This window comes from Cupressus sempervirens, chromosome 5, assembly GCF_028749045.1.
Source record: "Cupressus sempervirens isolate cs-2001-9-10 chromosome 5, ASM2874904v1, whole genome shotgun sequence".
NCBI lineage: Eukaryota > Viridiplantae > Streptophyta > Pinopsida > Cupressales > Cupressaceae > Cupressus > Cupressus sempervirens.
The window spans coordinates 354,596,903-354,741,081 of record NC_143122.1 but is presented as its reverse complement, the minus strand read 5'-3'; positions in this window follow the sequence as shown (position 1 = coordinate 354,741,081).

The window sequence follows — 144,179 nt, the reverse complement described above, 5'->3', positions numbered from 1 at the left end:
ACTTAGATTATCAAAAGAGAAATATAGAAACTACAAAAAAAAAGGAATTATAAACTAGTTAACAGTTCAAACATCCACTATGATCATTTTCCACAAGTGTTGTAGGAACTTTCACAGTAACTATGTTGCAGGACTAATATAGTAAATCTATTTTAAATAGGAAATTGCAAGAAACAAATCTATTCTACCTAACTCTATTACACCTCCCAAGTGGGCCCCCTTGGTTGGCTTCAACTAACTAAGAACATAAAAGGTAATCCAAAATCACTCTTTTATTAGAATTCTTCTTTTGTTACATGAGTGAACAATTCGTAGAGAACATAGAAAACAACTTCAAAATCTCAAAATCCCTAACTAACTCTAACTCTCCATATATATAGAGGATTGGAAATTATTATAAAACATAACATAAAAGCTCATGAGCAAACATCATCAGTTGAAAAAGGGTAGGATGTCAACCATGTCTTTTAGAACATTGATTGAGCAACAAAATAATGGTCCGCAGATAATGTAACAAGTCAGGATGTCTAAAATAACTCCTCTCACAGATGTGGCTTATCAATTGAAATTGACGTGTACTTCTCATGCTATGACTGGTCTTCATTACTCCTTCTTCAATATGGTGCTCACCACTCTTCATGCCACTTCTACATTTCTTGAAAATTAGAAACATTCAAACACATACGAAAACATTTCTACTCTCATTAAAATATTAAAACATAGCTTAAAATATTTATATGAAATACTGCACTTTATATATAGTATTAAGAAAGGTATTCCATATCCACTATCCATAGGTCTAATAGGTTCTAGCTGCATTCAACATTAGTTCATAAGACATTTAAAATAGATATTTTGGACCTTTTTTTCACATGGTTCAAAGAGTAAGTTTAGACTATATAAAAACTATATCAAATTTGAGACATTAATATGCCTCATCAGTCCTTCTCGTTAGGGTTGGTCCTGTTGAAAAAGATATTTTATTCCAAATAGTTGATGCTAGACCCCTTGCATACAATATTTTACTTGGTAGACCATGGATTCATGATATGCGAGCAGTGCCATCTACCTATTATCAGTGTGTTAACTTCCCTTATAACAAAATATAGATTTGTATACCTAGGGATAATAGTTTGTGTACTAACTCAATTTCAACAAGTACTCATGTTCCCCTCAATAGAGAAACATATAATTTTGATGCAACTTTGGCTGAATGTAAAGACAAGTTCAAATCCATAGACCTTGGTATGGGGGGATATCAACTTAAGTCCCTCGCAACATTACCAATTTCCCCTAGGTATTATGGTAAACCTTCGTAAGAGATGAAAACTTCCTCTTTAGTTATGGAATTATTTGACACATTTTTATAGTTGTCAATGTCTATTCAAGATGAGAAGGAAGATGTGGTTGTAAGAGATTAGATTTATAGAGAAGAGAAGTATATGCACAATGAGAACTTCACTCCTTCTCCTAAAACTTATGGAAGAGGGTATACTTATGTCAAGAAGATGGGATATCCTAGACATGGCCCTATTAGCAATAGATTGGATGCTAGAGACAAACCCCTTGATTATGGTCTTTTTGGATGCAAGTCTAAGAAGCCAGTTAGCCTAGCGTATGCAAATCACAATAATGTTGCTCCTATCCTTGATAAGTTAGATAGTGAAGAAGAACAAGAGTACATACCTAATTTGGAAAATAAACAAGATATGTGTGAAAATTGGGTCACTTCTACTAATCTCCTTCAGGAAGATTCAGATAGTCCAGTATCTCATAAGATAGTTGCCAATTTAGAACAAGAGAGTGTGACCCTTGATGATAGTGAGGCTTCCATGTCCATATGTCCCAAGAATTCATGGTGTAAGCATCCTAGTCAAGATTTAGAAATAGATTCTAATGAGTATGAATGGGACTCCCTCTCAAAGCCTTCTATAGTTGATATGGACATTGACATTATTTGTACGTATAGTTCTCAACCTGAGTTAGTCGACAATTCATGTGTAGGATCAGATCATTTGAACTCACATGTTACCTTAGTGGATGATTCTTTTCTTGTTAGGATGAATCCCAATTTGGGCAGTTTAGGAAGATACTTGTTAGACTCTGACTCTTCGATCACCAAAGATATCATTCATATTCATAATATTGAATCAGTCATTCATTTACCCCTTGTTCATCCTAATTTGATTGATTGATCCCAACGCAATCACAAACCTGAGCTTTTAATGTTTCAAAATGATTATGAGATAGCCTACTATTTGAATGCCATTGATCCCGTAGTCTCTTCCACTAGTGAACCAACTACCAACATGATAGAACCAGACATCAAGTACCTTAGTCATAAAATGAAAAGAAAAGAAAAGAAAAAGAATAGGAGTTTTTATAGTAAATACCACTATGTGGCAGTGTCAAAACCAAAAAAGAAAGGACGTAACCGAGGGTGAAAACCTCTCTGAGGCACCTGAAGATGAGGTACTTGATCATCTCCCTAGATATTTTCAAGATAGATTTTTAGTGCTCATTGAACCAAAACAAGTAGTCAATCTACAAGATAATACACCTATTCAAGTTGATTTCCCAAACAAGCACAACTGAAAGAACATGGAAGATGTTCTTTGATGGGTCCTTTCTGCAAAATGGTTTCGGAGCTGGTGTGTTGTTTGTTTCTCCTCATGGGTACAATACTCCTAAATCTTACAAGTTATTATTTCCATGTACAAATAACATTGCTGAGTATGAAGCTTTAACAAATGGACTTAAGATGGCTATAGAATGGAGAATTATAGAGTTACACATCTATGGGGATTCATAGTTGATAATCAACCAAGTCAATGAAAATTATTTAACAAAAAATGAGAAATTAGTACCTTACAAATAAATGGTTGATTCCTTGAGATGCTACTTCACATTTGTCTCATTTCAGCAAATCCCTGGAGTAGAAAACAAAGCAGTTGATGCTATGGCTACACTTGCTTAACTTCTTCAATTAGAGAAATATGAATCAAGATTTGAATTCCTGGTGGAAGAGCTGCATCACCCTATCTATGATTCCCAAGAGAGTCATCTTATTTGTACCCTTGTTGGTCGTGTGTCACCCTGTTATGGTGGCATTTATTCATACCTTTATGATGGCATTATATTTGAAACCTTTAAATGATTTGAACATAGAAAACTTACTGCACCTCTCACCATTCCCTTATCTTTGGAGATTTGTATAGGAGGGCTCTAGATGGAACACTTCTTAGATGCTTAGAAAAGGAAGAATCTGATCAAGCATTAGTTGACATCCATGAGGGCATCTGTGGGGGACATTCCAATGGTCTTTCCATGGCTCAATGGTTTCTTAGGGCGGGGTACTATTGGCCCACAATGTAGATTGACGTAGTAGCTTTTGCAAAGTCATGTGAAAAGTGTCAAAAACATGATAACTTGATACATGCTTAAGGTAGGGTACTCATTCCTTCTATCTCTCATTGGCCATTTCAGCATTGGGCCTTTGATCTTGTTGGGTAGATTCATCCCAACTCATCATGTGGACACAAGTTTATTATCACTGCTATTGATTACTTCACTAAATGGGTAGAAGTTGTCCCACTTTCTATTCCCTTAGGCAAGACAGTACCTCTATTTATTTTGAATCATATTATCTGTAGATATGGAGTTACTTCTGAGATTATCACTGACAACAAAGGCCAATTTAAAAATAAGGACCTTAAACAAATTTGTAAGAAATTCAAGATAAAACAACATTGGTCCTCCATTTACTTCCCATAAGGAAATGGTCAAGAAAAGGCATCAAATAAAACCATTCTCAAAATCTTACATAGAATAATTCATAAGAATGGTAGGGATTGGCACTTACAAATAAATCCAGCTTTGTGGGCCTATAGAATGAGTATTTATACTCCTACTGGGGCTACTCCTTTTGCCCTTACATATGGTATTGAAGTAGTGTTACCTTTAGAGGTTGAGATTCCTTCACTCAGAGTTTTCCTCCAAGGTCTAATTATAGATGGAGACTACTGCATCATGAGACTTCAAGACTTAAAACTTCTAGATGAGAAACACGAAGCATCATTTTACCATATGAGGGTCTATCAAAAGCATTCAACAAAAAGGTTCACCCTAGAGAATTCCAAGTGGGAGATCTTTTCCTACGAGAAAATCCTAAGAATCAATGAAATAGAGATCACAAGGGTAAATTTGAACCTAATTGGCTTGGACCTTACATTATTACAAAAAATTTTGGATTTGGTGCCTATTTACTATCTACCATAGAGGGAGAGCAGCTACCTAATCTTATCAATGTCTCACACTTGAGAAGTTCTATCCATGATGCTCATTCTATCTGGGGGCATCTTTGTACATATTTATTGATCTTAAAAAAATATAACAAAAATGATATACTATCAAAATTGTACAAATTAGAAAATGTCCTGAAAAAATGATCATCTTAGTAATAAGTGCTTTGATGTATCTCCAAAAAAGATATATATTCCAAAAAAAATAAAAATTCCAAGTGGTGAAAACCTGGAAATAGGCACTACTTGAGGCTTTTGCACCCCTATTTCTTAGTGCGTGCCCTCGACACTTGGCCTATCTGAATCATGCCTTGTTCTTGTTGCCTTAGTTTGGAATTGTTCTTTATCTAGGGGGCATAACTATGTTCACTTTGGTCTCTTGGCTGCATTAGTCTTTAGGACACCTTGCAAATGATGTTTTTTAACACCAACCCAACTGTATTTTTCAATACCACCCTTGGCATCAAGTTTTTTTCAACACTTATCAGTTTGGTCTTGCCCAACTCCATCATGTGATCTTTCCTACTTGAAAGAATTCAATCCTTATCCTCAAAACTTAGTATCAATTAACCCACTTAAATTTTTAAACACAAACACTTAATGCTTGACCTATGTCATGATCTTTTCTTTGTGTGCTGACTATTATTGATTTCCGTTGAGTGTCCTTGTTTGATAAGTCTCTTCGAGATGCATAGCTAGAGGACTTGGGGGATGGGGCATGTTTTTTTTTTATTTTCTACTTGTGGGTGTGGTTTTGAAACTCTAGAGTGTCTCTTGTTGTCCCCTTGAAACACTTAGGAGATTTGAGGCATCATCCTTGACTATTTTTGTACAATCGTTCTTACAATCATCCTGGCATCTATGTCTTGATGCGAGCATGGTTTTGCTACATTAAATTGGGTAAGCTAACATCGAAGTCATCTTGACCTTTATGTCTTTGATGCTCATGTTAGAATCTTTCCATATTCCAATCTGATATAAATCACATTCATATCATCATAGTTGTGCTTGTGACTAGTGATGATTGTGTGATTTTTTGATGTTCATTAATAATGGCCCAATGATGAAAATAAGTTCTTTAACATTCTCTAATGAATGATGAACACAAAATCCTATGTTACAATTTCTCTTTTGCAAGTACACCTTTGCATTTTCATGCAACTTGCATTCTTACACTTCATGTTAGTTTGCATTTTAAAGCTACATTATGATTTTGAGAGGGCTTTCCCTTCATCTTTCTTTTGGATTTTTAAACAAATGTGGTCATGTTTTGATCTTAATTTCCTTATCTTCTTTCATGATCTCAATCAAAATTTCTATCTTAAATAGTTGATTGAATTTGGGGCATTTTATTTCTTATCAAAAATTTTCTTTTCTTCTTTATATTTCTTTCCATATCTTCCACTCTTCTATCTTCCATTTGTTTTTACCCCACTTCTTTTCTTCTAATTCACCTTTGGGGCATAATATTTCATGCTTGATGATCTACCTTGGTTTTGTGATTCTTATATCTTTCATCTTACATCAAGAACTTTATCTTTTGTTTCATTTGATCAAATTTATCAATTTGTTGTTTCTCCTCTATCTCATTTCAATTTTGATCACAAGGGGCCAGTACCTATCAACTTAAATCCTTGATTCAGTTTTATCAATTTTATCCTCAACTTTTTAAAGTCAAAATTTATTTGTATTCTTTGTCCTGGTGTGTTTCTGAATCGACCACACATCTGGGTTATTTTGTGATCCCAAATTGATCTCACACTACAATTTCTTTCTTTGACTACACGCATTTCCTAATTGATCACACATTAGTCAAAGAGGGGAAAATGTATGCACCCTAAAATGGTCCCCTAGAATATGTGCCCCCATTATTTTATTTATCAAGTTTCTTGAATCAATGGTTTGCAATATTTTATTAAATCAATTCAAATGAATTTCTTTGATCAAATTGTAATTAATTTAATAATTTTAATATTTCCAAAGGTTTCATCATTTTATCCTAAGTCTTATTTAATTAAAAGAAAACCTCTATTTTAATTAAATAATTACTCTATATTAATTAATTAAGAGAAAAACTCCTCTTTTAATTTAATTAAATATTTCCTATTTAATTAAAAGAACCTCCTCCCTTTTAATTAAATAAAATCCCCTTTGAATTAAAAGAAGATTCCTATTTTAATTTGATTAAATATTTCCTATTTAATTAAAAGAACTTGCTCTCTTTTAATTAAATAAAATCTCACATGAAAAAGAAAAAGAAATAAATTCTTTTTTCCTTCCCTCGTTTAATTTTCCTCCTCTTTTCTCATTGGTAGAATTTTGTCTCACATGGATCAAACTCTATTATCCCATATTGGTTGTGAGAAGCCTCCCACCACCACATTCTTCTTTATAAGGGAGAACCCTCTCTTCATTTTTGACATCCATGATTATGCTATTGTTATCCTCCAAGTTTTGACATCCACAATTATGCTATTGTTATACTGCAGGTTTGGAGAGTATTTTTGGAGGAGTTTGAGCATTAAAGCTTTTTGTGGAGAACTATCTTTTTGTCTTCTTTTCTAATGCATACATGGCTTCCATCATCATGATCCATCCTTGCATTTTCATATTAGCTTAGATCCATATTTATTTTCATAGATTAATATTGCATTGTTATTTCCTTTCATAGACTAGATTTCCTTTCTTGCATTGCTTTGCATTTTCATCATTTAGATTAGTTTACATCTTCATTTGCATGCATATTTTGATCCTTGAATCTCTCATTTTATGGTGTACTTGCATGGGCACAAACTACATCAAACTGAGCGCCTCCATCACAAACCATTGCACTCAATGAATAGAGAGCTATGAGCCACCATTCGAGACCTCATTCTTGAGCAATCTGGGATGTAATTACTCGTAGAAGTGTGCTCACATTTTAGGCATACTTAGAAGGGTGCATATAATATTTCAAAAATCCAAAAAAATGAACTCACTTGCTTCATACACTCCTTGCTTATCCATCATATCCACCAGCTTCTTGCTACATCATACTTTACACCTTCTTTGACAATGGAAAAAAATTATGTGACCTTTCTTGAGAGTGAGCAATCTCTAAGTCAATCTAAAAATCCAAAAGAAATCATATATGATGCTGAAAAAATAAATCCTAAAAGTATAAAATGTCCTAAAAAAATGATCATCTTAGTAATAAGTGCTTTGATGTATCTCCAAAAACATTATATATTCCAAAAAAAAATTCCAAGTGGTGAAAACCTGGAAATGGGTGCTGCTTGAGGCCTTTGCACTCCTATTTCTTAGCACGTGTCCTCGACACTTGGTCTTTCTCCATCATGCCTTGTCCTTGTTGCCTTGGTTTGGAATTGGTCTTTATCTAGGGGGCATAACTGTGTTCTCTTTGGTCTCTTGGTTGTGTTAATCTTTAAGACACCTCATAATTTGTGTTTTTCAACACCACCCCAACTATATTTTTCAATACAACCCCTAACATTGAGTGATTTTCAACACTTATTAGTTTGGTCTTACCCAATTTCGTCATGTGATTTTACCTGTTGGAGTTGATGAAAGCCAACTGTGAAGATGCCCAAGACCACTTGCATGCCAAAACCTGTCAAAGAGAAGCCAAGGAGAGGAAGAGCATGGAGCAAGGGAAAAACCCTAAACGGACATGAGAGACAATATGTGCAAACACAAGTAGAAAATGTATTTACAATATGCACAATGCCTTATGAAAATACAATGAGAGAGAGGTCTCTTATAAAGACCTCAAGGAAGCTTGTAGAACAAGCTGGAAGGTGGTAGAAGATAAGGATGACAACTCAGCACACATCCACAAAAGGTGGAACATGCTAGAAGGGAACAAACTCATGTGTTGTCAACAACTAACCACTGCATGCATTAAATACAAAATATTAAATAAATGCATTTACCTAAGTAAGCTTAAGTAATAAAATAAATAATTAATAAATAATTATTTACTCTAACACCCCCCCTTAAGTGCAACTTAGGGAAATGCCTTAAGCTCACAAAACTAAGATGGAATGCATGAATGGGTTCCGGCAATGAGGCCATTTTAGGTGCCCAAGTACAATGCAAGAAAATGAAACCTCTGAAAGTGGGGAAAGAGAGAAAACCACATGGGAAAAACCCTCCCCCAAAAAGAGGTAAGAACCTAGTGAAGAACTGAGGAAGCCTCCAACTAGGAAAAATGCCCCCTAAAATATGAACAAGAAGTGATCATGAAGAGCATCATTGAAGCATGAAGAAGTCGCAAATTTTCCAAACTACTAATCTGAAGAACCTCCATGGAAGAACAAGGCACGAACCAAGCATGTCTATATGGTAGATGATCCATCTCACTGAAATGCATAGGTAGCCAGCCATTGCAATCACCTTATATATAGGATCAACCACTGAATACATAGTTCACACTATCGAACCATCAAACCACGGATGCATTAGAACAACAACATAACTCCCCCTTAATGCAGATGGGGTGTGATGACAGGCAACTGACAAGATGGGCCAAAGTCTCCTACATACGAACCAAGAACGACGAGAGAGGAAAAGAGGTACAGACACCTATAAAGACACAGTCAAACTAACTCTACATGGGGCTAATGTCATGGAAGGGACACCCACTTGACAAAGGGAGAATGCCTAAAATAGCAAACAACTATCCACCCCATGGTGCTTTATAAAAATAGTGCATGTACAACTAACTCAAAACAACATTCATGACTCTCGAAATGCAAAAGTGGCACTTTATCTCAGCGCGATACAAAAAGTGCTTCAAAATGATAGCTACAATGATCAAAACTAAAAACAAGCTACAAAAAAGAAAGTACACCCTAAAACAAAAGAAACCATGCCAGGAAAATGATCCTCGCGCCTAAAACACTCAAAATATCTACCATATAGAAAAAATGCCAAAACTATGATAGAAAAAGCATGGACCAAAAACACAAAAAAAGGACCACATTTCTGAAAAGGTGACAGAACCAACTTTCCAAAAATATAAAGTTTTCAAAAAACAGGCATGGGGCGAAAAAGATATGCTTGTCGGAGTCAAAAACATAACTTCAAACTTTGACTAAAAAAAAAGGCAATAAAAATGCATCAAAACTTAAAAATACCTATACCAATGTCTCCCTCTTGAAACCATCTTTTCGATGCTTCCTTCGGATCGGAAAAATACCTCTGTATGCTCAAGTTATGGCCAAAAAATCACAAGTAGGTCCAAAAGTGACCCTAGAGATGTGCAAGAGGCTTGATGCAGTGACATCATGTTGACATCATCAGTTTGCTAGCTTAAATTTGATGGCCTATGGCCTGTTACAGCAAAAAAAGAGGCCACGTGGATGCCACATGGCAGAGTAGATGATGTGGCAGGGGCCACGTGGCAATGTGCCACGCGGTAGACCTTCCATGTGTCAAGCACTCAACTGTGCTGACTGTGCTACTGTACATGTTGTTGTTGACCATGGCTGCTAAGGTGGTGCTAACGTCAGATCAGGCAGAGGGTGGCAGACTAGAGGCTGAGACACCAGTTGAGCGGCCCTGGGAGGCACAATTGGTGGAGGAGCATCAGCTGGTGGCTCTTGGGCTACGTCGGACCGTAGCGACTTAGCGGCAGCGCTACCGGTGGCAGCGGCCGGCAAGCTGCGTGGTGGTGGCCGCCTAGCGGTGTGTGTTGAAAACTTTTTTTTTAAAAAAAATTCGCTCATAAATTCTTATGATTCGTATGGAAATGGCCTGCAACAAAAAAATTTTGCCTCCCGGAGCTCTATCTCCAAAAACGATAAGCTTTATATGAATCCTGATTGCAAATGGCCTTCTGGATCCAATTGTGATGTCTATTTGGGCCCAATGTGCTCCAAAAAAATTTTGATCCCTTGATTTGAAGAAAAAATGCACAAACAAACTAGGGTTTGTGACTTCAAATCATGGCTTCAAAATTCTTCAATGAAGCAGCAACAAGAAGGCTCTGATACCATGTTGGAGTTGATGAAAGCCAAATTCAAAGATGCCCAAGATCACCTGCATGTGAAAACCTGTCAAAGAGAAGCCAAGGAGAGGAAGAGCATGGAGCAAGGGAAAAACCCTAAACGGACATGAGAGACAATATGTGCAAACACAAGTAGAAAATATATTTACAATAAGCACAATGCCTTATGAAAATACAATGAGAGAGAGGTCACTTATAAAGACCTCAAGGAAGCTTGTAAAACAAGCTGGAAGGTGGTAGAAGATAAGGATGACAACTCATCACACATCCACAAAAGGTGGAACATGTTAGAAGAGAACAAACTCCCGTGTTGTCAACAACTAACCACTACATGCATTAAATACAAAATATTAAATAAATGCATTTACCTAAGCAAGCTTAAGTAATAGAATAAATAATTATTTACTCTAACATTACCTACTTGAAAGCATCTGATTCTTATCCTTAGAACTTAGTATCAATTAACACACTTAAATTTTTAAACAAAAATACTTAATGCCTGACCTATGTCATGATCTTTTCTTTGTGTGCTGACGGTTATTGATTTTTGTTGAGTGTCCTTGTCTAATAAAGTCTCTTTGGGATGCATAGCTAGAGGACTTCGAGCATGAGGCATGTTTTTATTTGTTTTCTACTTGTGGGTGTGGTCTTGAAACTCTAGAGTGTCTCTTGTTGTCCCTTTGAAACACTTAGGAGATTTGAGGCATCATCCTTGACTGTTTTTGCACAACTGTTCTTACACTCATCCTGGCATCTATGCCTTGATACGAGAATGATTTTGCTACATTAAATTGGGTAATTTAACATCAAAGTCATCTTGACCTTTATGTCTTTGATGCTTATGTTAGAATCTTTCCACATTCCAATCTGATATAAATCACATTCATATCTTCATAGTTGCACTTGTGACTAGTGATGACTGTGTGATTTTCTAATGTTCGTTAATAATGGCCTGATGATGAAAATAAGTTATTTAACATTCTCTAATGAATGATGAACACAAAATCTCATGTTACAATTTCTCTTTTGCAAGTACACCTTTGCATTTTCATGTAACTTGCATTATTAAACTTCAAGTTAGTTTGCATTTTTCGGTTGAATTATGATTTTGAGAGGGTTTTCCTTTCATCTTTATTGTGGACTTTTAATCAACTATGGTCATGTTTTGATCTTTATTTCCTTACCTTCTTTTGTGATCTCAATCAAAATTTCTATCTTAAATAGTTGATTGATTTTGGGGCATTATATTTTCTTCTTTCTATTTCTTTCTGTATCTTCCAAACTTCTATCTTCCATTTTCTTTTACCCCACTTCGTTTCTTCTAATTCACCTTTGGGGCATAATATTTCATGCTTGATGATCTACCTTAGTTTTGTGATTCTTATATCTTTCATCTTACATCACACACTTTATCTTTTGTTCACTTTGATCAAATTTATCAATTTGTTGTGTCTCCTCTATCTCATTTTGATTTTGATCAGGAGGAGGTAGTATCTATAAACTTCAATCCTTGATTCATTTTTATCAATTTTATCCTCCACTTTTTTAAGTCAAAATTTATTTGTATTCTTTTTCCTGATGTGTTCCCCAATCAACCACACATCTGGGTTGTTTTGTGATCTCAAATCGATCTCACACTTCAATTTCTTTCTTTGACTACATGTGTTCCCAAATCAATCACACATTAGTCAAAGAGGGCCAAATGTATGCACCCTAAAATGGTTTCCTAGACTATGGGCCCCCATTATTCAATTTATCAAATTTCCTAAATCAATGGTTTGCAATATTTTATTAAATCAATTCAAATCAATTTCTTTGATCAAATTGTAATTAATTTAATTAATTTAATATTTTCTAAGGTTTGATCATTTTATCCTATCATATTTAATTAAAATAAAACCTCTCTTTTAATTAAATAATTACTCCACATTTAATTAATTAAGAGAAAAACCCCTCTTTTAATTTAATTAAATATTTCCTATTTAATTAAAAGAACCTGCTCCCTTTTAATTAAATAGAATCCCCCTTGAATTAAAATATTCCTCTTTTAATTTAATTTAAAATTTTCTATTTAATTAAAAGAGCTTTCTCTCTTTTAATTAAATAAAATCCCACATGAAAAAGAAAATGAAATAAATGAGAATTAAAAAAATTCATTTTTCCTTCCCTCATTTAATCTTCCTCCTCTTTTCTCATTGGTGGAATTTTGTCTCACATGGATCAAACTCTATTATCCCATATTGATTGTGAGAAGCCTCACATCGCCACATTCTTCTTTATAAGGGAGAGCCCTCTCCTCATTTTTGACATCCATGAGTATGCTATTGTTATGCTGCAAATTTCGGTATCCATGATTATGCTATTGTTATGCTCCAATTTTGGAGAGCAATTTTTGGAAGAGTTTGAGCATTAAAACTTTTTGTGGAGAACTTCTATCTTCTTGTCTTCTTCTCTCATGCATCCCTGGCTTCCATTTTCATGATCCATTCTTGCATTTTCATATTAGCTTAGATCCATATTTGTTTTCATAGATTAATATTGCATTGTTATTTCCTTTCATAGATTAGATTTCCTTTCTTGCATTTCCTTGCATTGTCATCATTTAGATTAGTTTGCATCTTCATTTGCATTCATATTTTTATCTTTGAATCTCTCATTTTATGGTGTACTTGCATGGGCACAAACTAGGTCAAACTGATGGCCTCCATCACAAACCCTTGCACTCCATGAATAAAGAGCTATGAGCCACCATTCGAGACCTCATTCTTGAGCAATCTTAGATTAATTAACTCATAGAAGTGTGCTCATATTTTAGTCATATAGTATCCAATGAAGGTTAAAATGTTTTGACCATGAAACATGATCTACTATGTGAAAGGTCTATCCTATTAAAAGCTTACAAAGACTATTAGGTCTCACCTTGTTAGAGAATTAAAAAACCCTATTAGAAGTGTGCCTTGTTAGAGTACTTCAACTTACAACTAAGAAAGCAACATGTTAAATGATTTCATACAGCCTGTTAGGACTACTCTGCTTAAGAGATTTGACTAAAATCACTTGTTAAAATGTTTCAGCATGTTGGTAAATAGATTTGTCCTTTCTTGTTTCCTATGAAAATATGACTCTTAATGCTTGAATGATGAACAATATCTATTTACAACAGTTGAAAAGTCATTCTCTGATTACCAGCTTCTCTCTGAATTGGTAGGTACAACTCCCTATGTGAATGATGTTAAAGGAATTATGTTTTGTTCCTAAAACTAATGCAAGGTATGCTCTTAACCCGAGAGCAGAAGAGGCAAACCAAATTAAGTCTAACCAGAACTTAATTCAGGCAAGAAAAACTTACTAATCTACAAACCAAGCAATAGAACTCACAAATCTTATGAATCCATATACTCAACATCAACTTAACTACAAAAACTATCAATGGAAATATAGATGAAATGATCAAGAACTTCCAATGAATCCTCCCCTGAATATCCCAAAGCACATCCTACTTTGGTTAATTCATATCCTCATAACAAAAGAATGAAACATCTTTTCTTTCCTTCTGTAATTCAGATTTAAAAGAAAGAAACATAGAAGCAACAATTAACTAACTAAATGGAATAGAAAATCATTGATATAAAACACCCTTCTATTGACTCTACAACATCAAGTCTATTACATCAACAATTTTTTGACCCCCCTGCCCCTCTTCTTTTGAATTCAAAAAGATTTGCAATACATAATTTCTCAAGTGATTGGTTGATTCTCCCATGACCATTCGGTTCCTCTGCCTCTTCGATTATTAAAATTTAATCTTGATAAGCTCTTCATTTTCTAAGCATGCCACATGTCACTTTGAGATTTCAAAAGCTTTCAAAAATGAATCACCATATGATGTGTCAGCTCTTGTTAATTAGTTCTGATGTAAAATGCATGATATTGGCATCTGCCCAATTCAATCCCTCTTTAACTTCATCAAGACACGTGCCTCTTCAAATGTTATGACTTGTCAGTATATTATATGCAGATTTCTCACTATTAGAGACATCTTGACATGTTGGAGTGATCAATCCATGATGGAAACCCATTAATTTTATGAGCTTTGGTAACTATTTTACATCCCACGAGCCTGCACTTTTACGAGAACTTATATCTCACTGGTCATTATATGTCTCTTTTTGTAAAATGATGTTGCACACGAGGCATATTTTCAAAAAAATAATTGCATTCTCCTCATGTAGGCCTATATTATGTTTTTGTAGATCCCTTATGGCTCTGAACAACTCCAGACACTTATGCCTGAGAAGATGTTCCAACAACATGATGCAGAAGAATCACACAATGTGAATATGCAGATTACAAGCAATATAAACTCGTATGCCATGAGCTTCCTCGTGAATCTTCCCTAGGCTGGTATTGGCATTTGGTCAAACATTCCCACCATGTCTTCTCTATCACAACCCATGCACTTTGTCTTCACTCTCCAAACAGAGCTAGGTGGATGTTAAACTGTTGTTCACATGTGAAAGACTTTGAAACATTAAGATTTTCTTTCATGGTCTTCATAACTTCACTAACTGCGGACTGATGACTATAGCTTTAGATTTGGGTATTAAAATTTTGCACTGGCAATCTCATGCCCATCCTTCTCCATGACCTCAAGCAACATAGGCATCTTCCTTAGTATACTAATATCATGCAAAGTGCATGTTCCTTAGCCACCCGCAGACATTATTGCATGATTCCTCCACTGGTGGCTCCGTAGATTTGTCTAATGCATTTGTATAATGTGTATTGTGTATAAATATAGCATAATCCTCTTCACATGGCCATGGGTCTTCCATGGTCTTCAATTGCATTCCCAAAAACACTCAGGCTGATTCATCCTTTGTATAGCCATGGGTCTCTTGCAAGCTTGTATTAGCATTTGGTTAGACATATCGACCATATTTTTTTAATCATCTGACTCTTGTATTGTGCATCATCAGTGCTATGAACTTTGGGCTCGAGTATTGAAATTTTGCACCTACAATCTCATGCTATGGCATCCATCGAGTTTCACATGTATAGTTTTGAATTTGTGCATGTGGTTAGTATGAGGAAGAATGTTTTGTTATTCCACTATGGACTTGTTTTAAAGCTCCTATATACATTGAATCAACTGCCTGATGGAGACTATAGGCATTTAGTCAAAAACTTTGACCAAATACTTTATGCCACTCCTACATGAATCATCCTCACCTCCAAATAGGATTCAATGGGAGTTTTTCGATTCATCCATGTCTTCACTAGTTGCGAGTATATTCTCTCAGACATTAGTGTAACAAAATAGAAACTTGTGCAAGAAAGAAAATGAAGTCAAAACATTGGATCCCAATCTCCTTTGGCTTGCGATAATCCAAATAATAGTAATCATAAGGAAGTTGTGTCTTAGTTGAGGCTAGCTTGTCCACTTTTACCTACGGCCCATCACCCTCGAAGTGAAGATAGACATTATCCATATCAATTGTTGACACACCTAGCGTTTTATTCTCATAGCCTCTACACATTTCCAAAGGTTGTGTATTTCAACTAGCATATTATGGAGCACACCTGCATGGTCTTCTCTTTGGCCAAAAATGAACAAAGAGCTTCTCCTTGTAGAAAAGGAGTAAATAGCTTCTCCTTGCGAAAAATGAGCATGTGAGTGCATTTTTCACCAAGGTAACACCTCTATGCTTGAGTCATTTTATTTGCTATTTTAAATGCTAGATTTAAGTGTAGGTTCTGCATATGGTCAAACATTTTTACCCTTTCCCATTTACCACAACCTTTATATCTTTATGGCTCTCATGCCTTCGCTGGCAATGGGTGTGTCTCTTTGAGCATGATTACTAGAAGTAGTATCCGCAAAGTTATGAGGAGAATTAATTTTACCAATTTCAGCTATTGACCCAATCCTTATGTTTTCTCACTATAAACCTGAGGGTTGATGTGAGTACCTTCATTGTTAACATTATCTTTTATGTCTAGAGTCCAAGAATTTGGTTATGCCTCCATGTCAAACTGTGCTGGAAAGATGTACTCAGCATCTTCATAATGTATTCAATGCCCTTGATTATAGTGAACATGGACATTTTCACAAGTGAGTATAACATGGCTTATCTAAATTTTGACATTGAGAAAAGAGACCATATCATCTTGAGGACCGGCTCATTGAGAGATAACTTTTACTTCAAAAACATCATTCCCTCTTTAACTATATATCCAAACTTGTTTTGGAAACTATGCTCTTGAACTGGAAAAACTTGAATTGTGAATTGCAATGATCATATCTTGAGAAGGAATTGAACCTAAATCTGCATTATTTGAACTTTGGGAAAGCTTGCAATGTACATTTTTCATTAAAGGATCCCAGTGGGAATCTGGACTTTTACTTCTCTACTGGCAAAATTTTACCTTTGGAGTTCATTTTCCACTTTCTCTGTTATAAGTGAAATTTGAATACATATCCACAGTCATTATTCTTTGATCGTCAAATCTAGAAGCCTTTGATTGAAACCTAATATCAAACACCCTTGATCTTGGAACTTGCATTAATTCTAGTAATTTAAGCCGTGAGTCTAATCTTTGAATTCTGAACTCCTCAAACATGAAGAATTTGGAATTTACATTTTGGATCTTCAAACCAATTCGACTTCATGAGAACACATTAGTAAAATCAGAGAACACATTAAGGGAATTCCTTTTCATGGGAAGTGAATTTTAAAGTTTTAAAATGGTGTACTGAAAGTGCACCTACATAGCATAATCTTGTGGTTGGCACTTGCTTTCTTGATAACAGATCACCTCTAAATAATTTCTTCTTGATCTGTTTCGATCATATGTCTCAATGTTGTATCCTTTTTTTCTAACCTCTATTCTTCTCTAACTAATTCTTCAATTCACTCTTTCTTTATAACTTCTAAGTCACCTTGAATGCTCTACTTGCAAAATATCTTGTTCGCTTGTTCAATTCATTGAAGAATCCATACCATTCACTCCTCTCTTTGTTAAGATTTTAGGGCTTCTTCCTCCTTAAGAAGACTTTGGTGGCTTAGGGTTAGGTATGAATCTACAACTGAGATTCATCCATTTTGCTGCTTAATCCTTCCTTTTTTTTTATTGGCTACATGTAATTGCATAGAGAATCCAAATAGAGATTCATCCTTATCTCAAAAATATCAAAATATAATCTTAAGTCAGCTCAAAAATGGTTTACATAGTTGTTTTTGCCATTACAAGCAAATATGTCAAAACTCTCTTACTCGACACATGAAGTCTCTAATGCTTCACATGCACTATTTTGTATATTGTGTCTCAGAACCTACATTGCTCGGCATCCACTATTTACTTAGCTCCTAGTTCACTTGGCATGGTCTATTTTCTCAACACTTGAGTGACTTGGCATATGAGTGACTCAGCATATGAGTGACTAGGTACTCATTGCAACTCAACATAGTCTAATATTTCCATGTTGTGCTTGGCATGTATTATTAGTTTGGCATGAACTAAGTAAATAGCTTAAGTGTGTTGACACTTACTTGTCAAAACCAATCTGAGATCAACACTTCATTATCTTGTACACCTATGGCAATATGGAATCTTCAAGACAACAATTGGGCATCAATTAGAGTGTTAAAAATATATAAGTTGTAGTTTAAAGTATGTTGTGCAAATACATTTGTAGGAACTATTTTGGATCAATTTATGTTTGCTCAACATGCATTGTTCTATATATTGTGAATTGACACCTACATTTCTCGGCATCCACTATTTACTCAGCTTCTGAATTACTTGGCATGGTCTATTTGCTTGGAACTTGAGTGACTCGGCATATGAGTGACTCAACATATGAGTGACTTAGCACTCATTGCAACTCGACATAGTCTAATATTTCCATGTTGTGCTTGGCATGTATTATTAGTTTGGCATGAACTAAGTAAATAGCTTAAGTGTGTTGACACTTACTTGTCAAAACCAATTTGAGATCAACACTTCATTATCTTGTACACCTGTGGCAATATGGAAGCTTCAAGACATCAATTGGGCATCAATCAGAGTGTAAAAAAATATAAAAGTTGTAGTTTAAAGTATGTTGTGCAAATACATTTGTAGGAACTATTTTGGATCAATTTATGTTGTAATTTGAAGTTTTGGATCATAATTCATGAGCTATAATTAGGATAAAAATTCAATAATTATTTTTTAATCTTTAAATTATTTCTCTCATCCTAATGATGAATCACAAAGTATGATTGAAAACATCAATTTTAAAATAAAAATTGATAAACAAGCATCCCTAAGAACATGTTATCATTGTCATAAAGTTTAGAAACCTTCTATTGCTAATGAAAGTAGGTTGTTAAAATGTTGACCTTATGGTCAAATCACTTGTCAATTGGCGCGAAAACACTTGATCATTTGGTTGGTTGCATTGCTACCGAGCTTCACTATGTTAACTAAGCTATTGTAATGTAAACTGAGCCTCACAGTGTAAACCAAGTTGTTGTAGTATCAACTAAGTAGAAAGTGTGTGTTACCAAGTAGAACAAAAAGATAGTGTAAAATGAGCTATTCATATAGAGAAAATGTAGTGTTGACTGAGCTTTAGTTTCTATTGAGCTCTACAATATCAACTAAGTTCTACAGTGTTAACCAATTTCATGTCTGCTCTTGAGGTATCAATGTGGACCGAGCACTAGTGTCAACTGAGTGCCAAGGTTTGCTGAGTTTAGTGTGTTGCTGAGTGTGAGAATATCACCTAAGTGGTATTTAGGTGCTGAGTTATAACATTGAATTGACTTAGTGATGATTGTTGAATTTGGTATTGTAGCCAACTTGAGAAGGTAATTATTTGTATTAGTATATATATAAGATATCTTGTCATATCCAAATGTGTGAATATTAAACAATTATGAAATTGAATTGAAGAGTAAAGGCTATAAGTAGTATAAGGAAAAGAAAAGTCTCATCTATCATAACAAGGTGATCATTTTTACATCAAATGAATCTTAATCAGAAAATCAAGTTGTAGAGTGGAGATCAACTACTGGTTTATCCTACTAGGTGCATCGGTCAAATCCTCTAACAAGGTGGGCTACATAGTATTATGTAGAATCTCCTAACCGAGTGAATACTTCATTGTATTGTATAAATCCTTTAACAAGGTGGACCTAACAGTCCTTATTTCTCATAACAAGGAAGATCACTAGAAGTGATAATTTGTAAGACTTAATAGGCCAACTTTATAATGTATTACTAAAGCTTTTGGGTGTCATCCCCACCCTAATTTAACTTTCTATTTGGAACATTTCTGGGTTACCAATTATTGTGTCAATTGTTATGAATGTTTTATTACTTTTAGTATTTCATACATGCAACTAGATCATAATGGTTAATTAGAGAATTAAAGTTAAAGTTTTATTGGTTCCTGATTCACCCCCCTTCTCAGTCACCTAGCCCACCATACATTTCCAACAATTGGTATTAGAACATTTAGTTCTCACATCAAAATTTTAGTAGCTTGAGAAAAGATCAGAGACAAAGGAAGTGTATAGACTTGAGAAAGCTATTGAAAATGAAAAGTCATATCTATAATTGGCCATGGAAAAATTCAAGAAAATGAAGAAGCAACTCTCTCAATCCTTGAAGAGAACAAAAGACCTACTTGAAAATAATCTCACTCTACATGAAGAAGTCAAAAAACTAAAAGGAGAACAAGAAATTTAGTCAATCAAAATGTGTGAAGACATCGAACAAAAGGATATAGAAAAAGAAGAGAAAATATTACTAACTAAAAATATTTTTTTAAAAAGGACAATGAAATTCAACACCTATCTCCTCAGCAAGCGGATTTGATAAGTCAACTCAATTGTGCAAATCAAGAGCTTATCAATGTAAGGATAGATAATGAAAGATTGAAAAATGATCTTAGAAGAGGAAGGAAAGCCAATGAAAGGATGATGAAATCTCAAGAAAACATGAACCAATTGAATGAGAAAACTCAATTCTAACACAAAGGAAAAGCATGATTAGGCTATACAAATAAAGGTGAATCATCTCAACAAAGAGCTTAGAAGAACAAAAGATCTACATGTAATCATTGTGGAAAGATATGGCATACAACAAACAAATGTTGGAGCAATGGTAAATAAAGATTCAGTGAAAAATGTTATAATTGTAGCAAACAAGTTCATAGAGAAAGTGAATGCACAGAGAAAACCAAGTTTGAAGGAAAATGTTTCAATTGCAAGAAACAAGGGCACAAATCTTTAGAATGCAAGATTGAGAAATGGAATCCAATAGAATAGATTGTGAAAGCTATCTTTGGTTGGGATTATAACACATGGTGTAGATGTCACTTATGTAATGAGCATGGGCATATTGGAGAAAATTACATAAGAATTCACACAAGGAAGAGAGGCCCTACAAAGAGATGTTTTGTATGCACAAAACTTGGACATCTAGCTAGAAATTGTATGAACCAAGATAAAGTTGAAGATGAAAAGAAAGCAAAGGCTGACAATATTAGAAATCAAATGAGGTAGTAATGGATAAAGAAATCTCCTAAGAATGCAACTCAAAGTCCTAGAAATGTTGAAATTACAAGTCAATGAGTTTGGTGATTCAACTATTTTAAACTAATTAGTCATGGAGATCACTGGAACTATGCTTCTAAAGAAACATCTTGTACTAGTTCCAATTTGCAAGCAAGAAGATCCAAATCAGCATTTTAAATGCATTGGGATCACCAAGTTGCAAGATCTTATTGAGAAATGTTAGATTGCAAGACCTTACCGAGCAAAGTCAGGTTGTTGACATAACTAAGCTTAAAGATAGATGTTGTATACTAAGTTCAAGACATAACTGAGCTTATGCTTACTAAGTTGAAGATCAAAGGTATTTTTCAAGTTGAAAACTTATCTGAGCATTTCATGCTTGTTGAGTTTAATAGGCTATCACCAAGTTATCCTATGTACGATACATTAATGGAAACTTAAAACAATTTTTTGGTTAAAAATAATAATTGAAAGGTTTTTTTTTTTACCTTGAATTTCATAGCAAAAAGAGTAAAGCATTCCAGAGCCCCTGAGCGATTCAATTCAAACTTAGCAAAGTTTATTCCTCCACCACTAAGTGATATGGCATCTTCATCTAGAAGCAAAGTCAAGAAGGGTTCTGAGATGCTAATAAGAAATGTTGCACCTATAAACCCAAAGTTCAAACTTTTTCCAGTGATTATAGAAGAATTGGGCCTAGTTGGTGCACATTCAAAAATTTCACTGAAGGTACTCTTGATACATGATATTAGATCATTTTTTCATTGTTTGATTCAACAATTGGGAACTCTAGAAATGAATCAAGTGTATGAAGCATTATGCATGGATGAAAACCTAAAACTCAATCATAAATACTTGGAAACAAAGGCTTTAACCCACATTTTGCATATGTTGAGGGATTTCCAAATTAAGTGGATTAGGTTTATCCTTAGTCATGTTTACGACATGTAATTTTGGCTCGACCAACCCATCCAGATCACAAAGAAAATGATTCATAGGGTTACCGAGTTTCCCATGCTAGAAAGACTGGGTTTTCTATGCTAGCTAAACATGCAATTTTGGCTCAACCAACCCATCTAGATCACAAAGAAAATGATTCATAGGGTTACCAAGTTTCCTATGTTAGATAGACCTATGTTGGGTTGAGCTGACAAAAAAGGATTTTGCTAAGTGGGATGGCAAAGGAATGAAGCTTAATGGTGTCACAAACATGGAGATCAAGTTTGGAATTCCTGTGATTGCTTACAATATATATAGTTCTAGCCAACTGAACAGTGTCCCATGTGAAGCTATGGGCTTAGCATTCAAGATGGTCAAGAACAATCTATCCTTTGACCTCGTTGAGTTGTAGTTGAGCCAGTTAAGCAAGAACATGGAGAGAATATGAGAATCAAAGACTAATCCGTGTAAGTTTGGATCACTTCTAGTATGTTTATTCTTTTATGTTCAAAAGTTTTTCCCTTTAAGAGGTACTATAGTATGGAAGAAAGATAGACCTATTCTATATTAAATCAATGAGTTTATAGCTGAAATAGGAGATAATTTTGAGGGCATCATGGATGCATATTTTGAAAACTTTAAGGAAAGGATACAAAGTAGGTTTAGAATACCTAAGCAATTAGTTGATGATTAAGAAGAAGACATATGTTTCCTTGTGGACCATGACAAGGTACATATACAAGTAGTTAGGCATAGATTTGCATGGGTAATACCTCTTGGTTATGAGGTAACCATTGATGATACTAAGGATATCATAGACGCTCTTGTTAATTATCCTGTGGACCTAAAAGGACCATATTTTAGAACATATGAAGAGGCAAAAACTAGGACTTCACTTGAAATCAAGATTCCTCAAGCCCTAAAGAGAGGAAGGAAGAAGGTTGAAAATATCTAGAAGGAAAATGTGAAATTTGATTCTCCTCTCCTGCTCATAGAAGGAAAGGGAGATGATATTGAAGAAGAAGAAGAAGGAGTGAAGGAACATGAAGAAGAGGAAGAGGAAAAAAAATTAAAGGAACCTCCAAAGAGAAAGGGGAAACTAATCATAGCAGAAAGAGCTACAAGGTCCTCTCCTACATTCTTCACCAAAAGACCCAAAAAGTCAAGGAAGAAGCTCAAACTTCAAGATGAAGATGAAGATGAAAAAGAGAAACAAATAAATAGGAAAAGATTAGCCCCAACCTTTGAAGAAAGATTGAGAAGACTCACAGAAGGAGGAGGTATGACATATTTCAAATCTCTTAAGTATGAAACAAGAAGAAAGAGAGAGAAAAATAGATAGAAGAAGGCTTAGTGGAAAAGATAGCTAAATGGAAATACTCTCTGAGTGAATTAACTAATAAAGTTCCAAATATTATACCTAATGTAGTTGCACCTCATTGGGAAAATGTAGTAAATATTGCCAAGGATATCAAGGAACAAACCTTAAGGAAGTTAATGCCAGAACTATCAGATAAGGAGGTGAAAGAAGCATTGATAAAGCATGAACAAAAGCTTACTCCTAAGTTTAATGAATTCATGATTATGTCAAATGATATTGAATCTATTATACAATCCAATACAATTAAATGGAAGAAAAATTATGGATTGCATGAGATAAAGCCCACTAAGGAAGTTGTGCAAGTTTATGATGTTGATGATATGAAGAGGAACAAGATGATCAAATAGGTAGTAAGAATAAATTTAGGATATTCAATATTATGATCTTGAGAAAATTGTAGTAGAGGTAATGGCCTCCCTCCCTAATTTTCTGAGAAAAGAAAGAGTTACATCAAGCTTAGTGGAGACTACAATCGAGTAGTAGATAATTGAGCTAAACAGTGTTGAACCTAGCATTGAATTAGTTGTTGGAGCTATTTTACTAAGTATAGTGATGAGTATTGTCATGAATACTTCATCTACCAAGTAACGAGCTCCACTCTTCATAACAATAGGACAAACTAAGTCTGAACAAGGTATTGTAAATACTCATGCTATTGTTGATGTTCCTCAAATCAATAATGTTATTTATGCAACTAGAATTTCAATAGTAAGTGCAATGATAGTTGAGGTTAAGCCTCAACTGAGCACCAAGGAATTGAGTAAAGTAAAGGAAAAATATTCCTTCCTCTATTCCAAAGGAAAAGGGTAAAGAGGTAGATTCCTCCATTGATGAAATTAACCTAGGTGAGAATATAGTTATTCCAAATTGGGATACCTCTAATCTCACTCCTAAAGAGATGGAAATCCTTGGAGATCTTTGGAAGAAAAGGGAAAAACAACAAAAATTGAGAGCATAAAGGAAGAAGAGAAATCAAGTGCTAGAAGACATAAAAGGTATATTTGTTGATGCACTTAGTATTCAAATTGATGAAAAGAAACCTATATTGGACTAACTTGTTTACATAGTTCACACATTTAATGAAGATCTAAGTGGCCAAGAAAAAATACTGCAGAGGGCAGAAAAAAAATTTGATAATAAAGTTTTGGAGAATGTGGCACAAAAGATTACCATTGATCAAGTGGAATTGTCCACTATTCTTGTTACTATTGAAAGTTCTATAAATAATATGGTTTCCTTATTTATAAAGTTAAGTGATACTACAAATTTCACGAAGGAAATAAAGGATAAGTTGCCTAAGAGAGATACTAATTTGAAGGCAAGTGCACATCATTTGTCACTTGAACCAAGCACTAGCTCTAAACATTTCATCAAGATTAGGTATTTGACATACTTGCAGGCAAAATTATTGAGAAAAGAAGCTAGAATCTAGGCTACACTGGTAGATATTCAAAGTTTTATAATTCCCAACATGGATGTAGTGCAAAAACATATTGTTCATGCTAAAACATTAATCCATGACAACAACTTTGCTATTACTAATCATATGATGGAATTATTAGCTAAAGTACAAATAACTTTGCACACTTCCAAAGTTTTGCAAGATAATTGGGACAAAAAAATGTACATAATTTTGAAAGTACATAGTGATTTCCTTTCACATTTTGGTGTTACCTTTTAAATATGCATTTTTGGCATTTGTATCAAAAAGGGTGGGAAATAGTTATATCATACAAAAAGTAAGAAATATATATACAAGGGAGACTACAAAGGAGGAATATATCTATAAAGGGGGAGATATATGTATAGAAAAGCTACAAAAATAATTTTTAAAAAACAAAAAAAAAGTCAGTGTCAGCCAAGTATCAACACAATAGTCAAAACTGAGTTACAGACCCAAGCACATTGAAACAGGGAGTTTTGACTTATCATTTTTAACATTCATAATTTTTGGTATGATAATTGTTTTTGTCACTAGGGAGATTTTTGACCTTATGGTCAAATCTTTTTTCAATTAGTGCCAAAAGACTTGATCATTTCGTTGGTCACATTGCTACCAAGCTTCACATTGTTAACTGAGCTACTGTACTATCAACTGAGCCTCACAATGTAAACTAAGTTTTTGCAGTATCAACCAAGTAGAAAGTAAGTGTTAATTGAGAAAAATAGAAAGATAGTGTAAACCAAGCTAGTTGTGTAGAGAAAATGTAGAGTTGACTGAGCTTCAGTGTTAATCGAGCTCTGTAATGTCAACCAAGTTCTACAGTGTTTCCTGAGTCATTAGTATTAACTGAGTTCATGTCTACTCCTAAGTGATCAATATGGATCAAGCACCAGTGTCAATCGAGTGCCAAAATTTGTCAATTTTAGTGTGTTTTTGAGTGTCAGAATATCACTTGAGTGGTCTTCAAAACCTAAGTTACAACATTGAGCCAACTTGGTGAAGATTGTTGAATTTTGTATTGTAGCTGACTTCAAAAAGTAATTATTTATATTGGTATATATAAGATATCTTTCCATATCCAAATGTGTGAATATGTAACAAGTATGAATGTGAATTGAAAAGTAAAGGCTACAAATAGTATAAGGAAAGAAGAGTCTCATCTATCATAGCAAGGTGATAATTTTTATAGCAAAGGAATCTCAATCAACAAACTAAGTTGCAGATTTGAGATCAGCTATTGGTTTATCCTAATAGGTGCATCAGTCAAATCCTCTAACAAGGTGCACTTAACAGTTTTATGTAGAATCTCCTAACTGAGTGCATACTTCATTGTACTGTGTAAATCCTTTCACAAGGTGGACCTAACAATCCTTATTGCTCCTAATAGGGTAGATCACCAGAAGTAATCATTTCCAAGCCTTAATAGGCCAACTTTATACTCCAATACTAAAGCTGGTGGGTATCATCTCCACCCCAATTTTACTTTCTATTTGGAAGGTTTATGGGTTACCAATTATTGTGTCAATTGTTATGAATGTTTTATTGCTTTCAGTATTTCATGCATACAACTAGATCATAATAGTTAATTGGTGAATTAAAGTTAAAGTTTTATTGGTTCCTGAGTACCCCCCCTCCCCCACCATACATTTCCAACACATGTTTACAAAATGTGAAGGCATGTGAACAACTAGACATAATAAAATTCGATGCTTAATATGCATACAAAATCTAGAAGCATAAACGATGGTCATGAAAACTATTTGGCATACATGTCTTTGATATATTTTCCTAAGGAAATAAGGGTTTCATAGTAAATTGTACAACATTTGGGCATTAGTCATAGTACAATGACAAAAGAACATTGTTATATGTTGTAGTTACAAATCCCCAACCCAATGTCTATGAATGTTATGGATGTATAAAATTAGTGTGTGAATAGTTTAGTAGGTTTCCTCGATGTTGTGTTGTTTAATAAAATTCATATGTTACATAATGACGTCAAGAAGAAAAATAGAAAAAATATATATTTCTCTTATTTTAGAAAAAAAAATTACTTTCAAAAGGAAAATTCCTAGTTTTATTGAAGGAATAGATGTAAGAAATTTTTAGAATACCTAAGAGGGGGAGGGTGTGAATTGGTTACTCAAGGTCTATATGTACCATCTGAAATTTTAAACACAAACACTCACTATTCTATCTATCTTGTTGTTGCTCTATCTCTATAGGAAAATTATTGTCTTAAACATAACTTGCTTTGCATAATAAAAACATCATCAAATGTAAAACATATAAAGCATTCAACACAAATTTGACACTAGGATTTTTAGGTAGAAACCCAATTTGGGAAAAACTAGGTCAGCAACATGTCACTACTTCTCACTCTTTCAAAGTGAGCTCTATTAGGAGCCAAACCTGTTAAAGGTTACAAAACACATTGTTAAAAGTGACCTTGTTAAAGGATTTAATTACCTTTTTAGGACTGGTCTTGTCAAAGGACTTTGATCATTCCATTTAGAATGTCACATAGTTAAAGGATTTACACAGACTATTAAGTCTTCCAAATGACCATTAGGTCAACCTCTATTAAAAGGATTTAATACAAACTATTTACATTGATCAGAAAGAAAATAGTAGGATTGATGTGTGTGATTACACTCACTTTGCAAGTTTAGATCTCTATTTGGTTCATGTGCTAACTCAATGATAAGCTCTCCATTATCATCTATGTTCTCGATTCACATGGCAACCCTTAAAGAAATCAACCTTCTCAATTCACCAATGCTTAAGAGATCTTCTCAGATTCACTTATCAAAATCACCATCATCTCTGCAAGCTTTCTTCTCTAGCTTCACATTCACTCATACTTGTGCACTTTTGATCAACCTTCTTTTGTATGTCTTTGTCGCATACACTTCCACCCACACTCTTCTATATTTTGTTTGGCTTTGTACCTCTTTAAATAGGAAATTTGTGCTTTAGCATTTTCCATCATCATGTAGGTCTTAGGTTTTATGATCAATTTCAACACTATTCATTATATCTATCCATCTTCTTGATCTTCTTCTAGAAACTTCTCTGGAATCTGTCTATTACATCTTTACCTAATCCTCGCCTTGAATTTAATGATCCAATTCATCATTATTATCTTCAACATGGTTCACATCTCCTAAGAAATTAATCGAGTCAGCTAGATCTTATAATTTCCTCAAATTCATTCTCATACTATTACTCGACAGTCTCGAAATTTTGACACTTGTTCATCACTGAATTACTTAGTTGCTATAAAAACTTCTAGCTTGACATCAACCATCTTGATCAATTGGTATTGTTGCTCGATCAACACTAGATTTTCTCGATAGCAACTATAGCTCAGTTGACACTAGAATCACCTGACCTTCCTTAGTCTTTTACTCTATTGCTTGCCTTAGCTTAACTTACTTGACATAAACAATCACTTTGCTTTATCAAAGTCTATCTAATCAAATGTTCATTATTGCTTCCTTTTCATAACTCATCTTTCCTCTAGGTGCTATTGTTATGAGAAATTTCTCAAATCCTCTTCATAGATCAATTAGATATGAAATTTAGATTAGGTAGAAATATGTCTTATCAATATATTTAACATCAATGACAAAGAAACAATTATTCCAATTGTAAGTTTCCAACAATAGATCTAGTTTTATTTTATGTTGAAAAGTTGTTATCTTCAAGCTGGGTTATATATATTTCTTCTTTTGTAAGACATGTTACTTAATGTTTTAAAATAAACATCGCAACAACAATTGTGAAGTTTAAAGTTGTAATTAGTTTTCCTCAAAGCAATAAGATTACAAATACTTTCCCTTTAGATGTTTCCTTGACACATTTTCAAGGTTTTACCATGTATATCTATGTATTGTCAATTATTTGATTAATTTTATTCATTTTTATCACTACCCTTTTGCATCTATTTGTGTTGTAAATTTATTAATGCTTCATCTTGCATAACAAGTGTTATTAGAGAATTTTCTTTTTGCAGTAGCTTTGTTAGGATTTGGTGTTGATTTTGCAGCATCAAATGACAAAGTTTATGAATGCAACGTTCGGGGTGGAATTACTTAATGGCAAAAAAAATTTCAAGCTAAGAAATATTAAGACACGTGATTGGTTAATGCATCAGGGATTGTATAAGGCATTGACTAGAAAATAAAGAAATTGACAAACATTACACATGATGACTGAGAAGATTTCGATATGAGATTCTTAAGAACACATCTACTTGTGTTTGGAACATTAGGTTCTACTTAATATTGTTGGAGAAGATATATTTATGGGTTTATGGAGTAGAATGGAGAGTATTTATATGAAAAAATCCTTGAAAATTGAATCTACATGATGAGGCAATTGTATAGCCTATGAATGAAGGTATTAAAATTTTTCATTATTTAAATGTTTTCAATACTATAATTTTCCAATTGGCTAGTATAGCTATAAGAATCAAATATGAAGAAAAAGAAGTAACATTGTTATGTTCTTTTCCCAAATCTTGGAATCATTAGGTTACTTCTATTAAATTTCTTGCAATTGACTCCATTGAATTTGGTTTTGTTATGGGAGCTTTTTTTTTATAAAGAGATGTAAACAAAGTCTATTATGGAAACCTCCACACCAAAAGAAATGGTGGCTAGAGGTTGTCCCACACATAAAGGTGAAGATTATACAGATAAATCTAGATCCAAGTCAAGAGGAAAAAAGAGTAAGGGAAAGTGTTGGTACTACAATAAAGCAAGGTATCTCAAGAAATATTGTTGGAAAAGAAAGGAAGCGAATCTATTTGAGGAAAATTCAAGTGTGGTTGATGAAGTGTTATCTCTTTGTAATATCTTACAACATCAAGATGAATTGATTTTATATTTTGGTATTTTAATCACATGTGTCCACATTGGAATTGGTTTTCCTCGTACCGGCCTATTGATGGAGGTGTTGTTATAATGGGAGATAATGCTTCTTATAAGACTATTGGTAATGGGAGTTATAGAATCAATATGTTTGATGGTGTTGTAAAGATATTACATAGGTAAGACATGTACCAAAACTATAAAAAAATATTTCCCTTGGATATTTTGGATTCTAGTGACTATAAATTCTCTTTTCAAGGTGGAGTTCTTAAAGTATCCAAGGGTATTTTATTGGTAATGAAGGATATAAAAGTAAGAAACATTTATTGGCTGTAAGAAAGTACATAGATAAGTCAAGTGACAACCATGTATAAGGAAAATGATTAATCTACTTATTTATGGCATCAATGATTAGGTCATATGAGTGAGAAAGGGATAAAGGCACTAGTTAATTGTAAGTTTCTTCCAAACTTACTAATCTTTGAATTTGAATTTTTGCAAGCATTGTTTCTTTGAGAAGCAATGCAAATAGAGGTTTAAATTTGGTAGCCATACAAGCAAAGGTGCTCTATATTATATCCATTCAAATGTTTGAGGTCCATACCCTATAGTTTCTTTTAAAGGAGAATCATATTTTGTGACATTTATAAATGACTTCTCTAGAAATGTATGGGTCATTTTCATTGAAAGTAAAGATGATATTTTGGTGTATTCAAATAATTGAGATTTTTGGTTGAAAAGAGTACTAACAGATCAATCAAGTGTTTGAGAATAAATAGTGATGGCAAGTTCATATCTATAGAGTTTGAAAATTATTGCAAGGAAGTTGAGACCATAATGCATAAAACCATAGTTTATAGTTCTTAAAAAAAAGGTGATGTTGGTTGCATGAATATGACTCTTCTAGAGAGAGAGAGAGAGAAGCATGCTTATCAATTCTAAATTGCAACAAGATTTGTGGACAAATATAGTTAATACAACATGTTATTTGGTAATTCAGTCACCATCAATTGCAATAGATTGCAAGATTCTTGAAGAGGTATGGATGGGTCATTCATGTGATTTTTAAAATCTGGTTTTTTTTTACTATGATTCTTATGCTTGTGTTTCTAAGAATCAATGTTCTAAGTTAGACCATGAATACAATAAATATGCCTTTGTTGGACATGGTGATAAAGTTAACGGATATAGATTATGGGATCCTACTACCTACAAAGTCATCATTAGCAAAGATCTAGTTTGATAAATCCTTTGTAACACTATATTGTTTTGTAGAAAATAATTTAGAATGGGAACAAGTACTATAATATCAAAAAGTTCATATGGAAATGCATCCTTCTACAAAAGAAAATGAGCAAGAAAGTTCTTCTAAAGAAGGTGTGGTTTTAGAAAACATATAAGAAATTGTGAAAATACCACAACCATCTCTAAGGAGATCTACATGAGTTAAAAATCCTCCTAAAAGGTATGATGATTTAATTTCATCTATTGCTTTGATTTCTAATGATAGGGAACCAAGTTGTTATTAGGAAGAAATAAATAATGCTAAATGGAAAATAGTAGTGAAAGAAGAAATGACAGTGAAAGAAGAAATGGATTCCTTAGAGAAGAATAACACATGGAACTTGGTAGAACTCTGAAAGTGTAGGAAAGTTATTGTATGCATGTGGGTCTAAAAACTAAAGAAGGGTGCTGATGATAAAATTGAAAGATACAAGGAAAGGCTGCTAGAAAAAGGATATTCTCAAAATGAAGGTATAAATTTTCATGAGGTTTTTTTGCTAGTTGTTAAGATTTCTATTCAGATTGCATTAGCATTAGTTGAATTACTTTATTTTGAATAAAAAGAGCTAAATGTTAAAAATAATATTTTTACATGGAGAGTTGGATGGGGAGATATATATATGGAACAACCAAAAGGGTTTGTTCAAGATTGCAACAAGAAATTTGTTTGTAAACTCAAAAATTTATTGTATGACCAGAAGATGTCCCTTAGGCAAGGGTATAACAAGTTTGATTCCTTCATGGTGAGCCAAGTCTTTGTAAGAAGTGAGTATGTCAATTATGTTCACATTAAAATTTTGAAAAAATGGATTGTTCATTATCATGGTATTATATGTTGATGATATGCTTGTAGCAAGTAAAAGCATGGTTAAAATTAATAAGTTAAAGCTTAGTTGGCTAAGACATTTGATATGAAGGATCTAGGAGCAACAAAAAAAGAGAGTATAGAAATACATAGAGATAGGGAACATGGTAAGCTTTGGTTATCATGGGAAAAATCTACGAAGAAGATCCTCATCATATTCAATATGCAAAATGTGAAACTTATTGATGTCCCTTTAGCTTCCCATTTTAAGCTTTCTTCAAGTTTATATCCTAGTACTAAGGAAGAAAAAGATGATAGGTCTTGTGTACCATATTCAAATGTAGTATGAAGTTTCATAAATGCAAGGCATGTACAAGACCAAATACTTCACATGCAGTTGGTGTTGTTACTACTAGATACATGGAAAATCTAGGTAAAGAGCATTGGGTTCTAGTTGAATGGGTACTTCAATATCTTAGAGGCACAAGTAATTATTGTATCACCTATAATGGTTGTAGCAGTTCAATGTATGGTTATGTTGATTCTAATTTTATAAGTAATCCAGATAAATGGAGATCTACATTAGGTTATGTCTTTACTCTTGTAGATGGAGCACTTAGTTGGGTGTCAAAGCTCCAAGCGATAACTACTCAATCCAAAATTGAGGGAGAATATATGGATGTCTCACTTGTATATAAAGAGACAATTTGGATGAAGGGTTTTTGGGTGACTTTGGAAAAGTGCAAGACAAAGCAATTATACTATGTGATGGTCAAAGTGTTATCCATTTGGCTAAAAATATAGCTTATCACAAAAAAAAAGCATATTGAAACTAAGTACCATATTGTAAGATATGTTATTGAAGAAGGTGGAGTAACCCTTGAAAAAGTTCACACGCCTTAAAATTGTGTACATTTGTTTACTAAACCAATGGTGGTGGAGAAGTTGAAGTGGAGTGCGGGTTCTCTTAGCTTAGAAAAGTGTTGAAAGGTGGAAATTATTCGACAATGACAACAACAAGAAAAATGGAAAAAACAAAATTGTAAAAACAATCATTTTTCTCCTTTAGCTCTTCTCATCCTAATAATGGATCACAGAGTCTGATTTGAAATGTTGATGCAAAAATTTAGTACACAATCAAATCTAGAATATTGCGTCTTAAAACAATCTTTCTCTTATTTAGAAAAAAAAGTAGTTATACTTTTAAAAGGAAACCTAGAATAAATCAATTTATATTCTATGTTGAGAGGTTGATGTTATCTTCAAGAGGTTATATATCTTTCTTCTCTTAGAATATGTATCATAATGTTTTAAGAGAAATATTGTAGTAGCAACAATGGAGTTTACAAATGTAATTGTTTTTTCATTAGAGCAATAAGATTACCAATACATGTCCCATGGATGTTTCCTTGACATATTGTCAAGGTTTTACCATCTATATATTTGTATTGTTGATTGTTTTGTTACTTTTCTTTATTTTTCTCACTACTTTGCATTTAATTTGTGTTATAAATTTATTATTTCTGAGTTTTAATGCTTTCACTTTCATAATAGAGTACATGCAAGAAATTGATTTGTTGAAAGAGTTTTCAAATCACTCAAGTAAAATGGCAACTTATAGTCTATAATTCTTTGACAAGCATATAGGCAAGAATATTAGGCTCATAATGTGTTTAACAAAATCCTCAAGAGAATTATGGTCTCTTAGAATGTGTTACAATTGGATATATTTTCTTTGTTGAAAAGGCTTGAGAAATTTTTAAACAAAAATAAAATATAGGGCAACGATAGGTATATGAATTATTTGACAAACTATTCATTAGAAGAATTAAGGCATACAAAGTGTTTGACAAATTGGTTCTAGGGAATGCCATCTCAAATATTGTAATGACGTCAATAAATAAACCAGAGCCCAGATATTTTTTAAAAATAAATTTAAAAATTTTAAAATTAAAAAAAAAACAAATAAATAAAATAAGATTATGATAATTGTTATGGTCCACCTCCCTCATTAGACACTATTCTTGCACTATTCTTACAAAGCAAACACCTTTTACACTCTTTTATTTTAGCAAAATGATCATATATCTCCTAACATTTTTTTTAAATATAAAACTTTATATTTTTATTAATAATAAAAAACCATTCATAAAAAAAAAATCTCAAAATAGTAATTTTTAAAATCTTGGACTTTTAATTTTAAACCTCCTCAAATATAATTATAGCTTCCTCCAGAAAACCCTAATTCAACCCTAATTCAACCCTAATTCAAGGGATCAATTGGAAATTAGAGAATTAAATAGTCATAGTTAATTAGTTATTGAAAAAAGTCAGTCCCTCCATGTTAATAATTCACATTGAAGAATACTGAAGAACACTAACCTCAAGTAAATAATCGTGTCATATAGGGTCTGTTTGGTTTGTGGAATTTAAAAATCGGGATTTTTACAAACCTTGGTTTAGCCAAATCAAAGTTTTGCAAATATTCATTCTGATTTTTGGATTTTTACACATAAGCTTGGAGTTGAAGGAAATTTTCAAAAAGTAGTCCAATCTATTGCTTTTACACTACTTAAAAAACATAACCAAGTTTTGATTTTCAATTCCTACTTGCTAGTAGGAAGTTGGAAAACCTGGTTTTGGGGCAAAATTGGAAGTTCAGTATGCTAATTCCATTTTCTCAATTTTGAAACAAACGCAAAAAATTTCAAATCCAGATTTTGAAAAAGCCAATTCCTATCATCTTCCAGGAACCAAAAGGACCCATAAGAAATTCAAAAGCGACTTGATTGAACCATTAAAAATCTTCTGTACGTCAGCGGAAAGTTTCTATAACAAACTACAGTCTGTAAAAAAGAAGTAAATTTGAAAATAAAGACAGGACATAAACGAACTGACAGATTCTAAATTGTCAGTTGGGAAATCCAATGGTTAGAAGACAAATTCTCCCATTAATAACAGATTTTACAAAACCTGTTCTAAACCAAAATAATCAAAAGAAGTTAAAATTATGCATTCTCAATAATCCACACAAACAATATTTGAAGAGAAAGATCGACTGTAAATGGAGCATTCCTATTGCATATCTATTAATAAACAAAGAGTTTCACATCATATTTACCGTGTTAGGAAAAAAAATTGTAAGTATCACCACACTAAGCTATTGATACATGATGGCATATACAAAAAGGTCTTATTTGCACCAAATTAAACTATATGATCTAGATTATGATAATCTAAATCTGAAGGAGCCTCCTGGTCTATTTCTGTATCATTAGAATCAGGAGAAATAGAGTTATATCTTATGATCTCGTGAGATTTGCCAGTTCTACTAATCTCTCAGGTTCATTAGTTGTGGGGTTCCAGTTGCCAGATTGTTTCAACTGTTGAATGAATTTAGCAAGAGTGACTTTTAATTCTCCCCTAGCCTTCATAGTAGTGTATTCATACCGCTATGTCATTCTAATCAATAGCATATTTTCCTTCCTTCAACATCTGTAGAAATTTTCTCTCCTTCATCTTGATAAAGATAAAGATAAATGAGCCTCTGAAGAGACTCGGTAAGGTTCCTTCTCCTCCCTACAAGCACATTGTTATTCTAAGCCTTCCAAATAATCCACGATATAATAGAAGAATGGACTGACCAGAAAGTGATACATTATTTGTTGTTAATATGCCCTGAGATTATATTTAAAACTTTGAAATCAACATTGAATGTAAGTCCAAACATTTTATAGACTTCAGAAGAAAAAATGAATTCAAAAAATATAAGCATTATAGATTCAAGGAGTCTATATATTGTGCACAGATTAGGGTTACCTCCTAGCTTTTTGAAAGATAGTTTATATGTAGTAGGAGTTTCCATAGAAAATATGAGATTTTGGGTTCAATAGGTCTGCTCCAGATATTGGAAAAGTAGTTATTCCAAACAGATTTTTGTGCATTAATGTGTCATTTGGAATTAACATGGGAAGTAATATCAAGGCTCAAGGTAAGTGTAGTGTATATGTATTTAGAATTGACAAGGTGGAGAGGAGTGTTGTTTGGCCAAGAGAGGAGTGTTGTCTGGCCAAGAGAGTTGGTAGGATAAATGGTTAGGGGAGCAACAACCACTGATGGAGCCTAAATTATTATGAGGTTGAAAGGAGGGAATATTTTCTCCATTAAGACTTGGGGATATGTAAATTTTCTTCAATTTTTATAGAAGGAATCAATTTTTAATGTTGGAATATATCTTGGAGGGTATTAATACCTTTCTTTGACCACTATTTTGCTGGAAAAACTTGTAATAAAGCTAGCAGTGTACGTCCATGTTTCAGATTCCACCACACAAACTTCTTTCCATAGACTAATCCTCTCCCTTCAGTTGGACTAGTATTACAGAGAAATTGCCTCACAAATCTCCATCCCTTCCAAATAGTTTTGAAAATATTTGAACCTTGTACCACTGCATTGCTTTTAATGTAAGAAGATTTGTAAAGCAAAGGCTAGACCATACCTTGGATTTGTCGGGCCGATCCCATACTAGGTTACTCATGATCAATAATTTTATGGTTCCTCTCATGTCGTTGCCTTTGCAATCTATTTAATAGCTAAAGCAATAACTATAATCCTGATATCCTTAAGGCCTAAACCACCCCAAATCTTCTCTTTATTACACCATTCCCAAGAAACTACATGTATTTTCTTGTTTCTTTTAACATCTAACTAGAGAAAATTTATGATACTTGTTTCAAAATAAAATTTAATTGGTGTTGCTTAAAAAGACAAGCAGAAGAGAAATATATTGAGTAGGAAGATAGGATCTTCTGACATACTTGGAATCTACCTACAAAAAAAGGAAGTTGTTATTCTAGTTGTTCAATTCTTTCACTATCCTTTCCTTGACTTGATTCCACATTTCATTTATATTGGTATTGACAGTATATGGAACACTTAGATATCTAAAAATATGGTCTAGGCCTCCCCATTCAAAGCCAAATTTGTCCCACTAGCTTGGGGGATTGAAGTCCCAACACAACATAATATATTTGGATAAAGAAAATTTACTACTAAAGGCTAAGGAGAACATGTTTAGCTTAGTTATGAGGTAATCCATGTTGTTCTCTTCAAGCTACAAAAGGATTGAGGTTTCATCATAAAATTGGACATTAGAGACCTCTTCTTGATTGGGGGTGGTGACGCTATTCACTCTCGAAGATAAGGTATCATCCCTAAGGAGGTAGAAGAGGGAGTCTACAACAATGACAAAAAGGGAGGGAGCCAAGGGGCATCCTTGCATGATAGACCTTGAAAGTTCAAAAAATTATGACCATACTCTACTGACTTCAACTGCTATCATGCCTCCATGGAGCATAATAGCAACCATATTGAAGCAGTGAGGTGGAAATCCTAATGCATGTAGCCTCATTAGGATATACTTCACTCAATCTTATCATATCCCTTCTCATGATCAATAAAACATACTACTTTGTTGCCCAGATATTTAGCCCATTCCATGGATTCCCGACCAGTGATAACGTTATCTAGTATATATCTCCCCTTTACAAAAAAATTTTGGGTATTGCTAACCACCTTAGGAAGTATGCTTTCAATTCTTAGGGTTAGGATTTTTGCAAGAATATTATATCCAATGTTTAGGAGGGTAATGGGCCTCTAGGTTTTAATAAGAAGTTTTTCATCTTCTGTAGGAATTAGTTTGATGAGACCAGGATTGATGACTTCGCCTAGGGTCCCTAATATAATGGCCTTATTATAAGTTTTGAGCAAGTCATTGCCTATCCAATCTATATTGGCTTTAAAGAGTTCAACTGAAATTTCATTAGGCCCAGGGGTCTTATCATTGGAATTTTTTATTCCCTCCTTTGATAGCTCCATGTTTATCATTCTTTCATATTCCTTAGACACCTTCTTAGGATAACACCTCTAACATTAACCTAATAGGCTCCATAATGACCCCATTATCCTCCAATGAAAACAAATTGCTATACAACTTCAAAAAAAGCTTCATTATATCCTCTTGAGAGGTGATAGTATTATCTTGATCCCCAATACAAGATATTTTATCTCTAGATTTCTTTCTTCTCAGGGTGTGGAAGAAGAATTTAGACCCTCTATCCCCTAGGTTTATCCAATTGATTATAGATCTAATCATGGCTCCTCTAATATTAATAATTTGAAAGGAAAGACTTCAACACAATTGTCATCAAGAGTGGGGGGCCAACTCATGAACTATCTATTCAGGTAAAACTTGTCCAACCTAGAGTAGGTCCTCCTATACCCTTTCTAAGATTTGGACTAGGTAAACTAGATACCTTTGGATTTCCCCTTCTTCTTTGCTAAGGGATCAAAACATTCAACTTACTGAGCATTTTATTCCAGTATTCCCAATTTGTCTCGAGATCTCTCTTCCATGTTAAAATATCCTACAATAATCCAAAAAATGTTTTCAAGCTATGTGATCTATTTTCATAGGTTAATCCTTTCATTATGTTTATTGGGGGCATAAATTTAGCAGGCTCCAAATACCGAATTACCTACCACAAACTTAACCCAAACTTCTCTATTATAGGGACAAAATCCCCAATCCCTAACATGCTTTCTCTAATCTAGACCCATCAAAATTGAGGACCCTCCTTTACCCCTCTAATTCTTGGTGGAATAGGCTATTGCATCTTTCCATGTGCAGTTTAGGGAAATTTCTAGAGAAAGCCCAACTTATTTTACCTCCTAGAGCATCATAATGTCTAGATTCTTATGCAAATTTAGGTCTCTTAACCACATGTTTACTATCACAATATTAAAATCATCTAACATTCCAAGATGCGCAATTCAATATCATGAGGAAACTTTTACTTGTCAATCTCCATGGAATGGAAGTTTTTAAAGCACTGAGGTAGTTTATTGCTTGGGGCCTTAGAGGGCTTAGGGTTGCCACTGAAAAGAGAAGGCATGCCTATATTTCTTCTAATATTAACCTCATCCAAAAATTCTCTAGGGTCCTTCTTGAGAGGCTTACTAGTCTTTTTGTGTTTCTTGCCCATGTCAGAGGAAAGAGAAATAAGGCATCATCTTCTTTCTTGGGGTCACCTTGTTCTCTACAAATATCTCCTTCCTCTAATAACAACTGAGAATTCATTGATTTTTCACTTAGATCAATTCAAGGGGAAGAAAAACCCTTCCTTTCAACACCAACTTGGACAATAGTTTCCAAATTTTCTTAGGGGATAAACGTAGAGAAAAATCCTTAGGGTTTCCATTCCTATATGTAGATTGGACAAGGGTTGAAGGTTGATTAGAGGCAGTGCCTTGACTAGGAGGAATGATAGAATACACCTTCCACTTGGCTTGAGGATTAGTCTTATCTTTATCTTCTTTTTCTTTAATCCTCTCCAAAGCAAGTTCTCGAGCATTTTGGGTGCGATGCTTTGACTTAGGGTTCTTACTAAGAGTCCCAAAGTCAAGGTCTTGAGCTTTGAGTTTTTGAATAGATTAAAGTACCTTTTTTTATAAGGGAGGAGGAGTAGGGTTATCCAAGAAATGGCCATTTTATTTTATCAAGAGTGGTACTAATTCTTGCAAATCCTTGCATCCAAGAAGGGGGTGATGAGACTTGCCCTTGAGAGGCAGGCTGTGAAGAAGAGATAGGATTTTTACCAATAGTTTTATCCAAGGAAGTGTTTTTTAGGTTTCCACCTTGTATGGGGGGTTGAATCAGAGGGGGAATGTACACTTCTTTAGAATATGGAAATCTTATTTTTCGTTGCCCTCTGTCATGCATAGGTAACAACCACGAATACCACCTAACAAAGTAACATGGAAACTGGTGGGAGAATTACCAAGGTTAAAGTGGAGGTCTTTTAGGATATAAATTCTATGTTTGAGGGATATAAGGACTCTAATATATGTATTAGGGATTAAAACATTTTATTGATCAACTTTTAGAACTTTACTCTTAGGTTTGAGAGCATGGGGGAGAAGGCTCAAAAGAAACAATGGGAGGTTACCAATTATCAACCACCTAGGGCTTGATAATGCTAGTATTTTGTTATGGGAGGATTCAAGTGTCCATGGGATGGCACAAAATTCACAATGGTTGACTCTATAGAATTTTTTTCAACAATGGCTTTTTCAAACTTAGGATAACAAAAGAACATCAGAAATAACCCGTTTTGAATCATTCTACAAAAGGAAAACTGAAACCCCATTTTTTTCCCCATACTTCTTGAAACCAATCATTAAAGTAATTTCTTGAGGGAATCTTAATTACATCTAAAGCAACAAAACATTAGCACTATTCATAAGTCTTACCTTCTCTTTCTCTATCTCAATTATCATTTGAGGGTTTGGTTAAATGACTAGCTTGGGAGGGGAAGGAACCTTACTTTCATCTCTTGCATAGGCAACAACTCCTTAGGTGGCAATTGAGAAGAATTGGGCTCCTTGTAAAATAACCCTCTCATTTTGAACTTCTTATTTTAATAATTGTGGCCTAGATTATTGTCTGCACTATTTTCCATTCTTTTTGCTATCTTGCGCGCCCTCTAGTTTAGACATAATCATTCTCCCATCCAATGAAGTGGTATTAGGAACCACAATTTTACTATGGAGAGTCTTCTTATTTCTGTTGATAGTAGAGATGTTAACATTGGCATGTGTAATGACCTCTACTATTTTGGAAGACATAGATGTCATTAATGACATTATGTCTAGATATGAACATGAAGGGAAAATTCATACAAACTCCTTAATTCAGTTGCATACATCAAGATATGCATATGAATAAACATAATGATTCTATTTGTATTTTAGGTTATATTAACCTTGGTATGAAAGATACTCTTGATGATGAACATGTTTTTAGAGATGATGAGTATATTGATATGGATTGTGATGTGCCTAACATGCTTTATGTGCATCTTATAATCATTTCTAGTAATTATCACAATAAATTCTAGAGTCCTTACTTGGATCTAGTTGTGGTTCCTAATAAGTTAGATGTCATTCCTCTTGCATGTCGCCATCCTTGCCCTACAATTTTAGACCATGATGGAGGGGGCATGAAGAACACTTGAAGTAGACTTCCTTCAGTATGGTAGTCTTTGTGTATTCATGTTGTGTTTTCCTATGTATTGTGATCTTTGTTATATATTTTATTTAGATTAACTTAGAAGATCATTGTTTCTCTATTGGCACAAAAGGACAAAGTAATTGAACTTTTCATAGACAATCTTCAATTTGTATCTCTCTTCTTCTATATTATGTTGTATATGTGTTATCGTTGATATGTCTGCTCATGTATAGTCTTTTTGGTTTCTTATGACATGGTAGCACCAATTATTTTTGGTCTCCACATTGTTGGCCCAAAAAGACTCTTCTTTGTATCTCTTATGTGTCTTTTCCTCCATTGTGTTGTAGTTATACTTCCTTTGGAGATTGATGGTATTTCATACTTGATATAATATTAAATATTATTATATTATCATATTGACCCCTAAATTGGTAGATCCCTTTGTTTACTTTCTTTTCTCCTTGTGCTTATTTCCTTTGACATGTTCTCTATCTAGAGGGCATCTCATAGTGGAAATATTCTTAGTGGATCTATGTATGCTTTCTTTAAGGATATTGCTCCCATTAAGGTATTTTCAATTTCTTTAGCATGGGGGAATACACTTTTCTCATATTTTTTCTTGTAATCATGGAGTAGTAAATACGGATTTTTAGTATGGATTAGAGTGCTTTAGCCTTGTTTTATGGGTATGATTTGTAGATCATCCTCAACTCTATGCATTTTGTGTCATCTCTCTTTTTTCATGCATTATTATTTTCCTTTGAACTACTAAAAAATCCTAGGGGATTGGTCTCTTTTGATCTCCTTTAAACCACTAACAGTTTAGGAGTCCCAATCCATACTTTTGTTCCTTCTTTCAACTAGTCTAGGAAGCTTGATCCTATTTTTATCCCTTAAGGACACAAACACATCCTTATGCCTAGCTAATTTTTTTATTCTTCTTTTTGAGACATGGAGTTCCATTGAAGATGTATCCTTTGATGGATTTAATAGCCTGCCACACACATTTTCTAGACCATTCAATTCATCTTTGATGGGTTGATTATCATGCCACACACACTTGCTAGATCATTCAATGTTATCCCCAAGAAGCACACCCTTTTTTCTTTTTAGTTTTTTTTAGTTTTTCTTGTGTGGTTCATAATAAAGCTCAGAAACCTTATTGGGAAAGTAACTACACCCCTTTATGGTGTTACCTCTCTTATTATAATTTTGGATATTATGAAGATTCAAGTATCTTGGGAACTTTATAGTTTCTTTTTCTCCTAAGTCATGATAAGGTTAGCTGTTTTCTTTTGATTTACTTTACCATGAGTTTGAGGAAACTCAAACTCCCACTAAAGTGGGTACTAAATGTGTCATCCTAAAATGGAAGCACCCATATTTTACGACCTTCTAGCACCCATCCCATAATGACTTCTTGGATCATGGATGGATTTGTTCTCAATGTGCTCTTTCTCCTATTTTCCTTTGCCTTTTTTTGAATCTATCTAAACTTCCTCTAAGACTTCTATAGGTCCTCTCTTCCATTCTCTGGGAACAGGTGAACCTAGGTTGACCTATTCTAGAAGAGTTCAACTAGGTTGACAACTTCCCTTATGATTATGAGGCATGGTACCTGAAATGCCTTGAGGTTTCAAATGTTAATTTCCCACTCTTCAATCAACTTGTATTATTTTCCTACTCAAAAACTAGTAAATAAAGAGACTTGGAGGCTTTATTTTGAAATCCATACACATGAAAGAAACCAACACCTTCATAAGAAACCTACATTTTACAATCAAAGCATTCAAGAATTCAAGAAAAGGAGTTTTCATCAAGCATTGAAGAGTTCTTTGTGAGCATCTCCTCTTCAAGATCTAGCATATTGTTGGTCATCAAGGGAGGATATTATTGGACTTAAGTAGTCAATGACATTATTGACCAACAAAATGGTGATGAATAAGTTGTACCATCATGAGGACTCAAGTATTGAGTAAGCATTGAAGTGTTTTCATTGATTGTCAACTAGATAACAATAGATAGAAGTATTACAAGTAGACTAGGATACCAGTCACAATAAGGGACATGATACTAACTATTATACAACCAATAGACATGTGTAGAAGTTCAAATATCATTACTAAGTCACCACTAATGTGACAAGACTATGGGTACTCTGATAGTGATGTGACATACATGAAGATAGAAGTGATAGAAGCAACAAAAGAAAGAAAGGACACAAGTCTAAATGCAGGCTTACATATGGATAGACAAGCCTACAGTTATAGGAACCTATGTATAGGTAGTTATAGGTATTGTGTGACTATGCTTGCTTATTAATTTCAAATTTTGAATACTTGATTTGAGCGAGATAACTTTAGGGGTTTGACACCTAGACATAATGAGTGGATTTAAGGATGCTCAAACATCATTATTGGAGTTATCATCATTTCAAATATTTTTTTCAGAGCTCAAAGATCTATAGGATATAGAGGAGGACAAAAGGAGGAACAATGAGCTAGCAACAAAATGACACTCAAGCACAAGATAAGGGAAGTCCACAAAAGTGTTCATTGAGTAAAGCTAGGACAGATAAAGGAGATCATAGAATCTTCATGGATAATCATAGTGGGTCTACATGGTAAGGTATGTCATAGTTTCAAATCTAATCTTTAGTTTAATTTTTTACCATGCAATTATTGTAAGCCTCTATTAGGGTGACTTGTAATAAGTCTTTGAAATCCTCTAATAAGGTATATCTTAGAAAGATATCTAAATCTTCTCATGAGATATCCTTAGAAAGTTGTTGTAATCTTGATATTATGTCCATTCCTATTAGGATAAGTTCTCAAAAGGAATAGATGTAAGCCTCTAACAAGGAACCCTTTTACTTGCAAGGAAAGGCTAGTGGATATAGGTCTACCACAATGGTTTCAAAAATATGTGTGTTATTGATGTATTATTTTTTATGTAATTTTTCATAGTTTTATTGTACTGCATTCATTATTGTCTTACTTGTTAGAAGATTGGAAACATCCTTAGTGAATAAGTTTTTTGTTATAACCAATAGAAAAGTTTGTACTGATTCATCCCCCTCTAAGTACTGGTTGGGATCAACAATTAGTATTAAAGCCCATGCCATAGTTGTAGCAAGCCTTCCAACTTGAGGAAATATCAAATGGTAGCCACTAGACTTCACAGACAACTTGATGATGCTTTGGATGCTATTTAAGACTTGAAAGATAACTTGATAGAATCTCTAGCAAAGAGAAAGATACTAATAAAGAAGCTAGGAAAAATCCAAGAGCTAGAAGAGAAAAGTAGATCTAAAGAATCTGAGGAAGCAATATTTGAACTCACAACTAAGAATGAGAAGTTAACCAGAGGATCAGGACAATGAAAAAGGAACAAGAAATATCAATATTTAGAATGAGTAAAGCTTGGGATGAGAAAAGAAATGCAATCCTTGCAAGAGATCAAGCCTAGGAAGAACTAAGAATAGCCTAGGAAGAAAATCAATAAGATGAAGATTTTCTAAAAGAAAAGGAAAATGAAATGACTATGATGGAAGAAGAACATAGGTACATTAGACAAGAAAACAATGTCTTGTTGGAACACTCTCATGACAAAACATAGCAATTAGAAGTCTTAAGTGAAGAAGCCAAGCAGATGGAAGAGCATGTTCATCAATTGATGGATGAACTTAGGGACACCAAAGAGAAGAATGAAATATAAATGGGGTCCAATGATAGTACTAAGAAGATGGAAGAGAAACTCAAAGCTCAAAGGAAGAATGCAAGCTCAACTAGTCTAGGATTTGAAGGAATCAATACAATGAAAAAATGAGTGTCTTCAAGAGCAAAATACTCAAATGTCATAAAGAACAAGAAGATACCAAAGAGAGGTAATTCATCCAAAAAAATTACGTGTTTTTATTTTGGAAAAATAGGACATACGTCAAATGCTTTTTGGTACAGGTAAATAGTTCCCGGTACTCAACACACCTATTGAGGTTACTATAATATTTGCATTGATATGGACACAATGAACATGAGTAGAGGGATATTGAAAATGAGGCAAGAGTAAAAGGTTATTATTACCATTGTAATAGGTATGGTCATAGAACCAAGGACTGTAGATCAAAAGATCAATCAAATCAATCATCTCAAAAGACAGGGAGACATGTTGGAAACAAGTGTGTAAGATAGGTTATTCTACCTATGAAAATAATGGTTATCTTGCATATTTGGGACAAGTTTATCATTAGTACATCAATGTTACTTTTTTTGCTAGATCTATAAATAGTCACACTTTGTTAACTTGAGATCCTAAGAGGTTTCATATTTGCAAAACACTAGCGACCAAAAGTGTGACTTTTGTGCAAATCTAAGCAAGTAAAAGGAAAACCTAGAGATATATAAGAGAAACCAAGTGTGTAAGTGAAATAAAATTAGTGCATCAATTCAAAAATGGTAGAGGAACAATACTCAAAATTGTATGAAGTTGAGTTGGTAGATGGAAAGAAAAGTTATCCACCAGTCTATGAACCCATTTTGAAGAATGCAAATGAGAAAGATATCATGGGAGCCCTATCCTTAGTCCCAAATAGTGTTTTAGTTATTAAAGATGTAAGTGCATTTCTAAAGGCCAAGATATCTTAGTTAGGTGACAAGGAAATTAGAATAAAGTATCAAGAGTTTCATTACGACAATAAATGGAAACCAAGATTTCAAGATCTAGAAGTAGGAACCCTAACCCATGTGATTGATATCCCTAATTTCTTTAAGGATAAGTTATATTCGTGCTTAATAGGGTGCACAAAAAGTACATATGGCTCAAAAAACCCTACAAGATTACAAAATAGGTGATCAAAAGAGTTACAGGGTTTCCCATAACCAAAAAAGGTGTAACTATCAAGAAATACTCACCAACTAAAGTGGCATATATTACACAATGCAATCATGATGGAAAGATGTGTCTATTGAAGGACATCACTGATGAAAAGGTAAATTTTATAGAAATAGTGATTTTTCACTGGCTCTATCACTTGAGTAGAAGCAATAGTGTTCCAAGAAGAGTAGTGTATGGAGCACACCAAATTATAATTGAACATAGTGCACTTAACCTAAGTGGATGGTCACACACTTAGATGATGGAGAATCTTAGAAAGATGGAAAGAGATAGAAGTGCATATATTTTCAAATATGGACCAATACTGGTATGTGTATTCTTTTTCTTCAAGAATGAATTTTTGGGATTTGTGAAATTCCAGTGGAGGACAAAGAGTCGCATAACTATAAATATCACAAACATGTACAATAAATTAGGTAGTGAGGTCCTTGAGTTACTTGATAGTTACTTCAAAAAAAATTGTCAGAAATGCAATGTAGGAAGAGGATACCTCTAAAGATCCTTATAGACTATTGGATTGGAATTTTGTTTCCTAAAAAGCACAAACATGTGCATTGTACAAGTGGATTGATCTCAAACCCACCGGTTGACAAAAATACCATATAAAATTAAGGAAGTGTCAACAAGAAATCATGTTGAGTGGATACTAGAATTAATGCTTATTGACCAAGAACAACAAAGATTTAGAACAGTTGAGGAGAAGATGAAAGAGCTAAAGGAGCATTAGGAAGTAGTTGTTGAGGAGAAGAAGAAGAAGAGAAAAAAAATCCAAACCTCAAGATAGGTTGAGGAACAAGGAGAAGGAGAGAAGGAAGAAGAAAAAAAGGATGCATCTTCACCCAATCTTGAATTGGAAAGGCAAACTACATATAAGAGAACCCCAACTAGAGTGAAGCCCCCCATTATAGAAATATACAAGAGGAAGGCCACATAGAAAGAGAAGTAGAAGCCTCTAACTCTACTAGAAGAAGAATTAGAGTAATAGAAAGGGACTGAGAGTCTCAAGTCACCAAAAGGAGGTAAATATTTTACTTTCCAAAATATTCTAGATGATATCAAGAATAATGGGAACTATAATACACTAAAGAATATATTTTCAAAGTTTAACAAAGTCAATAAGGAAAAAGTTATAAATGTTGTATTGGAGAACCTAAGAGCATAAAATGGAATGCTTGTATCCATCAAGCCACTAGAACCTAGTGAACTTGACAAGATAATTAGAGAAATATGGACAAAAGGAATACTTGAATATAAGGCCATGTTAGATTATCCACTAGCTAAAATAAGGCCCAACATGGATGATGACAAGAGAAAAGAACTTGTGGCTACATGTAAAAAGGATTTTGACATGCAAATCAATGTTTCACTGGTAAGAACAAGCTTGAAAAAGGAAGAATTTTGTAATTCCAAGAAGTTTTGGTCAAAACTCTACAACCAAGAAGAGTCAAACTTGAAGAAGAAGCTTGATACAAAACAAGTACCACAGGAAAAGACAAGTGAGAAAGGACCATAAAGATCAACAAAGAAATATGGTTCACACAATAAAAGAGTTGAATAAGCCACTACACCAATATAGTGAAGGACTCAAATGAGTTAAGATTTGAAAAAGGAACCCAAGGAGAGAAGTGAAACCCAACAAGAGAAAGAAAGATCAACACAACTAGAGAAAGAAGAAAAGAAGAAAGATGACATAGAGACAGGTGATAGTCATCCTAGAATTATCAATGCTAAAATGATGGACTCAAGTCCAAAGGAGATAGAAAAGGAGAAATTATAGACACTAACTGGTGCCCCGGAAGACAAATGTGAACATGAAAAGAAAGGAGAGAAAACATTAGACAAGAACTAGGTCACTGATGACACACCTAAAGAACAACAAATATTTGTAATGGAGGTTCAATATGCCATAATGAAACAAGCCACTAAATGGGGATACTGGGTAAAGGAAATTGAGAAAGAGTAGAGGTAGACTAAATTGTCATCATCTGAGAAGGAAAAGACTTCGATCAAGACAAGACCATCTAGTACACTATCCAAAGGATAAAGGAGTGTAAAGAAGCTAGAGAAAGGAAAAGGCAAGAGAAAGAGAGATTTAGAGAAGGAATATAATAACATGAAGAGGAGCATAGATAAATTTGAATCCCCATAACCGGTCTCATCATCCACATCTGAGGATGAAGGATAATTATTTGATGCAAATGTTGAAGAGCAACAAAATGAGATATCTCTTCAATAAAGCAGATGTGATGGGAAAGTGCCTCAATGAGCTCAATGATAAATAATTATCGAAATATACTAAGCTCATGAGAGAAATATAAGATAATGAAATTGTTTGTCAAGGGACATGAGAGGGTGAAAACACTAGCATAATCCATAGACATATTTAAAGGACTGGCAAGCCCCATACAAAAAGGATGATGATCTCATCAGCCAGATCAAAGTTTCCATAGATCATCTCTTAAAAAGGGAAGAAATGGTAACCAACCTAGAGAAATAAATAAGTCTTATTCAAGATGAGAAAGGGGAACTAATATCACTCAAAGATGAAATGTTAGAAACACTAAATGAAATAACCCTTGTTTTCCAAAAGCTATGTACGGTACACACCTTAATCGATGATTTGGAATAGCAAAGAGGGAAAGCTCAATAGGAAATTAATGAAGCCATCCATGCTTATAATCCATTTTGACAAGATCACCTCAAAGCACACAATCAAGATTACAAATACCATGTACTTGGTAAATTAGTTGAGGGTGGAAGAAGAGAAGAGGGAAGTTCATCTAATGTAACTGCAATTTTTACTATCCCCACTAGTAGGGATCATAAGTGAACATATAAAAGAGGCAAAAGCCCATATTTTCAAGCCACCAACTTATACAAAATAAGGCATCGATAGGAAAGTGGAAGTACTCAGGAGTGGAATACTTGCTTTTACTCACCTAAAAGAGTCACAAGAGAACAAATAAATGCAACAAAAGAATGATACAAAGATATATTTGAGAAGTTGTAAGCCTCTTGAACCCCATACCCTTCAGCCTTGATGATAAATAGGGGGAAAGTAATGAATAAGGAGGGGAATAATGAATAAGGGGGAGAGTAAGTAATTAGTAAAGGGGGAGAGTAATGAGTAATGGAAATAACAAAAAGGGGAGAGCATAAAGGAAGGGGGAGACCAAATAAAGAAAGGGAGAGAGAAAACATGGAAATAAAGGAGAATTTTAAAGATAACAAATAAGGAGCTCAAATAAAGTCTTGAGGCCATAGAGAACTAGAGAGGAGACTCAAAGTGAAGAGACAAGTGTAACATGTGCAAAGATGCAAGTATTGTTAATGAAACATTTGTTTTTAACAAAGGGAGTTTTCCATCAGTTCCAAAAGGGGATATTATTGCACTTAAGTATTCAGTGGAATGATTGACTAATAAAATGGTGATGAGTAAGTTGTAGAATCATGAAACTCAAGTATTGAGTAAGAATTGAAGTGTTATCATTGATTGGAAACCTATTAAAAAGAGATATAAGTGTTACAAGGTAGTGCAACCACTGGTGGACTAGCATACCAGTCACAACAAGGAACATGATACAAACTAGCCTATGAATGATTGGCTGATGTAGAAGTTAGGAGATCACAATTGAGTCACCATTAAGATGATAAGACTATGGGATAGTCTAATAGTGATGTGATATGAATGTAGAGAGAAGCAATAGAAGCACCATAAGAAAGCAAGGACACAAGTCTAGATGCACACTTATAGATAGAAATACAAGAGTATGGCTATAGGCACCTATACATAGGTAGTTATGTGTATTTTGTGACTATGCTCACTTATGAATTTCAAATTTTCAATAATTAATTTAAGTGGGACAATTTTAGGGTTTTGATACCCAGATGGAATGAGTGTATTTAAGGACACTCAAACTTCATTTCTGGAGTTATCATCGTTGTTGTCATCATTTTTGGTAGAGCTCAAAGATTTATAAAAGACAAAGGACAAAAAAAGTAAGAACAATGAGCTAACAATAGACTGGTGCTCAAGCACGAGAAAGAGAAAGTGAAAAAAAGCATTCACTAAGTAAAGCCAGAACATAGGAAGGAGATCATAGAATAATCATGGGTAATCACAGTGAATCTATATGGCAAGGTATGCCATAGTTTTAGATCTAATATCTAGTTTTCTTTCTAACCATTGCAACTACTATAAGCCTCTAACATGGTAGACTTGTCATAAGTTTTTGAAATCCTTTAACAAGGTATCTCTTAGAAATAGATCTAAATACTCTTACAAGATAGCCTTAGTAGGTTTTTGTAATCCTAACAAATTATGCTAATTACTAATAGGATGATTATTGAAATGAAAAATATTGTTGAAGTATAGAAATAAAGAAGATTGATGGAACCTATCATGGAAAAATCATTATTTTGTCACTGATGTCAAACCTGCTACTTGCTGGTAAGATAATTGCTAACTTGGTCTGAATGCTATCATTTGATCGATTGATTAATGAAGAGGATTTGAAAAGAAAGGATAACAAGAGTACCTAGAGAAAGGTTAGGTTATATGGTATATAAAAGGATCACTAAGACCGAGTATGGCATTGATGATACAGTGTATTTTTTATCTACTTAAGGCTACAATTAAATGATACTTAAGCAAAGACAAGGAGACTAACCAAAGAAATATGTCTGCAAATCCTGACTGAGCAAATAATGGAATCTAAGAAACTTAGTTTAGGTTGAGTAAAAAGATAGTATGTGCCGAGAAAATCAAGTTCAGTATCTGTTGAGTGAAGAAATTTTAGTATGTGTTGAGCACGAGTAAGACTTAGTGTATGTTGAGAAACCTAGTGTTAACTGAGCATCAAAAGACAATTATTGTTGAGCAAACATGTTTTTCGAGTGATAGTACAAAGAGTTTGATTGAAGATTTGACGAATCTAAGATGACAACGTCGATCTCTTGAATTGTGTGAAGTGTGTTGAAGATAAGTATGATAAGATGGTGGCACACAATTCAAGATAAATAGTTTGAAGATGAATTTGAAGAGAATTGTAAGAGAAGTTTCTAAAAGGGAATAAAATGGAAAAGAGGATAGATTCAATGAATTTGACCTAATCCTAAGATGGATTATTGTGGTGAAGTGACAAAATATCAAAATTCTCTATATAAGGAGATAACAGGTCAAAAGCAAAGTGTCAGAGTGTGAACCAAAGATAGACAAGGAGTCTTGAGGTGTTGCTTCATTTGGTGGCTGAAGGAATAAGCCTGTAGTTTTCATACTAAGCATGAAAGCTTAAGAAGGTGAAGGTTTGAAGGGTGAAAAAGTAATTAGAGATGAAGAGGATGAATGCCAAATAGAATGGAGGACTAAATAAGAGATCTATAATCTATAAGTGAGTTTCTTTGTTAGCAGATCAAGTCCTACTGTTACTTTCTAACAATTGTATCAATCTGGATAAATCCTTTGGATTAAGGTTGACCAAATAGACATCAGTAAAACCTATAATAGGGTGATATTCTAATGCAATGTTCTAAAGTCCTCTAACAAGGCTCACTCCTAACAGAATGATTGAAATCATTTAATCAAGGTCACATTTAATAGTATGCATTGCAACCTTTAACATGGTTGCCTCCTCATAGAGCTCACTTTAGAAGAGTGAAAATTGGTAGCATGTTACTAGTGGTTTTTCCCAAATTAGGTTTCCACATAAAATCCTTTTATCAAATTTTGTGATTGAATTTGTGGTATCTCATGTTTACATTCCTACAAAATTTATTTGACTTAGGATAGTAATATACTAAGGTCTGAGATACTAGATGATCAATGCATGCACATGTATTTGTTAAGTAAAGAAAAAATTTATCTATACATTTGGACCATGGATAACTGATTCACCCCCCTTCCCCCCCCCCCCCCCCAAAAAAAAAAAAAAAAATTTCTAAAGTATTACAACAATTGGTATTAGAGTGTTTGTTTCTTGTGAAGGAAAAAGTTTGAAGGTACTTGAAGCTAAAGATCAAGATGTACAGAAAGGAGGTTTCCAAGTTAAAGAAGGAAAATTTTGCTACATGAAAAAGTTTGATGAAGCTATATCTAAGTGGACTTGGAGATTATACACAAACAACTATCACGACTGAACATGTTGAAGTAGTTGGAGCCCTAACTACTGAACAACTAAAACAAAAGAAAGAACATGATCAGGCAATGTTCGAGATTGCATCTACCCTAAGCTATTCAGAGTTTGAAGACAAAAAACATGTACCACTTCTAAAGGAATGTGGGATGCCCTACAAAAGACCTATGGAGGACACAAGAATGTGTTGAGAGCCGAATTAGAAAGTCTAAGAGGAAAATTTGATGAAATGAGAATGCATGAACGTGAGACTATGGTCCAGTATTGTGCAAGAATCAAAGATGTTGTAAATGCAATAAGAGGAGAAAATGGAATTATTGAAGATGAGACTCTGATTAGAAAAGTATTAAGAACCCTGTCCCCCATCTATGCTATTAGAGTCTCTACTATACAAGAATTAAGGTGTACTCCTGGTAGTGATCTGACCCTTGAAGGAATTGTTGGTAGACTCACTGCTTCTGAACTTTCAAATTTTGATAATTTCAAATCCGAGAATATTGATTCTACTTTCAAAGATAAGCTAACACTGAAAGATCCTAAAGGAAAGAAAAAGGTTAAGTATGTTGCTAGTGACAATGAAATAAATGATGAAGATTTAGAAGAATTGGAAGCACTATTGGCTAGGAGATTTCACAAAGGCAAAGGAAAATACAAAGGTAAGTTACCCATCATATGTTTTAATTGTAATGAAGTTAGTCATATTGCAGCAAGATGTCCTAAGAAGAAAAGGAATAGAAATGAAGACAAATCCAGAAATAGAAAAGATGAGAGTAATAAAGGCTATAAATACAAGGGAAAGAAAGCTTGTTATGTTGTTGAAGAAGATTCTAATGATGAATCAAATGATCATGATGATGAAGTTGTCTATGTTTCTAGGAAAGATGATTTAGATGAAGATGAGGCAACTACATTGCTATCTTATGTAGCCAAAAGTGAAAGATGGATCATTGGTAGTGGATGTTCTCACCACATGATTGGTGAAAAAAGTAAGTTCATTACACTTGGGAATTACAATGGACATAGTGTTAGATTTGGTAATGATACACTCTATCTAGTGAAAGGTAAGGGATCAATAAGATTAAGAAACATGATCATGTGTGGTAATGCTTACTATGTGGAAGGACTTAACTATAATCTATTGAGCATGTCATAATTTAATAGTTCAAGATACAAAGTTGAATTTGAACATAAGAAGGCTAAGATCTATAATGTTGATGCAGAAATCATTGGAAGTGGAGATCAGACTAAAGGTAATCTATTTTATCTTGACATGAATGAAACTACTTGTCTTGTTGTAAAATTTGATGATGTATGGCTATGGACCAAAATATTATGTCATGTAAATTTTGACAACTTGGTTAGTATCAGTAAGATGAGAAGATTCAGAGGTTTACCAAAACTCAAGAAACCTAGTAATGTGATTTGCAAACAATGTCAGTTAGGCAAGATGACAAAATCTAGTCTTAAGAGTAAGACTCATACTTCAAAAGAAATTTTAGAATTAGTTCATATTGATCTATGTGGATGAATTGATGTGCAAAGCTACAAAGGTGACAAGTATTTTATTCTATTTGTTAATGATTACTCTAAAATGATGACAGTGATATTTTTGAGAGAAAAATCTGATGCTTTTCAAATGTTTAAGTGGTATCTGGAAAAAGTTGAAAAGGAAATTGTTAAAATCTTGAAATGTCTAAGATCTGATAGAGGTGGAGAGTTTACATCGAATGAATTCAATAAATTCTGCAATGATAGAGAAATCAAGAGACAAACTTCTACACCTAGGACCTCTCCATAAAATGGCATAGTTGAAAGGAGGAACATATATGTGATGGATTGTACTTGAACACTTATGATGGAGAATAATATTTTTTTAAAATACTGGAGAGAAGTTGTCAGTATAATTGTCTATACCCTGAACTGGGTACAAGTCAAGAAAGGTGCAAATTTCAAACCTTATAAATTATGGTATGGACACTCACCCAATGTCAAGTATTTTAAGGTATTTGGAAGCAAGTGTTACATTCTTAAGGACAAAAAAAATGGTAAACTTGATGCAAAAAGTGAAGAAGGTATATTCCTATGATATTCCACAAGAAGTAAAGATTATAAGTGTTTAAATAATAACACTTAAAAAGTTGTGGAAAGTGCAAATGTAAAATTTGATGAATATACAGAGGTACATGAAGATAAACAAAAGAAAGAACCTGATAATTACAAAACCTTTATGTACTGCTATGAAGGCATGTTTGCTAATGTTGATCATATTGTGAACCAAGTTGGTAATCAACAAGGATTAGTGTCTATCCAGTCACATATAATGGATGTTGAGTTGCATTTAGGAGCTGAGTTATAATCAAAATTTGAGGTATATTCTGATGTTGAGATCAGTTTACAGGAAAGGAATGTCAAGCTACCTAATAGAGAAGCACATAGTGAACCTGAGATTGAACTTCATGAATGACCTATTGTTGAAGAAAGAAGAACAAAGCCAAGATTATCAAAATATGTCAAAAGGCATCATCCTACTAAACAAATCATTGGAGAAAAACATGATGGACCAATGACAAGAAATAGATTAAGGAATTAAATATGTTTGCTAAGAATACATGAACCTAAATCAGTGAAGGAAGCATTATAGAATGAATACTAGAGTCAAGCCATGAAATAAGAAATTGATCAAATTCAGAAGAACAAAACATGGACACTAGTACCTAGACCGAAGGACAAAAATGTTATTGGAACAAAGTGGGTGTACAGAAACAAATTAGATGAGAATGGTGAAGTAACAAGGAATAAGGAAAGATTAGTCTGCAAAGATTATGCTCAAGAAGAGGGAGTTAACAATGGCGAGACATTTGCCCCAATTGTAAGATTAGAAGGAGTAAGAAGATTGCTTGCTTATTCTACGTATAAAGGATTCAAAGCTTATCAAATGGATGCGAAGTTGGCATTTCTAAATGGTATAATAGAAGAGGAGGTTTACATTAAACAACGTGAAGGATGTGTTGATCCAAACAACAAAGACACAGTGTGTAGATTGCACAAAGCTTTATATGGTTTAAAGCAAGCTCCCAAAGCATGGTATAAGAGATTGCACAACTATCTTATGAAGATTGGTTTTGAGAAGACTGATGACAAAAAAAATTTGTACTTGAAGATTGAAGGAGGTAAAGGAATTTTACTAGCTGAAATATTTGTTGATGATATCATAATTGGAGGACAAAATGCATTGTGTAAGATATTTGCAAATGAAATGATGAAAGAATTTGAGATGTCTATGTTTGGAGAAATAAAGTTCTTTATTGGATTACAAGTTTATTAGATGAAATATGGTATTTACATTACTCAATCCAAGTATGTAAAATAAATCTTGAAGACTTTAGGAATGGAAGATTCAAGACCGGTTGGCACTCCTATGGTGACAGGACATAAACTATCCAAAACTGATGATTATGTTGAAGTAAATCAAACATTGTACATGTCTATGATTGGAAAATTGCAATATGTAGTTCATAGGAAATCTGATATTGCTCTAGTTGTTGGGATTTTTGCAAGATTTTCTAAAAATCCTAAGCATCACTTAATGGATGTTAAAAGGATTATGAGATACTTGAAAGGTAAAGAAGACTATGATCTATACTACAAGAAGAATAAAAAGTTTGAATTGAGAGCCTATACGGATGTTTATTGGGCTAGAAACATTGATGACAAGAAAAGTACAAGTGGTGGAGCATTTTTCTTAGGAAAATGATTGGTTACCTAGACTAGCAAGAAACAAAATTGAATTTCACAATCTACTTCTAAAGTTGAATATGTGGTTTCTATAATGAATTGCACAAATGTAGTCTGGATCAAACAGTTACTCAAATGATGAAAGAAGAAATCACTGAACCTATGGTAATCTACTATGATAATACAAGTACTATAAACATATCTAAGAACCATGTGATCTATACAAAGACAAAGAACATTGCAATCAAGTGTCATTACTTGAGAGGGTTAGTTCAAGAAAAAGAAGTGAGAATGGAATATGTGACTACAAAGGAATAGATAGCTAATATATTCACAAAGGTTTTATCTAAGGATGCACATGAATATCTTAGAGGTAAGTTAGGGGTGATACCCCTATCCAAAGCTACTTAAGAAGCTAGGGTAGTGCCCTGCATCAACTGAAATGAATGGCATACTTTACAACTTGATGTAGTGGATCTTACTTAAGATTTTTTGTTAGAGAGGGAGAGTTTACCACAAATATGATGAAGATTTTTATTAGAAAAGAGAGAGATTATAAAGAAGGAGAAATATTTGAAAGAGAAAGAGAAAGAGTTTACACTGAATGTATGAAGAACAAGAGAGCCTATAGCCTATATAGAAGAAGGAAAGATACTGATACAGAGAGATTTCAATACAAGCTATTAATTTTTTCTTTTTGGTATTATTTTTGGTATTGGTTTGCCATCAATGCCAAAGAGGGAGATTTTTGAAATGAATAATATTGTTGAAGTATAGAAATGAAAGAGATTGATGAAACCTATCATGGAGCAATAATTATTTTTTCACTAATATCAAACCTACTACTTCCTGGTAAGACAATTGCTAATTTGGTCTAAATGCTATCATTTGATTGATTGATTAAGAGGATTTGAAAAAAAAGGATAACAAGAGTACCTAGAGAAAGGTTGATTTATATGGTGTACAAAAGGAGCACTAAGACCAAGTAAGACATTGATGATATAGTGTATTGTCTATCTACTTAAGGATAAAATGAAAGGATACTTAACTGGAGATAAGAAGGAGACCAAGTAAAGAAATATGTCTACCAAGCCTGAGCGAGAAAACAGTGGAAGCTGAGCGACTTAGTTTAGGTCAAGCAAAAAGTTAGTATGTGTTAAGCAAAGCAAGTTCAATATGTGTTGAGTGAAGAAAGTTTAGTATGTGTCAAGCACTAGTAAGACTTAGTGTATGTTGAGAAACCTAGTGTTGACCAAGTATCAGAAGACAATTATTGCCAAGAAAATATGTTACTGTCAAGTGACAGTATAAAGAGTTTGATCAAAGATTGGACAAATCTGAGCTAACAAACTTGATTTCTTGAATTGTGCAAAGCATGTTAAAGATAAGTATGATGATTTGGTGGCACAAAATTCAAGATAAATTGTTTGAAGATGAATTTGAAGAGGATTGTAACAGAATTTTCTAGAAGGGAATAAAATGGAAAAGAGGGTAGATTCGATGAATCTAACCTAACCCTAAGATGGATGATTGTGGTGAAGCAACAAAAGATCAAAATTTTCTATATAAGGAGATAACAAGTTAGAAGCAAAGTGTCAGAGTGTAAACTAGAGATAGACAAGGAATATTGAGGTGTTGCTTCATTTGGTGGCCAAAGGAATGAACCTGCAGTTGGCATACTAAGCATGAAGGCTTAAGAAGGTGAAGGCTTGAAGGGTGAACAAGCAATCAAAGATGAAGAGGATGAATGCCAAGTAGAATGGAGGACTGAATAAGAGATTTTTAATTTGCAAGTAAGTTATTTTGTTATCAAATCAAGTCCTATTATTACTTTCTAACAACTATATTAGTCTAGATAAATCCTTTGGATTAAGGTTGAGCTAAAAATCATGAGTAAATCCTTTAACAAGGTGAATTCTAATGGAATGTTCTAAAGTCCTCTAACAAGGCTTACTCCTAATAGGGTGATTTAAATCCTTTAATCAAGGTCACATTTAACAATTTGCATTGTAACCTTTAACAGGGTTGGATCCTCACAGAGCTCACTTCAGAAGAGTGAAAATTGGTAGCATGTTACTAGTGGTTTTTGCCAAATTGGGTTTCTGCATAAAATCCTTATGTAAAATTGTGTGATTAAATTTGTGGTATCTAATTTTTACATTCCTACAAAGTTCATTTGACCTAGGACAGTAATCTACTAAGGTTTGAGATATTGGATGATGAGCGTGTGCACATGTATTTGTTAAGTAATAAAAAGTTGTATCTATACATTTGGACCTTGGATAACTGATTCACCCCCCCTCTCAATTATTCTAAAGTATTCCAACAATTTCTCAAAAGGAACATATTTAAGTCATTAACAAGGAACCTTTTTACTTGCAAGGAAAGGCTAGTGGGTATATTTCTCCCATCATGGTTTTCACCCTCACATTAGGGGTTTCCATGTAAAAATATCTTTGTCATTGATGTATGTTTTCTTTTGTGATTTCTTATAATTTTAGTGTATTGCATTCATCATTGTCTATCTTGTAGGAAGAATGGTAACCAACCTAGTGAATAAGTTTTCTCTTATAACTTGTAGAAAATTTTATATTGATTCACCCCCACTCTTAGTATTAGTTGGGACTAATAAACATCTACATCAAGGCATTCATCATATTCTTCATTAATGCACATTTACATCCATGGCTCTATATTGTGGTTATGGTAGATATATGGCAACTTGTGGAGATATTTTTTGTCACTTAGGTTTGCACCCTTGTCCAAAGCCTATGCATGAGGACAACCTAGTGAAACATGGAAACAACCTCCAAGCTGTGGGACTTGAACTATGAGGTTGAGTCTTCGAAGAAGGTCGACTTCCTCTTACTATCAGGGTGCACCTAACTATTCTTGGAGAGGCAAAGGGAGAAGGAGAGCATGAAAGCAAATCTACCTAATCTAATCTAAAGAGGCGATGCACCAAAATAGAGTGTTCGGACCAAACTCTGCCCATATATGCACTATTGAACCTGAATGAAACTAAGGATATACACATTCAGACTTGCTTTAATCTAATAATCACATGTAGATAAGAAGATCAAGATGAATGACACAAGGAAAGAGAGATTCACTTATATTATCATTCATAAGTTAAGGAGACAGTCATGTAGATCATAGATCTCTACAAAACACCAGTAAGAGGCAAAGAGTTCTTGCACTTTCATACCAATGGCTGAAAGAGATAAGGTAGAAAATCATGTAGTTCAAAGGCACAGGGGAATTTACACTGAGAATCTACAGAGCAATAATAGAGAAAACAGAGAAATGTCAACCCTACAAAATTCATAAAACTTTGTCTTTATAGTTCAGGCATAACTGAGATGTCCTCTCCCAACAATTACTCCACAACTACTGCATTAAGTCCTGCAAAGAACAATCATTGAGAAAATTTGATCCGGATACGAATCTAGATGCAATGATATCTGATCTTTTGTGTCAAATAATGCCTTGAGAGGACAAAAATGGTTCCATTAAGCCATTTTGACTAGGTAGATGGATTGGATCAGAGGTGGAGTGTTCTTCCTTGTCTCGCATTCATTCTGGGGTGGTTGGAATCGATCATAAGATCAGATTATGCAAAAAACCTTGGTATCTCCTATTCCCAGTTCTCGAACCAGCGTGGTCAGTAGGTCAACATAACCCTAGCACCAGAATGAGCCATGTGGACCAACGATCTCTTTTCACTTTGCCACCCCACAAGGTCTTCCCGAGGTTGACCAATCTTTCTTTACTAACTGCGCCAATTCCTCAAACTCCAACTGCAACGGTCACATTAACTGCTAGCGCATCTAACTATTATTGCCTCCATCAGACCCACTAGGACACATGTCACTGAGGTGCTATGTCGCTATGCATATCCTTTGAGAAATTTCCCATAGCAACATAGTGCTCACCGTAGATCCAAACTGATCTGACGATCGTGAAGACTCGTTGTATTACTATGCTCTTCCCTTAAAACTCTTGGGCCCATGAACCAACATCAGCACACTTGGCATCCAACTTGGCCCAATCTAGTACCATCCCTACAGTTTCATAACACTTGGCCCCACCCTACCACACGTCATCGAGGCACTATGTCGCTATGGGTAATATCCTCGCAGCTTTCCATAGTGAGATAGCGTCCACCATTGATTTTTTTAGATCTAGCAGGCAAGATGGATCTGACCTATCAGTATACCAACCAATAAGAAATTGGCCATGTGCCAACCTATTTGACAAGTCCTCGTAGTTTCATCTCACGAGAAAGCGTCGATCGTTGATCTCCACGAGATCAACGATCATGGATGATCCTCATAATACTATGCTTGCCTCCTTAAAATTTTAGGCCCACGAAACACTTGGAAACCACCTAGCACAACCTGGCATCTTCATCTTGGCGTGACCTGGCCCCACTAATCCACATGGCACAATGACGCTATGTCACTATATCCTTGCAGGTTTTCATAGCAAGATAGCACCTACCATCAATTTTCCTTAGATCTATGGTGATCAACAAAATTGTACAACTGCACACCGAATTGGCTAAGTGGACCAATGAAATATCACCACTATACTATGACCCACCTGACAACTGCCACTGAGGATGAGCCGTAATATTACTTTGGAGAAGGGTGGGCCCATGATGTCATCTGTGCCACGCATTGTTGAGGCACTATGTTGTTATGGATAATATCCTTGCAGCTTTCCATAGCAAGATAGCACCTACTGTCAATCCAAATTGATCAGAGGGTGAGGAAATCTTCATGTGTTCGAAAGGGGCGTGGGTCCAGGTAACTACTAACATCAACAAACTACCTTTTTGGCGACGAAGCAAAGCCTCGTTCCAAGCACAGTCATCCTTCCACGTTGCTTGGGGTCCTATCGTATTTTCCAAATTTCATTATCAATATCCGACGGGGCATACTTGCGACCCACCTTCCTTCTGATGGTGTCACAGTAACACTTTTTGTTTGGGAGATATGTTGCTAACGACGAGGAACATAGATTCTTCGATAGCGCCATAGCACCCTCCAGGGATCTATCAAAACTCAGCACCGAAGAAACAACAAGGAAAGGGAGGACCCACCTAACACACGACAAAAAGGTGTTATGTCACTATGGAAAAACAATGTGCAACTTTCCATACCGAGATAGCACCAACCATTGATCTATCTCGATCCGATGATGGGGACCTACGGGCTCGCAAAAGCATTAAAATGTGCAGGGAAAGAAATATATGAGGTTAGCATAAAGTATTCTATGCCCCTTTTGAATATTTGGATATTTAAAACTTGTGTATGTTACTACGTTGAATTCAAATGTGGTGATTCTGGTGGGAAGGCAAAAATGACCAATAATATCCTACATCCTACATACAAAATTCAATGTTTACAACATTCAACAAGGCAACATCCTTAGTGACAAGGGTTTTTACAAGAAAGGTGAATACTTACATGTATCTTCTTTCATTTACATACATTGACATTTTAGATTTAAGTTTGATTCCTTAATCTAGGGATTGACCAAAGAAAGCCCTCATCCACCAAACAAAAAATCCCAAATTTATTGTATTTAGAAGCAGGATAAAAAATGTGTGGTTGTCGATCTGTAAATAACTCACTGAAAGCTTTTTAATGAATATAGGTTGACGTAGTTATAGTGCCTCGAGAAGATGGGAACTCTATAGAAAACCTTCCAAAAGGATTTCCTCCAAGTTAAACTATTCTTTGAGTCTTCATCAGAAAATCAATTTTTGGTTTTTTTCATTCTATTCAGAGATCTACAATCAAGATTTTAGTCACAGGTTTGAATCTGCACTATTTAAAGCAAAAACACACTTTCTACTATACATTTCAAGGTGAGTCTTCTTTCATTTAAATTCATAACTTTAGCATAAATATGTTTCTTAATTGAGATGATTGAATACACTTGACATCTAGATTTACATTACTTAGTCATTTAGTTCAATTTTGCATACACATTATCACACATGAGACAAATATTAGTTCTTTATATTCATTGCTTTCCACAATTCAAAATTAGTATTGGCATCCCTTCCTTCATTTGCATCTTTCTAATCTGATTTAGATTCTAGGAGGAATCATACTTGTATATTCTCTCTCTACACACATATTTGAATGTTTTAGTCCAAAAAGTGGAGGTCTACATCCTATTAAAGCACATGAATTTTCACCACTAAACAATATTATTTTCCTATAAGGAAGTGTTTTCTTGATCATGATTATCTCTTACAAGAGGTGTATGTCCTTTATCATTGCCTCTTCTTTATTTGCAAAGATGTGTTTATTATAAACCTTGTCCCTTAATATGTATTTTAAAGTTTGTCATCCTTTATCAAGAATCCATATTTCACATGGACACATGGAACTAAATGGGTGCATTCTTGTTATCTCCCCCCCTTTTGTCTCAATAATATGTTATCCTTGTTCAAACACTCATCTTGAAGGTAGATTTCTTTTCAACAATATATCTTCCTTTCAAGGGTATCTTCTCATAAGTGACATATCCTTTCATAATTATCTATTTTCTTAGTTTCCAAGAGCCAATGCTCTTCACTAATTTTGTGGCATACATTCTTTCTTAAGGATATCTCCCTATTTCTAGAAGTATTTATCCTTCATTCTCTTCCTTATGATGTATATGGCTACATAGCCATCATAAGGAGGGGGATATACATACATTCTACATTGTACAAAATTTATGTTATTTTACATTTTATTGCAAGTAGCCCATGATAGGTATAAGTGGCCCTTCTACATAGTAGGTATTTATATTTACATGCACATCTCTATGGACATCAAACTCTAATCCATCCACAAAGACCACACATACATTTCTTAATGAATAATAGAATGTGCATTCAATTCATGAGGAGAACACATGCACATGCATGAAATTTTTTGTTGGATTGACTACCAAGCATACAACCTTGCTAGATTATTCAATTCTACTCCTTTTTCATAGGATTGACTATTAGACATACAACCCTTCTAGACCATTCAATCCTATCTTCTTCTTTTTTTCTCTTCAATCTAATCCCCTTGATGTTTCATAGTAAGTTACACAAATCTTATAGAGTGGGACAATCACTTTCGTCTTTAACTTTTTCTTTGATGCTAGTAGGGTAGAATGATGTAGAATATCACCCTATTTTATGTCCTTGTCTTTCCTATGCGATCATTTATGCTTTTGTAATATCCTTCCAAACATCATATTAGTGGGTTAGACATTTGTTCAGTTGGGGTCTCTTTCACTAGTTGATTTAGGTTTTAGTGCTAACTAATTTTGAGTCTTCTTCTTTTGTTGTTATTTTTTCTTTCTCTTCCTTTTTTCTTTTTTCTTTTTTTCATGCCCTTTTTCCATGGGAATGGAGTTAGGAGCTTATTTTTGGGAGCTTGTATCCTTAAACTTAATTGTGCTCTTTCTCTTTTTAATTTGTCAATTTCATCCTTCATCTCTTCTTCTTCTTCCTTTACCAAGAGTATGATTTTCATCATACTCCTACTAAAGTGGGGGCTAAATGTACTATCTTAAAATGGAAGAACCTATTTTTGATATATTTAACCCTCCTTGGTGTGGTTTCAGCCTATATCTATTTTTCCAATCTTGCTCAAATCTCTACATCATCACCAATTTCTATGCATGACCCTCATAAGTGCAATTTTAGTTCATTTTTGGCCATATCTTTTGGTAGCATCATTTATTTTTAGATTCTCTTTGCATAGCCCCTGAGACCTCAAAATCACAACCTAGAGATTCCCTCAACTATAGGTTGACTTAATTTGACATAGACCTAGTATAGGTTGACCCAAGTCAAACTACACCTAGGACAAAATTAACTTTGGATCCCATGTCCTCTCAATTTCCTCGACTACTTTCTCCAATGCTTTGGTCAGCTTACTTTTTTTTTAAATCCCAAAACTAGTATTTAAGGGAGCTTGAGCATTTTATTTTAATATCACCACCATTGATGAGCCTCTAAAATGCCATTATTTTGAGATCCTTTTTATCTTGTTTTTAGACAATTATATTGCATACACTTTTATGACTCTATGGTTTTAAGAAAATGAACTTATGTTTTTATGAATATGTTATATGTATGTTAGGACATGAAGTTGAAGAATAGATAGTTCATATATGCTATGTTTTCTTGAATCTATGTACTTCTATGGTATAATGAAGGGAAGTTACATGTTGATAAATGTTTCCTTGTCCATGCTATGTTTGGGTAGATTCCTTCCTGTAGCCATAGAATTTGCAAAGACTAATAGTTTGAACATTACACCTTTTTCTAGCATTGATGATGAAATCAATATATGTATCTGGAAGTTGTATACATTCAATTTTTTGTAGGTGTCTACCACATGTATTCAAATTCAGCACCTCAGTGCTAAGTCAATGTTGACCATTTTTTTGAACCACTGCGAATGAGCAAGATATTGAATGTTTTCTATTTTGGTAGCACACAAATATAGCTCCCTCAGCTTGCTATATTCGTGGAGGATTTAGTAATAGGTATTGATATTTTTGTTGCAAACTTTATGAATCTATAATTGATCCTCATTGATAGAGAGATTGTAGAGTTAGGAAGTTTTTGTAGTTTGCCTTTAAATAACACCCGTTGTAGCTTTGAAAGAAGTTTTTCAAGAGAAAGATAGAATAGATTGATTTTCATAACAACAACATGTGATCTTACTTATAATCAGATGTAATCTCTTACCATGAATGAATACAATACCAATTTCAAATTTACATCTTTTGTCTTGATTGTCTTTTCTGTTCACTCATCCAAGGAGGCCCACTTGATGAGTGAACTGCTTTGTTAGAATAGATTTTATTTCCTTGTTTTTTTCTTTGCAAGGTAGAATTTTGATATTCCTGCAACCATTGATAATAGAATCAGTGAACTGTTCTTGTAGCATAGGTGCATAGATAGATTTACTATTTGTAGCATTACTTTAAGCTCTAAGATAATATGTCATTTCAGTTCCTAGCTTAAGTCTCCTTCAGCATTTCCTTTGTTTTAGTTGTAATGACTTAAAGAGGAATTAGAGCATATACTTTGTAGCCATCCTCTCAAGCTTACACTCTCAAGTAGACAAAACAAAATAAAGTCAGTATGTTATTCTTAGGAAAACACATGATTCTGTCTAATCATGGAGTCACTGTGAAAGGATGTCCAATCCTTTGTTACTAAGCTATTAAGCTGACTAGCCATTTTTGGCACTATTTTTGGAGAAGGTGTCAATCTAATTCAACCCTAAAGTCATTATGTTATTTTAGATTTCACATTATGTTATTTTAGAAAATTTTAATATTGAACCTGAAGAACTTCACAATGAGAATAAAGAAGAACATTTTGAAAATGCATTCCATGCTTCTCAAGAACAAATACCCTCATCCTCTAAAAAATCCTTGCATTTGAATGAGCTTTTTGTTGAACCTAAATACTAAGATAATCCACTTTCCCTTGTTATTTAACAACCACCACTGCTAATACCTCTTCTAGGAATGGCTCAGCCTTAGCCTCAACCTACATTTCCTTTTCTTATCCCTCCTCAGTAGGGTAACCAAAATTGAAAGAACATACATGTTGTTGCACTTCCCAAATTTATTGGCCTAATCACTGAAGACCATGAAACCTTTTTCTTTGAGTTTTACATACTTTGTAGAAGTTATGACTATACAATTGATGCCCATGAACTGAAGTTGTTTCCTTCTACCCTAAAAGAAGCTTCTTTGAGATTTTTCATGAGGTTGGGTGCCAATGTTGTAGTAGATTGGCCTACAATGAACAACTTGTTTCTTTCAAAGCATAAAGAATAATGTAGGGGTCAAGATTTGAAAGAGGATGATATTTTAAAAATGTCCCAAAAGAATGATGAAACCTTGGAAGATTATGTTTCTTTGTTCATGTTCAACCTACAATGTAATACAAAACATCAATTGAATGAGGAATCAAAAAAACATCTTTTTTTGAGAGGCATGAATGATGGAGCATTGAAGCTCTAGATTTTATGGCAATAAGAGAGATCACTCAAAAACCTTGGACTGATATACAAAATATATGCCTAAATTATTCCAAATCCACTCTAAAGAAAGGTAGGGGACTTAGAGATCTACCACATAAGTCTAATGACAATTTAGGAGTAATAAAGATGGAATTATCCAATTTTCTATTAGATTTCAAGCAAGACAACATTAATGATGTAGCCACTTAGCTAGACACCATGCAAGCCAAAAGGAAGAAAGATGAATTTGATGCCATGTTGACTAAATACTATCCACATTGTAGGGAAAAGAAAAGGCACTCTAGATGTAAGTATGCCACAAGTCTGTAGACACAACCAATGCTTATTGAGTTCAAACCCATTGATGAAAATAGAGAGGCACTTTATTTTGCTCAACAAAGACCATGGGCTCAAAGATAAGGTATGCCACAAGATCCTCTTCTAAGTTATAATAATAACAATCAATGGAAAAAAATTCAAAATATTGGTTTTAGTGGAAATAATAATTGAAAAAAACCCCACCAAGGTTGGCAGCAACCTCAGCAGGGTTGGCAGCAACCTCAACAAGGTTGGTAGCAACCTCAGAATTGGAATACCCAACCTAGTCAAAAAACCCTATCATCACCACCTTAGCAGCAATCTTTAATGCCTCATCCTATAGCCACTAATACTCCTCCAAAGAAGATCCAACTACTAGTTTAGCATAATCCTAATCTGAACAATACTAAACCATAGGCTTAACAACAAAGCTATGCTATCTAATTGAATGATAGTCACTTAAGGTCAGGCACCACTCTTCCTTCACCCCAAAACCCTATAATAACTGAAGTTGAAGATCCTCTGACTGAGCAAATAGATCAGTCAAATCAATAGGAATCTCATGTAGTCAAAGAACCTCCATTCCTCCATAGGTTGATGGAACAAAGCCAACCCATAGAGAACCATGCAGTCATTGATTTGCTTAACCAACTGAAGCATATGACAATAAAAATACCATTACTAGATGCTATTAAGGAAGTCCCTGCCTGTACTAAAGCTATTAAAAATGCATGCATTAAATAGCCAATAAGGAAGAGGAAAGATCCAAAAACCATTCATGCCCTAGAACAGTTGTTTGACTTAATGTTGGATAAATTAACTATACCTAAATGCTCTAACCCTAGGAGTCTTGTAGTTACAATCACTATTAATGAGATCCAAGTTCAAAATTCTTTAGTTAACCTAGGAGCATCTATAAATGTCATGATAAAGGAGGTATTGTCTCAACTGCATAATATTGGCCTCAGAAAGACACCCACTATACTTCAGCTTGTTGATAGCTCTACCATTAAGCCAAATGGGATGAAAGAAGATGTCATAGTCACCTTAAACTCTTAGGAGTATCCAATTGATTTTTTTGTTCTCTCCCTAAAGGTTAATATGGGAGGATATCCTTTAATTTTAGGATGACCATGGTTGGCCATTGTAGATGCTTATATAGCTTGCCAATCTGGAAAGATGAAAATATCTAATGGTATTTATACCAAGAACTTGACTTTATACTCCCCTGCTCAACCACTATTGCTAGATAACCAAATAATATGGCCAAATTTGGGTGATGATGATAGGTATAGAATCATTTATAAATGCTTGAAAAGAAGATGAAATAATTTTATCCATTATTCTGAATGAATATGTAATAGAGTCTCAAGTGTTTCCTCAAGCTAAATGTATCTTAGAGACTATATTACCATCCTTGAATTCACCACATCATTCAAAAGCTTCACAATTTCTCTGCTCATTATTACCTCTAAGATGGATTCTTCTCTTGTTGCCCAATTATTCATGGCAAATAAGGTTATTAAGATAGAAGTGGTCTAGGTAGAGAACCAAATGTAAGAAATGGCTTATCACCCTCCCAATAGAAGATTATGTTCCAGTTACTGCAAGAGAATCAAAGAGCATTTTCTTGGGATTACATGAACATGAAAGGATTAGATCCTATGCTCTTCACTCACAAAATTTACATCAGCCCTGACTTCAAACCTGTTTGATAGCTTCAAAGGAGAGTTAGCTCTATTTTAAAAGATATAGTTAAGAATGAATTACAAAAACTACTTAGTGCTAGTTTTATATACCCCATCTCTAATAGCCAATGGGTCTCACCCATAGTTATAGTACCCTAGAAGGGAGGAAAATGGTGAGTTCATGTAGATTATAGGGAGCTCAATTCAACCACTAAGAAAGACCATTTTCTTTTTCCATTTATAAACTAAGTCCTTGACAACCTAGCTAGCAAAAAAGTATTTTTCTTCTCTAGATGCTTTCAGTAGTTATAATTAGATACAAATAGCTCTAGAGGATCAAGAAAAAAAAAACTTTTACCTACCCATGGGGAACGTTTGCCTACTCAATTTTTCCTTTTGGCTTGTGTAATGCCCCAACCACGTTTCAATGAGCTGTCATCAATATCTTTTAAGATATCTTTGTTGACTGTATGGAGATCTACATGGATGATTTTACTGTATATGGAGCTACTTTTGAGGAAGCAAAAGAAAATTTAGAAATAATACTCAAAAGATGTCAAGACTATAACCTTTCCCTAAATAATGAAAACAAATCTATGATGATGAAAGAAGGTGTAGTGCTAGGCCATTTTATTTCGTCTGAGGGCATCCAAGTAGATCTAGAAAAGATTGAAGTCATTAGTACCTTTCCTATGGCAAATAAGTAGAAGGATGTACGCAATTTTTTGGGACATGCTAGATATTATAGAAGATTCATTAAAAACTTCAATCAACTTGTAACACCCTTCTACAACCTACACAAAAAGGATTATGAATTTTCTTGGGACTTTGATTATGCAACATCTTTCCTCCAGCTTAAGGAAGTTCTTACCACAACACTTATTCTAAGAAGACCTAATTGGGGACTACCTTTTCACATTCATACATATGCCTCAAACTATGGTATCAGTGTTGTGCTTGGACAAAAACTAGACTTAGTTGAACATGCCATTTATTTCATCAATAAGAATTTGCAAGGTGCAGAGTTTAACTATACAGTCACTAAAAAAGAACTACTTGCAATCATCTATGCCCTCAATAAATTTAGGCACTATATTATTGGCTATGAAATATTTTTCCACACTAACCATTCTACTATTAAATATTTGGTGAACAAGCCTACAGTATCAAGAAGATTAGCTCACTAGTTGTTACTCATGCAAGAATTTGATATCACTATACTAGATAAATCTAGAAAGGCCAATGTGGTAGCAAAATTTTTCTCCCAGTTGCATGTCCTTGATGATCCTGCAGCCATTGATGATAGTTTTCTAGATGAACACCTTTTTCTGTTGTTAGCACAGAATCCATGGTACATAGATATTGCTAACAATCTCACCACAAGTAAAATTTCAGTTCACTTCTCTTCCAAAGCAAGAAAGTTACTTGCAAAGAAGAGCTTTAACTATTCATGGATTATTGGATTATGTTCTATGTTGGACCTCATTAGGTCATGCATTGGTGATTAAAAGAGTGTTGGTGTAATAAAATATTCAGTAATTACACTTACTTAAGCTTATTTAAGATAATGCATTGTGTAGTAGTTTGTGATTGAGACACTTAGGAGTTTGCACCTTAATTAAACACATGGTGTAGGAGAATTCCACTCTAGGTGATCATAGTGGTTATCTCATTCCACCTTTAGTGCACATATCACATTATCATCCTTATCCTCACACATACTTCATTGCATAATGGAGGATGATCCACCTTTGGTGGACATGTGATTCCACCTTGTGTGGGTGATAGCTTATCTTCTCCTTATCATTGTCTATTATCACCTCTCCTATATAAAGAAGCCTATTATGTACATTTAAAATCAGTCCATTGGATGTCAATTAAGTCCATTATCAATAATAGCATTCTTGCATCTTCATACAATTCTCTTGACAATCTCTTGTGGAAGTTATCTTGGTCTTTCATTGATCCTAGGGGTATTGTAGAGTCACCTAAAACTCTAACATGGTATCAGAGCTCTCATGGTGTGAAGACTTCTTCTTAAGAAGTGTAATCTTGGCTTGACTCATTGTTGGTACAACATTTGCAATTTGGACATCACAATTTGGAGAAGATATCGGGAGTCCTATTTTGTGATCTTCTATTGCAGGTGAAAACTAGAGCTTGATGGTGCAAATCAAAGGTTGGCATCATATAGAGGAGGTCCAAAAATCCCTAAATTGAATTTTTTTTCATCCAAATCAGACGTTTGAGGCCAAATATATAGCCATCTCATTTTTGAAGGTACAGTGACAGCAATTCAAAAAAATAAATTTAGAGGCAATTTTCAAACAGCGATATCTTCCTTATACAAACTCCTTTTTCTGAGCAATTTTTTTGTTTTGGCATAGAATTTCACAATCTACACAGTGGTGCAAGTGATTTTGGATCTCTGTCTCTGATTTTTTCTAAAAATTGCAAATCCCATTTTTTGCAACTTTCAAGGCTTTGTTTGGTCACATCTAGTTACATTTTTAGGTGCAATTTTTTTTGAATGTGCATGATTTTTCCTCTACTTTCCAAATATATAATCAGATTTCAATGATTTAGAGTGGACATATCACTTTTAGAAATAGGTCTTTTTTGGCTATATTTTGCACTTGGTGAATACTTGGATTTCAATTTTCTTAATTGAATCAATAATTTGGAGTTATCAATTGATTCCAATCATCATTTGATTTCATTATGGATTTTTCACAAGTTCCATTACTCACTCCATATAACTATCATGAATAGAAACAAGCAATTTCTAATCAGTTGATGAGTATTGGATTACTTAGAATGATTCTTGGATAGGATCTAGAACTAGCTACAGGTGTTGCAGAAAGAAGGAAATGATTTGATAGAAGGGATAAAGCACTTGGCTCTCTTAGATTTACCATCTCTAATGATTTTTTATATCATATTACATCCTACACACATTGTCATGATGCCTAGACTAAATTTGAAGGAATCTTTTGTAAACCTAATACAATAAGAAAATTCAAATTGGAGAATGAGCTTATAGATCTAAGTCCATGTGATTTTGACAATATTCAAGACTTTTTCTCTAAGTTCAATTCCATTAAATTGGAGCTTTCTAATTGTGATATTACTAAAGATGATGAGTAATTGATATTATCTATTCTTTCCAAGCTAGATCCTGAATATTCAATCTTTGTTTCCACATTCTATGCTAGTATGGATGTTCATGGTAGTGCATACAAAATGCCTTCTCTTGATGAATTTGTAGCTCAACTCACAAGGGAACAAGAAAAGTTAGCACACATGGGTCAATTGAAGCCTTTAAATCATCAAGCATTGGTTGCAAATGACTCCTCTCCAAAGGCTCCCAAAAGAAAGGGAAACAAACAACACAAGGATCCTAAGCAACATGAAAAAGGTGATGACTCTCCTTCACAACATAATATTGAATCCAAGTCCTCTTCAAGAGAGGAATCATCTAGAAGAAAGAGAGATAAATGTGCTTATTACAAAAAGCTAGGACATGATGAGCATAAATGTTTCCATAAGAAGATTGATGAGCTCACTCACATTCTTCAAAAGAACAATATCTAGTTGCCCTCATCAATGTCTTTTCCTTCTTCTCAATATCAAGCAGTTGCTACATCAACATCATCATTTAGAGTCAAAGGACAAGCACTCATTACTTCCACACATCCTGAGCAAGGTAAATGGCTTCTTGATTTAGGTGCATCACATCATATGACATCTTCTATGGATATGTTTTCTTCTATTGATCCTTGTACTTCCCCACATATATTGATGGGTAATAATACATACATGAAGGTTTGTGGGAAAGGTTCTATTCCTATGGGAGAGGGTACATTTAATGATGTTCTTTGTGTACCATCCTTGACCACTAATCTCCTTTCCATTTACCAAATTACTCATGGGGCACAAGGTAAAATTATTGAGTTCACTCCTAATTATGTCTATATTAGGGACAAGGAGACTAGAGATGTCATAGCTATGGGAGTTGTTGATCATACATCACACTTGTATTCTTTTGCACATTTTTTTGATAATGATGATGATATTCATGATGTACCTAACCCTTTATTAGAGTGACTAATTCATGTGAGCAGAATATTGAACGCTGTTAAAATTCCTACTCCTACACCTCCTATTTCTTTAGACGTGAGTTCTATTATTCAGTAGGATGATCATTATGCTTCAGATCTTGTATTGTGGGATGAATTCCTAGATGCTCTTTCAATTGAGTCTCATAATGCAGATTTGGTTAATACATCTGAGGAGGTTTCTCTTTGAGATACTTCTTCACCTTCTTTGGAGATTGGATTTCCCAACTCTTCATGTTCTCTTATTTTTTCACATCTCATAGGTTAGCTTGATGGTGTGACAAAATATCTGAGCTTGGAGACACCTATTCAATCTTCAAAGATGCATACATGGAGACCTTCTTCCTCCTTCCTCACTTTTTACATGGAGTGGCTTCTTCATCTTTTGACAAATTTATCTCTTCCTAAGGAGAGACATGTTTCTTGCAAGTGTTGGATTATCTCTTGTTTGCAAGTACTCACGTTCTACACTGGAGCTTCTTTATTATGGGGGGGATATCATGTCTCCTTATTTCCTTCCTATGGGGGGATCATTCTTTGTATATACATGATGTATGCAATTTTTGGGGGGTCTTGAGTACTCCATCCATCCATGCATCTTGTTTTCATGTCTCTTTTTGGAGGAAGGTTTTTTCCATGAGGTTTTCTCTCTTTCTCTACTTTATGATAGATTATATTTCATGTTTGCATTGCATATTTTACATGGGTACCTAAAATGGCCTAGTCGTTGGAACCCATTTTGTATTGTGAGTTTAAGTGCATTCCCCTAAGTTGCACTTAAGGGGGATTTTTGTGTAATTAAATATTCACTAATTACATTTACTTAAGCTTACTTAGGATAATGCATTGCATAGTAGTTTGTGATTGAGATACTTAAGAGTTTGCACCTCAATTAAACACATGGTGTAGGAGAATTCTGCTCTAGGTGGTCATAGTTTTTATCTCATTCCACTTTTAGCGCACATATCACATTATCATCCTTATCATCACACATACTTCATTGCATAATGGAGGATGATCCACCTTTGGTGAAAATGTGATTCCACCTTGTGTGGGTGACAGCTTATCTTATCCTTATCATTCTCTATTATTGCCTCTTCTATATAAGGAGGCATATTATGTACATTTAAAATCAATCCATTGGATGTCAATCAAGTCCATTATCAATAATATCATTCTTGCATCTTCATGCAATTGTCTTGCCAATCTCTCGTGGAAGTTATCTTGGTTTTTCGTTTGATCCTAGGGGTGTTGTACAGTCACCTAAAACTCTAACAAAGAGGATGAAATGTATGATGTCGTAAATGCATGTCATGATGAGCCCTATGGAGGTCACTTTGTAGCTAAAAGAATCACTTTCAAAATCTTGACAATTGGGTATTATTGGCCAAGTTTTCACAAGGATACAACTAGATATACAAATAAATGTGACACGTGTCAATGAATGGGAAGACCCATAAATTAGATGAAATGTCCCTACAGGATCAACTAGTTGTTGTACCCTTTTACAAATAGGGTATTGACTTTGTAGGACCTATTGAACCTTCTTCACAAGGAAAATCCTACATTCTAGTTTGCATTGACTATGTAACCAAATGGGCCAGGGCTAAACCCATGAAACACCCAAGGGGTACCAACATGGCCAAGTTCTTGTATGAATCCATTTTTACATGGTTTGGAGTCCTCAGGGATTTGACATTTGATCAAGGGGCCTATTTTACCTCACATTTGATAATTGTTCTTATGCAAGATTATACCATCCGGCATGGTAAATCATCACCTTATTATCCATAGGCTAATGGTCAAGTAGAAGTCACTAATAGGGAGCTGGAATCCATCCTCACCAAGATAGTAGCACTCCATGGGAAGGGCTGGGCCAAAGGCCTTCCTAAAGCTCTCTGGGCTTATAGAACCACCTGGAAATCTACCACTAGTTTTACTCCTTTTGAACTTTCCTATGGTAGGTCAGCTATAATGCCTGTGGAGTTTGAATAAAAAACATTAAGGATTGCCTTGGAGCTTGGTATGGAACTCACTATTGCACAACATGACTGAATCCTGAGTTTAGATGGTCTTGATGAATAGAGGAAATTTGCATTGAACAATACTAAACTCATTCTGCACTAGAGAAAAAAGTGGCATGATAGGTTTATCAAACATAAAATATTTACTATAGGAGATTGGCTACTCCCTTATGACTCAAAGTACTAGCATAATCTAGGGAAGTTTCAAACATGATGGTTAGGACCATATGACATTGTTGTTGTATTTCCAAACAATGCAGTTTAGTTATCTACCATTGATCCTGACCACTTCAAGTTACTTGTTAGTTGGCATTGCCTCAAGCTTTACAATAAACTAGTTAGCCATGAGGAGTCCCTACAAAAAATTATAGCACAATGAGGATATTCTCATTCCCATAGCCAAAGAGTCTAGGTCTCCTACCCTGACTCTTGATACTTCTTGACTCTGTTCAAGGCATTCATAATAAATACATTCTTCACCATCTACTCCACTTCACTTCTCTCTTTCCCATCTTACCATTCCATCCCATCACTTTGTCAATTTCGATGATCTTTTCTAGAACATCTTTCCTATAGTAGTTTCCAAGTACATACTGCATAACTTTTCATACATCTTATTTTATTTTATTCATGCTTTGTTAGGAATTGGTATTGTTTATAATTATTCACTCTTGCATATCCTAGCCTGGTGAGACCTATGCCTTTTCATAGTTGGGGGGGAGGAAATATTTAAATATATTTTTTCAAATCAATTTCAAATTGCATGTAACATTTAAAAGCTAATTGAGATGATCGGAAGTAATTGAATGCTTAATGTTACTTGTTGATGACTTGTCCTTCTGTGATTGTGTCATTATGAAATTAAGGATATTAAAAGTAGTTAATTAACTTTTAAAGATAATTTGCAACATGTTCAAGTGATAGACCTATACACCAGTAGAAATAATGAAAGTTTATGAAAGAAGAATATTATGAGATATTGTGCATTAAACTCTCCAAGTACCAGCCATTTTTTTATGAAATAACCAGTACCTTAATATTGCAAACTTTGATTCAACAAGCTCTAAAATATCACAATTTTGCCAAAATTCTATTGAAACCAACAATGGGTGGACTCTAGAGGTATGAGCTAGTTAATCAATGGGTTCTTCTAGGTGATGTAGTCAATTGCGATATGTTTAGAAGAAGAGGATGGTTGGATTATTGTCTTAGCCCAAAAGGATTTGATGAAGAGGTCACTCTTCAATTCATGAGCACCTTAAAGGATGGCATGTAGTAGTTAAGGGCCTAAGAATTGAGTTCATAGAAGAAGCAGTTGTCAAGGTCACTAGGTTACCCTAGGAAGGCAAAAATTGGGAAAAAGAGTTTGACCTAAGGATAGCTAGGACATAATTCAGTGTCCATCAGGACCCCCCACTAGAAATTGACAAGAAGTAGGGTACTTCTAGATTATCCTTGCCAATGGAGTTTATTCAACCAACTGTGTTTATCATCCAGTACTTCACATGTGAAGGACATTACACATACTTACATGCCCTACATTTCAATATTTTGGCTCACCTACAGCATGATTGCAGAAAGGTAAACCTTCCAAATTTCTGGTTTAACATTGTTAAGAAGCAAGCTTCTTTAGTGCAATCAGGAAAGGATCAGTATGTCTCTTACCATTGCTTAATAAAATTAATTGTAGAAAGGGAGTTGAATAAGCAATCAATTGGGACATGGGAAGAGTTTTTGCAGTTAAATGAGGTAGAACCTAGATTGGTCAACCTTAGAGGCCAAGGTGTTGGATGTAGGGAAAGAACATCTACTGGTTTCTATAAATTTGTTCCTAGAGCTGAAAATTTTCCTGAAGCCTCTCCCTCTAGTTCTAGACCAACTAAGAAGAGGATTTACAAAGCTGAAGCCTCTATTGCTAGCAATAAGAAATGCAAAAATGTAGAAGTTGTTAGTGCCCTTGAGACCCCATCATCTGCTAAGAATAGGTCTACCATTGACAAAGGTAAAGATAAAGCAGTGGAACCTAAGGTAGAAAGGTTAGAACAAAAACCAGATGATGAGAGTAACACTAATGAAACCTTGCACTCGCAAGAGGAAGAAGATTCTTTAAAAAAATACTAAAGAACCTGTGGTGGAAATAGATGTAAGCAAGAGGAAATGAAAGAATCTTCCATGCTTGTCTACACCACCCACAAGGTGAAGTGTGAGGCTCTCTGAGGGAAATAGGGTTCCTAAAACCTCTGTTCCAATAGTTACCCTTCAGTTTTTTGAATGAGAAAAGGAGTCCTCTCTAGAGGAAAAATTGTAGAAAAATGTAGCTAATGAAAATGAGTACAAATTCAAAAATCTACAACCTCAATTTGACTGTAGTGTGAACTATGTGCTTATTGATAGTGATGAGGAGTTATGTGAGCTTGAAGTATCCAAGAAGTTTGAGGAAAACTCATGTAAAAAGCAATAATGGAGTAAACCAAATGTTGGGATAAATTCTTATTCCTTCATTTCCATGAAACAAATTCCATGTTAAAGACATCTCATGAGGCAAAACAAAACTCTTTCCAACACTGGTTTACAATACTTTACCATTAACATGGTTTGACTACTATACCCAAGTACATTAATCATAACTTTCAATCCTGATATTTTATTTCTAAACCTTTTGGTTTATTTATTCTAAATTAGAAATACTAAAACATATCCAAATCTGAGCCAAAAATAATCAATCCATTGCACGTTATAGTCTCTGCATGTAGACCCATTTTATCTGTCATAAATCAGAAGTAAAACTAGTAACCCTTCCTTGGGCATCTAATAACTGTCTCAAAACAACTCCAAATGAAACAAAACCAATTTTAAATAAACTCCATGTAAGTCTAGTTTTTTCATACATAATCTATTAATTTTTCCAATTCATAAATCATTCTACAAGCACAAATCATTGTCTGCAACTTCAACAGAGATTCTTAAAAACCAGTCTTCATTAAAATGAGCACAACTAACACATATCTAAATTAAAATGACTCAAACCAATTGTAAATCAAATCTGGTTCATATTTATTTCCAATTAATACAACTAGAGCTTTTGTTTCATCCAAATATGCATGTACCAAATATATAAATCTGACTGTAGTTGGGCATCCTCAAATTTGCAAATGACCACTTTTACCAAAACTAGCATAACTTCTTCAAAACTTAACAAAATTGTTCCAAACCAAAAAGAGAAATAATATTATTCATCCTACTCTTCAAATGTATATAAAATACAAGGGTTATAGGTTTTTCATGGCTGTACAATACCTGGAACTAACACTAAAATAGTTAAAACCAATCAAAATGGCAAGTTCTTGAAAACCAATTGCTTCAAAATGATCTATTCTTCTTCTCATTCACCCCCTCTCTATTTGGAATGACTAGTACAATGATTTTAAAGTAGTTTTGGTGGTTTACAACTTCCCAACCACCTTTTAAACCAACCCAACACATTCTTTTAACCCTTGTACATTTTTCAATGCTTCTTTAAGCACTCCCATTACAATGCAAATGTATTTTTTTCTAGTGTTTAATATGTCACAATGCAAAGTTAAGAATTTTAACCATTTCTTCAACATGGTTATAGGAAAATCTAAATGACTTAAATATTACAATATCATGAAATTCATCATAATGTATGAAGGGTCAAGATGATCCTACATCAAAAACCATAATATGCAAGATATTGGTGAAAATTTTGCAGAGTTTCCTTCATAGAACTATCCAAAATTTAGACCCAAAATTGTTAAGGAAGTAATAGAAAAATAGGATCAAGATGGATTAGACACATTAGCTACAATAGCTACTGAATCTAGTAGGGAAGAGAATGCGGTGACAATAATTGTTATAAGAAAAGGAGAATGCTCCACATGATAGAGTGTTAACAAAACTCCCCATTTGGCATCTGAATGGATAGACCTCTTTAATCAAGAACCATTGTCACCACCCAATCTGTCTACACACTCATCTGCAGGTATTGATTTTTTTCAATAAAGAAAAATTAAAACATATTACTAATGAGGAGAGACACTAGTTAAAATAGAGTTCAGACCAAAATGAAGTCTTGAAAAGAAGAATTAAACAGATCATGGGATTGATTCCTAAATTAATGGAATGCATATCACCATCGCCAGTGTATGCCTTGTTTCTTAAAGAGCAACTTGAAAATTTTAAAATGACTAGAATTGTGGAAAGTCTTCACCCCTCTATTTCTACCCCACATGAGTTTTTTAATGCATTCCAATCTGTTCCAATGGATTTGAAAATTTTACTCTAGTAGTACCTAATGACACAAATTAGAACTCACTCCTGTATGTAGGGGATGTTTAGTTGAGAGTAGTGATGTCATGGGTGAAAAATGAGATAAGTACAGAACATCAAGTTGCACCTTATAGGAAAAGTGAAATGACAACACCCCTGCTCATTAGACCAGCGGTTCAACACTCTAGACAGACATTTCTGGATTGGATTTCTATTCTGCGTAACCTTGTAGGATCTAGTAAGGTGTGCTAAGTCATAGAGTGGAATTTTATAGACTAGGAACAAAATTTATCTCAAGATATTGAGATAGAAATTATTGCTTCAAGGCAATGGTGGACAAGGATGTCGCATGACATAAGGATAAGAGAACCTCACTATCCTTAGAATTTGACTCTTGCTACTATTACAGTTCCATGGTATATTGAGTTGGGGAGAAATCAGTGCAAACATTGGCTTCCACTAAGCTATCAACCTCCTATTCTCATATAGCCACTACTTGCAATAAATGATAATGTAGAGGATCATGATATGGTAGATAAAAGAGCAGTGCTGGAGAAGGCTCAAGGTGAATTATGGAACTTCATGGTTATTGGGAACTAGCAACCATCATACAAAAATAAGGGATATCTATAAGAACATCATCAAGCACATTCAAGATCTCAAGAATTTGTCTATTTCAAGCCTTCTTTCATTCTTTCTTGAATCAAACTTCTTTTGTCAAGGTGGTAGTGGATTTTTGGATTTGTTATGGTCTCACAACACACACCCCATTTTGAGTCACAAAATTGGGACCCCCTAATTTGAAAACCCTTTTAAGACACCTATTCAAGTGCCTCAATCAATTAGGACCTTCCTCTAAAATATAGGGCAATCATCATCACTTGGTCAGTAAACCATGAGCAGTATAAAAGGGTCAAAAACTTGATTTTTGGCTTCATAAGTGAAAAAAATGTGTGCAGATGCACACTGGGACACCATGCACACATGTGTTGAGTATGCACTCACCTCTTGTTGAGGATGCACACCCTTAGAGGTGTGCACTAAGAGCCCCCAGGAGATAAATAGAGCTGCCCCCCCCCCCCCCCCCCCCAACTTTTTCATTCCTCACTTTTCATCTTCTGAGCATCCCTTCGCCATAGATTTGCACCCTCTGAATCTCCACAGCTCCACAAACTTCCACCTTTTAAAGGTAAAACTTAACTATTGAGGATGCACAAGTGCCCATGTCTACACCCTCAATAGGTGTGCATGTGTGTATAAAGACTAAACCTAGTTACATCCCTAAAAGAGTTTTCCATGGATCATGTGCGCAGTTGCACACATGCATAGCTACACTAAGTCTGCAACAATGCACTTTTATAGTCTAAAGTTTTTAATGCTACAAGGAGTAGACATGCACACCTTGCACACATGTGTAGGTGCACTATGTGTCCATGGTGTGCATTTCAGGAAAATGGGGAGATTTTAATCAAGTTCTATTATTTTCAGTCAAATTTTCATCAATCTGAATCATATTTTAGGGTCATCATAGTTTTATGACATCAATTGGCACTGATATTTCTCTCTTTTGTGTAGATATAGAGGCATCATCTTCATCCTCAATGGTTATGAAGATAGCACTGAAGCTAGCCACTTTCAAGTGTCAAGGAGCACTAAAGAAACCTTGGTTTCAAGGAAAAACATTCTGAGATCTGAGACACTCAATTAGGGCATATTGACTGGAATACTTTCATCTTATTGTGTAACAAGCCTAAAGAAATGTCAACCATAGTTTTAGCACTAATCTAGAGTGAATTGGTGAACATTTCATCTCACCCAACATCAATTCAATCATCTAAATTGATCATGACTTTGGCTCATCACTATGTACCAGAGGAGAAAGTGGTCAAGAGTGTGACTAGAGAGATAGTCCTGGGAATAAGACCTTGAAACATTGAGAAGGTATTCCATATTTGATGAGTGGATTGGTACCTTTAGATCACCTATGATGGTGTAGAAAGATGGTACAGGGAGAATGAAATAAAATCCAAAGAGTTGGCGCAAATGAATTACCTAATTGATCAGACGCCTTTGGGGAGAAGTGGAAAGGTCTACATGACCAGTTTCTACATGATAGACAAAATTGGCTACTTAATAGTTCTCCTAAGTAGATCCATGGATCTTCCCCTAGCAAGTAATCTAGAGATGTGGATGGTGCATTTCATAAAAACCATTAGAACTAACAAGATGCCTATTGATTGGGCCACAAACTAAGTGATAATTTGGATGAGCAAATAATTTTGGTAAAGAATGACCCTCACTTCTATATGACCTCCTATATGGTATATATGACCTCCTTATGCAGTTTACCTACAATTGGTGAAGAAGAAACTCTCACTGTAGAGTGTTGGATATAGAGTGGTCAATGATGGGTTAATTTTTCCTATCATTAGGTTCATTAAAGGAGATTATGCAAAAAGAATATCAGTGGAAGATGCAATAGGGATAATGCAAGTTGATGCATGTTACATCTAGTTCAATACATTCACTTATATCCAGGTAGCTGGCACTCTCCTTTTCCCAAAGAATTTGTAGTGCCTCTCATGTTTGCAGTCAGCTAAATATCTCAGCAACAAAGGATAGGACATTCTTTCATATTGACTCTATGATTAGACATAATCATGTGTTTTCCTAAGAATAACATGCTGACTTCATTTTATTTTGTCAATTTGAGAGTGTAAGCTTGAGAGGATGACTGCAAAGTATATGCTCTAGTTCCTCTTTAAGTCATTATAATTAAAACAGAAAAGGAATGATGAAGGAAACTAAGCTAGGAACTAAAACAATATATTGTCTTAAAGCTTGGAGTATCACTGTAAAACTATAAATCTATCTATGCACCTATGTTGCAGGAATAGTTCAATGATTCTATTATCAATGGTTGTAGGAATAGTAGAAATCTACTTTGCAAAGAAACAAACAAGGAAATAAAATATATTCTAACAAAGTAGTTCACTCACCAAGTGGGCCCCCTTGTATTAGTGAATAGAAAAGACGATCAAGACAGAAGATGGAAACTTGAACTTTTTATTCGATCCATTCATAGTAAGGGGTTACATCTAAAAATAACATTACACAATATTGATTTGATCAAATAATCTATTCTATCTTCCTTTTGGAAAAATCCCTTTTCAAAGCTATAGTGGGCATTATATAAAGGAAAGCTACAACAACTTCCTACTTCTACGATCACTCCATCGATGAGGATCAATTATAGATCATAAAGTTTATGACAAAAATATCATTAACTATGATTTAACTCCTCCAAGAACATAGCAAGTTGAGGAAGCTTTATTCGTGCACTACCATAATAGAAATCACACAATAATCTTCTTGTTGTGGCGATTCATCAATCTGGTCAGCTTCTACTTAGCATTAAAATGTTGACTTTGAATATGTGTGGCAAGTACCTACAAAATACTGAACACAACAACTTCTACATACATATATATTCATTTCATCATCAATGTTAAAAAAGGTATAATGTTCAAACTATTACTCTTTGCAAATCCTATGGCTACAGGAAGGAACCTACTCAAACATAGCATGGATGAGGAAACATTTATTAACATGTAATATTCCTTTATTAAACCATAGAAGTAGATAGATTCAAGCAAACATAACAAATCTGAACAATCTATACTTCAATCTTCATGTCTTAACATATAGATAATATATTTATAAAAAAACAAGTTTTTTTGCTGAAACCTTAGAGTCATAAAATGTTTCTGCAAGATAATTTTCTAAAAACAAGATAAAAGGTTCTCAAAACAATGGCCTCTTAGAGGCTCATCATTCCCCCCAACTAATCTATTGTTGGTCCCTAGCAATCATGAAGTTCCTAAACTGGGCCCGCACTCTCTAGTCACTTGGTGTCCTTTCTCCTAGCTCCTTCTTCACCTAATCGATGTAACCATAATATGTCTTGAGCCTCTTCTAGTGTTGAACTTCAGCAGTCATGTAATGATCTTTTGCATTGTCATTTTCTGCTAGTTGTGGATGCAAGAGAAGTAGGGGTTGATATCTTAATGGTAACCAATGTTTGCATTGATTTCTCCCAAAGTCAATATACCAAGGAATCCTATTTGTAGCAAGAGTGAAGTTTTGTGGAGAGTGGGCTTCTCTTATTTTTAGATCATGTGGCATTCTAGCCCATCACTACCTTGAGGAAATCATTGTTGTCTCAACATTCTAAGATAAGTGTTTTTCCCAATCTATAAAGGCTCGTTCTCTAAGTATACTAACCTTACCAAGTCCTGTAGGATTTCCCAAAATAGAAATCCAATCCAAATATGTTTTTCTCGAATGTTGAACTTCTGGTCTCATGAACAAGGGTGTTGTCATTTCATTCACCCTGTAGGATGTAGCTTGATGTTCTCTACTTATTTCATTTTGTATCCATGACATTAATGCTCTTAGCTGCACATCCCCTACATACAAGACTGGGTTCCACTCAGTGTCATTAGGCATCGCTAGGTTATGAAGATATAACTCATATTGTAAATTTTTCAAATCCATCGAGACAAATTGAAATGCATCATAAAATTCATGTGGGGTAGAGGTAGAGGGATTAAGACCTTCCACAATTCTAGTCAATTTATAATTTGTGACCTACATTCCATTAACTTAGGAATCAATCCTATGATCTGCTTAATTCTTCTCTTCAAGACTTCATTCTAATCTGAACTTTGTTTCAACTGATAACTCTTCTCATTAATAACATTCTTTAAATTTTATTTCTCTAATTTCCATTGAGCTCTCTCCCATAACATCTATTGAAACAAATTAATTCTTGTAGACAAAGATGTAGACAGATCGGGTGGTGGTCATGGCTCATGATTAAAGAGGTCTATCTATTCAGATGCCAAATGGGGAGTTTTTTTGATGTTCTATAGTGTGGAGTACTCTCCTTTTCTTATGACAATAGTTGTCTCCACATTTTTTTCCTACTATATTTAGTGGTTGTTGCAGCTAATGTGTCTAACCCTTCTTGTTCCAATTTTTCTAGTACTTCCTTAACAATTTTAGGTCTAAATTTTGGGTAATTCTTCAAAGGGATTTTTGCAAAATTTTCACTAATATCTTTCATATCAAGGTTTTCTTCAAATTCCTCAGATATTTCACACTCACTGGACTCCTTATCACTATCAATAAACACATAATCAACACTATAATCAGCTTTCAACTGTAGACTATGGGTTTTGCTCTCATTTTTACTGGCTTGAGTTTGCTACAATTCTTCCTCTAGAGAGGACTCCTTTTCATATTCAAAAAACTAAGGGGTAACTATGGGAACATAGATTTTAGGAACCCTACTCTCAAAGAGTCTTGCACTTTTTCTCGTGGGTGGTGTTGACAAGCATAGAGGATTCTTTTGTTTCCTCTTTCTTATAGGTATTTCCACCGCAGGCGCTTCAAGAGGTTTTTCTAGATTTTCCTCCTCTTGAGAGTGTAGGGGTTTATTAAGGTTACTCTTCTCATCTAGTTTTTGTTCTAACCCTTCTACTTCAAGATCCAAATTTTTACCTTTTTCTTTCTTAGTGGGAAACCTATTCATAGCAGATGATGGGGCTTGAGGAGCACTAGCAACTTCTACATTTTTGCTTCTCTTTTTGCTAACAATGGAGGGTTCATCTTAGTAAATCCTCTTCTTAACTGGTCTGGGACCATAGGGAGAGGCTTTAGGAGTATTTTCAACTCTAGGAACAACTTTACAGAAACTAGTGGATATTCTTTCCCTTCATCTAACACCCTAACCTGTAGGGTCGGCCAACCTAGGCTCTACCTCTTTTAACTGCAAGAACTCCTCCCATGACCCAATTGCTTGCTTATTCAATTCTCTTTCTATGATTAATTTTATTAAGTAATGGTGAGAGACAGACTGATCTTTTCCTGACTACACTAGAGAAGCTTGCTTCTTAACAATGTTAAACAGGAAATTTGGAAGGTTTACTTGTCTGTAATCATGTCGTAGGTGAGCCAACATTTTGAAATGTAGGGCATGCAGGTATTTGTAATGTCCCTCGCATGTGAAGTACCAGATGATAAATATAGTTGGTTGAATAAACTCCATTAGTAAGGATAACCTATAAGTACCTTGTTTCTTATCAATGTCTAGTAGAGGGTCCTAGTGTATACTGAATTGTGCCCTAGCTATCTTTAGGTCAAACTCTTTCTCCCAAATTTTGCCTTCCTAGGGCAACCCAATGACCTCAACTACCACCTCCTCTAAGAACTCAATTCTCATACCTTTAACCATTGCAATGTCATCCTTTAAGATGCTCATGAATTGAAGATCTACCTCTTCATCAAATTCTTTCAAACTAAGACAATAATCTAGCCATCCCCTTCTTCTAAACATTTCACAATTGACTACATCACCCAAAAGAACTTGATGATCAACAGGCTTGTTCCTCTACAAACCTCCACCCATGGTTAATTCTAGCTGAATTATGGAAAAATTGTAATGTTTTAGAGCTTGGTGAATCAAGTTTAACAATATTACGACACTGGCCTTGGTTATTTCGTAAAAATGACATATACTTGGAGAGTTTAATGCACAATATCTCATATTATCCTTCTTGCATCAAATTTCATAATTTCTACTCTTGTACAAGTCTGTCACATGATCATGTTACAAATCATAATTAAAATGTAAGTAACTACTTTTAATGTCCTTTATTTCATAATGACGCAATCATAGAAGGACAAGACAACATGTGATATTAAGTATACAATTATTTTCAGTCATCTCAATGAACTTTTGAAGCTACCTACGATTTGAAATTGATTTAAAAGCAAATAATATTTCCCTCCCCCCAACTAAATAAAGGCATGGGTCCCACTAGGCCAAGATATGCAAGAGTGAATAATTATAATCAATACCAAATCCTAACAAAGCATGAATAAAATAAAATGCATCCAAAGTTATGTGATAGGTACCTGGCAACTGCTATAGGAAAGATGTTTGGAAAGATCATCAGAATTGACAGAGTGATGGGATGGAATGGTAAAATGGAAGAGAGAGAATTTGAAGTGGAAAGTACATGAAGAAAGTCTTTATTATGAAATCCTTGAATAGAGTCAAGAAGTATCAAGAGTCAAGGTAGGAGACCCAAAATCTTTGGCTGCAAGAACAAAAATGTCCTCATTGTGCTAGAATTGTTGCAAGAACTCTTCACAGCTAACTAGCTTACTGTAAAGCTTGAGATAATTCCCATTGACAAGTAGTTTGAAGTGAACATGATCAATGGTCGATGATTGAATTGCACCATTTGGAAATATGGCAACAATCTCATACGGTCCTAACTAGCATGTTTGAAACTTCCCTTAGTTATGTTGGTACTTTGAGTCATAAACGAGTGCCCAATCTCCTACAACAAATATTTTTTGTTTGATAAACTTGTCATGCCACTATTTTCTCTGGTGTTGAATGAGCTTAGTATTGTTCAATGTAGATTTCCTCCATTCATCAAGATCGTTTAAACTCAAGATTTAGTCCTATTGGGCAATATTGAGTTCTATCCCAAGCTCCAAGGTAGTCTCCAATGTTTTATATTCAAATTCTATAGACATTACTATTAACTTACCATATACAAGCTCGAAGGGAGTAAGACCAATTGTGGACTTCTAGGTGGTTTTATAAGTCGAGGGAGCTATAGGAAGGCATGTGGCCCAATGTTTCGTATGGAGTGCTATAGTCTTGGTGAGAATGGATTCTAGCTCCCTATTACTAACTTCTACTTGACCATTAGCTTGAGGATGATAAGGTGATGATTTACCATGTCTGACAGTATACTCCATAAGAGCAGTTATCAAATTTGATGTAAATTGAGTTCCCTAATCAGTAGTCAATTACCTAGGAACACTAAACTATGTAAAGATGGATTCATACAAAAATTTTGCCACATTGATATCCCTTGGGTGTTTCATGGGTTTAGCCTTTTCCCATTTGGTTATGTAGTCAGTGCACACCAAAATGTAGGATTTTCCTTGTGAAGTACATTCAATGGGTCCCACAAAGTCAATCCCCCATTTTTCGAAGGGTGTGACAACTACTTGAGGTTGCAGGGGAATTTCATCTAATTTAGTGGGTCTTCCTATTCGTTGACATTTGTCACATATTTTTGTATATCTAGTTGCATCCTTGTGCAAGCTTGGCCAATAATACCCAGTTATCAAGATTTTGAAGGCCATTCTTTTGGTTGCAAAGTGACCTCTATAGGACTCATCATGACATGCCTTGAAGACATCATATGTTCATCCTCTCTTAGACACCTATACATGACTCAATTAGGTCCAATAAAGAACATAAATCTAGAAATCCATGAATAATTAAAGCTCTTCTCTGCTAGTAAATTTCTTACTTGGGCAGAGAAGTAAACTAACATTTTACCTGTGGTGAGGGAGTTAGCAATATCTTCATACCATTGGTTTTGTGCGAACAATAGAAAAAGGTGCTCATCTAGAAAATTTTCATCAATGGCTACATGATCATTAGGGACATGTAACTGAGAGAGAAAGTTAGCTACCACATTGGCCTTACTAGGTTTATCAACTATGGTGATGTCAAATTCTTGCATGAGCAATAACCATCGAGCCAATCTTCCTAAAATTACAAGTTTTTTCACCAAATATATTATAGAAGAATGGTCAGTGTGAACAAATATTTCATATCCAGTAATGTAGTGCCTAAACTTATTGAGGGAATAGATGGCTGCAAGTAATTCCTTTTTAGTGACTGTACAATTAAATTCTCCACCTTGCAAATTCTTACTGATGAAATAAAAGACATGTTCAATAGAGTCTATTTTTTGTCCCAGCACAACACCAATAGCATAGCCTGAGGCATCTATATGAATGTGAAAAGGTAGGCCCCAATTAGGTCCTCTCAAAATAGGTGCTATGGTAAGAAATTCCTTAAGCTATAGGAAGGATGTTGCATAATCAGAATCCCAAGGAAGCTCAGAATCCTTTTTGAGCAGGTTGTCGAGAGGTGCTACAATTTAACTAAAGTTTTTAATAAATCTTCTATAATATCCAGTATGTCTTAAAAAATTGCATACATCCTTCTGCTTCTCTGGCATAGGCAAGGTAATAATGACTGCAGCCTTTATTGGATCTACTTGGATGCCCTTAGATAAAATAAAATGGCCTAGTACTACTACTTCTTCCATCATCATAAAACATTTCTCACTATTTAGGGAAAGGTTATAGTCCTGACATCCTTTGAGTACCATTTCTAGATTTGCTTTTGCTTCTTCAAAAGTAGCACCATAAACAATAAAATCATCTATATAGTTAGTGTAAATATTTGAAAAGATACTAATGATAGCTCATTGAAATGTGGTCGGGGCACTACATAAGCCAAAATGCAAGACTGAGTAGGCAAACATTCCCAATGGGCAGGTAAAAATTATTTTTTCTTGATCTTCTGGGGCTACTTGAATCTGATTGTAACCACTAAAACTATCCAAAAAAGAAAAATACTTTTTACCAGCTAGGTTGTCAAGAACTTGGTCTATAAATGGAAATGGAAAATGGTCCTTCTTAGTGGCTGAATTGAGCTCCCTATAATCTACACAAAGTCATCATTTTCCTCCCTTCTTGGGTATTGTGACCAGGGGTGAGACCCATTCACTATTAGAGATGGGGTATATAAAACCATCACTTAATAGTTTTTGCAATTCATTCTTAACTATATCTTTTAATACAAGGTTAACTCTCCTCTAAGGTTGTTGAACAGGTTTGAGGTCAGGACTGATGTAAATCTTGTGAGTGCAGAGCATAGGGTCTAATCCTTTCATGTCCATGTAATCCCAAGAAAATGCCATTGGATTCTCCTATAGTAACTACAACATAGATTTCTATTGATTGGGTGATGAGTCATTATTTATATTTAGTTCCTTACCTGGACCAATTTTTATCTTAATAACCCTATCTGCCATGAATAATTGAGCAACAAGAGAAGAATCCATCTCATGAGGTAATAATGAATGGAGAAACTATAAAGCTTATGAATGATGTGGTGAATTTAAGGATGGTAAAATGGTTTCTAAGAAACATTCAGCTTGAGGACACATTGGAGATTTTGTTCCATATTCATTCATAATAATGGAAGAAATTATTTCATCTTCTTCTCGAGTGGCTATAAATGATTCTCTACCTATCATCATCAATTGATGAATGGAATTGACTTCTAGATCATCATCACCCAAGTCTAGCTAGATTACTTGGTCATCTAATAACAATGGTTGAGCAGAGGAATATAAAGTCAGGTTTGTGGTATGAATACAATTGGATATTGTCATCTTCCCAAATCAAAAAAGCTATATAAGAATCTAGAATGACCAACCATGGTCTTCCTAAAATTAAAGGATATCCTCCCATATTAGCCTTTGGGGAGAGAAAAAAAAAAATCAATAGGATACTCCCAGGAATTTAAGGTGACTATAACATCTTTTATCATCCCACCTAATTTAATGGTAGAGTTATCAACAAGTTGAAGGATGGTGGATGTCTCTCTAAGGTCAATGATACATAATCAAGACAATACCTCCATTGTCATGACATTAAGAGATGCTCCTAGGTAAATTAAATCATTTTGAACTTGGACTCCATGAATAGTGACTATGACTACATGACTCCTAGGGTTGGAGTATTTAGGTACAATTAATTTCTTCGACATTAAGTCAGACAATTTCCTAGGACATGAATGGTTTTTGGATCTTTCTTCTTCCTTCCTAGCTACTTAATGCATGCTTCTTTAATAGCTTTAGTATAGGTAGGGACTTCCTTAATAGAATCTATTAATGGTATTTTTATCATCATTTGCTTCAGCTAATTAAGCAAATCAATGACTACGTGGTTCTCTGTGGGTTGGCCTTGTTCTATCAACCTATGGGAAAATGGAGATTCTTTGGCTACATGAGAGGTCTTCTGATTTGACTCATCCATAGGCTTAGTCAAAGGATATTCAACTTCAGTTATTATAGGCTTTTGGGGTGTAGGAAGAGTGGTGCCTGACCTTAAGTGAATATCATTCAATGAGATGGCATAACTTTGTTGTTGAGTTTTTTGTTTAGTTTTGTTTGGATTAGGATTAGGTTGAACTGGTATTTGGGTCTGCTTGGAAGGAGTATTAGTGGATACAAGAGGAGGCATTAGATCTTGCTACTAAGGTGGTGGTAATAGGGTTCACTAACTATATTGGGTATTCCAATTCTGAGGTTGTTGCCAACCCTGTCGAGGTTCTTGCCAACTATGATTTCCACTAAAACTAGTATTTTGAAAATGTTGCCATTAATTATTATTATTATAACTTTGAAGAGGATCTTGTGGCATACATTGTATTTGAGCCCTTGGCCTTCTTTGAGAGACATAAAGTACCTCTCCATTTTTATCAATGGCTTTGAACTCAGTTGGCATTGGTTGTGTCTCCATACTTGCGGCAGACTTACATCTACATTGCTTTTTATTTTCTCTACAATGTGGACAATATTTAGTCAACATGGCATCATCTTCATCTTTCTTTCTTCTAGCTTGCATGGTGTCTGGCTAAATGGCTACATGTTAATGATGTCTTTCTTGAAATCTGATAGCAAATTAGATAATTCCATCTTAGATACTCCTCAACTATCATTGGAATTATTTGGTAGATCTCTAAGTCCCCTACCTTCATAGTATCTCTAGAGTAATTCAAGAATATACTCTATATATTCATCCAAGTCTTTTGAGTGATATCCCCTCATGCCATAAGGTCTAGAGCTCCAATGCTTCCATCATTTACACCTCTCAGAAAAAGATGTTTCTTTGATTTTTCATTCAATTGATGTTGTGTGTTATGTTGCAGGTTGAACATGAACCGAGAAACATAATCTTCCAAGGTTTCATCATCCTTTTGGGAAATTTTGAAAATGTCATCCCCTTTTAAATCTTGATCCCTATAGTATTCCTTATACTTTGAAAGAAACAAATTGCTCATGATAGGCCAATCTGCTACAGCATTGGCACCCAACCCCATGAACCATCTCAGAGCAGCTTCTTTGAGGGTAGAAGGAAACAACTTTAGTTTGTGGGAATCAATTGTATAGTAATAACTTCTACATAGTATGTCAAACTCAAAGAGAAAGGTTTTAGGATCTTTAGTGATCTATTGAGCTATCATTTTGTAGGATGCTTAATGACAAGAATCCTTTCAAACTCCTCTCTTGAAAAGTTGATCTGGGATCAACTCCAAGGTTCTAGGAGATCTTGCAACCTACTGGAATCTACTTAGTAGAAGATAAATTTGAATGTTCATGAGGAGGCCTTTTCTATTTTGACCAATTTCAAATAAGATGATGAATTTTCTTGCTATCTCAAAAAAAGTAATCACACAAAAAGAAATATATTTTTATATTTTTGTGTTTATAATGAATGCATTTTTAAGCATGCAACTATATGAATTCCTAAATTAACCAAATGTTTGTAAAATAAAATAACAAAGATAGGGTAACAAGAGGTTTAAGCAAATGACTTCAAAAGTAAATGCCTAATGGACATAAAGCATGTAAACAACACATTTGGGAGTTAAGCTTTTGAAAAGATCGCTAGGTAACCAACGCTTCCTTAATTCTACTGATGCAATCATCAATGGGAATTTAGTAACCATAAGATTTATAACTTTTCATTAGATCACAAGGCCACGAAAACTATGCTCATTGTAGACAAAAAGATATGCAGGAACAATAGGTGATCTCTTCTCTAATGTAGTACATTAGCTAAATTGTAAACACATGGAAAACACCAGAATTAAAAGATTTCTCAATCAAAATAACACAACAAAACTATTGGCTCCATAAACATACATTCACAAAATATAACACACTCAGGCAAGAATAACTACACTCCAAATGAGAGCACCAATAGCATTTATTATTACATCAAACTAATGGCCTGGACTACATATCTAATTCCTCAATTTATAGGAAACCTTCTCCTCAATTTGTGTTGAGAGTGAGAGATCTCTTCATGCAAATATATGCTTCTAAAATAATAATAAAAATCTATTTATGTACAAACTAACTCTGTAACTGATGTTAAATAGGACTCCACCATTGTTTATATAATTTAATGGGTGCATGGGCCTTTAAATGTCTTGAAACAAAGAAAGCATGAGAAAATAAGAAGAAGAAAGCCATTAGATGATGTAGGAGTCTCTAGAAATGCCAAAAATAGAAGCTCAACCTTCTCTGGAGGTTTGTAGGAGTTGAATTGCCATCAAAATGCATTTCCAATGCATGGAAAGTTCTAAATTTGGAACTGGTAGTTAACTATCAATGCACCTCTAACTTCTTCAAAAAAATTTGGTGCACCTTTGGAGAAGCGCACCTTGCACACCTTTAGAGAAGCACACCTTTGGAGATAGGTCCAAAAAATGCAAAATTTTCTCAAGTGTCAAAACTAAAATTCTAGCTTTTGGCTTTTGTTCCCCTTCATATTAGAGCTATGTCTAGATGTTTGCTCTTGAATTTCTCTATGATCTTTGTCACTTAGGTTGTATCTATCAAATTGAAAGCATCATACTTATCTTTTACTACTTTTCAATAGTTTCCCACTTCTATACGAGTCCCCACAAAATCTTTGAGCTTTACATCCAACTCTAGCAATGCCTCCTCCATCTTAAATGTTTTTCTAATGTCTTCATCAGTCAAAACTTCTTCAAATATCTTTTGAAACTATTTAATGACTATTTGCACTAGTAGGATCTTACCTCTTGACTCATCTTCAAATATGTCAAGGCGCACATCACTATAATACTTCTTTGCTTCCAAAATTTTCTCTTGGGTTTATCCTTGAGCTAATGAATATCCACATGTAATGTTTCCATTACTTTACTACCAGCTGCAATCTTCTCAATCCAATCATCTATTTTATATAACTCATCCCCTATATATACATCCATTCGTTGGTCAACTGGATGATATGCCTCACCCTATGATTGATGTCTACATTTTCTTCTCTATTAATATATGCATTCATGATCAGTCGATCGCATATCTTATCTCGATTATATAGAGGATCCAAAACATCTAAAATGTCTTGCTAAACAACCTCCAATGGGACCTTTATTTCAAGGCACTACCTACCAACTAAAAAGTTGTCCTACAATAATCCCTTATATGGATATCATAGTCATCTACTACATTCATCTAGTGATCTTCTATAGAATCTTCATATTTAAATTGTTTTCCTACCAAGAATTGGACTCTACTAATGTTATCAAAACATTGACGAGGGGAGTTATAATCATCCAATGGATACTGATCCCATTCTGACTCAAAATTCATGATATCCTACTTCTACTTGACATTGAATAGACCTATGGTGATGGGTCATACCCAGGTCTTCTTATGTTGTTTCCTTGCTATGTCATATGCAAATGAGAGTTATGCAATCTCTAGCAAAATGATTCTTTAACATTGATACCTAGGGAGCTTCTTAGGATTTATTGTTGTACCTGCTATCCTTAAGTAGGTTAATGTCTTGAATTGGATGTAGTAGGTTCCTATTTCTGTGATTTTTGTTGCTGCCTCTTTTGACATCCTTTTTGCATAGTCTTCCTCAATGAACTAGATGATTGCAAAAATGAAAGAATCATTCACTATTCTATATTATTTGTTGTGCTTTGAGAACTTTTTCTTTTCCAACTAGGGATATACCACATAAGGCCACACATCAGCATCATGCAAGTTACCCTTCTTAAATAATCTTGGCTAATCTGTAGTTCTTACTACTAACAGATACACCAAATCAGATGTCATATAAAACCTTAGATCATTTTTTACTGCCACTAGCTATTCATCTAAATTCTCACTAAGAATTATGGCCCAATCAATTTGCACCTTGGTCATTCTAATGGTTTCAATGAATTGTACCATCCATATGTTTAAGTGTCCTATTGTTGGTAATCCCATGATTATGCTTAGGAGGACTATAGAATGGCTACTATCATCCTTCATGCAACCTCTTTTCATATCTACTTTTCTATCTTTTCTTCCCAAAGGTGTTCTATCAATGAGATATGAAGATTGAATAATTTATGTGGCTTCTTGTTCATGATCTCTATACCACCTTTCTATTGATGGTATGTCAGTCTTATATACTGATCTACCCTTGGAAGATGAAATACTTTTTCTATATTCTTGGGTCTTAGATTGAGAATGATCTCTGTAGTTATACTTTTGACCGCCTTCTCTCTGGAACATAATTCTCGACCAAAGCCATGATTAACTCAAAAGATTGTATTGAAATCGGGTGCAAAGGTGCATTTACTAATCCTGATCTTATAAGTATAGTCACCATTAGGGGTCTCTCATTTGGTTTGTTATAGAGAACTAAGAATGCATTCCAGTCAATGTGACCCATTTTTGTATCTCAGATCTTCGAATGTGCATCTTGAAAATGTGATTTGGGTTGGACACCTTGAAACTTAAAAACTGCTGGCTTAGGAGCAATCTTTGCAACTAGGGAGGATGAAGAAGAAACCATTATATCTACACAAAATAAAATCTTATTAGTCTAGAAGGTGAAAAAATAAATTTTAAACAAACCCTATTTGCTAAGAAAGCTGGCCCAAAACCCTAAAATACCAATAAAACACCTAAAAACCTATTTTAACTCTGGTAAGCAAGTTTTGGTTCACCTTACACACCTTTAAGGTGTGCTAGGTGCACCATGAACTTAGAAAAATCTTCATACTTAAAAGTGGGCACATGCACACCTTGTGGGGTGCTAATGTGTACATGTTGACTCATTACAAAGGTGCTTTAAGTGTCAAAAAATGGTGTGTAGTTGTACACCATTCTCATTATGTCTTAGCTTTAGGCTTTTTAAGGTGTGCATATGCGCACCTTATATAGGTTTATTAGTTATTTAGGTTTTTTTTTTAAGTTTTGCAAAACAAAAAACATATGCACCTTGCAAGGTGCACACCTTTTAACCTTAGGTTTGTTTGTGTGTGTAGGTATCCTAGGAAAATAGCACACCTTGAAGGTGTGAAGGTGTGTTGTCGAGATGATTGAAGGTGTGAAGAGTGAGGAAGAAGGGGCGGTCCCAAGCTTTTATAGGCCTGGGATGGAGCACACCTCTTAGAGGTGCACACTTCCATATGTGCATACATGCATACATCCAAGAGAATGTAATCATGCACTTAGCCACCAAGCACACTAGCACACCTTGGAAGGTGCACATCTATGCTAGTGCGCACCTTTTCTATATCTAAACACATTTATGCTCAAAATTTCCAGTTTCTGACAATTAGGATTTTCTAGCAGAGGCCCAGGATAGACTTGAACATTAGATAGAGCCCTAAAAAGACTTAGACCCTAGACTAGGGGTCTAGAAAAAATAAAAATTTACTAGGGGATTGTCATTTCTTTGGACAAATGGGGTGAAATGGGTGTATGTTGTGAAACCACAACATGATCAGGCCATAAAACTTGGGAAGTGTAGTAGCAGGTATGTTCTTCAAATTTTGGTTACCTTGTTGAGGAGGGATAGAAAAAAGAAATGTTGTTTGAGGCTGAGGTTGAGCCATTCATGGAGGGGGTACTAGAAATGGTGCTTGATAGATGACAAGAGCAAGTGGATTATCTTGGTATTTAGGTTTAGCAAAGAGATCATTTAGATGCAAGGATTCATCAAAGGATGAGGTTATTCATTCTTGAGCAACAATGAATAGATTTTCAAAAGGTTCTTCTTCATTCTCATTATGAGGTTCTTTAGGTTTAGGATTAAAAATGTCTTTTGGGATATTACGATGAATAAATCTGCCAAAGGGGTCTCTTCTTCTATGCATGCAAAATAATGCAAAATCTAAACTAACATAATGACTTCAAGGTTGAATTAGATCGATGCCTTACCTGATGATGGCACCAAAAAATGGTTGGTTAGCTAAATACCTCAGTAACAATGGATTGGACATCCTTTCACATTGACTCTATAATTAGACAGAATCATGTGTTTTCCTAAGAATAACATATTGACTTCATTTTATTTTGTCAACCTAGGAGCGTAAGCTTGAGAGGATGACTACAGAATATATGCGATGATTCCTTTTAAGTCATTATAACTAAAAAATTAAAAAAATGTTGAAGGAAACTAAGCTGGGAACCGAAATGACATCTTCTCTTAAATCTTGGAGTGCTATTGTAAATAGTAAATCTATCTATGCACCTATGCTAGAGGAATAGTTCAATGATTCTATTATCAATGGTTGTAGGAACATTAGAAGTCTACTTTGCATAGAAACAAACAAAGAAATAAAATCTATTCTAAAAAATTAGCTCACTCACCAAGTGAGCCCCCTTGGATGAGTGAACAAAAAAGACAATCAAGACAAAAGATGGAAACTTGAACTTTTTATTCTATTCATTTATAGTAAGGGGTTACATCTAAAAACAAGATTACACACTACTAATTTGAATAAACAATCTATTCTATCTTCCTTATGGAAAAATTCATTTTCAAAGCTATTGTGGGAATTATTTAAAGGAAAGCTACAACGAATTCCTACTTCTATGATCACTCCATCAATGAGGATCAATTATAGATCATAAAGTTTACAATAGAAATATCATTAATTGTGATTTAACTTCTCCAAGAATATAATAGGTTGAGGAAGCTATATTTGTGCGCTACCATAACAAAAATCACACAATAATCTACTTGTTGCGATGATTCATCAATCTGGTCGACTTTGACTGAGCATTGAAATGTTGACTTTGAATATGCATGGCAAGTACCTACAAAACATTGAACGCAACAACTTACACATACATATATATTCATTTCATCATCAATGTTAGAAAATGTATAATGTTGAAACTATCACTCTTTGCAAATCTTATGGCTATAGGAAGGAAACTACCCAAACATAACATGGATGAGGAAACATTTATCAGCATGTAATACCTCTTTATTAAACTATAGAAGTCCATATTTTCAAGCAAACACAACATATCTAAACAATATATTTTTCAATCTTCATGTCTTAACATATAGATAATATATTCATAAAAACACAAGTTCTTTTGCTTAAACCATAGAGTCATGAAAAAAATTTGCAAGACAATTTTCTAAAAACAATATAAAAGGTTCTCAAAATAATGGCCTTTTAGAGGCTCATCATTGTGCCTTGTTATATTTTGATCCAAGAGATACTTGTTACTCATGTTATTTTTACATTTGAGAGGACCCGATGGTCATATGTTATACTTTGATTTCCAGTATCATAGATGTTAGATTACTATGTTGTTCAATTGATCAAATCTGCATGATGATGCCTTTTTGAGATGACAATATGTTTTATCATGATATTTGGTATCCAATATTTGGACATATCCTTGATTATGTTTATATGTTGGATTTGATGTTATGGTTATTTACTTCATTCTTGATTTGTGATGCTTTATGAGAAAGCGAGTGATGTAAATGGATTATTTCAGTGTAATTAAATAAATGGTTAAATTAGGTCATTTAATGCATTTATTTCTTTGGCTATGTTACTATATGCAATTACACTTGATCATGTGTTTTAGCGTGTAGGATTTATATCCCTAGTAGTGGCTCATGGAGTTAGTGATTCAACTATTCATATTTAGCCAATATCGTTCCTATACAGTCAACATATCCTATTTAAATTACTTATATTAAATCCTCTGGTGATTTAATAAATCTGGACTCATTTTCATAATGTGATTTGACCCGTGAGCGTGTCTATGCATTTAGAGGTTCGCATTTATCATGAAAGTTGTTAAGGAATTATATGATTTTGGTTTATGGGATTTTTGGGCTTTATTTTATTTTATTTTATTCCTAGTAGCTTTGTTGTAGTTGAATTCCAATTACTTGGAATAACCTATTTTCATTTGGGTTGAATTAGGGTTTAACTAGGTGACCTAGTTTTTTTCCCTAATCCATTATTTACTCGAAAAGTGAATAAGTATCCAAAAGGGAATTTTATTCCTCACTTCTCACTTTTTGAAATATGAAAGTTGAGAGTTTTTCCAAATCCTCTTTTGTAGGATTGTGTTTCTATTCATTGTAGGAGCTACGGGCGTGGGATCGTCGTGAGATCGGTCTCATTGAATCCAGCTCGGGGAAACCTTGGATTGCCACAATTTTCGGCAGCTTCCGTGGGATATTTATTTTATTGTTCAGTATCTCATTTTTTCCATTTTGGTTGTCAGGTAGGGTTCTCTTGTTTTGTTGTTTCAGCTCTATTTCAGCTTCCATTTCTAGTAGTTGTATGTTAGGAGGTTGAGAACTAGATTTCCCCTCTATTTTGATTGCTAGCTCTACCTGGTTGGTCGAGTATGAGCATTTCCCTAATTTTTGGGATGAGGGTTTGGGGTTTTGCACCGTTATGCTAGCCATTTTTGCATATCGTGTCAAAACCCAATTTGTATTGGTTTTTTGTGGCTCATTCATCCTTGGGTTGAATGGGTTTTATTTTTGTTGATTTTGGTCAATGTTGTTTTTGAGCTTTTTTGCCTTGATTTGTGTACCACCTAGTTTTCTTGAGTTTTATTGGCATGGTGATGGTCATGGATTTGAATTATCTATAGGATATCCATCTGACCACTATTGCACTATTATGTTGCATTAGGATGTGTGTCACATTCGTACTCCTTAGCTTATATTCAGTTGACTGTTATTTTGGTTGTGTTCTCATCCAACCCTTATTTTATGATTTTTGTGACATTGGTGTGCCCACACATGAGCATGTGCACATGCATTTGTCAAGTGTTTGTGACACTCAATCTCATAGTTGTTATTGGTGAAGTTTGTTCATTGGGGTTGGGTTGGGAATATGCATTGCCTATGAGCACTCATCGTGTGATGAGCATGGGTATGTAGGGTAGCACCATGGAGGGGCTTCTCTCACAACCTTGGTGACTATTTTCTAGGTTGGTGTGAAGAAGTTATAAAAAAGTGATAATTAAATAAATTACTAGGTAATAAATCTAAGATAATAAAAATAGTGAGCACCTAATTTGGTTCGAGGACACTTTAAATGTGAGCACCCATAGTTGATCTAAGGACACAATGTGAGAGCCTCCCTAGGGAGTTGAGTCTGCATGATATTGAACTTGGGCTGCTTGATGCCAAGGGACTTACCCTCCATTGAGTCCCTACATAGTTGACCCATAGAGTGTCTCACCAAGACCTATTGTCTTGCATTGTCTCATGATCTTGGTTGCAATTCTCTTTACTATTTGGTGTGAGTGTTAGCCATGAATGTTTGCTTTATGTGTGTTTGTGGTTGGATCACTATCTCCATCAACACAATGGGAGTGGGCCTACAAATTCTATGTGGTTGGGAGGCATAGCTACCTTTATCATTGATGGGGACTGGTGTATAGAGATGGTCTATTTCTAGTTGTGACCGATGCCTAATGTTTCACTTGGTATATTTGGATTTCCAGAGTATTCTTCTTTGTGACTTATGATTTAATTAGAATGCTTGGATATCATGTTTAGATGATGTTAGTTTTATTTGATGCATTCCTTCATTATGATGTTAGCATATGATTAGATGATGTGATTCACTATTAGTTGGAGTACCTATGGTTTGTTGTATTAGCATGTTAGATATTCTTGTTCTTATATGATTTTATTACATTGTAGTAGTGACGCCCTCATAAGATAGCTCCAACTATCTAGTTGACAATTTGGGATGTTACGCACGAGGGATGGCTAGGGCCTTTGAGGTCTCATGATGTTATTATGGTTAAGAGGAATCATGTGCAAGTTTAGTTGTTTTTGTACATTTGATGTTGTTTTCCACATGGTTTTCATTTACTACTATGGATTAGATGATTAGTTGTGTTTCCATCACGTTATTCTTGTGTTCGAGTGTCCAAACCTTGATTTGCGGATCTAGTACTACCCAGTGTGGAGCTTTTAACCCTATCCTTTCCTTTTGAATGTTTGTCAAAATGTTTCCTAGAATTCTTGGGTGATGATGCTTCAGCATTGGGAGATATTGATAAAGTATCACACACCTTAGGAAGAAATGTTATATGATACTAGAAATTATCACACAAGAGTATTGAGTTTTATCTTATGATACTAGAAGAGTATTGCACAACTATAGCCAACTCTATTGTGTGACCCTTGAAATTATTGTATGGTAGTGGTGAGAAATGTTGTACAATACTAGACAAGTATCACATGGTTGTTTGAAAGTTTGCCTAGCTAATGTGAGAAATATTGCATGGCTACAATGCGAAGTATTGCATGGGTCTATGAGAAAACCTTCTTAGGCAACCAGTGGGCACTTTTCACTTGACCAAAATTTTTTGAGAGTTGACTTGGCTACCCTTTATGGAATTCTCGAACTCTAGTGTTTGACTTTTTGAATTCAGAGGTTTTCAGATTATGATTGTAGGACATGGCAACTATGATTTGATCAACCGAGAGTGATGTGGAAAGGAGATTGGAAGACTGCATGCTTCCCTTAAAGTAGTGGTAAAGAAGGTGAGTCATATTCGACAAGGCATACCACAAAAGGCTTAAAAGTAAGGACAAATATGTATACCCATAACACCGAAGGAGGAGTAACAAACGAGAGAAAGGCACGGAGATAGGGATTAAATAATAAGAATCCTCCTTGCAAAGTGCAAAGTTGGTAATAGAAAAAAAAGTCGCCCTAATGCTGAAAGTATAAGCATTGAACTCTTGCATTAAGGTAAACATATTAGGGTATAACACTTTACAAATACTTCTATCATACTTGTTCTTTTCGAATATTACTAAATATTAAATAGAATACTATAATTACATAGTTTATAGGATACATAGTTTCTCCTTACACAAATATAGTGTGTCAATAATTATATAATAAATATGTAAGTATATTAAAATACAAATAGATATTAATTCAATATAATGATCATCTAATTCTCATAGTGCTAGTGCATGAGGTTCATTCCCTTGTATAAATGGCTTATAGTGCCAGTATGAGAGGTAGCCATAACCCATGTATAAATGGCTAAATGAGAACATAAACTTGTAGTGCTAGTGTAGGAAGTGAGATCCTTATATAAATGGCTATCATGCCAGTATGAGAGATGAGTAACCATGTATAAATGGCTAGACAAGAATGAGATAATGGCTAGAATAAAAGAGAAAATAATCTATTTCTACTTTATTAGTATTTAATCCTAACATTTATTTAGCAAGTATTAGTATCTCAAACTAACCCTAATGATGGGGACATTACAATGGTATGAGAGCACAATCATGTCATCTTGTGGAATTGGTTAGTCCACGCATCATCACACCTTAAAGAATGATGGCAAGGGAACTAGCCCAAGAAGTAAGGAACTTTACAAAAAAAACTAATGAGAGATTTGTAATGACTAAAAACTCCTATAAGGTACTACTGGAAGCTATACAAAATTAAGCAATAATAATAATAAAAATGAGAGACTTAACTTACAAATGGACCATCATTCGACTCATGAGAAAAATGAACCCTCATCACAAAGTTCAGTCCCACAAGAAATATTCCCCTCATTTATTTTGAGATAACTTGTTGCAAATAATGGAATGACCTCCAATAGCGTGGAAGAAATTGCACAAATGTATGTCAGATTGGATCCCAATCTTTAACAACTTATTCCCTTTAAAGAATACTATGAATATAAACTCATGCAAAATAGAAAGAAACCTCATGTAGATGAAGACCTTCAGAAGAAGGTAAATAAGGTAAAATTACCATGTTTTAATGGATCGGGTGAAGAAACTGCTCAATCATGGGTCCAAAAGTTAGATACATATCTATCCTATAGTCCTATGACAGAAAAAGGTGCTATCAAGTTTGCCATACTTCATTTAAGAGGATCAGCCCACAAATGGTGGCACTATGGACAAATTTCCCTAGGGCTCAAAAAAATCACCTCCTATAGTGAATTCACTCAAAAATTGATGAGAAGGTTTGATCTAAGAGATCTTGAATGGTACTTCCAATAGTTGACTCACCTAAAATAATCAAGATTAGTAGAAGAATATGAAAATCAATTTCAAGATCTTTATATAATGGTTCCAAATCTATCTTTGGGTCAACTCGCTCATTTATTCATGGAAGGACTTAAAGAATCCATTAAAGCTCAAATGAAACCCTTTAAGCCCCAAAAACCTTGAAGAAGCCATCAGAAAAGCCAAGAAAATTGAATCTAACACATACAAGGAGAAGCCAAAGAATTCTACATCCATAACATCATATCAAAATAAAGAGGTGAAAGGTAGTCATGAATATAAGTCATGCTACTACTACAAGGAAACATGGAACAAAGATCATAGATGTCACAAAATGGAAGAATTGAAAGCAAAAAGCTTATGTTTTAGATGTAATGAACCTTGGAAGCATGGTCATTGATGTAAACAAGGACAAATAAATACAATAACATATGATGATGAAACTCCAAACAAAATAGGAACATGCAACATTAGCAGTCATCACTCAAGAGGATGAGGATAATCCCTTTCGAATCACTCAGTAAAATGTAATATTGGAAAAGTTTGTTTTTCTTGAGGACAAGAAAATTTTGGAAGGGTGGACTATCATGAACCTAAATTCATAAAAACATTTCATAGATTAATATCGAATAATAATTATATCTAGTTATAAGATATAATTATTAAATGTACCAATAATACTACATTTAATATATATATATATATATATATATATATATATGATTATTAAATGTTTAAAATGATATTTATACATGATCATTTAAATACAATCATTTATGTTCACATATGAATGATAAAGTAAAATTCTTAATTAAATTACTTTAAAATAATTAAATAACTAATCCAAGTTACTAATATCATCCTACCTTAAACATTAAGAAGAATCCATCTAATTAACATAATGATGGATCATGACCCATATTCCTTCCCACATATAAAATGTAGAGAAAAGGAGGAAGGAGGACACACCATCCAAGTATAGAAAGAAGATTGGCATAGCGATGTGGAGGGGTTTGTATCACAATCACTGTAGAGTATGAGCAGTGAAAAGACCAATTATATCGCAAGGTGATGTGGATAAGAACCATCAAAACATTCTACACACCACCTATGAAATACATGAACAGAAAATCACAGGATGTGGCAACTATGATTGCAGGACATGGAAACTATGATTTGATCAACTAAGAGTGATGTGGAGAGGAGATCAAAAGACTACACACTTCCCTTAAAGTAGTGGTAAAGAAGGTGAGGCATATTCAACAAGGCATGCCGCTAAAGGCTTAAAAGTAAGGACAAACAATTATACTTGTAATGCCAAAGGACGAGTAACAAATGAGAGAAAGGCATGGAGGTAGGGATTAAATAATAAGAATCCTCTTGGCAAAGTTCAAAGTCGGTAATAGAAAACAAGGTCTCCCTAATGCTGAAAGTATAAGCATCGAACTCATGCATTAAGGTAAACATATTAGGGTATAACACTTTGCAAATATTTCTATCATACTTGTTCTTTTCCAATATTACTAAATATTAAATGGAATACTACAATTACATAGTGTACATGATATACTTCTTACACAAATATAGTGTGTCAATAAGTATATAATACATGTGTAAGTATATTAAAATATAAATAGATATTAATTCAATATAATGATCATCTAAATTTTGATATTGATTAAGTATAAATTTCCATAGTGCCAGTGAGTGAGGTTCATTTCCTTGTATAAATGGCTTATAGTGTCAGTATGAGAGGTAGCCATAACCCATGTATAAATGGCTAGATGAGAACATAAACTTGTAGTACTTATGCAGGAAGTGAGATCCTTGTATAAATGGCTATCGTGCCAGTGTGAGAGATGAGTAACCCTATATAAATAACTAGATGAGAATGAGATAATGGCTAGAATAAAAGAGAAAATAATATATGTCTACTTTATTAGTATTCAATCCTAACATTTATTTAGCAAGTATTAGTGTCCCAATCTAACCCTAATGGTGGGGACATTACAATATCCATCAGAAAGATTACTATTGTTGGAGATAGCAAGACAACTAGCCTCTGCCTATGAAAGGGTAAGGAAGCAGAACAAGAAGACTTGTGTGTGGCCAATCACCATTGGAGCCTTTGAGGTAAAACAGAAGCAAGATATTGCCACATTTGATTTAGAATCAGATCATAATCCTCTTAAGGATTACCAGTCACCCCGTCCATATTTTGATAATATCAAGATGGTGCAATATTTGGGAGAAAAATTTTGCACTTGAACTAGCACTAGAAGATCACTAGATGAATGTCATAGATGACTATGATGTCTGAATTAGAGACTATTTTAGGAAGAGGCCACCAATTGTTGAGAGAGTGCTTGACATGGAGATACCTCTTAAGGAATGGAACAAGGATGCTCCCAAAGTGTTGGATCCATTATACAATAGGGATAAGATATATGAAAGGCCCATTATAAACACAGGAACTGGGTGAGAGAAAAATGATGATACTAATCATTGGGATCGACATGTTACCAAAGTACAAAGGGAATGGATCAAGAGGCCTTTTCATCTGGACCTAGTTCCTCGGGCTCCAACTCTTCAAGCCACAACATGACCTAAGAAAGGAAAAGGAACCAAAGTTACTATGCCTACTTACCCTATGAGGTCACCAGTGAGGCCAAAAATAGTACACCAACATTAGTGGGAGGTAGAGTATTTTGAGGCAGAAAGGGTAAATCCTAGGAAGAGAAAGAGAGCCACTCAGGTAAGGGAGCAAGAGTAAGAATCTCAAGAAGAGCTAACTACCCAAGGAAAAGAAGCCCAACCTAAGCTAGAACAAACCCAACCTAAACAAGAATAAGCTTAGCCAACATAGGAAGGAGAATCAACATCCAAAGACCCTACAACAGAAGCCTCCCCATCAATACAAAAATGGGCTAGAATTTAGAGGATGGCAGTAGGTGTAAAGAGGGTGAGATTGAAGAAAAAGAGCACTCCATCACCTCAAGTGCTAGAAACTATCCCTAAGGTGGAAGATGAGGAAGGGGAGGAAATAGAAACTGTCCCCTTGAACAAGAGAACTCGCTTGGAAAAAGTTTCAGAAGAAGAGAGAATAAGGAGTTTAAATCAAATGCCAACTTATGTGCCTCAAGAACCTATTTATGTTGAAACCTCATAAGAGGAACAATAAATGTGGATTGAATAAATGGAAAGAGAGGGAGCATATTGTTAGAATATATAGTCCACCAATATAACTGAGAGGGGGGGTGAATCAGTTATCTATCTAATATCACAATTATCAACCTTATTAAACTTTAACCATATGAGCAATATAATTAGAAACCACAACAAGATACTCATGCACAATAACATCAAATTTTTTAACTAGGGGAACCCTTGATCAGAGGGAAAACCCCAATGGGGATGGTACCCACAAAATGATGTACTAATATAAATATTCCTTGTTAGAGGATGGACTCTCTTAGGAGTCAATAACAACATTCAATACATATTAGTCCTTGTTAGGAGACTTTGAATCCTTGTTAAGAGATTCCAACCCTGTTAGGAGTTGTGCCAACCTTGTTAGGAGTTGTGGAATACAATTGGACCCATTGCCCAAATAGCTTCAAGGGAAAGATCAATGAACCCACTGTCCAAATGATCTTTGTATTATTCCTTGTAGAATAATAGAAATGAATAGTACTACTCCTTCCTCTTTTTTTCTTGTCAATTGAACTTCTACTCCTTCTGATCTTGTAACTAGATCACAAGTCTCACATCCAATAATCCCTTGGATCACTTACTTGCATTTAGTAAACACTCTGCTCCTTTTCCCACTTCACATGCACTTCAATATTATACAATCACAACATATTTACAAGCAAGGAAAACATATTTCATTTATACGATGTCTTTAAAATAATTCTGTGATTCATCCTTGAGGATTCAATTAATTATAATTAGATAATTAGTTAATTTACAATTACAATAGCATTATCGACACATAGTCTTTACAACTTCTCACACGTGCAAAACTAGGGCTTGTGCATCCACTAACATCATCATCTGACTATCATTAGTCACTGGTTAATCATGCATCAACATATTATATTAGTGCCAAAGGATATAATGCAAATATAAAAAATTGCTTCTCAGGTACTTTGTCTCTATACTGATCTATATAAATTAGGTACAACTTTTATATGTCTTAGACTTACGTATTGCGCATTGCCTTCACATCAAGGCAATGTACTGAACATGTCCATGAATGTGCATCACCAGACAATCAAAAAATTGTCCGTATAACTAAGATTTTTGTTTGCTACTTTGTTAGTCTTCACAGACTTACTACTATGTTGATATCAATGACAAACAAAGTCATGAATGCAACATGTCAATGCTCTCCAATGCTTAGGATACTCCCCCAAAGGAATATCATCAGCATTCATGCTAACACATATGTTTTTTCCATCTCAGATTTTGATTTCATGCCTACACAAATTGAGATGGTAGGGGAGAAGATATGTGATACTCCTCAAAATGAGCCAATGGGAGAAGATTGGGATCAATTGCCTCCCTTACCACAAGGGCCTCCTGGTGTTCCTCCTCCAATAGCATAAGATATTCTATAAATGCCTCTATAACTGGATCAAGGATTAGTTACCCTACCTCCTCTGATGATTGAACCTAAGAGTCAAACCTTAGATGAAGGAGAGTATGTTTAATTAAATGTCAATGAAGTATCAGAGGATGGGTAGTTATGGAAGAAAAGAAGAAAGATCGTCCCAGTATAGAGGCTAGGTCCCAAGCTCAACTTGACACATTGGAAGCTCACTATGAAGTTCTTCCACAACATGAGAAGACTCTGGAGAGGAGTGATAAGGGAAAGGGACCTACATTAGAACCCACCTCTTTAACTCAATATATGTCACCAATTGGAACACCACCATCATGGCTAAAGAAGGAGGTCTTGTTAAAACGTAGGAGACAATTATAATTGATAGAAGAGGAGGGCATGGTAGAGTTGATAAAGGCAATCAAGAAGCCTAAGCCACCCAAGGGTGATGCAAAAACATCGGCCTTCATAATGAAGAATCAAGATTAGGACCTTCTGGCACATATTTCCATTCCACCCCCTCATGCAGATATAGAGGAATTGACCCCTAAGGACTACCAAATAAAGGAGGTAGTATTAAGGAATCCCACAATGAACACAACAAAGCTTCTGATCACTACAGGTCTCAAACAAGTGTTCACACATCTTGACAAAGATAAATCAGATTTGTGGATGCTAAGAAAATAGAATGAATCGTCAAGGGGATATTTGACTAAAGTAGTGGGTCTATAGACCCTAATAATCCTAAAATTTCTCTGGGTGCTGCATTGGATAGAAAGGAGATGGGGCAACCAATGGATTCATTTTTTGATGCTTGCCAGAGATGGAAGCATAGTTTTGAAGAAAGAGGAGTACAAATAATACAAGGTAATTTGAACCTTTTTCACAACATCCAAAGTAATGCCAACAAATTGGTTTCCATTGTAAACCAATATTTTGGAGTAATGGATGAGGTACATACCTAGGCCACTAATTTGCAAGGGTTAATATATATAAAAGGGAAAAGGTTCTAGATGTTAATGGAGATTTATTTGGTAGAGGAGTTAGATAAGTTAGATGATTGGATAGAGAACATTTCTTCAAGAAATAAAGTCATGGAAGGAGTATACAAGGATATTCAACAAATAAAGAACAAAGCTCAAGGGCAATTTTTGGAAGCAGACAAATACTACAATGTTGCTAGCCTTGAGAATTTTGAAGATGAATCAAGAACCAAAATCTCCTTGGTGCAAGAAATAGTTCAAAAATTTAGGGCTTTATTTGAAATGGCTTCATCTGAAGATGACATCAGACAAGTGTCTAAAATAGAAGAAGCGTTGTTGGAACTAGATTCTAAGCTAGAGGATTTTGCTAATACAAGGATAGAAGTAAGTAACTAGATAGACAAGTAGTTTTAAATATGAGTCACTAGATTTACTAGAGGCTAAGGAAGTAGTGGAGATGATTGAGAAATTCAAAAGCAAGCATCTAGACATCATCTTGGGATAAAGGGGAAGAAAACCCAAATGCTAGAAATCAGGCTTTGACACTTAGAAGATTTTTGTGTTTTTTATTCTTGTCACCAAGGTGCACTTCTTGAAGGTGCAAATTTTGCAAGGTGCACTGATAATTTTGAATAAGAAGTAGTGTTCCAATAGTTAATTGTAAGTTGCTATGCTAGAGAACTCAATGCATTAAAAACATGTTTTGACGATAGTTCAACACCCAAAGACACCTAGAGAAGGTCGAGCTTCAATTTCTAGAGATCTCAGTGATTTCAAGATCATCTCATGGCTTCTCTCTTCTGATCTTCTTCTTCTTCTTTTTTTCTAAGTCATGTAAAGGCTCATGTACCTATTAATGGATATAAACAAGGGTGGAGACCTACTTAGCACCATTTAGAGAGTCATTTTGTATGTAAGTAGCTTTATTTAATTATTATTTTTATATGAGTTGCATTAGAAGAGATCTCACTCATAACACAAAAGGAGGAGAGGATTTCTTTTAAATACAAGAATGTAATATGTAATCAATTCCAATATTTTGATGCAATAATAAATGCTATTGGTGCTCTCATTCTAAGTGTAGTAAATCTTGTTGGAGTGTATTATTTTTGTGAATGCATGTTCATGAATAATAATGGAGGTAATAGTTTTATTGCATTGTTATAATTGTGTGATCTTTTAATTTTTGTGTTTACCTTATGTTAAAAAATTCCACTATTGTGACGAATTGGAGAAAAGATCACTATTGTTCTTACATAGCATTTTGTCTCATGTGATCACACTTTTTATCGCCTCGCAATTTGATGAGATGTGAAACATATTTCAATTTCTATTGAAGTTCCCATCGATGATTGCATTGGTGGAGTTGAGGAAGTATTGCTCCTAATTTCATTGGTTTCCTACCAGATCCTTTTGATGATTTAATTCATAGACATGTTATTACTTTGGTTTATGTCCATTAGGAATTTCCCTTTTAGTAATTTGATTTATTCTCTTGTTACTCTATCTTCGTTATTTGCTTTTCAAGAAAATTAGTTAAAATAGGAATTTATATAGTTGCATTCATTAGAAATTGCATTCGTCATAAAATATATATATATATATATATATATATCTCTTTTGTGGTTACAGTTCAATAAAGTTGTGTAGATTGGTAGATAAAAAAAAAGGCCTACTTATGAATATTTTGATTTATCTTCTATTGAGTTACCCAAAAAGTTGAAAAATAGCCATTTAGGATCTTGGAGTTGGTCATTGATCAGATTTTCAAGAGAGAGAGTTTCAAGAGAATTTTTGCCTTTAGTATCATGCAAAACGACTGCTCAACAAAAGTGGCACTAGAAGGAGGGCCTGAAAACCATTCTAGCCCAAAAACCAAGTTGTTGTTTGAAAATTCTACAATTTTTTGAAGTTCTAAAATTTTTGAAGTTTGTCACTATCAGAAGGTGCACATTTTCAAGGTGTGCTTTTTAGAGGTGCACTTTTCAGAGGTGTGTTTTTTTGGAGGTGTAGTTTTTAGAGGTACACTTTTTAGAGGTGCACTTTTTAGAATAAACACAAATTGAAAGATCCTAATCCACTATCTCCATTTCAACAAGCTTTAAGGTCTTCACCCGGTGGACACGAATTTTTAGAACTTAGTCACTTTCAAAAGCCTTGCAGTGACAAGGATATTCCAAGAATCCTACCACTCCCATCTCAAATTCCATCATCTTCCTTAGTTCCACACTTGTACTTACCTCCACCTATCATTCTGCCTAATCCTCCATTCATGGCTTTCTTTGCAAATGTAGTAGATTCACCTATCAATCTACAAGGTCCACTTAATGACCTTCCTAAGAACCTTGAGAGATTCTTCCCAAGGTTCATCTACAAGGAAACACAAATAGTTGAGGATCACATCAAGGTTTTAAAAGAAGTATGAAATCAAAAATAGATTCAACAAGAGAAAGTCATCCTTTATTTGTTCCCGTATACTTTAGGAGAGTTTGTGTTTAACTAGTATGTGAATATGCCACCAAGATCTATTCAAAACTAGGCATCTTTTGAAAATTTGTTCATGGATCAATTCAAAACATTCATCAATCCTTCAATGATACACCACTAGTTCATATCTATCAAGAGAGATCCAAGAGAGACCATCTCACACTTCAATCATCATTTTCACATGACATATTGCAAGTTAGTAACCCATTACACCATACCATTTGGCACTATAATTCTGATCTATCTAAACTCTATGGACCACTTCACTACTATCTTCCTAAGGAGGTTGTCTGCTATGGATATTGACAAACTAGAAAAGGTCTTTGAAGAAGCAGTCACATTTACAAAATAGGTTAACCTAATGGAGGAGTTAGGATGGTTCCAACTCATGCTAGTATGATAGTACCACCATACCATGTTGGAGCACAAGTGATGTCTAGTAAATTCACTCCATTAACTCCAATATCATTACAACAAGTGTCGACTATGCCAGCTCAAGCTATAACCTACCCAGGATATGAACCCCAAAAAGATGCCTTCTTTGAGCAAAAGGAAACACCATCCACTGAGATAGAAAATAATGTTAGAACTGAGATAGATCAAATGAAAAAGACCATATCTCAGATAACCAATGAGCTAACCCCTCTGAGATTGTCACAAGGGAAGAACAACAATTTCCAAAGAAAAAAATGTGGCCCCTTAAAAAAATAATTATGGTCAAAATTACAACAAGAATTTCACCAAAAATAATAATAATGCAAGGAACAATTTCAATCACCAGATCATAGCAATGGTTTCCAAAGACATAATCAACAATAGAATACATGTCCAAACAATGAAAGTATCCCTACAGACAACAATAATAATGCTTAGTTCATTGACATTAATAAACTAGACACCAGTCAAAATATACCTAATGATGGCGGCTCATTCTTCAACAAAAATCAAGAAGTGAACCAAAATTCACATTGCACTAATAATGAGTCTCATATTTAGTTCAATACATTGTTGTTAGAATCTTATGATTCTCCACATAACACTGAAATATGAGACCAAGTTAATGAAGAATTTGTCTTTCCATTCAATCAAGAATAAAACCCTGAACCAGTAGAGGTGTTCTCTTTTTAGAATGATAACCAAAATACTTATAACTTACAAAATCAAAGGGAAACCATGACTGATGGAATTCCCCTTAGATTGCAGCTAACAACACTAGACCCAAGAGCAAATAATAATCCTACACCTGTAAGAGCACCCTTCTCTAGAAAAAAAAAATTAGACATAAGGAAACATACCTACTATACTGAAGAATCCTACCTACTCAATTGAAAAATATACTGGCATTGAAGAGTTAAAAAGAACCAAGGCTAACATCTCCAAGTACGATATGCTAAAAATTTGTCCCAATCAAAGAGAAGCACTACTAAAAACTCTTGATCATGCAAAGACAAAGCCTAGTGATGGCCCTCAGAATATAGTATTGCCACAAGTTAACACCTCTAACGCTATGCCCACCATGTATAAAGACAAGGATGAAGTGTCCCCTTTCTTGCTTAGTCTTAGAATCTTTGGAACAAAATGTCATAATTATATCATAGATTCAAAAGCCTCTTGTAATGTCATGCCACTATCAATATCCCAAAAGTTGGGAGTCACCCCAACCCATGAATAGAATAATGATTCAACTTGACAAAATATAAGTGAAGGTCATAGGATTATTGAAAGACATTTCGATATAGTTGACTATAGACCCCCAATCCAAGATTTTATAAACATACATGTGGTAGAGATTCCAGAAACATATGACCTATTACTGAGTAGAGAATGGACCTAGTGCCTAAGAGGATGGTTCTCAACTGACTTCACCCAATTATGGCTACTTTGGAAGGGATTGAACAACCGGATTAAAATAGACGTCGAGCTAAAACTAAAGACAATGATCACAAAGTACAATGTTTAAAATGAAGTAGCATTTTTTCAATCACACTTAGGCTCTTAGAAGGTAATGAATCTTGACATAATGTTAATTGAAAAATTTGATAACCAGGATTTAGAATCACTGAACCCTACCCCATTGGAAGAAATCATGATATAGTTCATAGATAGCATGGTCAAAAATTATTAGTGTTTAGGGGAAGAAGAAGATCCATATATCTTGTTCATTCCAAGTTTTTGCAGGTTGCATAAGGTGAGTCATTTAGAGTTTTGAATGCTTAGACTGCCAAGGAGCAATTACTTAGATATTAAATTAGATAACACAATCTAGAACTAGTCAAACCACAAGTGAAATACTCAAATGAAATTCAAGTCATTCATGTATGTCTGAGATCATGAATAATGAAGAGGAGGCAAAAGAGGATCTAAATGCATCATACATTAACACCTCTTTAGATGGATGAGATTTATGTTCTCCTCAACCAAGAATGATTAAAGTTCTTAGAAGGAGACACAATGTGAAAGGTTAAGGGTGGACCTCGTTGGTTGTTCAACCTAAACCATAACTTGATAATTTCACAGAGTTGATTGTAGAAGTTGAAGATTAACAAAAGAAATGAACAATCCCTATATCAAAGGTAACCAGTAGTAACTCATCAAGCCCAACACATGAAAGAATGCAATGGGTCTCAAAGAAACAATATTTCAAAGTCCAAGTAAAAGAAAAGATTCAGAACACAAGTCAAGGAAACCAAAAGAACAATCAATATGGGTACTCACATTTGGTGGTTCCAAAAGTAAATTGGGAGTCGGAGCACGTATCAAACTAATTAATCCCAAAGGTAGGTCTTTTTATGTTGTATATCATCTACAATTTATGTGTATAATTAAAAAATGCACAATTATCTATATGGATGACCTAACAGTCTTTTCAAAAGAGAGGAGTACTCATTTTTTAATCTAAAACAAGTTTTCAACCAATGTCAAAAATACGGTATATCTCTTAACCCTAAGAAATGTTCATTTGGAGTTACCAAAGGAAAGCTCCAGGGTCACATCATTTTTGAAGACGGTATTTCAATTGACCTTGAAAGGATAGAAGCAATTCTAAAGTTATCACCTCCCCATAGTCACAAAGAGATTAAATCTTTCTTTGGGAATATTAACTTTGTACACAAGGTCATAAGTGGGTTTTTTGAGATAGTTCGCTCCCTTAATGACTTACTAAAGAAAGGAGTGAAAATTGATTGGGTTTTTGAAGTCAAGAATTCTTTTGAGGATATCAAAGAGGCCATTTCCATTGCCCAATACTTGTAAGTCTTGATGATGAGTTACCTTTGAAAATCAATTCTTTTGCTTCAAGAAACTTGTGTGTAGGTATCCTAACACAAAAGAAAGATAAAGAAAATGAAATACCCACTACATTCATGAGTTTCCCACTGAATAATGTTGAATTAAACTATCCCAATCTTTACAAACAATCATTCGCCCTAGTAAAGGAAGTCAAAAAAAAAATCTAGTACATACTCAAAAGTAAGGTATACACTATTTTGTTGGATCCTATAGTCAAATCATTGCTAATGTAGAATGAGTTAGGGGAAAAAAGAGGAAAGTTATGAGTATATTATAGGAGTTTGACTTTTAAATTCAACTAATGAATCTAGTGAAAGGACAAGGATTAACCAAGATGATAGCTAATGTAGGAGCATTCTTGGTTGTCTAACTATCTTGCATGTTGGGATGTTCTACCTCTAGAGTTGGAGGACTCGATCAGTGAAGAGGTGATATTTGGTCATTACAAGGTAGTTGGTAGTTATTGTGTTAACTGAGTGACTTTGTTAATGAAGGTGTTTGACAATGCTTATGGTACTCAGCATACACTGGGGGCTCAGTTATGCTTGGTTGTAGTATTGACCAAGTAGCTTGGTTAATGAAGGGGCTCAATTACTTCTAGAGGACTTAGCACATACTGGTGCTCATTCAATGAAGGAGCTTTGTTATGTCTGGTAGAATGTTGAAATTTAGAATGGTTTTCTTTTATGTTCTATTTGGTCTTAGTTATGTGTTAATTGAGTTATCTATGGTTAGCTGACTTATGCATTTAATTTGGGTTATATGTATTTAATTTTTGTTGTGAGCCGACTTGTGGCTTGAGGGGTATATTTAATGTAAGGTTTTATTTAATTTGTAATTGGATAGGCCAACATGTAGCTTAGTTGGGTCTATGTAGGGTTCTTTTGTGAAGTCTTAGGTCATTATCATCCAACTTGGAGAAGAGGATGTGGCAGAAGAGTAAATTTTGAGAAGGGCTAGTAGTTAAGGCTTGGGAAACAAGAAGATTGCTTGGTGGGCTTGTGGGCACAAGTTTAGATCTTCCTTGGGGGTTTCTATTAGAGTGTAGATCTGGACTACTAGTTTTGGGATTAGATCTTGAGGGATCTTGTAGAACTATTTATAGTTTCTATTGTATTTAGCCAAAACCTAGGAGGCCTTACAGGCGAGCACATTGCATGTAAATAGTTATTTTATGAATAAAGAGTTGCATTTGGTATCAAATTGTGTATCTTGTGTTGTGTTTCTAATGTGTGGTTATTTGTAGGAATCTGGACTACTTATGGGAAATAGGGCTAGTCAATTTGCTAGACCTAGATATCAGTTGAAATTGAAGTATAAGATGGAGGTTTCAAATTTCTCAAGTACTTTGAATATAGAAGAGCTAATTGATTGGATTGGTGGATTGGAAAACTACTTTGAGTTAGAAGATATTGAGGATCCACTTAGAGTAAGGTTGGCACAAACTAAGTTGAAGGGAAATGTTGCTCTTTAGTGAAAATAACTACAAAGAGACATAGAGGAGGAAGGTGAAATAAAGATCCCTAGATGGAGGTCAATGGTAACTAAGTTGAAGATTAGGTTAATTCTTATTGATTATGAACTAGATTTGTTCAAGAGGTAGTAGCATTTGAAGCAAAAAGATATCACTATGAAAGATTATGCCAAGGAGTTCTACAAGTTGACTATTTGGTCTGGGCATAGAGAATTGTCAAAGGATAAGGTAGCTTGGTACATTAATGGTATGAGATTCAATATCCAAGATGAGTTTGGTATGATGAAGATTGATTTGGTTGAGGATGCTTCTCAGTATGCCTTGAAGGTAGAAGATAAGTTGAAGAGGAAAGGTCAAGGTAATTCTAAAGGGAAGGAAAAGTAGGACTACTCGACAAAGGCTAAACTGGATGTAGAAGATGAACCAAAATCTATTGATCAAAAGAGGAGGATAGGTGGAGGTGAGTTTAAGGGTACTCATTTTAGATGTCATGAAGAAGGACATAGAGCTTATAACTATCCTTAGGATGGTGACAAAATAGTTGTTTTTGTGAATGAGGTTGAAAACCCTACTAGTGAACCTAAGCAAGGAGAGAATTTACTAGCTCGATGAGTACTAGCTAGTCAAAGGATACCAGAATCTTGTCAAAGGAGTAATTTGTTTAGGACACATTGTAAGTTTTGTGGTAAATTCTATAAGGTGATTGTGAATAGTGGTAGTACTGACAACCTTGTTGCTGAGGAGATGGTTTAGAAACTTGGTTTGAGAAGAATGAGACATACTTGTCCTTAGAGGATTGGCTGGTTGCAAGATGAGCATGCTTTAGAAGTGAGGGAGCAATGTCTTGTTGATTTTTTAGATTGGGTGATATAAGAATCAAGTATTGTGTGATATTGTGGACATGAACAATTTTCATTTGTTGATTGCTAGACCTTGGCAGTATGATTGTAGGGTTGTACATGATTGTATCAAGAATGTGTTTACTATTGAGAAAGGTGGAAGGAAGCATTCCCTGATTCATTTGCATAATGAAGAGGTCAGTAGGAGGAACTTGAGTACTGGTAGTCGAGTTGAGTTGAAAGATTCTAAGAGGGTTAGAGATCAGCGTGGAAAGCAGACATGTAACACAATGAGGATGGATGTGAAGAAGCAAAAAAAATAAGGGAAAGAGTGTACAAGTTGAAGATTTGGAGGATATGTGTGTGAAGATTCAATTTGGGATTTATGTGTTGAATCTTAGAAGATTTTCTTCTAGTTATTAAGAACATCTTTTTGAACCTAGGGTGTCTAATGTAGGATCATCCTTGGTTATCTAGCTATCCTGCATGTTGGGGTGTTTTGGCTTTGGATTTAAAGGACTCAGTCAGTAAAGAGGTGGTACTCAGTCATTATTGGGTAGTTAGTAGTTATTGTGCTTATCAAGTGACTCAATTAATGAAGACATTCAATGATGCTTACAGTACTCAATGTACACTAGGGGCTCGGTTATGCTTGATTACAGTGTTGATCGAGTAGCTTGGTTAATCAAGGGTCTTGGTTGCTTCTAGAGGACTTGACACATACTAGTGCTTAGTTAATGAAGGAGCTCAATTATGTCTAGTGGAATGCTGACACTCAGTGTGGTTTTCTCTGATGTTCAGTTTGGTCTTGGTTTTGTGTTAACTGAGTTGTATGTGATCAGCCGACTTATGCATTTTATTTGGGTTATATGTATTTAATTTCTAGTGTGAGTCGACTTGTGGCTTGAGGGGTGTATCTAATGTAAGGGTTTATTTAATTTGTAACTAGCTAGGCTAACCTGTGGCTTAGTTGGGTATAAGTAGGGGTATTTTGTGGAGTCTTAGGTCATTATCATCAAGCTTCGAGAAGAGGATGTGGCGGAAGAGCAATTTTTTAGAAGGGCAAATAGCTGAGGCTTGGGAAACAAGGAGATTGCTTGGTGGGCTTGCATGCACAAGTTTAGATATTTCTTGGCGGTTTCTACTAGAGCATGGATGTGGACGAGCTAGTAGGGATTAGATCTTGAGGGATCTTGCAGAACTATTTTATAATTGCTATTATATTTGGCCAAAATTTGGAAGGCCTTAAAGGCGGGTACATTGCATGTAAACAAGTATTTTATGAATAAAGAGTTGCATTTGGTATTAGATTGTGTATCTTGTGTTGTGTTTCCATTGTGTGGTTATTTGTAGAAATCCAAATAACCTCTAGTAGGGGTACCCTCAAATTCCCATTGCATCAATAGCTAACAATGAAGAACAAATCATAGTGTCTCAAGTAGAGACTAATGAAGGAATAATCATAGATGTCTGGTACCAAGATATTGTATTTTACCTCTTGCAAAATCAATACCCTCAATGGATGAATAGTTCTCAACACAGAGGATTGAAAATGAAATGTGAATCCCACATGCTTCAAGATAGAAAACTCTACAAGAAAAACTATGAGGGGAAATATTTGAAATTTTTAGGATGTGAAGAAGTGAGAGATGTAATGGAACAATATCATGATAGGTATAGCATTGGGCATGGATCAACAAAGGCCATGACCCATCAGGTTTTGAGATCAAGATACTTCTGGCCTACTATTTTCAAGGACACTTTTGAACATGTACATTCTTTTCACATCTTCCAAACAAGTGCCAATAGAGAAAGAAACCCAAATATGCCATTACAACTAGTATTTGAGGTACGCCCCTTTACCAAGTAGGGGCTAAATTTTATTGGGCCTATAAGCCCATGATCATCAACTAGACATATGTTTTTCCTAACAACTATAGATTATTACACACCATGGAATGAAGCTAAGACTTTCATAAATTGTACAACCAAAGTAGTCACTAACTTCCTAAAAGAACATATTGTGACTAGGTCTGGAATGCCATTCTTCCTGGTGTGTGATAATGGTTCATCCTTTGCATCATTTTTTCTTACTCAATGGGCATTATAAAATCAAGTCATAGTCAAATTCTCATCCACTTGTTATCCCTAAGGCAATGGTGTGGCCAAGTCTACTAATAAGAATTTGATTACAATCATAAAACGCTTGCTCACAGAGAACCCCATAGATTCGCATACCCAATTGAAATATGCGTTATGGATAGATAGTGTTAGGGTAAAGAATGCTTTGGGAATATTTCCATATCTATTAGTCAATGGCCTAGAACTAGTATTCTAGCTCAATCTCAAGATTTCAGTGTTGAAATTCATGAGAGGATACACTGAGGAAGCTGACAGGGTCCAAATTAGATTGATGAATATTTTGGAATTGGATGATAAAAGGAAAATGGATTTAGAACATACATCAAAATATCAGACTATCATAAAATGGTGGTTCAACAAGAGGGCCATGATCAAGTCTTTCAGAATCACCAAATAGTCATTCCAAGTTTCAACACTTGTAGATTGGTCCTTATCAAATCGCATAGATTCTGGGGGAAAATGCTTTTAGGCTAAGTACTTTACAAGGAGAATTGATGCCATTACTAGTTAATGCCTAGTTTCTAAAATATAATATCAAATCCTAACTCCAAAAAAAAAAATGATTCAAAATTTTTTGTTTGTTTTCTTTTAGTTATGTGCTTACTTCAATTCGTGTGTTTTCTTTATGTTTGGTGTGTTTGTTTTATTTTCTTTTTCAGTATGCGGGTTAGGTGTAATCAAGATTTTCTTCTTGATGCATAACCAAGACCATTCCATTTAGTTTCAATTTTAGGGAAGAGGTATTTATCTATCAAAGCATTTAGATAACTTTGTTTCTTGTACTAACTGAAATATAGGTGTTACTTGCAGTCATAAAGAACTTCTTGTCTTAAAGTCAGAATCTAAGATTGATCACTCTCAACACTTTACAAATTTAAAATATTCATCATCTAGGTTGTCTTCAAATCTGGGTGGGTAGTAGCAAGGGATAATTCAAAATTTACCAGTTGAGATAAAGGGTCTCTTCAAAGACCTGTAAAGATCATTACTTGGCGTGAGAATTTCCTAAAAAGTTCCTTAAAAGAGGAATACAAGAGTTATCTAACAAGAAATCAATCATGAAAAGAACACCAACGCCTTGACCACACAATCTAAACATGATCATGCTAGAAAAGAAAAAAGAAAAAAAGAATCATAAAGCTGTCATGTATAAAGATTCTAAACAATTGTAAAAGGTAATCAAATATAGATAACACTTCTGAATTGTTGTCCTATTTTGTACAATGAACAAAAGACTTCAAGGAAGAATCAAGTGGAAAAATACAAGCTCTGTGAAGCAAGTTAAAGAAGATTACCGAAGACTCAAAGAAAAGGAGATCAATAACTCATTAAGAGCCCTTAGAACCGATTCTCTCATCTGGTCATACAATGATGAATAAACTAATTTATGGGGATTTACAATGTCTATTCTAATTAAGAAAAAGATTGTGTCCTTGTTGCTAGACAATCATGATAGATGACACCTCAAGATGTCAAAAGGAATAGGAACACTAAGCACACATTGAGCCTTAAAATTAGAGATTTTGAAGTTTTGGCTTCCCAGTGCTTGAAAGCCACTTGTAGCATTTGGAATCCAGTTGTCACTTGACACATGTTGGAAGAATGTTTGCTGATGAAGAAATGCCTTTGTCATTTTCTCCCTTTTGTTAGGGCTATTTGTTGTAGTCTCACAACATACACCCCATTTTGAGTCACAAAATGGGTATCCCCTAATTTGAAAACTCTTTTAAGACACCTAGTCATGTGCCTTGGTTGATTAGGACCTTCCTCTAAAGTCTAGGATAGTTGTTAGCACCTGATCAGGCAATTGTGACCAGTATCGAAGGGTCAAAAACTTGATTTTTAGTTTTATAAGTGTAAAAAGTGCACACATAGGCACTAGTGCACCATGTGCACATGTATGTACATTGAGTGTGCATTGTGTGCACTCACCTCCTATTGAGGATGCACACTTGCGCATGTGCACACCCTCAGAGGTGTGCACCATTGGAGGTGCACATTTAAGATCCCCCAGACTATAAATAGAACCCTCCCACTCCCCCCCTGGCTTCTTCATTCCTTACTTTTCATCTTTTGAGCATCCCTTCATTGCAACTTTGCACCCTCTAGATCTAAGTAGCTCCACAAGAATCTACCTTTTAAAGGTAAAACTCAATTATTAAGGATTTGCATCAATAGGTACACATGTGCGCAAAAGTCTAAACCCAATTACATCCACCAATGCTTATTGCATGGATTATATGTGCAATTGTGTAGGTGAGCTAAGTGTGCAACTATGCACTTTTATACTCTAATGTTTTTTATGCTATAAGGAGCATAGGTACACATGTGCACATTTCAGTCATATGGTGGGGGATTCTACTCAACTTCTTCTATTTTTGAGCAGTTGTTTTTCAAACCAAGTCATACTTTAGGGTCATCATAGGTTGCTGATATCAAATGGTACTAACATTTCTCTATTTTGTGTAGATATAATGGCTTAATCTCCATTCTCAATGTCCATGAATATTTCACCAAAGCCAGTCGCTTTCAAGTATCAAGGAGCACCAAAGAAATCCTAGTTTCAAGACAAACATTTTGAGATTCAAGACACTAAATTAGGGCATATTGACTAGAATGATTTCCTTTTGTAAAAAGCCTAAAGAAATGTTAGCCATGTTGTCAACAATAATCTGGAGTGGGTTGGTGAACATTGCTTCTCACCCAACATCATTTCAATCATTTGAATTGACCATGACTTTGGCTCATCACTATGTATTAGCGGAGAAAGTGGTCAAGAGTGTGACCAAAGAGATAGTCCTGGACATAAGACCTCAAAACATTGAGAAGGTCTTCCATATTCCATGGGTGGATTAGTACCTATAGATCACCTATGATGGTGTAGACATATGGTATAGGGAGAATGAAACAAAAGCCAAAGAGTTGGTGTAAATGAAGTACCTAATTGATAGGACACCTTTAGGGAGGACAAGTGGAAAGATCGACATGACCAGAGGCTGCATGATAAACAATATTGGATACTCAATAGTTCTCCTAAGTAGAGCCATGGGTCTTCCCACAAAAAGTCATCTAGAGATGTGGATGGTGCATTTCATAGAAACCATCAAAACTAGCAAGATGCTTATTGTTTGGGCCACAATACTCAACAATAATTTGGATGAGCAGATGATTTCAGTAAAGATGATCCTTGCCTCTATTTGTCCTCCAATATGGTATATCTTTTGGTGGTAAGACCCATAGATTATCTAGGATTGTATAGAAAAGGAAGCATGCAAGATGCAAATGCTTGGCCTTACATATTTTACCCACAATTGGTGAAGAAGAAAATCCCACTACAGAGTGTTGAATATAGGGTGGTCAACTATGAGTTTATTTTTTCCATCATTAGGTTCATTGAAGGAGACTATTAAAAAATAATATCACATGAAGCTACAACTGGATAACGCAAGTTGGTGCATATTACATCTAGTTCAAGATCTTCACTTATATCCAAGTATTTGGCACTCTCCTTTTCCCAAAGAAGCTTCCACAATATCCATCAGATAAATTACTATTGTTGGAGATAGAAAGGCACGCAACCTCTTACTATGACAGGGTAAGGAAGAAACACAAGAAGACTTGGGTGTAACCAATCACCATTAAGGCCTTTGAGGTAAAATAGAAGCAAGATATTGCCACATTTGATTTAGAATGGGATGAATATCCTCTTGAGGATTACCAATCACCCCATCCATATTTTGACAATATCGGGATGGTGCAACATTTGGTGGATAAGAAGTTTGTGCCTAAACTGACACTAGAAGATCACTAGATTAATGTTGTAAATGACTACAATGTCCAAATTAGAGACTATTGTAGGATGAGTCTACCAATTGTTGAGAGAGCACTTAAAATGGAGATACATCTTAAGGTGTGGAACAAGGATGCTCCCAAAGTGTTGGATCCCTTATACAATAGGGATAAGATATATGAAATGCCCATTATGAATGCAAAAATTGGGCGAGAGGAAAATGATGATATTGATCATTGGGGTCGATATATTATCAAATTAAAAAAGGAATGGATCAAGAAACATTTATGTCTAGACCTAGTTCCTCAAGCTTCAACTCTTAAAGCCACAACATGACCTAAGAAAGGAAAAGGAAAAAAAGTTATTGTGCCTACTTATCTAACGAAGTCACCAATGAGGCCAAAAATGGTACATCAACATGAGCGGGAGGTAAAGTATTTTAAGACAAAAAGGGTAAAGCCCAAGAAGAGAAAGAGAGTCACTTGGGTAAGGGAAAAAGAGGAAGAGGATCATGAAGAGCCAACTACCCAAGGAGAAGAGGCCCAACTTGAGCCAAAACAAGCCCAACTTGAGAAAGAACAAGCTTAGCTAGCATAGGAAAAGCATCAACATCCAAAGACCCTGAAGTAGAAGCCTCCTTGTCAGTACCAAAAAGGGCCAGAATTGAGGTAACAATGATAGGTCTCAAGAGGAGGAGATTGAAGAAAAAGAGAAATACATCACCTCAAGTGACAGAAAACATCCCCAAGGTGGAAGATGAGGAGGAAGGGGAAAAAAATAGAATTTTTCCCCTTGAGCAAGAGGACTCCCTCGGCTACAGCCCCAAAAGAAGAGAGAGGAATTTTAACTCAAACATCACCTTCTATGCCTCAAGAGCCTATTCATGTTGAGACCCCTGAAGAGGAACAATAAAAGTGGATCAAAGAAATGGAAGGTGAGTGAGCAAATGTTTTTGACATATCAAATTTTGATTTCATACCTATGGGAACTGAGATGGTAGGGGAGAAGATATGAGATACTCCTCGAAATGAGCCAATGGGAGAAGATTAGGATCAATTGCCTCCCTTACCACAAGAGCATCTTAGTGTTCCTCCTCCACTAGTATAGAATATTTTGTCAATGCCTTCGCAACTGGATCAAGAATCAATTACCCTACCTCCTCTGATGATCAAATTTGAGAGTCAAACCTTATAGGAAAAAGAATATGTTCAATTACATATCAGTGAAGTATCAAAGGAAGGGAAGATTATGGAAGGAAGGAAACAAACTCCTCCCTGTCTAGAGGTTAGGTCCCCAGCTCAACATGACATGAAATCTCACTCTAAAGTTCTTCCTCAACACATGAAGACTCCAAAGAGGAGTGATAAGGGAAAGGGACCTACATCAGAACCCACCTCTTTAGTTCAATATATGTCACCAACAGGAACAAAGCCATCATGGTTAAAGAAGGAGGTCTTGTTTAAACAAAAGAGACAACTAGAATTGATAGAAGAGGAGGGCATGACAGAGTTGATAAAGACAATCAAGAAGCTTAAGCCACCCAAGGGTGATGAAAAAATATTAGCCTTCATAATGAAGAATAAGGATCAAGACCTTTTGGCATATATTTCCATTCCACCTCCTAATGCAGATATAGAAGAATTGACCCCTAAGGACTACCAAATAAAGGAGATAGTATTAGGGAAGCCCAAATTGGACACGAAAAAGCTTCTAATCACTACAGGTCTCAAACAAGTGTTCACGCATCTTAACAAAAATGAATCAGAGATGTTGATGCTGAGAAAACAAAATAATATGTTGAGGGGATATTTGAATGAAGTAGTGGGTCCTATAGACCCTAATAATCTTGAAATTACTTTAGAAGCCATATTGGATGGAAAGGAGATAGGGCAACTAATGGATTTATTTTTGGACGCTTGTTAGAGATGGTGTCATAGTTTTGAAGAAAGAGTAGTACAAATAATACAAGGTAATTTGAACCTTTGACTATGCAACTTCCAAAGTAATGCCGAGAAATTGGTTACCATTGTAAACCAAAATTTTTGGCTAATGGATAAGGTAAGTACCTAGGCCACTAATTTGCAAGCATTGAAATCTATAAAAGGGAAAAGGTATCAGATGCTAATAGAGATTTATTTGAAAGAGGAGTAAGATAATTTAGAAAAGTGGATAGAGAATATACCTTCAGGAAATAAAGTCATGGAAGGACTATACAAGGATATTCAGCAAATAAAGAATAAATCTCAAAGCTAATTTTTGGAAGCAGATAAATACTACAATGCCTCTAGCCTTGAGATTTTTGAAGATGAATCAAGAACCAAACTCTCCTCGATACATACAATAGCTCAACAATTCAGGGTTTCATTTGAAATGGCTTCATGTGAAGATGAAGTCAGATAAGTGTTCAAAACAGAAGAAGCATTGTTGGAACTACATTCTAAGCTAGAGGATTTTTTTGATACAAGGATAAAAGTAAGTAACTACCAACAGGTAGTTTCAAATAAGAATGAGTCACTAGATTTACTAGAGGCTAAGGAAGTAGAAGAGATGATAGATAAATTAAAAAGAAAGCATCTGGACATCATTTTGGTATTAAGGAGAAGAAAATCCAGATGTTGGAAATCAATTTTTGACACTTAGAAGATTTGTTTTATTTTTTGCATCCTATCACCAAGGTGCACTTTTCAGAGGTGAAATTTTTTAAGGTGCACTTTTTGCAAGGTGCACCATTTTTTTTTTGAAGAAGTAATGCACCAATCATTAACTACTAGTTGCTATTCTAGAGCATTTGATGCATCGAAAACATGTTTTGACAGTAGTTCAACTCCCAAATACACCTAGAGAAGGTCGAGCTTCCATATTTAGAGCTCTCAATGACTCCCAGATCATCTCATGGCTTCTATCTTCTTCTTATTTTATTTTTTTAAGTCATGTAAAGGCTCATACACCCATTAATTGATATAAAAAAGGGTGGAGACCTACTTAGCACCATTTAGAGGGTTATTTTATATGTAAATAGTTTTATTTTATTAGTTTTTAGTATGAGTTGTTTTAGAAGAGCTCTCACTCCTAACATAGAAGGAGAAGAGGATTTCATTTGAATACATGGATGTAATATGTATTCAAGGCTAATATTTTGATGCAATAATGAATGTTATTGGTGCTCTCATTCTGAGTGTAGTAAATCTTGTCGAAGTGTGTTATTTTTGTGAATGTGTGTTCATGAATAATAATGGAGCTAATTGATGGGGAGCTTCTTCAACTAAGAGCTTTCTAGCTCTTCCCAAGATACTCCTAGCCCACTATAGGGTATTATATCCTAACCCTAACCTAGAGGATCCCTCTATAATCCTCTCTCTCCAAGAAACTCTCCCAACAATTCAAATCTCAATTCCATTCTCCCAATTCACCTAATATGCATTCTTTAGTCTAGTTTTTCAAAACTTCCCTAAATGAACCAAGTGTCTCAAAAGAAATTTTTAACCTCCATATTGAGGTTATTGACTCATTTCCCACCATTTAGCATCATTCTTTCAAGTTTCTCTCACACAAATCACCAAATTGAATAGTTAGGCCTTGTAGCCCTAAGAGCCCTATTAGCCCTCCTAGAAACAAGGAAAGTGCTATAACTCAAAAAAACCATTAATAATGCCCCTTGGTGTGTACCTATGACCAACCCTTGAATATTTTGTAGGTCTTGGGTTCCAGCAATGTCTGTACAGTATGGATTCAAAAAACCTTACTTTTAAGGGTTTTAAAGGCAATGTTTGTGTTTTCTCCTCCACAGGTGTCAAAATCCATACACAACCTCCTCCTTTGAGTCTTTATCCCTTAATAAATTTCTCCTACATTTCCAACTCAAGATTGACCCATGCCAATCATATGTTCATCACAAAATCTCTTTACAAGCATCTCCTTGCACCTTGTCAAGCTTGTTTGCTTGCCCAGGGCTCGCTTGTAAAAATAGAATTTGGTCTTCCACAACCTCAAAAAACTCTATTTACACTCTATACATAAGATATTTCTTGTTCTCTAAGAGCCATGGTGAAGACCAAGGATACTCAAGCCATAGCCCATTTCATTCTTGCAACACAAAATTGGACAACAGGATTACTGGAAACAAATAATTTTGTAAACCTTATCAAATGCTTATTTGAAAAAAAAAAAACTACATAAAAATTCAAGGCATAAACACAAGATATTATTCCATCAAAAAAAAATTCCTTATTCAATCCAAAAGCTCCAATCAAACTCCAAAACTACATTTCAAATGCACAAAATTATCTTGGTACAGGTGTTGTCCGTACACCCAACTATCCAATCCTTGGAAATAAGTTGGAAAAGTATTAAATAGAATTCATGCTCCATTCTAGCCTACAGTTTGAACTATAACTACCCAATTCATTGGTTTTGCAAAAACTGCCTAAAAGTTGTCGAATAATTTTGCAAAATTCCAAAGTTGTCAATGCAACGTTTTGACAACTTTTGCAATTTTGCTCCTAGACTCCTCAAACGGGGGTAGAATGTTGTAAAACCCTCCAGGATGACCTCAAAAAATCTAAGGGCCATCTTTACACACTCTTTTCCCCCCTTTTAAGGAATTTCACCTCATTTTTCCTCTTAGAGAAACTTTTGTAATTTTTCCCTTATGAGGACCTAATTGACAAAATTATACTCCTATGCCAAAAATTATCAAATCAAACCTCCTAAACACACCTTGGGACTTTATCACTAGTCCTTATTATACCAATTGTTGGTTAGACCATCTAGAAACCAAAATTAGACTTAGGGCTTTACCTTACCCTAGGTGCTCCTACACCATTCTCCCCCTGCATGAAGAAGTCTAAGGTATTGTTGGAGATAAGAACTCCTTGTTGATGCCTAGCTCCTTGAAGCCAACCTCAAAAACTCAAGTTGCCTTAGCCTCATGTAAATCCATCCATTCACCAAATTTTCCTTATAGACTTTGTTTCTGGTGCTCTTCTTCACCTTGGAATCCAATATCTTCTGAACCTGTGGTTGCTTCTTCTTAGGTACCTTCAGGTCTAATACTTCCTTGTTTAGTTCTTCTTAATACTCTATGTCATCTATCTTAGGACCTTTGTATGGTACTAGGTCATTCACATTGAAACTTGGAGAGAGAGCCATGTCCTTTGGTAGATCTATGTTGTAGGCTTTGGGTCCATACTTTTCAAGGATTTTTCATGGCTCGATCCTCCTCATCTACAACTTGCTAGGGATTCCTTTTTGTAACCTGGCCTTATTGAGATACAACATCAACAAGTCTCCTACTTGAAACTGCAACTCTCTTCTCCCCTCATCCTTCTTCTCTTTAAACTTCTAATTGGCTTCCATCAAGGTTTTCTTTACTTGATCATGTACCTCCTTCATTGACTGAAACAAGTCGTCAACTTGTCCACCAATCTTATCATGTGAAGGTAGGTCCCTTAACTCCATTATGTCTCTTGGATGAGTGCCATACACCACTTAGAAAGGGCTTAACCATGTTTTCCTATTCTTGTTATCATTGTATGCAAATTCAGCTAAGAGAATGACTTGCTTCCAACTTTGTCCATACTCTTTGGTGAGGCGCCTTAATAGGTTGCCTAGTACCCTATTTATCACCTTTGTCTAACCATTAGTTTGAGGATGGTAGGTAGAGCTATGTGTTAGGTTTGTTCCAAGCCTCTTCCATAGGGTCTTCCAAAAGTGCCCCATAAAATTTATGTCCCTATTAGCTACTATGCTCCTTGGCAAGCCATGTATCCTATCCACCTTGCAACATTACTTGCATCATGTGTATTCTTCCATGGTATGAAGTGGCTCATCTCACCGAACCTGTCTACTACCACAAAGACACTATCCATCCCTATCCTAGTCCTTGGTAGGCCCTCTATAAAGTATGTGTTGATGCACTCCCAAGGCCTATTAGGAATGGGGAGAGGTTTGTAGAGCCCTACATTTGATGAAGTCCCCTTTTCTTCTAACATATGTTGCATTGCTCCACATACCTCCTAACATCTCTCTACATTTTGGGCTAGTAATAGAACTTTTCCACAAGGTCCAAGGTCTTTTTTAGACCAAATTTCCCACTCATACTCCCATTTTGCTTATCTTGTATGAGATTCTCCCTCATGAATCCCCTTGGAATGCACAATTATTGACCCTTGAACAATACTCCATTCTGTAGGGTATATTCAACAAAATCACTATGGAAATGATTAGCAAAATTAGTGCATACCTTGTAAGCTTTTGAGAAATTAGTGTCCTCCTCATACAAATCCTTGAAACCATCCAAGCCAATGTTGTACAATTTGACTTCTTACACTATTAGAAATCTCCTCCTTAAAGCATCTGCCACCTTATTGTTTGTCCCCTTCTTAGGCTTAATAGTGAAAGTGTAGGACTGCAAGAATTCCATCCATTTGATGTGTCTCAAACTTAGCTTCTCTTGTGATTTAATGAAACTCAAAGCTTGGTTATATGTGAATACAACAAACTCCTTAGGTAATAAGTAGTGCCTCCACTTCTTGAGGGATTGGACAAGCGCATAAAGCTCTAGGTCATATGTTGAATACCTTGTCTTGGCTTCATTAAGCCTCTCACTGAAAAATGCTACTGGTCTACCCTCCTAGCTCAAAGCTTCCCCAACTACTATGTTTCTAGCATCATACTCCACCACAAATGCTTTCTCAAAACTAGGTAGAACCAAGATAGGTTGGGTTGTTACCTCCTTCTTCAATCTCTCAAAACTCTAATCTGCAAACTTGGTCCACATAAATTTGGTCTTCATGACCCCTTTGATTGTATCCATCATAGGTGTACAAATTTCACTAAACCTTCTTACAAACTTACTAAAAAATTGTGCCAATCCTTGAAAACTCCTAACCTTAGTAGCAAATCTAGATGTAGGCCAACTCAAAATAGCCTCTACCTTGTCCCTGCTCATCTTAAGAATTCCTTGGGATACTACAAACCCCAAATACACCAGTTTCATGAACTCGCTCTTTTCCAAGTTGACTGTCAACTTCTCCTCTTGGAGCTTCCTCAATACCAAATCTAGGTGTTTCATATGTTCCTCCTCGGTTTTACTGAAGAAGAGAATGTCATCTAGGTATAATACAACAAATACCCCTATGTAGTCCTTCAAAACCTCATTCATGACTCTCATGAAGGTACTTGGTGCATTGGTAAGGCCAAATGGCATTACCAACCACTCATAGAGACCCTTAGTAGTCTTAAATACAAACTTCTATTCATCCTAATCTGATAGTAACCACTTTTGAGATCAATTTTGGAGAAGTACCTAGCTTCACCTAGACAGTCCATCAAGTCTTCTATCTTACGAATAGGATATTTGTGCCTAATTGTGATTCTATTAATTGCCCTAGAATGAATACACATTCTATACTTACCTCCCTTTTTGGGTGCTAAGACCATTGGTATGACACATGGACTAATGCTCTTCATAATCAACCCATGATCAAGCAACTCTTAAACTTGCCTTGTAATCTCCTTGTTCTACTCTGAATTCATCTTGTATGCAGCCTTGTTTGGCAGTGATGCTCCTGGTATGAAGTCAATTTGATGAATTATGGCCCTCTTAGGTGGCCGGGCTAGTGGTGCTCCATCACAGATGATGTCTTTAAATTGGTCCAATAGCTCTTGCACTTCTGCAGGTATAGGTGTAGATGAAGATGTCTTCTCCTCCTTAGTTTTTAACATAATGGCATAGCTTACTCCTTTACCCTCCTTCAAGTCCTTAAGGAATTATTTCCCACTCATGAGTAATGCTTTAGTATTAAACTTCTCCACCTTGTCTTCTTCCACTATAGATTGGATCCTATAAGTGACTACATCCTTCTTGAAGGAATACTTGTTTTCCTTCCCATGATGCATTGCCTCCCTATCATACTACCAAGGTCTCCCCAATAGCATGTGACAAGCATCCATGGGAAATACATCACACAAGATCTTGTCCTAATATTTGCTAATGGTGATGTCTACCCACACTTGTTCATTCACTAAGATATTTTGTCCCTTATTCAACCAAGTCACCCTATAAGGACACATATGTGGAATCTTGGTCAAACCAAGCTTTTGTACTGTCTCCTCTGACAAGACATTGTCAATAGACCCTGAATCTATGATCACCTTGCATACTTTGCCCAATATTTTGCATGTTGTTATAAAAAATGCTCTCCTCTACTTTGGCTCATTTTTTACTGGCTCCTTAGCCAATACTCTCCTCAACATGAGGTTTTCACTTTTCTCAAAATCAATCTCCACTTCTCCTATCTTTTGATTGTCATCTTCTTGGAAATATGTGATTTTATTTTCCCCATAAGAAGATACTTTCTCTGGACATCTATAAGTAGGGTGTCCTAACTTGCTACAATTATAGCACTTCATGTTACTAAAGTGTGAACCCCTGCTACTGTTTCCATATCTGCCTCTGCCACCATTGTTGGACCCTTTTCCTCTACTAGAGCCTTCCCTCTAATTGATCTCACTGGCCTACTCACTCCACTTAGAGTCTTCATAGCTTCTCTACTCATTACTCTTGCCACTAGAACCTCCCCTTGATCCACCTCTGAAATCTTTACCTCTACCCATATTCTTCGAACTTAAGTTCTCTTTCTTCCTCAATTTTTGTTCCACCTTCCTAGCCATTTGAAAAAAAATTTGAAGGTTGTGAGGCTAAACAAGCTCAACTCATCTTGGATGGACCATTTAAGGCCATTTAGGTATATAGGCACCTTGATGCTCTCTATTTCTTACACCCTTGATCTTGGTGCCAACTTTTGAAACTCCTCAGTATAGGTAGCCACATCAAGATCTTTCTGCTTGAGATTATGCCTCTACTTATGGATCTAAATCTTACAATCCTTTGGTAGGTATGTTTCTTTGATCTTTTCCACCATAGCTTTCTAGTTAGCTATAGGTTTCTTCCCTTCACTCTCTTTCCTCTTACACAAACTTCCACCATGTCAAAGCTTGACCTTTCAACCTAGACTTTGCAAACCTCACCTTTTGGGCTTTTGTTGTCCCTTCACACTCAAAGTAGTTCTAAATGCTCTCAAGCCATTCCAAGACCACCGCTGTATCCATCTTTCCATGGAATAAGGAAACATTCTCCAGGATCTTCCCTCCAAATACCTTGAGGGCTTTAAGGAAGGGTTCCTACTCCCCAAGTGGAGGATCTGGTTTAGGTATCTCATCCTCCAAACTCACCTTTTCTTTACCCTTGCCAAAGTCTTCATCTTCCTTAGCTTGGGCTACACTCGCTATCTCTTTCAACTCATCTTTCATCTCCTCTAGGGCCTCATCTTGAACCCTGGTCCTTTCTTCTAAGGGCTTCTTTTTTCTCATCTATTTCCTTTTCCGACTCTACATTTTTCACCATCTTGGAAGATCCACTTGACTAGGTGGAATACAACATGCCACCATAAGCCTAATCTTATGGGTTTGAGACCACTTTGATGGGGGAGCTTCTTCAACTAAGAGCTTTCTAGCTCTTCCCAGGCTACTCCTAGCCCACTATAGGTTTTTCCCTCCCAACTCTAACCTAGAGGATCCCCCTATAATCCCCTCTCTCCAAGAGACTCTCCCAACAATTCAAATCTCAATGTCATTCTCCCAATTCACCTAATATACATTTTTTGGTCTAGTTTGCCAAAACTTCCCTAAATGCACCAAGTGTTTCAAAAATAAGGTTGAACCTCCCTACTGAGGTTCTTGAATCATTTCCCATCATTCAACACCATTCTTTCAATTTTCTCTCACAGAAATCACCAAATTGACTAGTTAGGCCTTGTAGCCCTAAGAGCCCCTATTAGCCCTCCTAGAAACAAGGAAAGTGTTATAACTCACAAAAACCTTTAACAAGGCCCCTTAATGTATACTAGATTTTTGTTCCCTAGGAATGACCCTTGAAGATTTTGCAGGTCTTGGGTTCTAGCAATGTCTATATAATATAGATTCAGAAAACCCTAGTTTTAAGGATTTTAAAGGCAATGTTTGTGTTTCCTCCTCCATGGGCATCAAAACCCATAACCAACCTCCTCCTTTGATTTTTGCTCCCTTCATACATTGATCCTACATTTCCAACTCAATATTGTCCTATGCTAATCATCTATTCATCACAAAATCTCTTTACAAGCATCTCCTTGCACCTTGCCAAGCTTGTTTGCTTGCCTAGGGCTCACTTGTAAAAATAGCATTTGGCCTTCCACAACCTCCACAAACTCTATTTACACTTTGTATAGAGGATATTTTTTTGTCTCTAAAATCCATAGTGGTTAGACCAAGGATACTCAAGCCATAGCCCATTTCATTCTTGCAACACAAAACTGGACAACATGATTACTAGAAACAAATAATTTTCTAAACCCTATCAAATGCTTATCTGAAAACAAAAAACTGCACACATATTCAAGGCATAAACATGAGATCCTATTCCATAAAAAATAGTTCCTTATTCAATCCAAAAACTCCAAAACTATGCTTTAAATGCATAAAATTGTCCTACTACAGAGGTTTTGTCCATACACCCAATTGTCCAACCCTTGGAAATGAGTTGGAAAATTATTAAATAGACTTCATGCTCCATTCTAGCTTGTAGTTTGAACCATAACTACCCAATTCGTTGGTTTTTCAAAAACTTCCTAAAAGTTTTCAAGAAATTTTGCAAAATTACAAAGTTGTCAATGCAACTTTTTGACAACTTTAGCAATTTTGCTCCCAGACTCCTCAAACTTGGGCAGAATATTGTCAAACCTTCTAGGATGAACTTAGAACATCTAAGGGTCATCTTTACACATTATTTTCTCCTCTTTTAAGGCATTTTTCCTCTTAGAGCAACTTTTGTAATTTTCCCCTTATCAAGACCTAATTGACAAAATTAGACTCCTTCCCAAAACCTATCAACTCAAACCTCCTAAACACACCTTGGGAATTTATCACTAGTCCTTATTATCCTAATGCTTGGTTATACCATCTATAAACCAAAATTAGACTTAGGGATTTACCTTACCCTACCTGCACCACTAATGGTTTTATTGTGTTGTTATAATTGTGTGATCTCTTAATTATAATGTTTTTCTTGTGTTAATGAATTTCACTATTGTGATGAATTGGAGAAAGCATCATTATTGTTCTTACATAGCATTTTGTCTTGTGTGAGCACACTTTCCATGGCCTTGTGATTTGGTGAAATGTGAAACATCTTTCAATTTTTATTAAAGTTCCCATTGATGATTGCATCAGTGGAGTTGAGGAAGTGCTGCTTCTAAATTAATTGGTTTCCTACGAGATCATTTTGATGATTTAATTTGCAAATATTTTGTTACTTTGGCTTATGTTTGTTAGGAATTTCCCTTTTAGTAATTTTCTTTATTCTCTTGTTACTCTATCCTCAATATTTGCTTTTCCAAACACTTAGTTAAAATAGGAATTTGTATAGCTGCATTGATTAGAAATTGCATTCATCATTAAATAAAAAATACAAAAATATATCTCTTTTATGGTAATATTTCAACAAAGTTGTGTAGATTGGTATATACCAACAAAGGCCTCCTTGTGAACATTCGCATTTACCTTCAATTGAGTTACCCAGAAGGTTGAAAAACAACCATCTGAAACCTTGGAGTTGGTCATTGATCAACTTTTCAAGAGAGAGTTTTGAGAGAATTTATGTCATTAGCATTGTGCAAAATGACCACTCAATAGGATTTTAAGGAGGAGCTCTTTTATTCTTCCATCCAATTTCTTAAATTCTTCATTAAGAAAAATTGCATGCATTCATATCCATGAGGTTTTTACTTACATTGTTTCCTTTTTGTGTTTTAAGTCAAGGCTATTACATCACATGTTTGATTACATACATAATATAACGGTGCATCTGTATTGGTAATGATACTCTCTATTGTTAGATTCATTTCTACTACTTTCTAGCATTTCCTTTGTCATTTATATTTCAATTTTAAGGTTGGTTCCTCAATCTAGGACTTGACCAAGGAAAGCACTCCCCAACAAAAATAATAATAATAATTTTTCCTTGTATGTAAGTTCTAGGATCAGAGATTCAAATATGGATATGAGCACACTTTTCATAGACATTGTGAGATCTGCAAAAGTCTATGGTTCTTCTATACATCAAATTAGGTCAAATTATACCTCCAAGTTGACCTATACCCTCTATTATGATGCATACATAACAACAGGTCAACCTATAGGTCTGGGACAAGTTGCTTTCTATGTTTTTTTTCTATTGGCTTCCTAATTCTAGATCTTGTCTTTTTTTTTTTCATGTTATTTCTATTCTATGGCCTTCAAAGTGTTTTCCTCTTCTCATTCTCAAGGTAAGTTGAATTCTCATTTGTCCATTTGTATTTGAGATATGATTTTTTTTTGCATAATTAGGACTATACTCGTGTTTCTTGTAATTAAGTCAATTAACCCAAAGCAAATCAATCAATCTAGAAAATAATTAAATTTAATCATTTACCTTGACATAAAAAATTTAAGGTGAATTAGCATTTCATGAAAGAGACTTTCTTGTGTACTTCCTTATCATAGTTTGAGTTTTGCATTAGCATCCCTTCATCTTACTTGGATTTTGCTAATGTAACTTGAGTTATATTGAAGGTTATGCTTGGAAGCCCCTCTTTCCCTTATATTGGAGTGTTAGGGTGAAGATCTCATTTGATACACACATCTTATCAAGTGTTTCTATCACCCCCCTAAATAATAAACAACACTTATATGCTTCATTTTTTTGTGCATGGTGCCATGAAGAAGATAATGCTAAAGAGATAAGGAGAGCGGTGATTCAATGTGTGAATTTGAAATGGAAAGAAGGATTAGATACCATCCTCCACTATGCTAGGCCAAGGAGGGGTTTTTTCATGATGATGGGAGACTAAGTGTAAATGATAGATACTTGAGCCATGTTCACCCATTCATTCTTTGGCTACTTGATATAATAGAGAACAGAGTAAGGTGAAGACGAGGAAAATGTGGATGTGATATAATATTATACTAATGATTTGGAATTGGTGATACAATTTGATCTAAAGATGGATTAATTTGATATGAATAACCTCAAATTCAAAATGAAAAACTATTTGAGGGGTAAAGGCCTAGATAATGTTGCAAACTAAGGAGCAGGTGGGAATGAGGACAATGTTGGTAGACATGGTAGGAGGTTATGAGGCTATGATTGATTCAGTGAATGGGATACTAGAGGCAATACAGTTTGAGGTAGGTACAAAGACAATGTACTTTGACATTGTTATAGGGGAAAGGTTATGCAAGGCAATAGAAGAGACCAAGAAGAAATGTTAAATATAAGGCAACATGGTGACATCTTCTCTAGGTTTGGTCTTTCTTTTTTTCAATTTCATGGTGATATATCTTATTTTGAGTTTTTCATTACATACATATGTGTTCATTTTTGTTTTAAATGGTTGAATTACCTATTTTGTATTGATATACACGATACTTTGATAAATTTAAGTGGGACTATAATGACAAAGGGCCAATTCGGTGTATAGTGATAGTAGTAGGATATGGATATCTTGATGTAGTCAATGTAAATAGTTTTAAGTATAGGTGACTAGTTGTTGTTGAGGATATGGGTCATCTTTTATGATTATGATTGTTGTGTAAACTTTATCTTATTTTTAATACATTACAATATAACTGAGCAAAAAAATATGATATTATATGTATTATAATTTTGTTGAGGTAAAACCATTAAGTCTAATAAATTATATTAATTATAAAAGATAAGATATGATAATAAAGGCTCTTTAAAGATATATATTATGAAAATTGACTACATAATATAAATTGTGAACTTAAAATAAAGGCTTATGAAAGATCCAATTGAAAAAAAGAATGACTTTCTAGACCCCATGAACGTTGTTGTGATCTATAACTGTTGTTGTCTATTAGTGTCAACCACTTAGTCATTTACAAGGCAGAGTCAAACAGTTATCACTACGACCAAGCTACTTTATATAGGTCGAGTCATGTACATAAGCATGTACCAAGCTCTATAGGAGCTGACTAAGTGTATGGTCATCTAGTATTTCAATACAGGTTGAGCTCATCAACGATCGAGAAAGTATCAAGCATACAAGTGATGAGTTACATAGTGTGCACCAAGGACAATACATGTCGAGCATTAGAAGAGTAGTATAGGATGAGCAATAGAAATGTCGAGCATCAGGAAACAATAAAGACCAAGCAATGTAGAGTTTACATAAAAGTAAAGAATGGAATAGAGTTTGAGGCAAAATGATTATCGGGCTGACTTGGAAGGAACATTTGAATTTTGTAGAGGTTGTTACAAAACATTTAATACTTATTGAGGTTGTTACAAAATATTCACACAATGTGGACCACATATCCCTATGTTGTGATATTATGGAAGAATCTAGAAAACTCTTTATGAAACTCTTTAAATAGTGAAGATCTTAATCTAGATTGTAGGCATGCAAAGTAAGAGAAGAGTGGAGAAGTGTATGCATGCGAACACAAAGTGAAGTGAAGGATCAGATTGAGATCAAAAGTTAGTGAAGGGTTCAGTTATCATCTAATAGAGCAAGTGCCCTATTGATAGTAGTGGAGTGAAAGGGAAAGACAAGTAATATTAGACCATAGGAGAGAATCAATTAACAAGGAGAAGACTCGAAATCATCTTATAGAGAAAACAAAGAGTCAGGTACTGATAAGTTCTAACTAACTTGAATCAGGGTAAATATCTTAACAAAGTTGTCTTAACATATCTTTGTAAATATCCTAACAGAGTCCTTACATTGTTGTAAGTGTTAATTCCTATAACAAGGTGAGACCTAATAATAGCTTAAGCCTTTAACATGGCAGAATCCTCATAGGGTAGATAATATCTTATGATCAAACATTGTAATCTTAACTGGTTAACTTTATTACTACAGTAGTGAAAATTTGTGGGTGTCATCCCCACCCTATTTTTACCTTCACCTTGGAGGGTTTATGAGTAACAAATATTGTGTTATGCATTTCATTTGCATGCATTTGTGTGATGACCTCTTTTTAATCTTTAACCTAATATTCAATTTTAGGCATAAATTAGGAAGTCATCCAAATTAAAAAAACCTATGATCCTTACTGCTATTAAGTTATTTGAGGAGTTGAGCATTAAAATTAATTTATTGGTTTGTTTGGAAGATTTCTGCTCATAGTGCCAGATCGTATTCTCTCATCCTAGTTACGACCATCTCAAGACGGTAGAATGACGGTGCAAAGGGCACATGAAACAAGCTCCAAGCGATTCTGACAAGTGCTTGAAATTACTCCGCCTTTCCCTCCACCAACTCCCTATCTCAGGATTTCATAACTCAGGTGAGGATAAGACCTTCTGTACTATAATTTGAAATGCATCTCGATGTTATTTAAGTCTTAAGAACATATATAAGTAGAATGTATCAGTATCCTCTTGATTGCAATTAATATATCACGTGTTAGTGTCTACTCGAATCCTATATCACCACATCTATATATATATATTGCAAATGCTTAATAGCATATAACACTTTCTATTTATTTTAATGTACATCTTAATATCCATGTGAAATGCTTGTAAATCTACAATGAAGTGGTATTAAGAATCATATAATTCTATTAATATGTATTGTCATACCCATGCGAAATATTTAATAATTCAAAACTATAATTGAAATGGGCATGGACTGAATTCCAAAACACATAATTCGCAACTACACAATACATATCATTCGATGCTAATATCATATGTCACGATTCAATAATGATAGTTTATATATCTTTTAATATTATTGCATTTTCTATTTGAAGCATACAGGGGTCGGATATACCTGTACTCCTATTGCGAGGGCGTTGTCTGGCAGCGTCAGTATAGTGGACGAAGGTACTCGTACTTCAATGCACAGTATTAAAGTGATGCCCTGAGGATGACTAATTTCTTTGGTATTATTTTGATCCATGTATTTGATCCTCTTCTTACACTTTGATATCTTCTTGAATTATTATCACCTTTTCATTTCATCTCCTATTGGTTTTTGTTGTATTCTAACGTCTTCCTTCACTCTCTTTAAACCTAACCCTAATACTTACATATATATCATTCGAGCGGTCATGACTATAAAATCGTGCCTCTTCCATGATTTGATTTTAATTTTCTTATTCGCATAGTCTATGTTTATATTATATTTATTTAGTAAGCACTCGTAATTATATATGTATATATAAAGTACCAATATAATAATTGAGAACATTTGTAGATTAGGGTTTCTTAGATTGAAATAATGTTTTAGATTTAGGTTTATTTAGTATTGAGAATATTTATAATAGCAAGATTAAAGTTAATGATATTAATGTATTTTGAAATAATAATATATTTATAATTATGAATGTTCACATGGGACTTGAAGATTATAAATTTAACATTAATAATATTTATTATAACTTGTACTCTATTTGATTGAAATAATTCAAAAGTAAAGCCATCATAGTAATATATTGAATATATAAATTTTAAATATTTAAACTAATACATTTCATTTTTTATAAAGGAAAAACACATCAATCTTGGCTCATGACAGTCCCCCCTTGCTGAATTTGCTTGTCGCAAGCAAAGTTGAATGGGAAATGACTTCTTCTCCAACCCATGATGCATCTTCCTTGGGAAGATTTTTCCACTTTACTAAGTATTCTGGAATAGTCCTATTCCTCAGTCTTCAATCGTGCCTTTCAAGAATAATCTCAGGCTCCAATATGAGCTTCCCCTCACTGTCTAATGGCGGTAGATCATTACAAGGATTTATATGTTTCCTGAGGACTTTCTTAAGTCTGGATAAATGAAAAATATTATGAATCTTACTATTCTCAGGCAGTTCTACCTCATAGGCTACTTCTCCTATCCTTCTTAAGATTTGATATGGTCCATAGAAACATGGTTTTAATTTTTCTGCTCCACTAACTTTGAGTGAAGATTGTTTGTAGGGTTGTAGTCTCAAAAATACCAAATCTCCAATTTGGAATGACCTTTCCACTCATTTTTTATCAGCATATATCTTCTATTGGTTTTGAGCATGATGGAGATTATCTTTGAGAATTTTCATAATATCAATGCTTTGTTGAATGAAGTCCTTAGCTCCTGGTACCCTACTCTCTTGAGTGATCAGATCCCCAAATGTAGTGGCCTCATATCCATATAATGCCTTAAATGGACTCATCCTAATTGACATGTGATGGGTATTATTATAACAATATTCTCCCAAGTATAACCATTTGACCCATGCATTTTGTTGTCCCGTCACATAATTTCTGAGGTAACCTTCTATCCATTTGTTAATGATTTCTATTTGTCCATTTGTTTGGGGATGATAACTAGTTCTAGGGGTTAAATCAGTTCCTGCTAATCTAAAGAGTTACTTCCAAAATAAGCTAAGAAATTTGCTATCTCTATCACTAATGATATTCTTTGGTAACCCATGTAATCTAAAAACCTCTTTAAAGAATAACTATGCTATTTGTGGTGCCTTATAATGTATGGATATGGGAAAGAAATGTGCATATTTGGTTAGCCTATCTACCACTACCAGGATGGAATCTCTTTCTTGCACCTTAGGTAATCTTGTAATGAAATCCATGGTAATGCTTTCCCATTTTTGGTTTGGGATGGGTAATGGTTGTAATAAACCAGCTAGGTAATTCTATTCAGACTTATTTTTCTGGCATGTTATACATTCTTGGACATATTTCATAACATCTTTCTTTTGGCCTTTCCAAGAGTATCTCTCCCTTATCTTCTTGTAAGTTTTGTAGAATCCAGTGTGTCCAGATAGAGGGTTGTCATGGTGTTCCTTCATAATCTTCCCCTTAACCTTAGAATTCGTTGCAAGCAGAATTCTTCCCTTGTATAGTATGATTTCTTCAATAATTTTGTATTCATCATTGGGTATATTTCCATCCATAATCTCATTAGTTCTTCGATCCTTAGTATATTCTGCAATAATTTCATTTTTCTAGTCATCTGTGATACTGGTAAGGGTATTCAAATGGCCTTGCTTGGATAAAGCATCTGCTACCATGTTATGGGTTCCCTTAACGTACTCAATATCAAAATTATATGCTTCGATTTTACTTACCCATTTCTACTGGCGATCATTAAGGTCCTTTTGATTCATGAAGAACCTCAGGCTATTATGGTCTGTTTTAATGTTGAACCTCCCACATACTAGGTATTGTCTGAATTTTGCCAATGCGTGCATGATAACCAACATTTCCTTATCATAAATTGAGTAGTGTCATTCTATTTTTGATAGTTTCCAACTTTTGAAAGCAATAGGGTGTTTGTTTTGCATAAGTACGACCCCAATTCCTTCACTAGAAGCATCACACTGTAATTCAAAAGGTTGTGAAAAATTTGGAACAGCTAAGACTGGGCAAGAACTCATTTTTTCTTTTAACTCTTCAAAAGCCTTCTATGCTGTCTCATTCCATCCAAAATTTCCCTTTTTTGTCAAGTCTGTTAAAGGAGATGCTAACTTGGAAAAATTCTTCACAAACCATCTATAGTAGCTGCATAAGCCCAAGAATCCTCTAAGTTGGGTTAGAGTTTTGGATTTTGGCCATTCCTTTATTGCTTTGATTTTTTCCTCATCCACACTTACACACTTGGCACTAATTTTATGACTGAGATAGAGAATTTCTTCTAATCCAAATTCACACTTTGATGCTTTTGCAAATAAAGATTCAGATTCCAATATGCTCAGGACTTCTTTGATGTGTTGAAGATTTTCTACCCATGATCTGCTATAGATAAGTAGGTCATCAATGAAAATAAGAAGGAATTTCTTGAGTTGTTTCTGAAAGATATGATTCATACATGATTGGAAGGTGGTTGGGGCATTAGTGAGGCCAAAAGGTAGAACTAGAAACTCAAAATGCCCATAATGACATCTAAATGTTGTCTAGGGAACATCCTCCTTCCTCATTCTAATTTGATGGTATCTCGAACGTAAATCAATCTTAGAAAATATACTGCTCCATGAAGTTCATCTATGAGTTCATGCACCCTAGGAATGGGATAGCAATTTTTAATAGTTTTCTTATTTAGTGCTCGATAATCTATACACATTCTCATTGTCCCATCCTTCTTTTTCACTAATACTACCAGAGATGCAAAAGGACTGGAACTACGTTGAATATGTCCCATTGCTAGGAGTTATTGAATGGCCTTTTCAATTTCATCTTTATACTTTTGAGGATGTCAGTAAGGGGTGGTGATCACTGGTTTAGCATCCTTTTCCAATTCTATAATGTGTTCAAATCCTCTTTTGGGTGGCAATCCTGGTGGAATTTCTTCAAACACCCTATGATGTTTCTTAATGATAGGTTCAATAACTATATGGATAGTTGATTCCTATGGTGTGGATTTGTTTAATACTAAACATTGTGCAACCCATTCTCCTCGACCATGTCGTAATATTCTTTCTATTCTTTTGCATGAAACCAGTCTTGCAAAATCATCAGGTATTCCTTCCAATGTTATTTCTTCCCCCTTGTGCTCAAAATGGATTTTCAAGTTTGGAAGGTCAAACCTAGAACATCCTAGAGAAAATATCCATGGACCTCCCAAAATTATATCTAAATCTAGTGGAACCACATGTAGGTCTTCTCTGATGGTGTGCTTTCTTCCTAAAGTGATTTCTTGTTGTGGAATCACCTTTGTACATCACACAAATGATCCTATGACTTGAACAATAGTAAAACCTTTGAACTTCTCAATTTTTAATTTCATCCTATTAACAAGTTTTTCATCAATGTAGTTATGGGATGCTCCACTATCAACCAGTGCAATGATTTTCTGTCCATTAAGAGTGCATCTAATTCTTAAGTCTCCATTTTTGGAGGGTTGATTCATAGTGGCTATCACTCCATATTCTTCTCCCTCTATCTCTTCTTCATTTATTTTATCACATTTTGCCTTTTTTTTGACCTTTTCTTCCTCAAGATCTTCTTCCATTCTTTGGATGCGGCCTCTTTTTTCACATCTATGTCCTGGTACCCAGTCTATTCCACAATGGTGACAAGTATTTCTTTTTTGGTTGTAGTTATTGCTTGGTTCCCATGGCTCTTGGCATTTAAAGGATAAATTTTTCTTCTTTAGTTCTTCTTGATCCTTTTTAGGAATGAAATTTTTGTAGGATTTATCTTTTTTGTGATTTTTTTGTATTAGGTTTATTCTAGGATTTGTTGTTTGTGGTTGAAACTTCCAATCTTAATGTTGTTTCAAAAGCATCATCTAAACATGAAGGTTTTAGGGCACTTACTATACCTTTTAATGAATCTCTTAATCCTTCTATGAACAAGTAGGTAGAGCATTCATCATCTATTCTAGTGACTTGGACTGAGATCTTTTGGAATTCTTTAATATAATCCTCTATTGTTCCTTGCTACCTTATCTGAGTTAATTTTTTAAAATTTTCTTGAGGATGCCTTCTATCAAATCTCTTAATGAGTTTTTGAGCAAATTATTCATAGGAAGTAATATTTTAGTGTCCTTGAGTAACAAGGCCATGATGCCACCAGTCATCTACTGTGCCTTCTAGGTGAAGGATTGCGAATTGAAGTGCATCTTCTTCCATCATTGGAATAGGGGTAAGATAAGTGTTTAATTTTTGTAACCAAGCATGTGCAATAAGCTTTTCTGATCCATCAAAATTTGGTAATGTTATTTTATTTATTTTACTTCTAAAGTCTTGATTTTGATGTCTTTTTTTCTTTCGTATGAGCTTCTTGCTTGTTGGCTTCATAGAATTCTCTGAATGTTATTAACTCTCTGATTTTTGGTTCAAGGTTGGCATAAGCTCTTGCATTCTCAATAGCAGTATTGGTTGCTTGTCCCTCTTCTTCCATCGAAGGACCTTCCCTAGGTAAGAAAGGGGGTCTAGGTACTTGAGATGGCAAAGCCCCATTATTTTATGAATGGTTTGAACTTATGTCGCTTCCACCAAAATTATTGATTTTAAGATTGTTTATGGAATTTCCCATGTTTTGCAGTGCTTGATTTGATTTTTCTATTTGCTCTGCTAAGGTTTGGTTTGTCTGTTCCATAACATTTTTAATTTCATTGGATAATTGTTCACTCATTTTTGCTCCCTTTTTCATTTACTATCTTTTCAGGATGGCAAGATCAGGCTCTGATACCAATTGTGATGACCCCTTTTTAATCTTTAACCTGATATTCAATTTTAGGCATAAATTAGGAAGTCATCCAAATTAAAAAGACCTATGATCCTTACTGCTATTAAGTTATTTGAGGAGTTGAGCATTAAAATTAATTTATTGGTTTGTTTGGAAGATTTCTCCTCATAGTGCCAGATCATCTTCTCTCATCCTGGTTAAGACCATCTCGAGACGGTAGAATAATGGTGCAGAGGGCATGTGAAACAAGCTCCAAGCGATTCCGAAAATTGCTCGAAATTACTCCACCTTTCCCTCCACCAACTCCCTATCTCAGGATTTCATAACTCAGGTGAGGATAAGACCTTCTGTACTATAATTTGAAATGCATCTCGATGTTATTTAAGTCTTAAGAACATATATAAGTATAATGTACTAGTATCCTCTTGATTGCAATTAATATATCACGTGTTAGTGTCTACGTGAATCCTATATCACCACACACACACACACACACACACACACACACATATATATTGCAAACGCTTAATAGCATATAACACTTTCTATTTATTTTAATGTACATCTTAATATCCATGCGAAATGCTTGTAAATCTACAATGAAGTGGTATTAAGAATCATATAATTCTATTAATATGTATTCTCATACCCATGCAAAATATTTAATAATTCAAAACTATAATTGAAATGGTCTTGGACTGAATTCCAAAACACATAATTCGCAACTACACAATACATATCATTCAATGCTAATATCATATGTCACGATTCAACAATGATAGTTTATATATCTTTTAATATTATTGCATTTGATGTTTGAAGCATACAGGGGTTGGATATACCTGTACTCCTATTGTGGGGTCGTTGTCTAGCAGCATTAGTACAGTGGACAGAGCTACTCGTACTTCAGTGCATAGTATTAAAGTGATGCCGTGAGGATGACTAATATCTTTGGGATTATTTTGATCCATGTATTTGATCCTCTTCTTGCACTTTGATATCTTCTTGAATTATTATCAGTTTGATATCACCTTTTCATTTCACCTCCTATTGGTTTTTGTTGTATTCTAACGTCTTCCTTCACTCTCTTTAAACCTAACCCTAATACTTACATATATATCATTTGAGCAGTCATGACTATAAAGTCGTGCCCCTTCCATGATTTGATTTTAATTTTCTTATTTGCATAGTCCATGTTTATATTATATTTATTTAGTAAGCACTCGTAATTATATATGTATATATAAAATACCAATATAATAATTGAGAACTTTTGTAGATTAGGGTTTCTTAGATTGAAAGAATGTTTTAGATTTAGGTTTAGTTAGTATTGAGAATATTTATAATAGCAAGATTAAAGTTAATGATATTAATGTATTTTGAAATAATAATATATTTATAATTATGAATGTTCACATGGGACTTGAAGATTATAAATTTAACATTAATAATATTTATTATAACTTGTACACTATTTGATTGAAATAATTCAAAAGTAAGGCCATCATAGTAATATATTGAATATATCAATTTTAAATATTTAAACTAATACATTTCATTTTTTATAAAGGAAAAACACATCAATCTTGGCTCATGACAATGTGATTGATCAGATTTATATGTTAGAATAGATTTACATTACAAGTTTTACATGTACAAGTTTATTGATAGGTGTGAGTGAATTGGTGAAAATTTAAGTGTTTAAGATTATGATTCACCCCCCTCCCCCTGTTTATCCTCTTTATTACTTCATCAATCAACAATTGGTATCATGCCCTTCAGTTCACCCTATGATCCTAAGACCTAAATTGATTGCCACTCTACATAGGTGATTGATGTTTTGTTAGTATGGTTCATATGCAAGAGTTTGATCAATATTATTTTGATAGGCTATAGGCTATAGGAAAATGACATGTAGAGTTGTGGTCCTCTAAAGTTAGCTTAATATATTGGAGATTAGATCTTGGAGATGGAGGCTTTCAAACTAGACAAGGTTATTGACAATCAGGTGATTGACATCCAACTCATACTATAGAAACTTGAGAAGGCAAGACAAGATTTGAAAAAATCCTTTAAAAGGAGAAAGGAAATTGCCATTCAAATAAAATATTTTTCACATGAAGAATTTGAAACTAAAGGATTATTTGAATCAATCAATCCAATGAAAAAGCATCTACAGATCTACTTGACAAGAGCAAACTCCTAAGTGAAGAAATAAGAGGTCTGAAAAGAGAACATGAAATCCAATCAATAAGACTATGTGAAGTGATTGAACAAAAGAAGAAATTTGAAGAATATAAGACTATGGATGAAGAAGACAAAAGGGTAATGGCTA